Genomic DNA, 112,598 nt, shown 5'->3' on the forward strand with positions numbered 1-112,598 from the left:
GACAAGGTTGTTGTTCTCAAAAACAAACCATCACAAAAAGAGTTTTTTTTTATTTTTGCATGTCATCATTTGACATTTTTTACTTTAAACAAAACAGATGTAGATATTGTGACAGAAAAGAAAGAAGCTGTTCAGATGTTCTTTTAGTGGCTTTCACTTGACAAAAACTGACAGGATTGTGACTTTCAGAGCTGATAAAGTTAGAGCTGTCTGTCTAAAAGGTAAAACTGATGGGTGTTAATTAACACTCACATCATTTGAATTTTTACAGCCTCATAGTTCAGTTAAATTGAAAATTGTGCTGCGTCATCTGCAGCATATTGATTTTCCCCTCCATCATGTTGAGATCAAATATTTTAAGTTGTTTAGAGAAATTAGTTCAGTGTGTATCCAGAGTGTTTCTCTCAGTGGGTCTCTCTTTTGCACACACACACACACACACACACACACACACACACACACACACACACACACACACACACACTGCATTTTGAAGGGGTCGATGAGTGCTTCAGAGTTTCGGTGCAGACCTCATCCTCTGACACACTCCAGGCCTGATGTCCAGTGAAGAAGAAAATCTCTGACACACTCAGCTGTCCACTCACTGCCGTGAACTCTGACATCTCCTGTCTGTTATCAGAGAACTGAGAGCAGAAAACAAAGCTGAAGAGTTACTTCAAACCCTGTGAAGTTCAATAATAATAACATGAATTTAAAGAATTCATCTCCAAAATGTTTTGGGTGACTATCTGTCAATTTGTTTTCTTTCATTTGTCTACCAATGACTAAATTGATTCATGTCCTTTGTAAAAACTGTTCAAATGTTGTGTTTTTTATAACAATATATAATAATAACAAACTCTAAACAAAGACACATCTACAGTGCAAATTCTGTGGAAAAGAGTTCAGCATATGGATCTTATATATAATATAATGTATGTATCTGATATAAAACTGATATTTAGTTTTGTCTTCAGGAAACTGTGGCAGTATTTCAACCCTAATTTTATCATTTTTATAGCTATTTTTCTTTTTTTCTTACTGTTTACAAACAGTCCTCTAATTCATCCAAGAGACTCAGTATATAAGTTGTTTTTTATTGTAATATCACTCTAAATATTACCAAAAAGTTTCATTATGCACATGAGATTGTAATACAGAGTCAACTACATGTGAGTCACAAGTGCTACACAACAACATAAGATTGTTTCATGATGGAAATTAATGGAAAGTGTAGAAAATCTTCTATAAACATAATAAAGAACACAAGAGTTAGAAAGTCAAGTCAAGTCAAATTTATTTATATAGCACATTTCATACGGCAAGCGTAAACTCAATGTGCTTAAAAACAAATAAAGATCATACATAACGAATATATTACATTAACATTACATAAAACAAATAAGATAAAACACGAAGAAAAGCACAAAAGTCATTTTTTATTTTCAAGTAGATTCATCTTATTTTACTGCTCGTGTTTGCTTAATTAAATTCACAATTGCACACATTTTTAAGGTTGATGTGGTTGTTTCGTGCAAGAATTTATTATTTCACCAACACTAAAAGTTTTCTTTTCCAAGAACAATACATTTGTTGAGATAGAATAAAACAGAATAAAACCTCTCTGCCTCTCTATGTTACAGTAACTTTTCTCTCACTCTGTGGAATCTTTCAAATCTTTTTGGCCCTGATTTTATACATAATAAAGTTTATGTTTATGTTAAACTTGTTTTTTAAAATAGTTTTTTCTCTTCCGGCTTCCTAATTTTAAAATAATTTCATTTAGTTGTAAAGCTCATTTTATTGCTTTTCATATAAAGTATAAAGTGCACTAAAGTAAAGCGATTCTGATGTTAATTATTAGTCGTCATAGGAGTAGTGTGACAATTAAATGTCATACAATGAAATATTAAAACTTTTTCAGAAAATACAAGAAACCTCTTCTAGTCTCACTAATAACCATGTTCAACATCAGTGCATTGAACCAGTCAAATCCCAGCATCAGGGCATATTATGCTGCTGTAACACAGCTTCATTGATATATTTATTGACAGACTCTGTCTGGTTTATCTTCAGACTTCTCTATCCTCCCCGATAGACTTCAAACACTCTCTGTAAAGCTCCTAAACCCTCAGAGGTGAAATGACCCCAAAAGCCAGGTCAGTGTTTGCATCCTCCCTGTTTGATCAGGACAACTTCAAGCACCACTGGCTTCTTGACCCGAGTCTATATTAAGTTAAGTCAAATTCAATCAAGCCAAAATGAGTTTGACCAGTTATGTAACTAATTGTGGCATCAGTCAGAGTGAGAAATAAGATATTTTCTTCAGTGTGATCTTAAAGGGGTTTCATGTTGTGATATGATGACTGTGATGCTTTCATTGGTAATAACCAATAAAGACATTCCTATACAAGACAAAAAAAGCTTTTTAAATTTTACCAAGTAAGGATTTGAGCACGTAAGAGGAGCTAGAATTAGTTTTTGTGTTCATGTTGAACACACATTAAAAATGAAAACCTTCTCTGTTTCCCACTAATGCACTTAACTCATATACAGTCAGCACCACAGACTGTTCAATCACTCGCCTGGGATCACATTAAGTGCTCAGTTAATCTTCTAACTGGATGTTTTAAGAAGATGCTACTTTAAGATAACCCGAGGTCCCGCTCACAGCAGATGAGGGGGCCATGCAACAATAAATTACGTCCTATCAGTTCTGTTTTCAGTGATCCTGCTGCTCTGCCACAAACAACCCTTTATTGTGCGGGTGGTGATCTACACATGAGCTTTACAGCACAATCCTGATCTGTATCAGTGTGGGAACCCTGGGATGGGAGGCACCAGCGGAGGAAGGGTTAGAAAGCTATCAAGGTCCAACATGTGACTGATAGTTGAGGGAAACGGGGGCTGGAAGACATAAATTATTGTGGATGAGAAGAGCTTATACTTCAGCTCATGTAGTGGAGACAAATGAGAAATTTTGAGGTAGAATTGACAAAAAAATAAAGGAAGTCTGGATAAATCTCTTGGCAGTAAGAACACTTGCCGGTCGCTACTCTTTTCCATCTTCACCTGGTCTGAAAGCTGCAGGCCCTGCTTTCTCCTCCACCCCAGTCTCCACCAATGTGGGCAGTGAAATGGCCATCCTCATCATCAAATACTGCGAAGGTTCCCTTTCAACTGCTGGTATGAAAACATCTCAGGCCAGGAGGGGAGGGCACAGACAGAGGGGATCACTTAAACATCTCATCCAGCGCTCCACTCGCTCTCCGTCCCCCCCTTCTCCCTTTGAATTCCCCCTTAAAGAGGGAAGGGGGGCCCTCCCATAGCAACTCCCAGCCCCCGGCTCTGCCCGCCTTTTGTCCCCCTCCCCAACAGCAGTTTCTGCTCCAGAAGCCTTAGACAAGGCCTCCATTAATTGCGGGCCTGTGTGGAATACACGTGGGACAATGGGCCCAACAGAGTGTCCGGCCCCCAGACAAGGCTGGAAACAAGTGGTACAGGAATCCGGCAGAATAGAATCGTCCTGGCTGATGTCACTGAATACATTTACCTACCTCAGAGCGCATTCACTCCACGCTTTGTTTTATTTGGACAAAAAAAAGAAGGGGTAGGGGGAGGTAGCGGTATCAATGGAGAAGAGGAGCTGGAGGGGGGGCTCAAGGATGGGAAATAACTGGTTGTCATGGTGACGCGCTGAATCAAAAATATGGTCGAATTTAGTGGAGGCAGAGATGTAAAAAGGGTAGAGGGCATTAGATTAAACCCTGCATGAGATAAGAGAAGGCTGAAAACAGAGGTTTAGTTTTTTTGGTTTATTCAGCCCTGTTTATACGGCAATAAAGAGCGGATAAAGAAGCGGGAGATTAGGAGAATCATCTAGGCTCATGTTTGTCAACAACAACCTGAGCAGTTTCAAGTCAGCTTATTCCAAGTCAGCACACCGGCCTCGGAGGGGATGCTTAGCTATGGCAAGTGAGGCTGCGGAGGAAAAGGGGACCATAGCAACTGGTATTTCTCCGCTCCTAGCAGCATAACAACCTGCCATCTGTCACCTAACGTGGGCTCTTTCTTAAAAAGCCAGCATTTAGATCTTCAACTTGGAGGCAAAGGCAATGAGACTGAAGTCTTATTGAACTCTGGGTCTCCCTCTTTGAAAAGGGAGCCCAGTCATCGCCTTATCCCTCATCAAATTGAAAAACGCTTTTAGAGATTCTAAGAGAGGCCTCACATTTAATTTTTAAAACCCAGACATGAAAGTGTTCCTAAAGCACATTCAGCAGTGGAAACTCTTTAAAGGACTAGTTAGCATGTAGATTATATGCATTTCAGTGCATTGTCAAAGTATCTAAGTGTATTTACATGTTAATATGTTCAGGGATACTATCGTCTTGAAAAGGTGTTGGGGGAGGTTGGTTAACTGTGTATTTTCTCTCTTTGCACCATGGGAATGTGATTTCTTTGTGCCATCAAGGTTCAAACACATTCCTGTAAGGCCATGGATATTATGAGCATTGATTCCCTGCAGCAAAACAACCTATGAACCTGTTGATTCTGGCTATAAATGCAGGCTGTTGTCCATAAATACACTGTATAAAGTTAAAGTTCGAAGTTAAAGCTGTTTCTTTCTGATGAATTAAGATCATAGAATCAGTTCTTTTATATCAACGTCAAGCCAAAAGAGGCCTGCGGATGCACCACCATGTGGTGCTTATCCTTATTCAAGCTTAGTCCATATCCATGAGTGTGTTTGCGTTGGGATTTATGAATGTGAAGATGGCCCATTCTTGCCACTCAAGATGACTCACAAGACCGGCGTTTTGGCCACTTACGCTGTGAAAGCAGCCTGGGGGATGCCCTTTCAGCACTTGAGGACCTCTGGCTGAGTCCCCTTCACATGGGAGATCAGCCTCACTTGGGAAAAAGTCCCTGCTCTTTACGGGGAGCTGTCCAGAGGGATGGCGTGCTCCTTGTCCCAGGGCCTCTCTTCTTCACCTGCCGGCTTAGTGCTCATCACTTATGCACATAATCCCTGGTTAGTGCATGTGATCCACCAGCCCGGGCCCAAGCCCCTGGCCCCGAGCCTCCCCTACTCACATGCTTGCTGGGTGGCTCCTGGGTGGCCATGGCAACTCTCATCTTCTCATGACAGTTAGACTTCAGTCATGGCTCTAAGTCCCTCTTCAGTCTCTGTGCGTCTTTTTCTGTCCGCTGCTTTCTGTCTCCTAAAGCCCTCCTCTGTTTGTGCATTTCTCTATCTATGGCTTTCTGTGTCTCCTTTCTCCCAGTGTGGCTGTTCCCATGCTTTAGCCCAGCTGAGCCTGAGAAACCGGCTATAACTCGGCAACAGTGCGGCAACTTTAGGGGCCACAAAAGTGAATCGGTGATATTCTTATCCCAAATTTAAAGACTGGATCTACCATCACTGTAGATTGTTGACCAAATGAAGGCCTGACCTCATTTTTATTGTGAGTCTGATCTGTAAACTGAGATTGTAAGATACACTTGTGAACTTCTTTTCAGCCTGGTCGCTGCAGGCCTCTGAGTGCAGATCATCTTACCCCAACGCAACCCTGCAACCTCAACCATTAGTTTGTTTAAAGTGCTGGATATCGCACAGGCCCTCGGGGAGAGCGAGAGAGGCAGCCCAGCGATGTTGTGTGGCCCCACACTAACAAGTGTCACAGTGATCCGAACTGGTCCTCCCCCTGTGTGAATGCCATGTGAGAGGCGGCTCCATCCATGCCCCTGCCACCTCCGCACAAGGCCCTCCATTGACTTCTAACCTGTTGAGGGACCACAGGAGACAAAGAGCCTCGGGGCGGGGCCCGTCCCTCCGACAAGCCTGTGAACAAACGTTAACACGGCTGCAACTGTCCACCCCCTGAATCACTGAATTTATTGACCAACCACAGAGCCCATTCAGGCCCGGAGGCACTGATAAAGGAAGGGGACAGGGACGCCACGAAGGCCCAGGGAAGGAGCCCATGCTTAGGGGACAGGAGGGAGGAGAAGGGCTTTGTGACCGTCTGGTGGGTCACAGACCTTTTACCAGACGTGGGTGCCTTTGTGTCATCTGTAAAATGAAGTGAACCGTAAGTGAGCATCAGGTTGGCCTTGTGTCCTGACTATTAATCAAGACGAGGGCCTTATGAGCGTCCAACAACCTTTAGAGAAGCTGCAGCAGATCGGCGTCTGCCTGCAGACTACAAATATACAAAAGCATGTGTGTGTGTGTGTTTTTGTATAGTTACTGTGTATGTGTTACCTTGAAAAAGTGCCTGAAATAACAACTCTGATGCAGAAAAGTGTGCTACAGTGGCTGCCACTCTACAAAATAGTCTGAGCAGGCCTGATTGCTCTGTGGGAACCATTGTTAGTAAAGAAACAGTAAACAAAGACTGTGTGGATAGTCCCAAATCTTGAAAGTACACAACTCAAACAAAAAACGTATGGGCAAAAGAGAAAGGAGATGAAGTCCAAAATGTTTGAAATAGCACACGTCTGAGCACAAGCTTGAGAAAATCTTTTTCACCAAGTAGCTAGCTGTGAGGAAGAAAGGCTGTGTGTTTTAGCTTCTTTATGTCTTTCCACCAGTCTCCATCTGTTGCTCCGCCGATACAAAAGGAATACAGCAGAGTGTACACAAAAACCCATATTGCTTTGTGGAGAGGCAACACTATCCACGAAACTACATCGCAAACACAGATCGAAAGCAAGACATCTTGGCTCTGTACACATCAGTGTTTACTGAAAAGATGATCCGTGCAAGTTGGAGACACACATGAATTCATGATGCCTCCTCATCCTCATCATGAATATTCCCAAAAAGGCTCTTCCCTGATCTGTGGGAGATTCTTTTCTTTTGGTACAACCAAGGACCCCCTATCCCTCATTCACAGTCCCCCCTAAATCCACCCATTCACTGCCTATAGGCCCTGATCTCCACATGAAATGATACCCCTCTTTCTCCTCCACTCTCGCGCCTTTAAGCGCCCATATGCCAGGCAGCGAGGAGGCTGGGAAAGCCCATAATTGATCAGTAAGTCTTGGCTGAAAAAGTGTGACCAAGGTCAGCCCCCCACGAAGCACGCAAGAGTGGTTTAATATACAGATTTATTAGGAAATGTAATGGGAGTTCTGCAGAGCAAACAACAGAGATATTTGTTGACACATACTGAAACATTTTTATCACTTTGAAGAAATAAGAAAATAAAAAGAAATGCTGTATTACAACTTTCAAGAACACATTCCCTTGAAAAAAGCTGCTCTTTTTTATTGTAATAAAGGGGAAATTTTGGTGATTAATTTACATATTTTCACATTTATTTCATTTTGCACCTAGAAAAATATACATAAAACAGCTGTAAACAAAGTTACATAAAAATATTATATATAAAAATCATATGTTAAAATCAACTGTTATAAAATTATCACAGCAGCAAGTGTCTCACTGATTTGTTTCGATTATTGTAATTGCTTTAATCGATTAATTCAAACATGATCAGTTATGTACAGTACCTTAGTGATTTTAACTGATGCAATTAGTGTTACTTATTAATTCCTTGCAATATATTGAGTAAAAGAACATTTTATAATGCAACCGAGGGACACTGAAATGGTAAAGTTGGAGTCTCTTATTCATTATCCTCAGTCTTGGTCTCTCTCTCTCTCTCTCTCACACACACACACACACACACACACGCACACACACACGCACACACACACGCACGCACGCACGCACGCACGCACGCACACGCTGGGGGACTGATGATGAAAATTTAAAAAGGGTCCCAGAAATTTCTGTCTCTCTTCCACAGGAAGAATCAGATAGCAAACCGTTTTCTGTCTTATAAAATACAACAGTACCAGTCACGTTCATAAACTTGCAAACAGACTTAAGACTCTCATGTTTCTTTGAATCCATGTGGTCCATCTATTGTGGTTTTTTAAACTTTCACATTTTAGCAGCAGATAATATTAGCGGAAGACTGGGTTTTCACTTTCATCCAGTGCTTTTAGACCCCAACAGAGAAACTATCAGCCAATTTCATCAACAGTGAGTACAATGTGGTTACTAAGACATCCAGTCATCTTAACAGAGGCCTCTTGCTCAAGTATCACCAGGTTGATGTGACAGTACAGGTGAAATCCAGTTGTAGGGTGTCTGTGCATTTTGATGAGGTGAAATGTAAGAGAACTTTATGTTTGAGCAGCTCACAGTGTCAGTCAGTTGTTACAGTTTGAGGCCTCGTCATCCGTTACATCTCTGGGCTCAATTCAAGCTAAGTCAGCACACATTTGTTGGGGGCTTTAGGTTTAGTCTGTGCAGGTTTGGTTGGTGGTCACATTGATGTCAAAGTGGGGCAGAGATGTGGGACTGAGGAGCGCTGGCATAGGTGACAGCGGAGGGTCTGGGGGGCCACTCAGCGTCGTCCTGCAGCTCCAGGGCCAGAAGCTTGTAGAGGACCCTGGGGGGCTTGTTTTTCCTACAGAACAACCAGGAGAGGCAGGCTGAGCCCCAGCGGTCATTGGCCATCTGAGAAAGTACACGTTCAGTGTGAACGTAGGACACAGAAAGAGTTCGTTAGTGAGCCAGCTTCATAGATATTTTCACAACATCTCTTCAGGAACTAATTTCCTGTAATCATGTGACCAAATCACCTCTATTTTGGTTCTTTTTTCAAATTGCAAATTGAATCACAATATGTTCTTTGAATTTACAGGAAAACATGAGAGTGGCTGACGATTGTAAGATGACGTTGAATTTTTGCAACATTATTGCAACATTTTTATTTTTCAAGCATAACAAGTGTTTGATGACAAATGTGCAGCAACTTGCAGGTTTGCAGCATCTGTAACTTGTCAAACAACAGTCAGTCACACTGTACAATGTATTTCTTACTTTGCACTCCCTTCTGGCCGTCATAGATAATTGAACAGAGTTGAGAAATAAATATAAATCTGTGAAAAGACTGTGATGGATTCATAAGATCAGCCAGAACTGGTTTAATACACTTTTCAACTCAAACAATCTGATAAAATGTAGTCAAATGAAAGATGACCTGTTGAGTAATACAAAGTTTAACATTATTCACTAATAATTTATGCATTCACAACATGTAAATGGAAAATACAAAGCAAGGAAGCAAGAGAAGCAAAAAGCATTACTATCTAGACAGTGACAGACAAAAATAAAAACTGAGTGAAGTCAAAAGCTTGCCAACCTGAGGTGTGTCAGCGGGGGGGGACTTGACGGGCTGATTTACCCCCCGATTGTCTCTGAAAACTAGCTTCCACAAGATGATGTCAACGATCAAAATCTACGGGAGATTTCAGTGGGAACTTGAGAATCAGCTGATCATGAAGATTGAGTTACAGCCACAGAAATGCACCAAAAATAGAAATAACTCTGGAGATTAAATGGAAAATTGAAAAAAATGATTTGTTGATTTCATTCATTAGGAAGTGATTTATCGTGAATCGGTGGGAACAATGAACGCATGCAAATCACAGCTTTTCAAAAGGAAAAAGAGAGAGATCAGTTAAATTTGCTAAAAGAGAGCAGAGAGCTTGTAGGGTGTGATGTCTCTAAAGCGTACCTCCAGCACGAAAGACACGGCCGCATTCATTATGATAATGATGACCAGTGTAATGCGCCAGTCATGAGGAACACACACAATCTGAAGGGAGGCAGAGCAACAGGATGAGCACTGAATACACCACACACACGGTTTCCATCGCTTCATGCAACATCTCAACTGCTTTCCGCAAACAGCGTCGTTTCTTTATCTTTTCTGAGTCTAAAATCAGCATGTTAAACACTACATAATTCAGAGCAACCTGTGCAAAAACATCCAGAAAAACAAGTTTTACCTCCAGGAAGCTGTCGATGGCAGGAATAGGATACAGCATGATAAAGAAGAGAAAAGAATACAGACTGACGCTGGACAGCATGAACGGCCCTTATGACACAAAAACACAGGAATTTAGTGGAACAACAGAACAAATGGTTGTTTTCAACTTGCAAGCACATGACACACACATATATGGAAAGAGATTAGTGTCAGTAAAGATTGTAATTGTAAACATTTATATTTTATGCTCATATTAATGTGATCAATCAACCGATTTAGAGAAGCCTCTCAGTTGTCATTCTGGGAATTACATAATATTATCATTTCCAGGAAACTCAATTCAAAGTTGGAGAACTTAATTTAAAATGAATGCTAAATGTAAATAAAAAGTAATGTATGTTCACTTTTCGATCAGCTGACTTAAAAATATGTCTTATAAATCTAAATGGGTTTTTTTTTTTAGCATTTTTAAAAAACTCAGCAGTTCAAAATGTGCCTGACAAATTCCAACTCATTCTGTGCTGATACTGAGCTCTTTCCATACACATCACGTCAATCACTCAGCGCTTCAACAATACAAACTAAGTCCTACAGTTTTTGTAGCTGGGCTGTCTGAAGGGCTTTCCTTTGGAGAAGACGATGGCCACAACCAAGTACTGGAAGGAGGAGACGTAGAACAGGGTGGTGTTTTCGTAGTTCCTGATGTTTTTGTGGTCGTGAGAGGTTGTTACATTGAGCCTGTGAGGGAGACTGTAGCTGGAAACATTACAGGCACTGCGGGAGAAGAGAGGAGAGTAAATGCAGAGATTAAATAGACATTTCTGTTTTAATAAGTCAGCAATGTAGAGAAAAACAAGCTGAAGGCTAGAATGTGAGTATTAGTGGTCATATTTTCCAGACCTTTTTCTGATTTGTGTTTTTCTCCGTTCTTGTCTATAACCAGCTTACATTGTGCAAAAAGTGCATGAATAACATTTGACTGGCTGGCTAATTGATCCCCATTTCAGAGTTATGTTGTGTCAAGAAGGAGAAGACTAAAAACAAGAGAAAATTCAGAGATTTTGTTTAAAATTCACTCTTTTTTTTCTTTATCCACATTTTTTCTTTTTTGCTGGATTCATCTAATATTAGCCAGATTAACCAGGCAGCACACTGTGTAGCCAATCAGCACACAGCTCGACATGTCTGCCATGTGCACGTGACTGACCCATTGTTTTAGTCAGATTTTCTCAGTGTTAGAAATTGCATACAGAAGTCCACAAGAGCCAAACAACAAGACAAGAAAAAAGACATTTACAGCTTGTCTTGACAAATCAGGTGTTTCATTTCAGAGCTTATTTAGTAATAATCTATGTTACTCACTCTGAGAGGGGCGTCCATGTCTCGTACCAGCTCTGCTGTCGTACTAAGAGGAAAGCCAGGACCTGGAAGACCATGCAGGTGAGGATCTGGGTCAAAACCGAGCAGAGCAGCGGGCCAGAGATGAGACTGGACGGGGGGCGTTGGCACACCAGCTCCTTCCACGCCGGGTTCAGGCTCACTAAACACAGACACAAACCAGTCAGCAAGTTGTTTTCCAAGAATGGAAATGACTGCATGTCAGTACTGTATATCATGAGCTTGGCTTCGACTTCAAGCACAGATTAAAAGCTTTCCAGTGCACGTCGTCATGCTACTCACTTGTAAAGGCAATGATAAGAATGATGGTAAGGTCAATAAAGAGGAACTGGAAGTCTCCCAAGTTGCTGAGAATCTGTAGAAGAGATTAATGATAAATTCAAAATATATTCACAACAGTCACACAGCAGCAGACGACTCAGTAGACAATCTCTTAATCTATAATAGACAGACAGCTCATTCATTTCTGCTCTGATGTACTATGTACTATGTCGCATGATATATTTAACTGATGGCCTTCACTGACACTTTTCCCAGGAAAAAAAAACAATTGACATCTGACATGTCACTTTGCAGTCGCTGCCTTTGTTTCACTGAATGGAAAACTCCCACATCTTTTAAATTCAGCACTGCTTCTACTTGCTTCTCACGTCTACGCTGCTCATGAAGCCTCTGTATCTCATGTGGGAACCATATCAACGTTTGTGACTCACTGGCTTTAACTGTGCAACAATAACATGATGAGTTCATGTTGCTTTGCCTGCTAGCTGTCGTCAAACCTAAAAGATGCAAACATATCTAATTCTTAATCATTTTTATACACACCTCAAATCCCATTTTATTCATAGCCACTCGAATAATAGTATATTATTCCTCACTCAGTGCTAAAAAAGAAACACAAGTGTACAAACAAGAAAGAACGGTGTATTTACCGAGTAGAGCAGCGTGACACTGAGGTACTGGATGATGCTATAGAGAGCCATGAACTTGAACACGCAGAATGATGTAATGAGGGCAGCTCGACCCTCCCTGTGAAAGGTCAAAACATCAAAAACAAACCAGAGTTGACCAGCAGTTTGTGCAGCTATTTAACTTCTGTGACCACAATGTAAATTCATACAATATTTCACATTTTGAAACTCAGAACAATGCGTCAGTTCATCCAGTTGGCACCAAAATTGAACAGGAAAAACCAAGAACGCATATTAAAGTTCAAGTTAAGGAGATATAAAAATTATTTTTTGAACTGTCAGACCTCTGAGTGAGTTATGAGTGCATCAAACTGAGAATCCTGTATTGTGTATCGTAACACTTCTATACAAATGGAACTGCTGTGGAGAATTTGGCAAACAATGATCATTAAAAAAAAGTTAAAGGAGTATTTTTGGATTATTTCTGCCATGTAAAATTCTCTTTTCTTCAATGACTCCTCCATGGACATGTCCTGATCTTCCTCTCTGCAGCACACCTTTCAAAACTATTCCTAAAATCCCACAACCTCTGCAAATCTTGTGTCAGAGTGTAAGTATCACAGTGAGCGGCTACCTGATGAGGTTTGGGACACAGGAGATGTTTGAGGTGGAGGAGGTGAAGGGAGATGCTACAGAGGCCTCCAGCTCAGACAGAGAGATCCCACTGTGAGCTCTCTTCAGAGCCTGACAGAGAGAGAGAGAGACAGAGAGAGAGAGAGAGAGAGAGATTCATTACTATAATGCTTTAATGGTATTATTAACCAGAACAGAGATAGATTTATTCTAATAAGAAACTTGAGTTAAGGATTTCAGTACTTTTTCCATCTCATAGACATTATTGCCATTCTGAACACACACACACAGGTATTTAGAGAAGTTCTTGGCACAGAATGAGCTGATCTCCACCCTTACAATCAGGAACAGATTATACAGAAACTGTTGTGATTTGCGCATATAAATAAATCTTCTTCGTCAGTACTTACTCCACAGTCATTAGCACCATCACCACACATCCCAACAGTGTAACTGGAAGGTAAACGAATTGGGTGAATGAAACAAATGCTGCAGATGCTATGAAATCATCTTGAAATGAAGCTCATCAGCTAAACTAAAACAAGTGAATTCAACAACTAAATGAGACGCTCACTCGATGCTCTGCAGGACTTCTACCAGCTGAGTCTTCTGGTCAGGAGCCATTCGGGCGAACACGGTGGCTCTAAGCACGAGCTGCAGTGCCCCCATGTGGAGAGACAAAGGATTACAGGAACATCCAGTCAGCATGAAGCCACACAGAAATCAACTTAAACTTCACCTGTCATCTTTTTACCTTCTGGACTAGTTGAGGGAAGTGCTCAGTGATGACAGCAAAGTCTCGGCCACTCACAGCGAAGTGATAGCTTTGGTCCTGCTGAGCCAGCTGCTCATCATACAGCCCTTCCTCCAGACTGATCTCCACAGTCTGAAAGCAAGAGGAAAGACGTAAAAAGAAAAACAATGAAGCAGTTCTTACAAGAACATCACACTTAAAGGCTTCAGATTTAACTTGAGAAATGTTGCTTTCAGCCCTCGTTGCAGACACCTTCCTGTGAATTCAATCAAAGATACTTGCATGTTTGAGTGGTTTCTTTTAACACTGCAGTTTTAATTCCTTTAGTTTGTTCAGACATTTGAAAACATTTTAATTTGAACTTGAGTGGCACAAACAACTGCAAAAAGCCTGAACATGCAGTTCTTCGGTGTAGCAAAGTGCAGAGCAGTTTAGCAGGAGTAAGTACACTCTCTGAAACAGCCACAGGCAGGAAACAGCCCCAAATACAAGGCATTATTGGTCTGATAAGACAGATGATGACATCATATGAGTATCTGCAGATGCTAAGAGAGCAGAACTGAACAAAACGAACTGCAGTTTTCACCACAGTGTACCAGATACACAGTGTCTGTAGCTGGTGTAATTACCAGAGAGAGTAAATTATGGGAAAGAGCACAGACTATACAGATTTTCCAGAGCCACCAAAATCTCTATTCCTGATTGATGGTGGGTTACAAACATTCTACCTGTAACTTTCTGTCTTACCTGAGCGTCCTTGACAGTCTGAACAGGGTTTTCAGTGTAATGCCATGTGATACTAGCAGGGTGGAAATCCTTTGGAGGCACAGCATCTGCTATGATGACTTTCTCATGTGGACGGATCATCCCGCAGTCTCGAGCCACTGATATCGCTGTCAACATGTTGTCACCTAACAAAAACAAAAACAAAGACAGAGTGAAGGGAAGGAGGAATGCACTGATTCTACACGAACATTCATGATTTTAGTCATTAATAGCAGACTTTACTGCTAAAACCACAGAGAAAACAAGTGAAATAAGTGAGTGAATTCACTAAGCTGGGTTACCTGTAACCATCAAGGTGCGAATGTTAGCTTGTCGCAAGTCACGTAAAACCCCGGCAGTCTCTTCTTTTATTTTGTTCTGCATGATGATCAAGCCAAGGAACTCCATGTTGGTCTCTATCAGGTCCCTGAAAGGCACAGATCATACATCTCAGCGTTTCACCACCATTTGTTTGTCACAAATACTCAAATATGTTTCACGTCACTTTACAGAATCAGAGTTCAGAGGGTAAAAAACAATGAAGAACTTAACTTTTGCTTATTAGACCTCATAAATCCATAATGCCCACTGCATCATATGAGTTGAAGAGTTGTAATTCACTTTTCTGACATCCTGCCTTCCTGCTAATCTGCCTTGTCCACATTAGTTAATGATTTCCTACATTTATCAGACAAACATCCAGAGACAGCCATGAATTTGTTGCTTTCAATCGAGTGGTCATGTGGGCTTGTAAATCTAGCAAAAGTAATTCACTAATTTTGTGGTGAGTGAGTCTATAATCACATTCACTCCTTTTGACCCAAATTGCACCCAGTGTTTGAGTTACACTGGCTTTCAGGTCTCTGTATTTTTTCAAAATTCTAATTATTTAAAAAAAGCGATCATTCATTTCAGCATTTGAAATGCTATTAGATAATCGTTGATTATGTATTTTTTGGATTTGACAATGTTAATGGAGAAGTGTAGAGAAGGTCAGAAGGAGTTGTATTGTGTCTTTGTGGATCTAGAGAAAGTATATGACAGAGTACCAAGAGAGGAAGTGTAGTATTGTATGAGGAATGATTGGCTCTGAGCCCTTTCTTGTTTGCAATGGTGATGGACAGGTTGACGGACAAGATCAGGCAGGAGTCTCTGTGGACTATGATGTTTGCAGATGAAATTGTGATCTGTAGTAAGAGTAGGGAGCAGGTTGAGGAGAGCCTGGAGAGGTGGAGGTATACAGTGGAGAGAGGAGGAATGCAAGTCAGTAGGACAAAGACGGAACACATGTGCGTGAATCGGAGGGAGGACAGCGCAACGGTGAGGATGCAAGGAGTAGAGGTGGTGAAGGTGGATGATTTTAATATATGAGGTCAACTGTTCAAAGTAACGTGGAGTGTAGAGGGGAGGTGATGAAGAGAGTGCAGGCAGGGTGGAGTGCGAGAGAAGAGTACCAGCAAGAGTGAAAGAGAAGGTTTACAAGAGGGTTGAGAGACCAACTATGTTGTTTGGTTTGGAGGCACTGACGAAAAGACAGGAGGCAGAGCTGGAGGTGGCAGAGTTGAAGATGCTAGAATTGATGAGGGTAGACAGATTAGGAATGAGTATATTAGAGGCACAGCTCAGGTTGGACAGTTTGGAGACAAACTGAGAGAGGTGAGATTGAGATGGTTTGGACATGTGCGGAGGAAGGATGCTGGTTATGTTGGAAGAAAGAGGATGAAGATGGAGTTGCCAGGCAAGAGGAAAAGAGGAAGACCAAAGAGGAGGTTTATGGATATGGTGAGTGAAGACATGTTGGTGGTTGGTGCGACAGAAGAAGCTGCAGAGGACAGGAAGAGATGGAAATGGATGATCTGCTGTGGTGACCCCTAAGAGGAACAGCTGAAAGAGGAAGATTTATTTTTTTGGAGATCCACCCATTCCCGAACTTTTGACCTTTTCGGGGTAGCTCAAGTCTCTTCTTGGGGAGCTGCACTATAAACAGAATACTGTGGCTGCATTGCACATGAAAGACAGAGACTTATGTCTTTAGTGTTTTTCCTTTAATGGATTTCTCCCTGTACTATATTGTTGCAAAATAGTGAGTCTAGCAAATAGCTTAGAGGTTCATCCTGAGGGCCTGACACCAAAACCTGATATTTGTTCATGTTTTACACAGCTGGAACATTTTCTGCTCTCACACTGTTTTGAAGCAGGACTGCAAATATTTGAACTTCATGTCATATGATCTATGTTTGTCCCATTATCAGATGAACTAAGCCCTCCAGACATCAAAATGGGAAATACAAGCTACACGAGCAATTACATTCTTTTAAAGATTTACCACATTCCAAGGCGGGATGTTTTTATACCCACATGTACTGACATGACGTGTAACAGTGCAACAGTGCAACAGTTTTATCTGTGAAGGGAAGCGTACCTGCCAAGGCTCTGGACTTTGTGCCAAGAGAGTTTGGACTCCAGCTGTCGATATGCCAGGGCAATAACCCTGAAGCCCTGTCTGGTGTAGGTCTCCAGAGTTTCTGTGAAACTCTGCGGGACTGAAGAGAGTCAAACACAGCAGAGGTCATCTGCTAGGTTAGCAAGTCTGGCCTTTATTAGCTGAGAGCATTATTTATTTTATAGGCAGGGAGGAGAGGCAGGAAGTACCCACCCTGACCTTTAAGATACAGGACAAGAGTGTCTGACCTGTGTGCTGTTTGCAGAGGCTGGCCACAATCTCTGGTGCCCCTTTCAGGTAGGCATCCATGTGTTTTTCCCCCAGCCTCCTGACCACCACACTCATTCTCTGCAGTGCTGAGGAGAAGGGGAACTGGCGCACAATACCGATCTCACAGGACTAAGGAGTAAAAGTCGCATGTTGTCAGAATCAACTAAACTTTCAAGTCGGTTTTTCTTTCACATTTTGAATTGAAGAATTACGTTTTGGAAGAGAAATGCCAAACATAGTTTAAAAAGACAACTTACTGATAATTCAGACAGCTCCTGCACAAAAAGAAGGATTGAATGACAACTTAATTCTTAACACAAGTTCACAAGCATAAACAAATGCACTGATCAGTAAATAGTAACTACCAGATTCTGAGTTAGTGGATTGTTCTGATTGGCTTCAGGGACGACTTGCTTCGGAGGTCGCACAACGGTGGGCATTATGGGATTGTGGAGTGCAGTCTCTTCTTCTGTGGGCTCCTCCAGGATCTGAACAAAAAATAACAAAGATTTATTGTGATATCTTAAAAAACGTATTGAGCTTATTTACTCTAGTACACTGTGTCTGGTGTGACAGAAACTGAGCTTCAGTTCCAAAGGCATTTGCTGCCTTTCAGGGGTCTCCATGATACCACGCTTGGACCATATTAGCCAAGAGGAGCTTGCTCTGCCAAGGCGACAAGCAGGGTGCTGCATAATTCATGTACAGACTGGTATCCGTGCTGCTTAAAGGTGCCTGTGTCTAAGCATGTTGGGTGTAGACACTCTCTGTTCCTTACCCAGCCGGTGGCGCTGAACATCTTGAGGTCTAAAGGGTCTCCAGAAAGTTCACCCTCTATCTTGGTCAGTGAGTGGCAGGCGGCCATGCAGGCCACAAATGTAGTGTTCACCAGACTCTCTTTAGCTGCCTCAGACTCCGGAGGAGAAAAGCTGTAATGAAGAGGGAGGAACAAACTCAACAACTAGACTGTTTGTGAGTATGAAAAGAGCAAATTGCCAACAATAATTAAATATACGATTATATAAGTGCTTATGTGGTTACTAATGACATCATGTGGAAACCCCATAAAAATATTATTTTCCAGACAAACAAGAATCCATTTTCCAAAGAGAGATAAGAATCAAAACATCCAGTGGGAATAAATGATGATAGCAACTCCAGAGGACAAAATAGTGCTTTTATATCCATTTCTGTAAACAGACCTCTTGGAAATTTAGACTTTGGTGAATATATTTTTCTCTCCAGTTGTTGCAGTTTGTGTTGTGGAGTTGCAGTCGTCGTATCTCAGCTTTACAGCAACACATCAATTTTATTAAAAGACTATTAGATATCCTGAAAAAAATAAAGGTCCATGTGGCTAAAAATTTGTTTTTTTATGAAAATGATCTGAAAAACAGATGCTTGGGGAATGTCTCCTCTACACAAAGGTGGTTAAAAGGTAAAAGATATCCTCTAACACATCCACACCTATACATGTGATGGATGAAAACAGATGGACAAAAATACACTTTTGAGGAATTTAAAAGGAAAAAGTAACCTAGTAATGGTATGAAAATTCCTTTTCAGATCTAAAAATCCAAAAATCTGGTTTCTTCTAATCGATTACACTACAACTATTGCACTACAACAATATTTGCCTACCTGCCATCTTCTGCTCTCTGAATACCCCACAAGTCCAAACCATCCTCTGTGAGAGTACCAGTCTGAAGGAAAAATACAGACCATTAACAATGCACATTAAGATGTATCAACCCTGGCCGTATTAATTACGCCTCAGAGGAGGAATACTAGCCCAAATAAATCCCTCTAAAAGCCCAAAACGATTAGAGGGATGGAAATTTAGACCTATTTTTACATCATGAAGCTAAAAGGATTTAATGAACTTATTTGACATCTTTTATTCATCTATACCAGTAATCAGAGAGAGTTCTCTCTCAGTTCTGACATGTTAATGCAACAACATGCACACATACTGTATTTATAACCTGACCACAAAATAAATCAACTGTCAACTATGCAAAGACAAGTTAAAACAACACATTCAAGATGTAAGGAGTTTAGACACACAGCCAACCATCTGAACAATTACAAACCTAAACTTTAATTTATGGCTGCAACTAATGATTATTTTCATTTTAAATTAATCTGCAAATTACATTCTCGGTTAACCATTGGCTCTACAAAATGTCAGAAAGTAGTGAAGAATGTCTGACACAAGTTTCCAGCAGTGTTGGCAGATTTCCACTTAACTGGGCTACTTTTTATTTAATTGGGCGGGTAAAAATTCTCTTGCGGGTCGTGATAATTTTGGCTACTTTTTGTACCATTTGGGGCGGTTTCCACCAACAAAAGATCTAGGCTCTATTCCAATAAATCAGCCCCTCCTGTCATTCGAGTAGATTGAGACCGACAGTGCACTGAGTTCAGTAGGTTGAAGCTGTGTTCATGTCAAATCAGTTATTTTAATTACAAGCTTTAAACTTGTTTATAGCTTTCACATCAACATCCAAGTAACAATTGCAAATGGGAAAGTCAGACTTGTGAAAGCTCTGATTTATATATTGACTGTAAACCAAACAAACACATCAGTTCAGAAACTTTTTTTTCCTTTTCCAATTATTATTCAGAGTCAGAGTTCTGTGATAAAACACATGTAACAGCTGTTTATATGAGTGAAAATATTTAAAAGTTTAATGGAACATTATCTAAAATCTAAAAATATCAAGGTTTCTGTGGCTTTGAGTTTGTTTTGTTTTAGTATGTTAGCATGCCAACATTTTCTAATCAGCACTAAATACAAAGTCCAGCTGAGGCTGATGGGAATAGTTTTACAAGTATAGTATTGGTGCTGAGCACAAGTCAGAGAATCACCTACATCAGTAAACCTTATCCACTTGGGACCATAAATGTCTAATAGTTGTTGACATATTTCAGTCTGGGCCAAAATGGTGGACCATAACCAACTGACCAACCAAGTGACATTACAGCTTCCCCACTAGCATGGCTATAAATGATTTAAATGATTAACTGATAAAAATTATTACAAATTAATTTTATGTTGTATACTCATTTACTTTGATTGCTCTTATTACCCTAACAAAATCAAACTTAACTCCCTGCTCACTAGATGTGATATTATGAAAAGAACATTTAATGCTACAGGCAGCTTCCTCTGATATTTCAAAGACATGGATAACAGTATCATTGCTGGAACTATAGATTAGGATGTTTTCTAAGTAAATCAATACTACAGCATTTACGTCTTAAATGCATGCGAGCAGATCCACAGAACTGTCATAAACCGTGAAATTAAGTCAAACAAGAACTTGTTCTTGAACTGGGAAGTGGGTTTGGATGCTTCCTAACTAATTTTCACGCAGTCTGAGTCAAGATTTTATTCAGTCAAAGTCAAGCAGAGTTCGGTGAGATGCTTGATTAATACTGACCCTGAAATTCATCTTCATAAATTGCATTTCTTAAATTCCTAAGTAGCAAATACGATCACATTTTATGAACTGATAGCTGTGGATTAAACTACCTTGTCAAAGCAAACCAGGTTAAGCTGACCACACATGTTGATCCTCTGAGGGCTGATGCAAAAGATGCCAACTTGCTTCAGACGCCGCTGCGCGTACACAATACCAGCTGTCATGGCTGCCGGTAAGGCAGGGGGCACAGTGATGGTGATGATGTCCAGAGATTCAATGATGATGGTGTGAGCTGGAACCTGGACGGGATTGAGAAGAAACCAAAAACTGACATGTGACACAGAGCAGATTTAAAAAATAATTTCTGAAATGTTAGACACTAAATAACTGGGAGAAACAGCCAAAAAAAAATCCACATTTTTATTCTAAAAAAGCTTACTCACATTCATAAAAAATAAAAATGTTGCCTCTATTAGAGAAGTGATACCTTGTTCATGATACTGAGGACGATGGTGTAGATAAAGCCAATCCCTGCCACCCCAACCAGACACAGCAGGAACAGATAAGCATCCCGGTACAGTTTGAAGTCTGTGGGTTTGGGGTAGAGGATGGAGCGCACAAGCTGGCCTTTCTCTGTACTAAACCCTGTGGGAACATGTAAATGAAGAATGTTACACTTTTAACAAATCACATTTGATTATATAGCATTTTGTAAAGCAGGCAGATTTATTTATAGAGCACTTTTCATTACAAAGAAACTCAATGTGCTTTACATTTAAAAAGAGACAAAAACATCAAGCATATGCAATGCAGTGGTATAACAACAACAACAACAACAACAATAATAATAATAATAATAAAACAACTTATATTTATACATACCGACAATACATACACACACACACACACACCCTAACTGTGTTCATAGGCCTGAGAAAGGTTTTGAGCTGAGCTTTAAATGTAGATACAGTTTTTATAGATCACAGCTCATCAGGCAGATCATTTCAGAGGGCAGGTCCACAGTAACTAAATGCACCTTTACCAGCTCCTGATCTCACTCTGAGTACAACCAGAAGCCACCGTCTGAAGACCAGCAAGGTCTGATGGGGGTATAGTCAGTGAGCAGGTCAGAAATATACTGGGAAGCTGAACCATGTAGTGCCCTAAAAACCAATAGGAAGATTTTAAGCCAACGAAGTAATGGAGTAATGTGATGATGTTTTCTTCTACCGATAGGAACTCTGGCAGCTGAATTCTGTATGAGTTGAAGTCTTTGTATTGAATGTTTTGATAATTCAGTGAAAAGAGCATTGCAGTAATCTAATCTGTTCAAAATGAATGCGTGGCCCAGTTTCTCAGAGTTGGTTTGTCATATGAATCTTTTTACTTTTGATATATGATTGATGATATATATGATGATATATAATTTTGATATGTGATTTTCGAAGTTAAGGTCAGCATCCAGGGTGACACGCAGGTTTTCTCACCTGTTCACTAGCTTTTAGGGTGCATGATAAAAGGTAGGAGTAAGAATTTTTTTGCCATCCAATAATCTATGTCTGTAATGCACTTTATCAGGTTGTCAATTGGGCTAAGGTCATTGGGAGAAAGAGAGATATAGAGCTGTGTGTCGTCTGCATATGAATGATTGGATATGTTATGATTCTTAATGATATTGCTAAATGAGATCAGGTATAGATTAAAAGGTAGAGGGCCGAGGATTGATCCTTGTGGAACTCCAGAGAGAATTTGGAACTCTTGTGATTTAAATTGTGAATGGACACAAAGAAACTCCTGTGTTTGATGTAGGAGGGGAACCAGTTTAAAACAGAGCCTGATAATCTGATAGTGTCATGGAGCCTGTCAAGCCTGTGTAGCGGCTGAATATGTGCAACCCAGGATGGTGAGTCTGTACACTAGAGCTGAACTGTCAAAACTATTCACCAACAACACAACCAGCTGTAATTCACTCCCTCACCTGTTCTGACCACGACAGCCTTCACCAGTTCACCTGCGTAGAAGCGGGTCTGGATAACGTGTGTACCACAGAACAGGGTGTGTCTCTTGTGCTCCTCCATATTGTAGATCATGGCTGCCTCCTCGCCTGAACTGGGCAGACTGGTCTTAGTAACCGGCACACTCTCCCCTGAAGATAAAGGAAGAACAAACAGACACTCAATAAAAAAAACAAACAAGACTAGGTCGAAACCTAGCATATAGTTTGACTAAAGCTAATTTGACATAGGGCCTTTCTCAATACAGCAAGTTCAGACTTGCTAACTTGCTAGTTTGGACTTGGCAAGTTTGACTCGAGAGTGCAAACTGCCAAAGATGGGAGGACGCAGTCCGGTCATTCTTCAGTTGGAACAGCAGCGTACTTGTTGACAGCAGCAGCTCAGCTTCAACACAACTACCTGACTGCACTGTGACAAAATATCTCAACTCAAAGCTCAACTAACACTTTTTTCTCACAAAAAATGACCTCACTGAATGAGAGATGCAGTAAATTGTTATTCAGTCTATAATGTAGCTAAAATAAAAATCCAAACTGTTATATAGCTTAATAAAATAAAACAAAATTTAATATAGACTTTTCTGTTCATTTTAATACATTTATATTTATTGAAATGTGGTGATACCTATCAGTATACATATAGAACCTCAGAGGCAGCGCTGTTGTTCTGTCCAGTAAAAACATGAAGCTTCACTTTACATTCAGACAAACTAATGTGGCAGCTACAATTGTTAGATTTCATCTGTGAGACCAACATTTATCTTCCAAAAGGAATTATATCATATATCAAAATGCTACAGAGACATTAGCGCCAGTGGTAAATCACCAACAAGCTGCACGGATCAGCTCTTTTCATGCTCTTTTTTATCAACTTTGATTCGGCAGTTTTGGTTTAATTCTGTGTGGAAGCCCTGATGCTCTATTCCTCTCATCAGTATGTTCTGTATGGATGGTCTACGTTACAATAACACACAGAGATAGTCCACTGTGACTTTAATAACATAGTTGACTGTTAGTAGTAGAAGTAGTAGTAGAAGTACTAAGACACATCAGCTGGCTATAGTGATAAAGACGCAAGTCAAAAGTACAATCTGGGTGTGATGTGAACTGAGGACAAGATTAAAAAAATTATTAAATGATTGAAAAAACGGAGCTTTCAATCAAAAAAAAAAAATCAGACCGCTGATGAAAACTATGAGTTGCACTGAAAAGCTCCGGAAAAAGCTAGTAAGTACATGTTTACTTACGATTTGTTTGTCAAATAAATAAAACTGCTTCTTGTAAAGTATAAGCTGGAACTACAACCTGTCAACATGCTCTCGTTGACAATGCAGGTTCCATGGACGAGCACGGCATCGCAGGGCATGATCATCCCATTCCCTGGAATAACGATGACATCACCAGGCACAAGCTCAGTCGACATGGCCTGTTCAACATCTGTGATCAAGATCAAGAAAGAGGACACTGAAAACTATATCAAACACACCGTCTCTGCAGAGATCAATAGTCCAATTATTCTATTACTGAATAATAAAAAAGTAAAGAGGGACAGTCTAGTAATATGACATAATACTATTTACTCTACACACGTCATAATTTAATGATATAAACATTATAACACTAATGTGGTCTGTAGCGCTGCATTATAATCAAAAAGGAAAACATGCCTTTATCTCCTCTGCACACTGAAACACGAACCACGCTGTGCGCTGCCACCATGTCATGTAGCATCACATATTGCTGAAATAAAACAGACAAAGAGTGAGAAAAATACATCTGGAAATACACACCAAAATGTCACTAGACAATACAAAACATCCCGCTGAAGAAATGACACCCTAAAACCAAAGAAATGATAACAGGAAACATTTAATTTTCATTTCAACAGGCAGAATAAACACTATAAGAGGAAGGGAATTACACCAAAAGCTGCCATTATGTTTTTTGTATCTCCTCACTTCACACTTTTTTTTCTGGGATCAAACATGACTCACCTTTTTAATTGTATACAGTGAGGTAGCTATTGAAATGACAGACATGAAAACTATGGCTGTAGCGTAATAGTAGTAGTCCTCCGCACTCCACAGAATAACACTGAAGAGCTGGAAGATGTAGAAAGGATTCAACACCTGATGGAGGAAGAGAAAGAAACATACTGTTGAATGTTTAACAGACAGCAATGATGACTTTATTGGTACGCTAAGAGAAACGGTGTCAGAACTGATATTACAAGAAGAGCTCAACACTCACCTCCTTTATGAGGAGCTTGAATAAAGAAGGCACTCTTACTGCGATCTCATTCTCCCCAAAAAACAACCTCCTGTTGAGAAATAATTTAAAGCAGCTTTTAACATTAATATGACCACATACCTGTGGGCAAGCACGCATCACCAGACTTAACACCTTACTGCAGCTTGTAAGACCTGGTACTTCCTCTTCAATTCATTTGAGAAACTAAGTTTTATAAATTAGCGAGTGAAATAAGAAAACAAAAGCATGTGTGTACCTGTAGTCCTCCAGTGTTTTAGAAAGTCCGGCACTGTGGTCGGAGTGGACGTTTTCACAGCTCACCTTCACATCCTCCAAGCCTCTAGAAAGGTCACACACATTTATTTCTACTCTAGTTGTGCAGAGCAACAGTCAGAAATGAACTGTACCAAGTATTTTGGTCAAATTAATAGAAGTTATACAAATTATCAATACATTTTTTTAATAGAAGACAGTTAATAGCACAGTGATTTCCCGTGAGGCTCTTACTTGTACAATTCAAAGTTGTGTATCACATCATTCCAGTAGTATTTAGTGCTATGGTGGGTGAAGTAGTGGATCTAGAGGAGAAGAAAGGAGAGGAGAGGAGGCGGTTAGATTCCGACTGATGATTCAAAATAAGCCAATCACTGATCTAGACTCTCAACTTAAATTGTGTGTCTTTGCTCAAATCAGCCATTTATGATCAAGAAAATTAATCCGGAATCGAGATGATGATGAAAACCAGATTCCCATAGATATACCTGAACAGGCTCACTATATGCAAATTTCCCATGATGCTCGTCATCTACAGCACCAACGCTGTGGTCTCCATCTCCATTTGGTAGGTGAGCCATGGACTGCAGATCCACACTGTCGAACGGTGTCTTCCCTGGAGCAAACATCACATGTACTTTGGCCCGAAACCACTGCTTGAACTCATCCTGTGAGAACCATATAGAGAATTACTTTATTTCCTTGGATGTGAGAAGAGACTGAATTTATCATTCATGATGTAATATTACTGTACGTGTGCCAAAGAATGTAACAAATGTCAGGACGATTTGTGTGCAGCGGAGTGGTTCACTTCACGAGAGTGAACTCATAATTCTTAGAAGGAGGCGATAGAGTCACGTGTGTGTGTACTCAGAGAGAAAGTGAATTAAATCTTTAACGTTTTAGTTTGCTAGTGTCGTGGCTCTATGGGTGTTGGTTTGTCGGTTGAACCACCACTTTGGTTCAGACTGAAATATTTCAACAACTGTAGGATGGATTTTACAGGCATTCATTGTCCCCAGAGGATAAATCCTACTGACTTTGATGGTCCCCTGACTTTTCCTCTATCACCACCAGCAGCTTCACAATTTTGATTTTTAGTGAAACATCTCAACAACTATTGGATGGATTGCGTGCTACAGACATTCATGTGCTTCTCAGGATGAATTCTTGTGATCCCCTGACATTTCATTCATTGTCACGTGCCTCATCGACAAATATGTACGTATAATTTTCTAGTATGGAAACAGTGTATGACAGAAATAACCAACAAGTCAAATGTGTGAGAAGGAAAGTAAGGTCTGCTGTTTCTCTACCGTGGTCCTGAGCAGAAGTGTGTGTGCGTCCCTCAGCGAAGTGTGTGTGCAGGTGCCTTTGACGCCCCATTCGGGCAGCCAGTAGAGCAGCAGCAGCAGGAGACCACCGGAGCAAACAGAGCCAACACCTACTAGGATCATCTTCCACAGACAGGGCCGGTACCCCCACACCTCCTGCACAGAAACACACTCACATGAACAGACGAACACACTGCTGTGTGGTTTGATACAGAAGGTAGATTTTAAAAAAAGCAGAAATGTAATGTGACAGTGACAATGCTTTTCCTCTTACATCGGCCTCAGACCAGTCAATCTAAACTTTTACGCTAGTTTTTTTATTTGTGTAGTGACATGATTGAGTTAATTCAAATCTCCAAAAGGTTGAGCATTGTGACACATGGTCCCAACAATTTACTTACAAATTAAGTTATTTCATCGGTCTATCAACCATGTCACTTTGAATTCTCCACTGTTCCTTTTTGTGATGTTTCCACCAGAAGTGAACCAGGAATGAACATTAAATAATAATACATAATAACATAGTTAATTAACATCTCGAAATGATTTCGTTATTGACAGCCAGCCTCTGTTTCCCTCCAAAAACTTCATTACACTTGCATTGCAAAATAAGTGGTGATGAATTCTCCAGCAGAACAGAAATGAACACGTGGAGGGTGGCGCTAAAATGGGAAGTGATATTTACCATCTCATCCTCCAGGCCCTGGTTGATGATCTTCACCTCTCTGATCTTCATTCTGTCTTAAGTGCAACAACTACAAAGAAAAAGAAAGACAGAACACATCATACACTATATTTCCAACAGGTGTTTTAACTGCAGAAACTTTCTTATCACAGAAGGAAGTCTTCAACGCCATGTGGTCAGCGAAGGTGTTGCAACTTCAATCTTGGTCAAGGTGCTTCACGGGATTTAGTTTTATGGTTTCTGAAGCAAAAAACGCTCAAACAGGTAAAGGCTGTCGGTGATTCATTTACTTTTCTGTCATACAAGTTAATATTCAGGAGAAGTGGAATGTGAGATTACATTTTTTATTATAACATGCACCTCCGAGTATAGCAGCAACAATCCTTACCTTATCCTAACCTACTTAGTAAATATTGAGCTGCCTATAAGGAAGAAAGGTCTCTCTGGCAAGTAACAACCTGTCTGAACCGCAACACGTACCTGCCTCATGGAAGCCACATAAACAGACAGCGTTCAAAGCCTCTGCTGACTATCCGTCACCTACCTTCTTCCTTCTTACGCTCTTGTTCCTGATATTGTTGACTCATGAACTTCCAAGGACATTCGCTGACGGGGAAAAGTGAAATACTAAAATGCTACTGTATCATTTGGTTACTGCAAATATTAATCCAGTCCACATCAGTTTTTCTCAGGGTTCTCAGGTTCAAAACTCCACATATTTCAAATATTTCTCCACAAATACAACTGAATTAGCTTCACTTTCACTTGATTGCAGTTGATTTCTTTTTTTCATCGTATCAAAAAAGCTGATTATCAAGTTGTATTCACTCTAGTTTAAATCCTACACTTTACCATGTCGTGCTGAATGTATTAAAAACATCTGATCTGCAAAATGTGGCGACTCTATTGACAACTTTAGTGACGGCTTTAATTGATGTTGCACAATAAATGTGACCACTATGTGATATATTGTTGTGGTGTTAAACAATGACCCAGTGCAGTGTAGGCTGTAATATGTAAGAACCTTTGCACCATGCACACAAGATCATGTCCAATAACAGTTACACCCACAGTAACCTTTGACTGACAGTCCATCTGATCTGACCGCTCAATAAGCACCGTCATTTGTGAACACAAAGACAATCCTGCAAATCTGACAAAGACACCAGACAGAAGAAAGTAAAGCACTCTACTTTTTAACATCTCTGACATATTTTATGACATTTACAGCCCCTTTGGACTCTCGTGTTCTGTTTTACAACTGAATCAGTTACTTGTTGACACTTAGAAGAGAAAAATACTACTTAAATAATGCCAAAGTGAAAACAAATGGATCTAAATGAAGTATAATCATATAATATAATAATCATAGAATCATATAATCATATAACACATAAGCACTCACACCATTTACAATGACACACCGAAAATATGATGATTTTATGGGCTGATGAGACCAAAACTGAGACTTTTATCTGTTATACTATGTTCAGTTTAGGCTTCAACATCACCAGACACACACCATCCCCACTATGAACCCAGGTGGTTGCAGCATCAAGCTGTTTCTTTGAAGCAGGACTTGATGGTAGAGGGTGACATGAATATAACAAGATACAGAGAAAAGAGGAAAAGGTGCTGCAGTCTGCAGGAGAAACTTGGGATAAGAATTATTTTTCCAGCAAGACAAAGATCCCAAACATAAAGCCAAAGCTACAAAGGAATGACTGCAACACAACAATGTTTAAGTCTTGGAGCAGCCAAATCTAAGTCCAGACCTTAATCCATCCAGAATTTGTGGCTGGACTTCAGAATTGTTATTCAGGCAGGGAGGCCACGCAGCTGACAGAAGTTTACACAGACATTTTGGGAAAAAAAACAAAAAAAAAAAACAAGGTGGAAAATTTGCAGCAAATTTGCAAAGCTGATAGACCCTATCCTCCAGGCTGTAACGGCTGTACTGTGTCTCTAACTAAATATTGACTTGAAGGGTGTCAATACTTATGCAATTTTATGTTTGTGTACTAATTTGAACTTTAATATCATTATTAACAATTATATAATGAAAGTTATTGTGTCATAAAATAATTCAAAGTTGAAAAATAATAAAACAAAAAGTTCAAGGTGGTGGATATTTACGTTAAGACACTGAACAATCATATATTCAGTAACAAACAGAGGTGGAAGAAGTATTCAGATCCTTTACTTAAGTAAAAGCACCAATACAGTAACGTAAAATACTCCATTACAAGTAAAAGTCCTGCATGAAAAATCCTACTTAAGTAAAAGTACATAAGTATTATCAGCTTGATGTAGTTAAAGTATTGCAGTAAAAGTAGTGATTTGGTTCCTCTGACTGATATGTTATTATATATGACATCATTAGATTATTAATGCTGAAGCATCAGTGTGTAAGCAACATGATACTGTTGTAGCTGCTGGAGGTGGAGCTAGTTTCAACTACTTTATATACAGTTAGCTAGTTTAGTCCAGTGGTTCCTAACCTAGGGGTTGGGCCCCTCTAAAGGGTCACCAGATAAATCTGAGGGGTCGTGAGATGATTAATGGGAGAGAAAAGAAGAGAAAACCAAGTTCTGATACACAAATTGTTTCAGTTTTTGGACTTTTTCTCTAATCTTTGATTTTTGGTGAAATATTGGATTATTTGAACATTTATTGAAATGAAACCATGTGAGAAGTTTAGAGGGAAAAATCATTATTTGGTGGAGCTGTTAACAACTCATAGACATGTGAAATGTGACCCCGACTACACACTGCTTTATGTAAGACGTCAAAAGCCAAAAAGGTTGTAAACCACTGGTTTCATCTTTAACAATATGTTGTATTTTAAAAGCTTATTATATTATCCATTATGTCAAATCTTCATCTGAAAAGTAACTAAAGCTGTCAGATAAATACAGTGGAGTAGAAAGTAGAAAGGAGCATAAAATGGAAATACTCAAGTAAAGTACAAGTACCTCAAAACTGTACTTATACACAGTACTTGAGTAAATGTGCTTAGTTATTTTCTACCACCGGTTACAAATGTGTTACTTTTAAGAAACCCTACAACTTATACAAACTACACGTGAATACAGCCTAAAGCTACTTTTAGTAGAAGTCTGTAACTTTTACCAACATAATACACTCATAAAATCGTCTCACAAGTTGCTGTTGAGCTGAGATGGAGCGTCTTTACTTTACCTGCCAGTAAAACCACCACAAACACCATAATCACCGAGTAAACTAACACAAATTGACGCACAGCAAAAAGCTTACCGATGTCTCTTCTCTTCTTTACCAACACGTCAGACGTTTCATAGTTGGGTAAGTAAAATCGTTGAAACTGTCCGCATTCACAGCCTGCTTGCTGCCCTCTGCAGCCTGCTGAACAGCGCGGATCTAACAGCATGTGTCTGCAGAAACGCGCCGACACAACAGAGATCCACGCTGCGCTGTGGCAGGACCGTCCCAAACCGGTCCATTCAGAAGGAAGTGCGGAAAACAGGATGTGAGGTCATTGGAGGACACTAGCTGAGTCTGGGCTGAATTTCTACAACTTGGAACAAATCGGGGAACTCAAGCGACGTGTGCAGGCAGCAGTGAACATGCCGTATTAATGTGTGTAGGCCCTTCACTGTTTTCTCCGTCCAGATGTTGGAGAATATGTCATGTTTAGTTGAGACACTGGTGTTACTGCAGGTCAGTGGTAGAGAAGAAATCCTTCCTTTGGCTGAGAATTCAGGAAGTCCTGGAATAACCTTTTGCATCTTTATCACTTATAATAAAACAATAAAAAGACATCCGGTTTGGTTTTTAAATAAAATTTATCTTCACATTACAAAGTTATATTGTCTGATTTAATCTTTCACATAACAATAATGCATAATGTGAAAACAAACCAGGGTTTCTTGTAATTATTTTCATATAGTTATGAAATTAACAGGTCAAAGTACAAAACATGACAACTAAAATGACAAGAAGTCACATGAACCATTAATTAGGAATAATGAACACATTTTCACAACCTGTACATTCAACCAGATTGTAAAAAGTCTCAAGAGCTCATACAAGCTTTCAGGATTAAAAAAAAATCTCTCTCTCTCTCTCTCTCTCTCTCTATATATATATATATATATGATAGCTCTTCAAGTGAGAGACAAGCAAGTGTTTATTTTTTCACTTTTTTAACACCATCCTTCGACTTGCCAGCTCCACGTCCTCTTCCTGAAAGAAAAAAAAACAAAGTTTTATTTTTTTACTCAAAAATTATCGACTTCAAACAAAAGCAGTCAAAAGCAATGAGAAGGAATGAAAAGGAAATGAAAAGGATACCCGCATTGAAGCAGCCCTCTAATGACAATAATTAAGACTTTACCCCACAAAGCTCTGAGTTAAAGGCTATAAGCAACGTCATTTGAAAATAGAAGTTAAAGGTCCCCTTCAGACGTGTAAAAGTATTTTGCTTGGAACAATAATGTGTGTCTGATATGGTTTTTCCACAAAAAAAGTTCAAATTACCATGTTGAAGTCCTTAAAATTACATCTCCTCCTTCTCCCTTGTACATAATTCCAGAGTCTATAAATATGTAAATATATTTCATTTCAGAAGTTCAACTGCTGGACACAAGATGTTTGCTACTTCACTGTAAAGTTCATTCTCTGTGTTTGTGTGCTGGAGGCTTCAAGTTTCCACGTCACACTTGTGTAAGTTGTCTACTGGATTGGCTCTAAACTAGTTGTGATGTCACAAATCCTGCTCGTAGGTTCACATCTTAAACTCTGATTTTCAGTGAGCTCAGAGAAACGTTCCACTTTCGGCAGATAGAGCAATATTTCTTTAATATAAATACATTTATCAGTGCTGCTTTAAATTTACTCTGAAATCAAATCATAATCTTTGTCATCTTGTCATGAAGAAAAGAACTACAATGAGCCTTTAATAGACCAGCATCAACAGTCCGTTACCTCCTCTGTTGGCTTTTCCACGCCCGCCTCCACCGACCCCCCGCCCTGCAGGCTTTCCACCAGGACGCCCCGCCGAGCCTCCTCTAGCAACCGGACGGCCTCGTTCACCCTTTTGTTTGGCATAAGCCACGGTTACTTTGCTGCCATCTATCTCACAGTCCTCCATGGCTTCTTTGGCGGCTTTACAGCTTTCTTCGCTCTCAAAGTCCACAAAACCAAACCTGAGAAAAATCAGACTTTTAGAATAAGTGAAAAACGATATTTAACATTTTTAGAAATAATTATGCCATAAAAAAGAAAACTTAATGCACCCTTTAGAAACTCCTGTCTCTTTATCTACAGTGACTCTTGCACTGAGAGCCTCCTCAAAGACACTTTTAAGAGTCTCAGCAGTCGTCTTCTTAGCGAGGCCCATCACAATCAGGGTTTTTAATAGGACTGAGGAGGAAAAAAAAACACAAAAGTATTATCCCTGTTTTCATCGTTCATCATCACTCAAACAGACTTCAGAAACACTTCACATTGATGATTTGCTATCAATAAACAATTTGGCCTAATCAAGCTGCCTGCAAGACAACAGGTGACACCTTTGTGAATAATTTGACACACACAATCTCACGTACCTTTTCCCTTCTCCAGCTTTTCTCTCCCTTCACGGAATTGTACTCTGACCTCTCTTTTGCAGATCTGAATGTTTTGCGATGACTGCAGGGCTTTTTCAGCGTCTGCCACGGTTGAGAACTCGACGAACGCAAATCTGCAGGGAATTAAAACATCAGATGTTTCTTGAAAATATTTAAATACTTTCTTCGAAAACAGAGTAGGCCGGCGTACATGTACATACCCTCTTGATTTGCCTTTGTTTTGAGGTATATTGATAGTGACAGCGCTCTGAAAGACTTTCCTGAGGTTTTTTTCTTTCACGTTGGAGGACAGGTTGCTCACAAACAACATGTTGTTTGGAGGAGCTGCAGCTGTTAGAAACAACAAAAAAATCTTTCAAATGTTCAACTTCCAAGTTTAGATTCAATTTAGGTGAATTTAACGGGTTGATTGGTTGATTTTGCATCAGAGAAAAAGGAACTTAAGCTCTGCAGCTACAGACAGTAAACAAAGGCCACTTTTGATTATATTCCTAAATGTCCAGTGTTTTACCTTTTGTTTTGTTGTTGTTGTCATTAGCTTTGCTGACTTTAGACATGTGAGTTTCTCCTACATGGTCCACAATCAAAACCCGGTCTTGGATCTTGGCGCCTTGTTTGTGCTGCCTTACTTTATTAGCAATGGCTTCACTTTTAAACTCCAAAAAGGCAATACTGTCAAAGAATAAGCAGATTTTATTCATTTATTTTCATACAACCATCACATCACTAAATATAACCAATAATGCATTTCCTCTATATATGACAACAAAGACAGTGAGTCTTAATGCAGATTTTTAAAACTCTCACCCTTTGTCTGGGCTCTCAGCTCCACCAGGAAACCTGACAGCGATCGCCTTCGGGAAAACTTTCAGAATGTCTGTCTCTGTTGCATCGTACGGGACGTTCTTCAGAAACAAACATTTAGCATCTCTGGCCGCTGAAAACAAGACAGTCCTCAAATCAGACGAAAATGTCTTCACACATCTCTTCTGGACTTCCCAGATCATCACATCATAAATCCATTATTAAAGCAAAGGCATATTTGTTTTTAAAACTCAATGATGGATGCCCTCTTGTGGTTTGAAGACAGAAACACCGCACCTGTATCTAAAATGGCAGGAAACACAGACTTTATACCAACTTTTTACCTTTTTTGTCCTCCGGTGTAGCTTTCACCTTTTCCTCACTTTTGACCTTTGCTTTGGCGATCCTCATTGGCTTATCAAGGATCATCTCTCCATTTAATGTCAAGGCTTTAGTCAAGTCCATCTCTGAGGCCAAATCCACAAACGCATGTTTTCTACAACAGAAAAACTTTGATTTAGTATTTTTAGTAGCAGCAGTTTTCATTTTAAGTGGATTAGACAATCAATGTCAAATCCACCATCCGCTACAGGTTCCTGCCGGCCCCCCAAAAAACTGAAAATAAAAGTTAAGTTTAAAAAAACCCACAGACTTACCTGGACCGGTCTAGTCTGATGTCTTGAACCAGGAGACTTTGTATGTTGAAGTAATTTGCTAATGAATTTTTGACATCTTCAGATTTTTTGGAGTTATTCAGATTGCCGACAAAAAGACAAAAACCTAAAACAAAATAAAACAAACATGTGAGGACACCTTTCCAGGAGCCAAAAGATCAGATACTTTGACAGAGAAAAGAATTCAGTCTTATTTTGAGTTCGTACCATCGTTGATGAGTTTAGTTTTCTTGGAAGGGGACGTCTCAGCAGTGGATTCTGCTTTCCGTTTCCCTTTTACTGCAACAGATGCACAATGACAGCAGCATAACTATAGTGACTGACAATATGAAGGATTTCTCTCTCTCTCTCTATCACAAGTCATCCAATACCACTTATACTTAAGTCGTCTGCATGTTAATTTGATTTTCTTTGTGAAGTTAATTTCACAAAGATTATATAAATACTGCCTTAGATATGAGGAATAAAGTTTAAAGGGCTTAAGGAGAGATAAAGGCTTTTATTAGTTTTACAATTCTTGATCAAATCAGAGTGATGGACTTAATAGTTTCCAAAGGTTGCAGTGTGCATAAGAGTGAATTTAATACATTTAGAAAGTTTTGAGTTTCTGGTGTGTTGTTAAAGTGCCACAATCAGGAGAATCAAACACATTTTGGGTTTACTATACGTTATGTCAGTCTGTGATGATTCAGCAGTTTATATTCATGAGAAAGCAACTTTAGAAAGAAAGAACAAAAGAAAGAAAGAAAAAATACTAGTAAAAAAAGAACAAATTACTTTCAGACACGTCCTCACCTGCCTTCTCTTTGTCAATCATCTGTTCGCTTTCCTCTTTAATATTGCTGCACTTTCCTTCCTCAATCTTCTTCTCCCAGGTTACAGTTACTGTAGCCGTACTTTCGTTTTCTTCAGTGACAGTGTTCATCTGAGATTCTGGAGACAAAGCTTCATTACTGGCACAGCTCAGTATTTCACTCAGATAAATCTTGTTATGTTGTTTTTTCAGTACCTTGTTTATCTTCCACATCCTCCATCTTTGTCTCAGTACTCTGGCTGGGAGCGTCCTCTGTGGAACGCACTGCATCACTTACAGAGACGGTCTGAGCCGGTTCTCCTGAAAAAAAAAAAACAGTTAAAATAATATATGATTTAAAAGCAGAGAAAATATGTAACTGTTAGAAACAATTGTAACCCTTGTGAATGCAGCTTTTTGTGGCCTCTGTTTAAGTCTATAAAAACTGTTTCATGTTGAAAAGAGATTATTGAGTGGATTATCACTTTAAACCTGAACAATGAGTGGCTCCTTTTGGTTCCTTAACCTGAACCCAAATATAAATAAACACTAACATTACATCTGCAACTTGAATGACAAAGAACACAACATTTCATTCATAAATATGAAGAGTTGGGATTTAAAGACAGTGCTGTCATTCTGCCTAAACAGTTATTTTTGTGCGACGCTGAAGTCATGAAGTCTTCAGATTCAAAGGCTAAAGTTGAGAGAAATATAAATGAGGTTTAGCAGCAGATTATCTTTTTTATACTACTTTTAGTTATGAAACAGAATTACACATCATAGTTTTTTTTTTATTTTACCAGGAAAGCCTCATTTCAGGGCCTCAGGGCGATTTTACTGATATTCCTCCATTCAGACAACATAAGACCTGAGGCTATATTTATCACTCCTAACTGGCCAAAAATCCTCAGTGATGCATTTCAGTCGGATTTTTAGGACAATGAATGAAAGCATCTTATGAACTTTCTTAACTTAGGAAATAACTCCTTTCTCTGCCAATATTTTGGAGAGCACCAGAGGAGTCTGAACCTGTTAGGAGTCACCAGGAGATGGCATTCAGGCAGAAATATTCCATGAGAGGAGAGATGTTTTGACAACACTTCATGGCAATAAGCTTATTGAAAGATCGTTCTGGCAGAAAAAAAAAAGTGCTCACGCTACATTTTATTATAACAGGGGACATGCAGGTTTGCAACAGTGATGATTCTGTCAGAACCGACAATTTCTGCAGACATAAATCAAACTTTGATCGTGCTTATGGTCGTCGTAAAGATAATGTGCATGCCGAAGTTCCTCAGTGAAAGCAGACTGAAATTTATGGACACAATCTTGTCCTCCTGGCTGGATGTCAGCTGCATAATGAGGAATATCTCAACTTCATTACAACAGGTAAAATATTTTTATATGGTCTTTTATGTCTTTATCGTTTTTTTATAGTAGTGTAGGCTGTAATATTTTAGAGCGATGTTAATATTGTTATGGTGCATTTCCCAAGACGTGTTTGACAGAAACAACTGTTTCCCCTTCATGTAGGGAACATAAGTTAACAAAGGTTGTATGGATGCTGGATGAGGCAAATGAGTCAAATTACCTTCTATATAGGCTATTTTTTTTTTTAGCCATTGAGTGGCTTTGTTTACAGTCTGCTATGTAGGCTAAATGTAAATATCATTTTGCAATCTAATTTTAACATAATATTTTTGCATATATAACCTTGGTAGGTACCTTGGTTATTTACCTAGACAAATAGAACCTCCACTCAATAAAAGTGGTGTTTTTCGCACTTCAAATTGTAGCAGTGTAATATTTCGAACAGAGACTGTTAGAGAACTATGACACGTCATAATAATTTTGTTTTGCAGAGTGTCATAAAATAACAACGTCACACCCTCAGCTGCTAAATCTCATCATTTATGTTTCACTTAAAAAGGACAGGTTCACAATTTTTCAAGTCTGTCTTAAAACTGTAATCATTCCTCCTGTTCATACTGGCTGTTAAAGATCCTCTTCAAATGTGCTTTCAGCGTTAGTGATGCATTTAAAAGTTGATCTGAAGCTTATATGAGACTTCAGCAGTCTGAGTTAGTCATATCAAGTGGATATCTGCCACATTTACAGTCTTTTTAGCATCAAATTCCCTCTTTGTGTTTCCCTGTTGAGCTGTGGTGGAAGTATAGTAACAAAAAGAGGGACTTTGGCACTAAAAAGACTTTAACATTGAAAGATATCTACTTGATCGGACTCATTTGGATGCTGAAGCTTCATATTAGCTTCAGATAAACTTTTAAAAAACATTTTTGCACAGATGGAGAACTGTGGATTTTGTCCCCCATCACTTACATTGTGAGTGCATCATGAAGGGATCTTCTAATGGTTTGTATGAACAGGAGGAATGATTACAGCAAGAAAAACATGTTTCAATGTTCATTTGGGCTCCTGACTGTTGTTTTAGGACAGACTTTAAAAATTGTGAACCTGTCCTCCTATCCTTTAACTCTCCTCGTCAACCTCCGAATCAGAAACTGCGAATTGGAAGCCAACTTCAGCGTTATTTTGTTTGCAATGTTTAAAACTCATAGACCATATCTCACTTGTATGAGAGATATGGTCTTAGCAATAAGTCTTCCAGATCTTATGATTATGTCTTGTATTTTTTTCAAAACTGAGTCACATTTTTTGGTTTCATATGAGAAGACTTTAAGTGATAAACACAGTTCAGTGGAGGAAAAACCCTCCTGTCCTAAAAATAAAAAGTAATGCAATAATAAATTGTTCAGATACTTACCATCAGCCATTTCTTTGTGAGTCATCTGATCACTTGTATTTGTTCTCTTTTCAGCATCTTCACTCTCTTGTTCCTCATTCTTCTTCTCCCATGACACAGTTACCGTGGTCGTGCTTCCTTTTATTTCGATCGTGTCCATTTGAGAATCTGAGGAGGCAGCTTCATTACTGACACAGTTCAGACTTTCAGTCAGTCATAATATGTGATGTATTTGCAGTATTGTACCATTGTTATCTCCTACTTCCTCCATCGCCTGATTCATCTCCACATCTTTACTCTCCTCTGTTCCAACTATTTCTTTGGCTGGAGAGACAGTAATTGTGAGATTTAAAGTTACTGTCATATTCAGCCTGAACTGTCGTGTTAATTGTACATTTCCAGGTGTTTAAAGAGTAATGACTTACTAGTGGTGGTGTTGTCCTCTTCTTCTGCAGCCTCACTGATGACAACTTTGCTTTGTCTTTTTCTACGTCTTGTAGCCTGAAAGAAACACACATTCAAAACATCATAAATGACACTGTGCTACAGCATGTTATTAAGAACAGAGTGGTAACTATCACTTATTTAGTTTAATTTAAACTATCAATCATATAGTAAAAATTGAAAACTACAAATACCCCATTTACAACAAAACAAAACAGAAAAATTAAGCATTAAGAGGCTTGAACAAGGTAAAGTTTGGAATTTGTTAGTGATAAATGACTTCAACTATTACTATCAATTATCAAAACTGCTGCAAATCTGTCCTGCTTGAGTTAGATTCAATACTATGAATTAACCACTTAAAATAGTGTTTGCAGGTATTAGAGGTAACCAACTGTTAGCTAGTTTCTGAAGCTAACAAGAGCAACACAACAATAGTTTAAAACAATCTAATTGGTGCACATTGAAGCCTGACCAATGTTAATGTAATGTAACGCAACTCTTACTTCTGTCTTTGACATATTTGGTATTACAGCGGCACAAAACCACAAGATGGGGTGTCTAGTTGCAGCCGGTAGCACACGTGTGTTGAGCTAAAAACATCCACATGCGACACATTTTTGAAGCGACGCACTGCGCATGTGTACGCTTCACTACGGGTGCCCACAGAGAAGGAAATGTTACGTTAACGCGATTCTATATAAACTAGTTTCGGAATCTCTCGCCTCAACACCCACGTTATTGTGTCCGCTTCACTGCTTTGAGCACATATTGGGTAAATGTTGGATTTTAGTTTGACATATTTAGAGAGTTAAAAGGTATATGTTGTTTTTTTCAAAGCTCAACTGTTATTTTCTGACAACTAACGTTAGCTAATCTAATAGGCAGTTAGCTTAACACTTGAGTTGGTCAATTCTTACTTTACGTTACCTCATTCACCAAGACTCAAGTGAAGAGAAACTGATTTTGATATATTTATCTGTAATTCTGAGTCAAATAATAGCTGAACTTCATTTTTCACACAGTGTGTATTTTTTATTCGGCGTGAGGACTAAAGTGTACTGATTGTAAGTATCGTTATGGACTCAAAACAGGTTGAACTGGAATTGGATCTGGATTTCGTAGAAAATAAGGTACGAAGGTCGAGTTACAGCCTCAGTCGGTGCACATATTAGGAAATATCGGATCACACCAACCATTCAGGCTACACAACAAGACCAATATGAGCTGACCTACATGGTCTAGGTCAGTTCATATTGGTCTGACACCACAATGGGGAGTCAGAGGAACGGTTTCAAGAAGGAAAGCTTCATTTTGTCGGTGGACGTCGGTACAACGTCTATCAGGTGTCACGTCTATGACAAGGAGGCAAAAATCCGAGGATCATGCACCACCAAGGTACTCATCTGCTTCTCTCTGCCCTTTCAGGTTGATATTACTCACATACGCCCACTTACAACAGTCTCCTTTGAAATGCTGCATAATTTTAACTCTTCAGGCCTCTAAAACTATTCTGTGAAGGAAAAAATCACTCTTCAATTAAACTGTTCACAACTCTGCATACACCCTGTGTCAAAGAAAATAGGTTTGTTTTTTTTTGTTTTTTTATGAAGGGGTCGCAAGCAAAAAAAAAAAGATAGGGAACCACTGCTGTCTGATTGGACAAGTCAGATTTAATGTCATACAAAACATACATGTGGAAAGCAACATTTACTGGAAATTTCCATTCATGACTGTTAATGATCTCTTAATTAAGACAGTTGGTTTTGTTAAAACTATAGTCTACATGCATGTGTTTGTTTTTCTGTTATTTAGGTAGTTCCCCTGTATCCAGAGGTGGGACACGTGGAGATGGACCCAGATGCACTATGGAAGGGGTTTATTACAGTGGTCAAGGGAGCTGTTCAAGGTACAGTCACGCCAGCTATCTGTTCTCGCAGCTCTTTCCACAACCATACTAGTTTCAAATTCAAGCTGCTTTTATCAGTTAGAACAAATTCACTCAGGAAGTTAAAGACTGATTATCATGCACTGAGATGTCAGTTTTTTTGACACTCTTACATTCAATGATAGCCCAGCAGCCCTGCCATAAATGACACCTTTCAAATAAGTATGGCATATTCAGTTTATGCTCAGACTTCAGCTCCATGCTCATTTTGGGGCCTGGATGTTGAGTTGTTTTTTTGGGCTAGAATATACTGACAGGTAAACAGTTCTAATGTTTTGACCTCAACTCACTAGAAACACTTTGTGTGTAATCCTGTCATAAAAAAACTATTCTTTGCATGCAAATTTGAACAGTTGACTGGACTGGTGATTATATCCCCACTAGAAGCACAGAACAGGTCGTGAATTTACATGAGACAGTTGTCTGCACACAATCATTTGTGAGTCCCAGTTTCAGTTTCTCACTATTTTAATGTGTGTGTGCTTTTGCTGCTGTTCTTGTGATATAGATACAGGAGTACACATGCATCAAATAGAGGCCCTTGGCATCTCTACTCAACGAAGCACCTTCACAACATGGGATAGGTAATCAGATTACCTTTCTTTATCTCTACTTTATCTTTTATTTTCCTCCCAGTCTGGTTCCATTCTCAGTTCATTTAGCTTCATCTCTTTCCCTTTGACAGGAGAACTGGGGTTCCTTTCCATAATTTCATCAGCTGGCAGGACCAGAGAGCTGCAGACCTGGTGAAGTCCTGGAACAGATCATGCACCATGAAAGTGAGTCTGTTGCTGCCCAGCATATCTACTTTCCATGCACTATTTCCTTAAGTGAAAAAATGATGTACTACAGAGAAGAGGGACTAAATAATCTATATTATTTTAAATCAGCCTTGAATAGATGTCACTTCATACAGAAAATGTTTGTTTGTTTGTTTTTACGACAATCTTAGGCAATCCATGGCGTGATGAAGGTGCTTTACTTCCTGACCAGGCAGAAACGGTCCCTTGCAGCGAGTCTTATTGTCTTCACCACCCAACATGTCACCTTCCGCCTCGTTTGGGCCCTTACACACTACAAGCAGGTGTGTTTGTTTTTTTGCATGTGTGTGTAAGCTTTACCTTTAAACCAGTGACCTAAAACAGCAGTGATGCACTTTGACCTGCTCGGTAAACACACTGCTATCGAACCACTGTTTGATGTCAAAACAGCATTTCTACAGTGAAGAAATACAATAAAGGAAAACGGAAATAGTGAACACTGAAAAGCAAAGTAAAGTTGTCTCATCTGATTGCAGAAGTTGTGCAGTTTAATTTCAAGACTTCACATTTAACCTTTTACTAGGCCTGCAACTCATGACTAATTAATTTCATTCTCGATCAATTTCTCTGGTCTATAAAGTGTCAGGAAATAGTGATAAATGTTCGTCACAATTTCCTAAAGCTCGAGGTGACGTCTTTAAAACGAAACAGAGAAAAGCATAATCACACTTGTCAATAGATTCGAATTTTCAGTAATTGTGGTCATTCTCAAAAACAATTGTCCTGACATGGGTGTTAATGCATTAAATACCATTTAAGAGGATAATAAAAGCATTTAATGACATCAAACTGGGAGAGGCCGCGTTATCATTTACCACACAACAACACAGCCTTCACTCAATCACTTCTCTTTTCAGCCTCATCATGTTTCTTTCTTCTCTCAGGTTCGTCAAGCAGTAGCTGAAGGCAACTGCTGCTTTGGAACAATGGACACCTGGCTCCTGTTCAAACTCACAAAAGGTGTGTTTGGATTTTGTTAAGCTCATGTAAATAGCAGCTCCCTAGTATGTGCACAGCCTCTTTTGAAAATAGTCCTGCAATAAGTATATTTTGTCCAGTGGATTCTGTTTCATACAACAGGATTTTAAGAGTTAGACAAAATGTTCTCTGTGTCTTGAGTCCTATTGCACCACAGATGCAACTAAAATTCCTCCAAAATGTATTAGCTAACTCCTGTGGGAGGGGATTTGAAAAATGACCAGGAGCTCAAACAAGTTTTGTAACCCTCTGCAAAGGAAAATTTTGATAACATCTGTTTGTAATCGAATCTGTTTCAGGATTTGTCCATGCTACAGACTACTCTAATGCCAGTGCAACAGGGATCTTTGACTCTTACCAGGTCTGTTATGTCATGTTTGTTCTGTGTTTGTTAGTCTTATTCCGTGGCTGCTTTTCATTTCATACCTCTGTATTATTACTCTGTTCACAGATGTGTTGGAGTAGCTTCCTCTGCTCTCTTGTTTCTCTGCCTCTCTCTATTTTCCCCAAAGTAGAAAATACAGGGTGAGTCAACTATTTCCTTCAAACTCCAAGTTACATTTTAAACATGCCCAAGCCAGTGACAGTCTTTTAATTAGAAAAGCGTTAATCATGTTCTCAATAAGTGGATTTCTCTCAGTATTTAACTGTTACCCAAATGCCAGAGGTCCACTCAAGACTATTATTAATCATCTTGTATTTATTACAGTTGGTTTTGTTTAAACCTTTAAATCATGTCAACACCGCCACACTGCTTTAATATCACTGCACCTCAGTATGAATGTTGTTGTGAAACACAATCCTGGCCTGCAGTTGGCCTGTAGAGGACTGATGAAGAGCGAGAGATGATTGTCATTGTTTCTGATATCTCTGGTTTCTCCTTCATGATGCACCAGTCATCACTTTGGTTCCATAGACCCGTCTATCTTCGGAGTATCCATTCCCATCATGTCAGTGGTGAGTTGTCAAGGTCTTGGCATTGCAATCTCTGTTACTGTATCTGTGTGATTATGATTGGAAGCATTTATTTCAACCCTCTCTGTTCATGCCAGTGTGTCAAAACCATGATGTTGTAACAAGGGAAGTTAGTTATTAGAGTTGTTTAGTTAATCAGCCGCAGGAAACAACTGGTTCCTGCTTCTGATTCAGTTCAACTGGAAATGACAAAATGAATACATCTCTTCATCCTCACATATGAAATTATGCTAATCATTACTTTGTGGGAAAAGTTTAAAACAGACGAGACAGGATTTGATGTTTTTACAGCATACGAATGACTTCCTCTGTCCTCCTGCTGTAGATGGCGGACCAGCAGGCAGCCATGTTTGGAGAGTGCTGCTTTGATGTAGGTGATGTCAAGATCACCATGGGAACAGGTACCTTCATGAACATCAACACCGGCAACAAACCGCACACGTCTGTAACAGGTAAAGTAAAATAGATGCACATTAAGATGATTATATCTAAACTTGTCCATATTGGCCCATTACAACACTGTGTTTCCTCTCTGCAGGTCTGTATCCTGTGGTTGGGTGGAAGATCGGCTCAGAGGTGGTGTATCTGGCTGAGGGCAACGCAGCAGACACTGGCACTGCCATCAAATGGGCAGAGAAGCTGGGTGAGTGATGAGGTGCTCACAGTAGGCTACCTGCATAGGTGGACCAAACATCACACATAGTTAGTGACTAGCTGGTGAACATAGTGGAACATCTATCAGCCAGATATTTTTCTGGGAAGTTGGTGGAGATAAAAATAGAGTTAGAAAGAGAGTGAATGTTGGCAAAGTGTCAGGAAAACACCTCCAAATGAATGTTAATGTTGCTCAGTGTTTGCAGCTGCTGGAAATGTTAGTAAGCAATTGTTTTTTAACATGTTCGGCATAACGACTTTATAAGTTGACTATACGTCAGTGTTGGTGTTTTCTGCTTGCTCAGCTACCCCCCTGAGTGGCCAATGAATGCAGTGAATACCTTCGTTATATGAATGGTCAGTGACTGACAGATTCAAACATGATGTGTGTGTGTTTTTGCAGAGCTCTTCTCTGATGTCCGGGATACCAGCGCTATGGCTTACAGTGTCAGTGACTCAGACGGAGTGTGTTTTGTCCCTTCATTCAGTGGCCTGCAGGTAGAAGTGAACTTAATGCATGTGAGCGTGTCTATGTCAAAACAAACCTGTTTCTTTTTTAATATACAGTTTGCATTTGGCACAATGTGTCATCACCAATGATATCAAAGCAAAACAATATGTGTATCTAGTGTTTTAGCACATGTAGGTGGATATTGATTGATAGTATAGATTGATCTTTAGCCATTTATTTCTGTTTTTGTCCCTCTGTAACATTGTTATGTGGTCTTTATTTTTCTCTGCTCCCATTGTGAACTGGCCTTTGTAAGTGTGTGTCTTGAATGTTTATATTTTTATGCAAAGATATTATTTCTCAATCTTTTTTTTGTTCTTATAGCTTATAGCTGTTGAGTTTCGCTTCTAGCATAAGACATCAGGACCATTTCATATATTTTTTTTAATCAGCTCAGTTTTTCACCTCCAGACCGTTGACATGTTATTCTCTATACATCCAAAGGCTCCTCTAAACGACCCTAAAGCTTGTGCTTCCCTCATGGGCCTCAAACCCTCCACCACCAAATGTCATCTGGTCCGTGCCATTCTGGAGTCTGTCGCCTTCAGGTGAGTCATTTTGAAAAGATACTGTAGTTTCCATCTAACTTATTAGATGTTTCCTTGTTCATGATGACTGACATTCTTTCCTTGCTCTTTATTCTTTACAGAAACATGCAGCTGTATGAGACGATGCTAAAAGAAACTCACATTCCTATCACAAAGATCAGGTACAGTTTGTTTCATGCACTGTGCTAGTCAAACAATCCCTGATTATAGTATTGTAAGTTCTGCAGATGAGAAAGACTTAATGTAGGCATTTAACTCACGTCTGGCCAGGAGGGGCCTCTCTTTAATATTCCAGCTTAGAGGCCAATATCCAAATGTAGGATTTGGTTTCTAGCCAGCAAACAGAGTGTAACAGAATGAACTCATGTGCACCCTGCCTCTACTAATGCAGTTCAGCTTTTATTGGCAATGCATTATAGGTGTATGTTTCTCTAATACTGTTACAGTAAAGTAATTGAGTAATCCTTCTTTCTTTCCTTTCTTCCTTCGTTCTTTCTTACTTTCTTTCTTTTCTTTCTTTCTTTCTTTCTTTCTTTCTTTCTTTCTTTCTCAGGGTGGATGGGGGGGTTTCTTCAAATGACTTCATCATGCAGCTCACTGCAGACCTTTTTGGTAGAAAGGTAGCCAGACCACAGCATAATGAAATGTCGTGTCTGGGGGCTGCTTTTGTTGCTGGACTTGGAGTGGGTACGCAGACACACACACACTCTCTCATACAAACACGTCTATCTGAAGAAGATGTACGTTGTATGCATTTTTAAAATTAATATTATTTTGGGGGGCATTTTATGCCTTTTTATTAGATCATGATAATGGATAAAAGCCAGGGATCAAGGGAAAAAGGAATGCAACAAAATTCGTTGGCCAGATGCATGGTCATCGTCTTAACCTCTAAGCCACGGGGGAGCTCCTGTGTATGCGTTTGAGATTCTGATCCATGTCTGACATATGAGAAGCATTGATAGCACAGTTTCCCAATGTTGGTTGTTGTAATGGAAAATGAATTTATACTGACTACACTTACAGCGTATGAATTGGGCAGGAAGGATAGTCTTCAGAGCAGCAGTTCTTTGAGATTGCTGCAGCAAACCGCCAGCTGGGTAAAGCTTAGAGAAGCTGTTCATTACAAATTCTGTAATGTGCAGATGAGATGAGACGATGATCTGTCAAGCAGTCAGAAAGACGCTTCAATGTGACTTTTTACTTTTCATGCTACATCACAAACTTCATGAACTTCATTTGAAAGGTTCTGATGAAAAGTCCTATTTTTATTCCTGCACTGGCAGAAAAAGCTAAATGAAATGCTGCTGCTTGTTATATAAACTGTTTTTCATTATTCACATTATGTAATTATATTGTTATACATTAGTCAGTCCTTAATCAGATCAAACACAGAAGATGGATTTGCTTGTTTGTTTTATAACAAGTCAAAAGCAGGTGTTGCTGATGAGTGAATAATAATATGAATCACTGGTTTCAGAAGCATCAGTTCTTAGTGAAACAGGAGCCTGTAATGTTTGGAGATTAGTCACCCTTTCAACCATCGATTGGCAGTGTATTTGGGGGTGTGGGTGGAGGGCCCTCCCTCAAATCATTGGCCTTTTAATATCCAGCTTGTCAGACTACAGCAGTAAAAGACTAGAATAGACTAGAGCACATGACCCCTGACAGCTGCACAACTTTCATTGTTGGTCTCTGACTCAGAAATAGAGTCTGTCCAGTCTGCAACAGCGTCTATGAATGGATGTGTCCAGTATGAGGCAATGCACTAATAATGACTCCTCTATACATGGCTGACTTAAAAAAAAAAAAGCAGCAGTGTCCTAGCTCCTTGGCATATTTTCTTTTTTCTTTCCCAAAATAATCAGTTTCTCAAAATTCTGCATTTATAGGACGTCCTGTATTATACACAGGATGTTAAAAAATAGCTTTAAGGTAACTGTGTTAATATTGTTTCCCAAAGTCTTCTCTCTTACTACTGCTGTCACCGCAGGCTTCTGGAGAACCCGGGAAGAGTTGAAGAAACTGCAGAGCAGCGACGAGTTGTTCACCCCCCGTGAAGTACACAAGGAAGATGCTGGTAGCCCAAGACGGGAGTACACCGCCGTCCTCCAGAGCTGGGAGAGAGCTCTCCGACGATCCATGAATTGGTATAAGCCTTAACACTGGACGCACACTGGACAGAGGATGAAGACATGACTTCTGAGTACATGTGAAAGCAGATGGTCCTTTTTCAAGCACAATGACGGTTTAAAGACACAACAAGCATCAGTTGTGTTTCTGAATCAATTTTTAATGAATTGTTTAATTTTTTTGTGAATCCAAAATGAATCCTCGTCCAGTTGCTAAAAAAACGTGATGTAAATCTTTTGGTGAGGGTAACTTGGTCTGCTGCGTAAGCTTTACCAGCAGCCACTGAAGTCTTTCAAGGGGAAGTGACAGCCATTTTGTTCCTACTGTTTAATGAAATACAGCTGAAGGTCAAACGCACTGACATTATGATACTGCACTGTTAACTACGGTTGAAAGTTGGATTGTGGGAAAGGTCCAGCATAGGACTGATCCGGGCCGTCAGCTGCCTTCACTACATTCACAGCCCTGACGAGGCATGACATGGTGAACACAAATAGTTACTATACCTTTTACTTGATTTCTGCTCAGTGTAGCAGCCTGATCAGAAGTGTCTTTCATTTATTTACATACCTCAAGTCATTGGTGCCTCCTCATATTACTGTATTTTATCCAGAGGGAGGATTTGTACATTTTCCCACATGGGGGCACTAATGACTGGCTTTACAGCTTTCATTTATGAATTCGCCATAGCAACCACATATCATATTTTAATAAGGAGCCACAGATTCAAATCGTTATCCCAGATTGATCCTCTGTGGGGGGAAAATAGATAACACTTGACCCTTCTTTTTACGATGCCTGAAGATTTTCCGGGCTACAAATAGGAAACAGAATTTCAAGATTTTTTTACTTGCCAATATGTCTTTTTTATGTGCCTGTATCTTCTTGAGTTAACATAGTGTTTTAAATATGTCAAAAACATTCTAAACTAAGTCATACATGTTGGAAATGTGGAGCAGCTTCATTTTTCCAATCATGAACTCTAAGTGGGATGTGCCAGTAAATTTTCCTGCTATGATTATTGTGGCCAAAATGATCACGGTAAATAGTATTATCACAAAAATCATCAAAATTTTCTAAATTACAACTTGTAGAACTAGAATATACTCTAGTAAAATTACTTCACACCATGGTTGCCTTGGATTTAATCAAACCAAACAAACTGAACTGTATAAAGCTGCATCAAAAAACATCAAAAACACCACAAACAAAAGCAGGATGGTTGTTTAATATTAAGGCAGTTGACTGGAAACTGCTTTAAATACATTGTTCTGATTTGTATTGGTTGTTATTGTTCTGCACATGATTGCTCCTCAGACTTCCATCAGATAAGATTCATGAATTTGGAATTCGAATTTTACTTTTGTTTATTATCAGACTACTTGTCATTAAGTGTGTTTCCATCCACCTGTTTTTATTTGCCTTTTCAATTTGCACATAAAAAAGCTGAGTGGAAACACTGAAAATTCAAAAACATCTCTAACTATCTCAAAAAGAGGTTTTTTAAAAAACTTTTTTTTCCCTCTAAACTTCCAAAATTTAACCAAAAATCAAAGATTAGAGAAAAAACTCAAAAACTGAAAACAGATTTGTATGTCAGAAATTTGTTTTTTCTTATTTTCTCTCCCATTAATCCGCTTTAGAGGGGCCCGACTGGGCTAAACTAGCTAACTGTACATAAAGTAGTTAAAACTAGCTCCACCTCCAGCAGCTACAACAGTATCATGCTGCTCTAACACTGATGCTTCAGTATTAATAATCTAATGATGTCATATATAATAATATATCAGTCAGAGGGACCAAACTACTACTGCATTAGTTTAACTACTTCAAGCTGCTAATACTGTACTTTTAATTAAGTGGGATTATTTATGAAGGACTTTTACTTGTAATGGAGTTTTTATAGGATCTGAATACTTCTTCCACCACTGCTGCTTTGTCTCTTTGACTGGTTAAAAAAAAAGTGTTTTCTTGTGGTGTATCAAAATGAAAGTGCTAATAAAGACAGGACAGCTGTGTTGTGTTCACGGTACCCACTGAAAACGGTTAGAATCACAGTCATGCCTGTAATGGAAATGGTGTTTCACCAGGTATAGAGTACAAAAAGGTTTACTGGCACATCTCTACTTCTTACATTGCACTTAAACTAAATACATCACTTGTGATACACGATGATGATGATGATGTTATAGTTTAAATACTGTGACTGGAACAAAATCTAATTGTATAGGTTTTGTTCATATTAAGGGATTCCCACTGGATTTTAATATTTAACTGTTTTCCTCTTCTTTAAATGTGGAACATGTCAGTCCTGTCCATCCCTGTGAATCTCATTCCTGATCTATTTGCTGAGTATTGTTAATTTTTTTGCCCTATTCAATACTGTAATATTTTTCTTTATATATGACAAAGGTTTGTTATGCAAAGTGACACTGTGCATAATGCTGACATCAATGATATTCCAAGTCGTTAAATGTGAGATTTTCTAATACTTATACTTCATTCAGTTCTTGAATGGCAAATGTTGACATCCCAAGCTGCTGGGAAATAACTGATACACTTGTGTAATCATACATTTTGTTACTAAATTGCATAATAATATCAAGTGCTGCATATAGTGCGAAAGGCTGAGTATTAAAGATATTAATTATCAGTAGTTGCTTGTGGTGATTGGAGTGTCTCATGCGTACAGTATTGTAGGTGTCGCTGTCTAAAGCGTTTTACCTCCACCAGGACTCCTGCCTGGGGGAATGATCAGAAACACAGGCTGTTAGATGATTGTAGGGTTTGCTTCCCATTGATGTGACCAGTCTCGCTGTGAGGGTTGCTATGGCAGCTTGCTGATGGAGTGACTGAGAACAAATGGGGTGTGTATTCCTGCTCATGGTATGCTGGTATGGTGAAGGGGGCGCTAATTGAGTGCACAGAAAGGGGCTTTTCCTAAACAATGGGAGGATTGTGTGCTCGCTCACTCAGAGGAAGAGAAGAAATGAGTTTTGGGGTATGTCGCAGATCCATAGTTTTTCTCTATCAAGTCGCCCCCCCTCCCACAGCCGAACACTTCCTCTGGTGTGGCTGTCAATCTCAGCTTTCTCCCTCAAACGCAGGCAGTTTTTTTGCCAGTGGGCTTGGCTTGCAGTGGGATGCCTTCACGGAGAAAAATGTGCTAGAGTGAGTGAGACAGACAGGACTAGCCTATGAATCAGTGCTTGCGGCTCTCACACTAATCAGTAAAATGGTTGTGTGGGTGTGTATGTGTGCTAGTATTGTGCTCAGTGCCGCATTGTATGAGTTGTGGTGGACCCTGCCTTGCAACAAATTCAATCTGACAGCACGAACTGGATGCACTGTGACCACCACTCCAGTCCCTCCCTCCCCCCATATGAGCTGAACCCTGCATCAAGGGTCATTATATAACTCCCTCTTCTCCTATTCTCTCTCTCTCTCTCTGTGACACACTGGGATTGTTTGGTGGAGTGTCAGGGGGTTGGAAGTTAAGCTTTTGTCTTTTTTTTTGTTGCTGTCAGTGCCTCAGCCTCTCCCCCCTGCTGCCAAGGCACCAAACTCCTTCTCTTGTCAGTTCAGTGAATTTCAGTCATTGGCACCGCATACATGTGCAAGGAAGAAAATTTGTTTTTTTTTTTCTATATTTGTAGCTGATGTGAATATTAAAATAATGTTGGAACAAGACAACATCCTAGCCACACACCACAGTCATATGTTCTGTTAACTTTGACACATCTGTTTACAATTATGCTCTCTGTGTACTCTCCCTCTCTTTCTATGTGCCTCTCTCTCTCTCTCTCTCTCTCATACACACATACACACATGCACATTCCAGTTTCAGTAGTGCTCAATTGCCATAGCAACAAGGATTGGCAAATGCCCCAAATATCTATGCTCAAGCAGTCAGTCACAAATAGCATCCTCGTCGGCTTCAAATATGCTGATCACTGTATACTTACTACTTATGTATAGGTGTGTGTGTGTGTGTGTGTGTGTGTGTGTGTGTGTGTGTGTGTGTGTGTGTGCACTAAACCAGAGCCTACTGATAAAGTATGTGTCCATTCCTGTCGAAATACACCGCAGCCTATAGGATTGGTTATTGGTTTGGTGACTCAAGCGTACGACTTGTGCGCAGAGGAGCTGTAGTGAGGCAAAAAAAAAAATCTTATATAGACCCATAGCTTCACTATTGAGTACCACAGACATCCTTTTCTTTACTTAATGACCCCACAGCCTGCAGATACTTCACATACGATGAAGATGAAGGTGTATATACCGCTGTAATGTAATTGATGATAAGAAAGATAGTGTGTGCTATATTTATAATTTGTGCGCGTAACGGTGCGTCTCCGTGCGTCTCTCCGTCATTAGCCAATGTACATCCATCTGGTCGCACTGCATCAGCTGCCACGACGGGGCTTGTGTGGACGTCACTGATTTTTTTTTCTCTTCCCTTTCCTCACCTTCCCCTTCTCGTTTTTTTTGTTCCACCAGAGCATCTCTCCTTCTGCTCTCTCCCTCTTTCTACACCGCCCACTCCTTCCCAACCATTGATCCGACCACTCACCGCCGCCTCGCCGGCTTCTTCGCCTCATTACATCGCCTGCTGCGCTTTTCTGCATTTTTTTAAGAACAGGGGGAAAGAAGAAACCGCACATTTTGGACCACAAAGAAAAAATCACCATGGCGAGCACCGAGGACAAACCGGCCAACAAGGAGAACACGTCCAGCTGGAAGGACTCCTTCTACAACCCGAGAACCGGGGAGGTGCTGGGTCGCACGGCCAGCAGCTGGGGTAAGGATCCCCGTTACACAGCAGTCAATTAGTAGATGTGATTTGACATTCACGGGGCTTACACCTAATCTGGTGTTTTCCTCTTTCCATTTTCAAAGCGTTAATATATGCGCGCCTCTTGAAGATGCAGCCTACTGTAGTCTATATTTCTGTGTATGGGTGGATTAAAATGACAGCCATGTACATTTTGGATTAGCTTGAGGAGCCATCATAGGCCTACATGAAGGTGTAAAGGAGAAGCCTGTACCGATAGGGCTCACCAAGATGAATGATGCTTCCAAAAAGGCGTGTATCAGCCTCTCTGCTGCATAGGCACAAATAACCAATAAAGTGATGATCAATGATAACAGCAGATATATATATATATATATTTTATTATTATTATTATTATTAATGTTCATCATCTGCTTAAATAGGATTGTCAGGAAATTCTATTCCTAGTTGCAGACCCCAGCTGATAAAGCAGCCCATTACCTAATCACGTCTTGAGGAGTGTGCCACAGCATTCCTGGGCTGAATCTATAGCTGATCAGGCCATACATTTTATGTAATGATACCCCAGTTATTTCCAGGGTGAGGTAGTGACACACCACCCTCCCTCCAGCAGCCAGCTCCTATAGGCTAGCGCGGGCTGTCAGGCTGCCTGGGCCCCTGTGCTGCTGTGCAGTGGGATGCTCCATTGCAGTTGCATGGCCGCCCACATTAGCATGCCTGTCAAGGTCAAATGGGATTCCCTCTCTCCTCTTTCTCTCTCTTTCACGCACTAGGCAGGTGCATTGTGGGATACTGTTGGAGAGGAATGAGGGAAAGGAGGGGAGGGGGGGTGTATACAGCAAGAAGCTGAGGGGTCCATCCTTATTTTTTTTTTTTTTTTTTGTCAACTTAGAGGGCATCTGTGCTGTGTGAGCTGGATGGTGGTGAACCATTTTGAGTCAGATGTTTCCATTACTGTGCCCCCTTCCTCTCCCTCCCTCCCCCGTTAGATAAATGAGGCAGCAGATGCTATGAGCTCTGCAGCGTCATCTCCCTAAATCTTGTGGGTGCGATTTGAAAACTGTGGGTCTCACTCTCCGATAAAAAAATGGCCTCACGTTTATTAGCATTTAGTATGCAGCATCCCCCCCACACACACACCTCGATCCAAAATGGTTTCTCTCAAAGGGATAGTGCACTCAAATGACAATTTTCTTCAGGCTGCAGATGAGATGAGGAGACATGCAGGAAATCAGAGGGCGTTTGTCCGAGCTTAAGTGAGGTTGAAGCTCGTACATTATACATGACCACCTCTCTGTCTCCTTCACTCATTATGTCTCCTTTCTCTTTGTGTTTGTCCCAGCCCTCATCCTGCTCTTCTACTTGGTTTTCTACTGTTTCCTGGCTGGCATGTTTGCCCTGACCATGTGGGTGATGCTGCTCACTCTGGATGACTATGTGCCGAGGTACAGAGACCGTGTTCCTCATCCAGGTTAGTGTCTTTTCATCATCCACTGCTTGGAAGGGCTTTCAGCTAACTGGCAGGGTTTCTCGTCCAGCCATTCATTAGTCATAGGCTATTTGCACCAATGAGATGCTGTCACAATAATGTGCTACAATCTAGCCGCTTTCTGTATTGATCTGTTTTGAAATCTCTTCCTGTGCGATGTCAGTCGTGGAGTTTGTTTTCCTGTATCAAGGATGTGTTTTCTGCTCAGCTGTAATTCGAGACAAACCCTGTTGATGGCTGAGCATCACTGTCCTCCTGTTACGATCGTTTGTGCCGCTGCTTTTACTACTTCACTCTATGTTTACTTTGTGCTGCAGGGTTGGTGATCCGTCCAAATTCACTGGACATCTCATTCAACAAATCTGACCCACTCAAGTACTCACAGTATGTCCAACACCTGGAGTCCTTCCTGCAAAGTAAGTGCACTTCGCCCTGATGAATTTGTATTAAAAAGGGATCGAAAGAAAGATGTAATAAATTGAATTCCACTCTCCTCCTCCTGGATCTTTTCTCCACTCATTGACACCTGAATATATATCTCTCTTTCTTTTCCTAGGTTATAACGATACAGAGCAGGAGAAGAACGAGGAATGCCTTTCAGGAGTCTATTTCCTGCAGGACGACAGTGAGAACATGAATAAGAAGACTTGTCGCTTCAAGAGGAGCGTCCTGAGTTTCTGCTCTGGTCTTTCTGACATCAACTTCGGATACTCTGAGGGAAAACCGTGCATTCTCCTGAAAATGAACAGGGTAACTCTTACTCGTCTGTCTTGGTTTGTCTGCGAATTTCTTTAGAAGCTTAAAAAACAGCTTTACAAATGTACAATTTCATCCTCTCATCCCTCCCTCTTTCGACCTTTTCTTCCTTCCCAGCCAGCTTCTAATCTACCTACGTTTGCTGTCAGGAAATAAACGATTAATCTTCTTATTCTGGTTCCACACATGCAGCAGCCTTTCTTCATATGTTTCTCTTAACAGTCTCAACCTCTCACGTTTCCTTCACCTTACAGATCATTGGCCTGATGCCCCGTGGGGATCCCTATATCAACTGCACAGTAAAAGTAAACTTTTTTTTTTTCCAAACTATACATGTGCTACTTGCTTGTATGTGTATTTTTTTCATTTCTCTCATAAAAAAAGAACTGATGACCATAACAGTCTGAATACTTTCTTTTTGTTGATCTTGTTTTCATTTTTTCCTTCCTTTTTTTGTTTGTTTTGTGTCTGATTTCTTTCTGCATGCTGTCACTGACGGCTTTAGGGTAAGATGATATGTAAATAATCAGGATTAGGCCAGTAAGGGTGTTTAACACATTTTATTATGTAACAAGTCATTATGCAGGTGCCTCTAAACCCATCCTAGCGCCATTTTTCCAAGTCTTTTTAATCTAATCAGCCACAAATGTCTTTTTGCAGATTAAAGCAGAACACGTCATGTTTTCCACTTCATTAAAATCTCCTCACCTAACAACAGAGGGTCATTGCTTTTCCTTTTTTCATGTCCTGTCTCATGTGATCTGTAAAAAAAACTCTCCTTTGTTATAATTGAACCTAATAAAATGTATTTCATTTAATATCAAATCCACATAGACTAACACATCTTCTTCTTTGCAGAGAGACAACCCAGTCCAGATGCAGTATTTCCCCAGTGAGGGGCGTATTGATAAGATGTATTTCCCCTACTATGGCAAGAAAGCCCATGTAAGTATTTATCTCCAGTCGGATTGTGTCCGCCAACATCCTGACATTGATGTGTTATTGACGGGCAGCTGTCAATCCTCTGATGCAGGAGAGTTACGTGCAGCCTCTGGTGGCTGTGAAGCTGCTGCTCACCAAGGAGGACTACAACAAGGAGCTGCCGGTGGAGTGCAGGGTAGAGGGCTCTGACCTTCGCAACAACGACGAAAGGGATAAGTTCCTGGGCCGCGTCACCTTCAGGATCAAGGTGGTCGAGTAAAAGAGTAAAAAGAGAAAAAAAAAACGGCTGGTTAAAGGAGCTAGATGCAGAGGCTGCCCACATTCCCTAAGGATTTATATTTAAGAATAAAAAAAAAGGAAGGAAGTGTCAAATCCATCACAAAGACAGCATTTGGGATGTGGCCAAACAGTCTAATGCAGATTAGTTTGGCTTCCAGTAGGAGGGCCAGTTAGATGATGAACGTTGCTTTTGATGATATTTTTTTGACCCTTCTTTCCTTCAAAATTCCTTGCTGACCTCCTCAAAGATCCCGAGAGACCAAGACACAGGCTCTGCTCCTGATCTGCAGCAGAGTGCACCAGCTGAGCGGAAAAAAGGAGGTCTGAACTCTTACACCGGTGTTACACCGTATTTGATGACCCATTAGATTCTGTGACCTGCAATGTTGGAAGGAGTACTCAGATCCTTTACTTAAAGTAAAGGTATCCTATCAATACCGAGTGTGAAAATACAAGTAGAAATCCTGCATTTAATATCATACTTAAATAAAAGTATAGAAATATTATCAGCTAAATTTACTCAAAGTAAAAGTAGTAATTTTGCAGAAAATCAGGCTGTGACTGATATATTAAAATGCTGCTTATGCATTGACTCGGTCGTATTAATGATGCACTTTGTTAAATGTATTTAATATATCAGATCATTTTACTTAAGTAATAGATCAGAGTATTTCTTCCAACACTGCAGGTCACAGAATATGATGGGTCACCAAATACGGTGTAACACCGGTCTTAGCTCCGTCCGACTTTGTGATTTGAACTTACACCGCGTGCACCCAGCCTGACTGACCACGGTCGGAGCTGCCCCTGCTCTTTATGATGCGCGTCCACGTGATGATTGTTGCCAAGCAACACACTTCTATCCAAAGCGCAGCCTAACTTCTCCCTTCAAACAAGCTATGGAAGATCTGGATAAACCAAAAGAAAAAGGGAAAATACATTTTACTGTAGAGAAAAAGAAAAAGTATACAACAGCCCCAATACTGCAAACAAAGACAAAACTGTCAGTATGGAAATCGATCACCAGTGCAATTCATAAAGTATGAGATGGCAGCTGAAGAGGTCAGAGAGAAATAGAAAGATCTTTTATCAAAAGCCAAAAAGGATTCATTGGCTCTTAAAAATCTGCCGAGAACATAAGAACTAAACCTATTGAGAGAATCAGTTCAGATATGACTTAATGTGCCATTCACCATTCTTTAGTGAAAACAACGGATCATTTGTTTCTTGGATTAGTTCATACAGCTCTTGCCTGCCAAACAAAGACTCTCAATCATCTCACTGTCTGAGATGTCCAGCGGGTTTGTCCGATCACGGAGGCCTCTTCCTCGTCTTGATGCCTGTAAACAAGACACACTGCCATCGCTGTTTTTCTTTTCTGGTTGTGTGATGTGATTTTTTGTTACCATGGTTACTAGTCTCTAGACGGTATCCTGCAGCCGGCTTATTCAGTTATCATCTGACCGGGACCAAATAAACGAGGATGTTACAAGTTATCTAAAGTTACGGACCAAAATATCGATAAGGAAGTTTAGTGAAAGCTACAATCTCCATGGCGACGCTAGCACTAACCAATCACACTTCGCGACAAAAGATGACGGTGTCCGCGACATGACAAGCTTCTCCAGGTGCGCGACACTTTTTTTTTTCTTTCATTTGAAGATACGTCATTTCTGTCGAGTGACACTTATCAAAAGCGCTCCAGTTATACCCAGGCACAAAACATACATCAGTCTAAATGGTGCACTAGTCATGACCTTACATTGGTCATAACTTTCAGGTCTAAGTCGGACGTTATGTCACACCAAGGCTACGCCCAGCTGGTGCACTCTGCTCCTCATCCATCCATCCACCCATCCATCCATCCATCCATCCATTCACCTGTTGCACTGTTCATTCTTCACTCATTTGATTTTTTTATTTTAGTATTGATGTGATTAGGTAATTTATAGCCATTGCAAGCAAGCTATTTGGAGCTGTTGTGTTATTGCTGATACAACTTTTTAATTTTTTTTTATAGATCTTCCTGCTATCAGGAAGAGAGTGTTGTTTTCATCTCTCCAAACAGTATGAACGACTGTATTATTGCCGGTGCTGGGAGGATTTTTATCTTGCTGTATTGTACAATTGAGAAAGTAGAATCGTTTCCAACACATCTCCAGAATACTCACATATCACATCACAAAGACTTCATAGGAACGTATGTTGATAATCAAGTATAGCCACTGTATCCCTGTATATGAAATGCCAATTACAAAGTCCCTTTCTACATATAAATACATTGTGATCCTTACCATATTTAGGGAATTATAGATAGATCTTTGTGTTGTGGTCCACGTTGCCACAACCAAGTCTTGTGCTGTCTGTCCGTCTGTCTGCATGTCTGTCTGTCTGTCTGTCTGTCTTCCTGTTTACTCACCTCTCCAGTGCAATAGCCAACAATGTGGGTGAGGCCTCCAGGACTAGGTTAGTTGTCTCGCTCCACCTTGCGGGGTGCTGCATATTGATGGTGGCTGAGGCGACACACACACACATAAAGTACAGTGTAAAATTGCAAAGGGGAGAGGCACTGGAAAAGCATTGCAAAAATAAAAAGTTCACTGTAACTATGTACTGTATATCTTTATGTGAAACTGTATATCTATCTGGGTCTCAAAGATTGTTTGTTAGTTTTCTCTCTTCTTCAGCCTGTTGATCTGATTGTCTGCCAATCTATTACTCTTCAATGTATATATATACACTATCTACCATATTTACTTAATTCACACTGTATTTTTGTCACAAAACACAATGTCTGTGCACTGTAAAGAAATAATTTAAGCAAAGATTTACAGGAAATTATCTTATTCAAAGCTATGTTTACACAGTCTTAAAAGGAACCCGCATTTAAAAGAACAACTTGTAACATCTCTTCAGGGTGCCTTAAGACCTGATGAAATAAATTGTGGAATAAAAGTGATTTTGAAGAAAATAATTCTCCTGTCTTTTTTTAATCATTATCTTAATTTCTTAATCATTTACTTAAGTAAAACACTCCTTTACTTTGCAAAACACTCCTGCAATCTTTTTTAAAAAACTTTAAAAACTTGTTTTTATATCAAATCTTAATCTGTGAAATAACTGGTAACTATAGCTGTCAGATAAATGTAGTGGAAAAAGTTTTCCCTTGAATTGTATTGTAGAAATATAAAAGTAGAATCCAATGGAAATACTCAAGTGAAGAGGAAATGTCTAAAATCAAGTAAATGTACTAGTTAATTTTCACCGCTGCTCTTTGTTAGATTTTTAGCCTGGTTCGCTGTTTATCTCTCTGTTTCTAAAGAAAGTCACCTGAACATCCAGACACAGGCTTTAATTTGAGCCCGATGAAGAATCTTCACATGTATAAATAGATGTGAAATGATATTACGTAATGCACTGAATTTGAATTGAAAGCTTTTATGTGCTTTATAATGTGGCGGTAGAGAGAAATTAGTAAGGCTGAATGAGATTGCTGAGATTGTGTTTTGGTCCAGTAATCTTTCACCTTCAGTCAGTAACAGACTGTATACTCAATATCAGTCTCACTATCATTGTAGCACTAACCTGCTGCCACACGAGGGAGCCAGAAACAAGACGGGCAGAGCAGGCTGCTGGTGAAAGTGTGCTGCCTGAAGGACTGAGGGTGAGAGAAGAATAGTGAGGTATGTTACATTTCTCATTTCTGCATCTTGTGCTTTTCTTTCCACACAGATTGATGTTGAAAAATCCACATAATCAACCAACCTAGGATCCTAGTTTACTTTCCTGCATGTCTAGTTGTAATCTTAATTATTTTGATGTCTGCTGAAACATGGACTATAGCCTTATCATTGTTTGAATAGTTGTACCTGTACCCACAGAGACTGCACTGGCTGTTGAGGTCAAAAAATATCAAGTCAGTATTAAAAGGAGTCAGATCACATCTGTCCGCTCTCATTTAACATCACCTCCATCCGTCCAGCTCTCCCTGTGCCTTGAGGCAGCAGCAGCAGTTCTGTCCTTCACTGTCCACAGCAGTCTGTACCCAAGTCCTGTTATATGTGAGATAATCTCTCGGGGTTTAGCCGGAGCAAGAATCCACCTTAGTGTCCCCTAAGCTCTTACTGTCCTTGAGTTGGACTGCTGTAAAAAAAAAAAAAAACTGGTGTTGTAATGTTGGAGGCAAAAGAAAATATATAACTGATCATCTCATCAGTCCAGTTTTCCCTCTTCCGCACTCATTGGATGACTTTTATAATTGTTTTGGGGGTTTTTTTTCATACTGATTTATTGCTCACCAAAAAAATCAAATATTAAAATGTGCTGAAATACCGTTTTTCAGCTCAGCACTGTAGCTGCTGGCCTCTGCTCGGACTTGTCATTTGGCAGTTGCATTGAGCTGCTTCAGAACCGAGGGGATTTGAAGCTGATTTAAGTAAAGAAGACACAAGGATAACACTGGTTATCGCCTTATCAGCTAAGAGTTGAACTTGCCAATTTGCGGCGGCCTGGAGCACAGCCTGGCTGTAGTCAGTATCCTGAAATGGATTAATGCAACTGATATTTTTAGGTTTTACTCCAGCGTCCCCTGGTTATATATAGCCTAGAGAACATGCGTAACATGGCACAATTTAAAATGTTCTCTGACGCTGGTGGTAGATGTGTTCTCATTGTGTTCTAAAGCCTCAAGATTCCCAGAGATCATAGAAAAGACAACAGAAGTTTTAAAAGACATAAATTTTACTTTATTCAAATGATTAAAGATTCAAGGAAATTCCTGCTTTACATCTGACATTTCTATAGTAGCATGCATCGCAATTCCTCTCATGTTATATTTACAATTACATATAATATCATATATATTTATATCTTATTAGCATTACCAGTAAAAACTCAACTCTGCTCAAGATCTGGACATTTCAAAACTTTAATAATTACCCTGAGACAAGAAATAATTTTTGGTTTTTTTACTAACCCAAGTTTCTACTCAGCTTAATCTTTTTCAGGATCTGGCTAGTTTGAGTTATTCACTCGCATCTCAAACTAAGAGCCCTGAATTATCGAGCCTGTCCTCCCAAGAAAAACAACCCTAATGGGTCGTTCTGGAGTGCAGGTACAAACCACCTATGTGGTCATTCAATTTGGAGGACTTGTTAGGGCTATCACAGTGTTTTGGGGCCGTGGAAAGGGCAACCTGCAAATTCCTGGTACAGGAATTTATTGCCCAACTCCTCTAAAATTTCCTCCTCCATACACAGCAATTAACTGCAGCTCCTGCACTCAGCTTTCTTTCCCAGCATCCCAGGGCAACAGAGTCCATATCTCACTAAGTTGAGCCTCATAGCACCAACATAAGAACGACTCAGTGAAGAGGTCTTCAGTATTCATTTTCCTTAAACTAAATCCTTATTTTAAATTACTTACATCTCTCCCTTTCTCTTTGTGCATAGATATAGATATTTTTCTTTATATACATTACATACAATTGCTTTTTATAGTTTTTATAAAACTAAACTGTTGGGCAGAAGGAAAACCACCTGGATGTAAATGCAGTGATCAGCCTCAATAATGAGGTTTAGGATCACAGCACATAATATTAAGCACTACAACTGTCTGTCACATGTGGTTAAAAAGCACTTTTCATCGTAGAAACAGTGTGACCTAATGATGGCATCAATATAGGGAATGAGGTGCTATAAAATGCTGTAATTGTTGCGCAAACCACAGGAACCAAACAGTTTCAAGGTCTAGGAGACCATTCAAATTTCTACAGATGTGTCTCAGTACCAATTTAAGTTTAATGCTGAACTGCACCATTTCAGCAAGAAGTTATACTGCAAATAAGAAAAAATAATTCTCAGACAGCTCAGATTTAGACAGTTTCTTCATAAACTAATACAGTATTTCTGGCACAAAAGCCTTTGACTTACTCCTCTAACACTAGTATTCTTAGGGAGGTTGTATAAATTACTCAGAGCAATCATTCCTGATCAACATGGTTGCAAGTCTACATGATTAGATACAAATATAAGCAAGAGAAGCTGTGAAGCAGAGAGATGATGCTCAAAAAACATCATCACACCCTCCATATTTTATTGAACTTTGCCTCAAGAGCGGTAGATCTCTAAACCTTGAGCATCCTTACAAGAGGGGGATCTTTCTCAATCTGTCATCAATAAAGATGCTCACCTCTTTTGTAAAACATGATCCATCTTTTACAACAGTGTTAGTGTGCATCTGACTGAGAAAACAAACAAATTATTGAGCATTGTGACTGGTATATGACATCAAACATTTGGCTGCTCACAGCAATATACACGTGCCAGACTTCTTATCGCCATCAGGATCTCCTCCTCCCTCTTTCCTGTTGGGATCATTGAGCTCGTCAAACAGTCCAGTGTCAATCATCTCCTGCTGCCACTGAATGGGCACAGCACCTGTGCTAAACTCTTTGAAGAATTTATCATCCTTGGCGTCAAACTCGATGCCCTTGATCTCGGAGAACTCCGCAATGTCGCCTGTGTCCTTGGCATAGACGACATTGGGCTTGGGCACCCACGGAGGATCCACCAGCCCAGCCTCCAGACGGGGGAAGTTGATGCTCTTGAACCAATCATGCTTCCTTGGATCCTCCATGTTGTTCCTAATGAGGAGGAAAGAAATATACTTCTCCATCAGAGTTTCAAAACAGTGATGTTGTGTTAAGGTGAAGGTTTCTTCACCCAGGGTTAAGGTTAGGGTTAGCATTAGGGGTTAGGGGTTAGGGCTGCCTAACATCCATTGCACCAGTTTACCAGTATAAAACAGTAAATCACACTCTGCATTGCTGTTAGATCTCTGGGACTAATTTCAAATATAAAAAAACAAATGAATAAATTAGAAAAGAATAAGTCAAATAAAATCAACACAGTATGTTGCAAAACTTCCAAATAATTAAGCTGCTGTTTGAAAATACTTATCAGCCACAGCTTGCTTATGGCTGTACAGTAAGAAGAACCTCTTACTTCATGCCCAGACGCTCTTCTATTTTCTTCTTGAGGAACTGCTGGATGATGTCCTTGGTGACAGCATCAAAGAATTTGTGCTCCCACTTGGGTTCCTCATTTTGAATGCGGCGCTGTACCTCCTCCTTCTCCACCTTCTCCTTCTTGCTCTCAGGGCCTTTGAAAGGCGTATAGCCAGCCACCATCTCATAGATACTGCAGCCCAGGGCCCACCAGTCCACTGATGTCCTGTATGGAGTTTTGGTCAGGAGCTCTGGGGCCATGTATGCTCCAGTACCAGCCTGGCGGGGAGAAAGAAGAGAAGGGGGTAGATTGAGAGGAGCAGTGAAACAGGTGAATATGAGGTATCTGTAATTCTTTATTTTTATTTTCTAGAAAGCATGACATGTTTTCTATGTCTTAAACATCGAGATCTCTCCTGTGTTCAAGTGCTGTGGATGAAAACAATGCTTCTACAGTCTAATTTACGAGATGATGTGATAGCAAAGTAAGATGAACAGGGAAGACAGGGCTGCTCAAAAGAAGTAGAGAACAGAAAGAGATTATTGTGGAATGACAGACTGGTAGAGAACAACGTTCTAACTTGGAGATATAATCCTTATAGATCTCCATTGACAAGTGTTAAATAGGTCAATTGCAGGCATTACTCAAAGCCATAATCTGGTGTTCGCCATCTTTCCCCTGTCTTTAACTTTCACCTTTCTCTCTCTTGCTCCTCTGTCCCCCTCCCTCACCGTCTATCCCTCCCTCCCTCCCTCTCCCTGTATGACCTCCCCTGCAGCCTCTGACCAAGAGCTTAATCCTAATGCTAAGCCTACTACCTGTCAAGAGTCATGTGTTTCTACACACTGACAGAGTTCTCCAGCCTCTTATATAAAGGCTGGCCATTTCTGGATGCTATAGCCACCAGCAGAAATACGTAACATCCAGACAACACGTAGCTATGCCTAATGTATAATTAATGCATGCACAACATAAACTGGCAAATATCCGAGTGCTTACTATGCTACTGCAAGGAAGTCCTGAAGAAAGCCTGTTGCAAAATTCTTCATTTGGTTTTTCAGGTCATCTATAGGTTAGTGCAGATGAGATGTCATAAAGGTATTATGAAGACTTCAAAATGCAATTTAATATAGTAAAACCTATATATAAAACCTAAAAGACAGTTCACATGAGCTTGAAGAATTCCTATTAATCTTTTGCATCGGTATGTATCAGACACTGCATCATTTAACAAGTTCTTTACAACTTTTGCTACAATTTAAATTATAAAATAGTTGTACTTTTTGCATGACAGGTTCTGATCACCAGATGCACCTGGTACATCCACGTGTGTCCTTTAACAACTACTATAGATGTGCCAGTTTGACTAATATTAGCAGCCCACTGACCAAGCCAAAGGTTTTCATGCAAAACATACTTAGTAGCATGTCAGTTATCATGCAAATCTATTGAACTCCTGCATTATTATCAACTTCTCACTGTGGTTTGTAACTATGCTCTGTGCATCTGACATGTGTCTGTTAGCAATCAATATAACTTGACAGAACCTGCAAACTCTGGTTTATCAAGGAGCAAAACTGTTCCACATATGATCATGTAGACTATAAAATGATCACCTATAATACTAGTCAAAAGTTTGGAGATATCGTGACAGTGTTAACTGATCTTAGTTCATGCAAAGAACCAATCTCTTGACACTTTTCAGTCAAGGTAAAGTCACCTTGTTTGCAAACTAACATGTCTAAACATATTATACGTTTTTATCTGGATCTGTCAATCTAATCAGGGACAGACTTGTGTAATGCCCGCTAAGAGGATTAGGAGACCAAAGCCAGCCTTGCCTGTAGGAGGTTAGCAGTCACTTTGGCTGGCTGAGGAGCATCAGAGTACTGGATAATGAGCTTACTAGACTTTCATAGAGCCGAGAGCTTACTCTTTGCTACTGCTAGTAAGTCCTAAAGAAACCCTGTTGCAAATTTTTTCATCTTTTTCAGGTCATCAATAGGTCAGTACAGGTGAGGTGTAGCATACTGTAGGTTTTATTAGATGAACATAGAAGAAAAAATGAAAGAAAAAAAAGTGTCCACTGGGTCATCCTTAGATTCTTTTAACAGTAATTCTATAGGGTTGTGGTTGTGTCCTATCTGCATAATACCTGTTTTTGTTGGGAACAAACACATTTTTAGAGCTCAGTGATTGATCTGACAGGTCATCACGATGTTCTGGCACACTGACAACCTTTTTTTTGCATATCATCAAGTGAGCCTCAACAAGATTCAATAATCACTCCTGTGCAACCAATGGGTGTAACAACAAGTTGAGCTCATTTGTTACATGGTATCTGAGTTACTCTTCCTCCAGGCAAGAAGAAGTGTTATAGGTTTCATAAAGCATTGTGGATAGAAAATGCAGCACGGCTGAGGCTGGTCTCTCAATGTAAAGACTACAGAAATAACTAAATCTCTGTGACCAAGTTGCTGAGGGAAACCTTCTTACGCTTATTGACATGCCCTGGACCTCCAAGGTTTCTAAGAGAGCCCCTACACAAAATGGTGGCCTATAAATGGCTGGGCTATAATCTGACTCCTAAAGGATTAAATGAGTTATATAATGGATTCAGAGACTCTCATTGCACAGATCTTTAAGCATTCCAGTAATCCCTGTCCGAATTTAAAGTAAAAACCCCACCTAGATTGACAGCCTGTCCAAGAACTTGAGCACAGTTTTTAGGTACAGCCTCATTTTCAGATAAGTCAACACAGACAGGGTGGAGATGAAGCATCACTCAGCGACCAGTGTTCATCTACATGGTTTCTTTGTTATTTTTTTCTGCAGCAGTTTGTGTGGACTTAGTTATTCCACCCATGTAGATGAAGACTGTTTGTAAAGCATGTCAATCTTAGATCAACTACACATATCCAAACAGGAGAGGATTCCTTGCCTGCTCTTTGGTGTATAAGCCTAGACTGCCCTTTGGTGTATTAACTTCAAAGGCTTTGAATAATAGATGCAATTGCCCCTTTAAGGTTGACATCTTTCATCATGATGTAAAATTATGATTCCTATCATCATTGCTGAAATCATCCAGCAACATCCTCTCATGGTAACAGCACCATAATGACTTTGAGTGGGCAACTTGGTATACTTTGTGCAAGTTTTTAACACATTTCAAAAGTGAACAGACCAGCATAACAACTGTTCAACCTATAAATAACTGTTGTGATTATATCTGCTCACCATCTGGGTCACGGTCTTCCCTGGAGCAATCTCTATGGCCAGACCCAAATCTGAAAGTCGGCACTGGCCTTGGCTATCCAGCAACACATTCTCTGGCTTCATGTCACGGTATACGATATCCATTTCATGCAGATGCAGAATGCCAGTGGTGATTTGCGCTGTATAGTGGACGATGCGCTTCATCTCAATGCCCTGGTCTGCACCCTTGCCGTCATAGCCAATGTTGTAAATGTGGTACTTCAGGTCTCCTCCATTCATCAGGGTCATCACAAGGCACAGGTGGGTCTTGGTGTCATAAGCGTAAGCCAAGTTGACCAGAAACAGGCTGTTAACCTTCTCCAAGATCTTCTTCTCCAACAGGGCCATCTTCTCACCACCCTTCTTCTTCAGGCGCTTTTTACACAGCTTCTTGCAGGCATACATCTGGCCTGTGTTCTTCACCTGGACAGCACATACCTGGAAAAAGACAAATTATTTGTTAAAAAGAAGGATCACCACAGTGTGATTTTATTATTTTATTTATATATCAAACATTCCACCGGTTATTTTTCAAGTAAATAATATTTGCCACAGAGACAAAGCATGGTCTACTGGTACCAGACTGACAAGCAGACCTCCAGACAGCTATACTGATGGTTGATGTAAATCTGACTACTTTTTGATTAGAAATGTAGGTTTCTAGAAACTAACATTGTTTGGAAACTGTAAAATTAAAAAAGGCTCCTCTTCTCTTCTATCCTCATTTTATTATCTGAGATTTTGTCCTACAGTATACCAACAGCACATATATTATGACAAAAGTTAGTTTATAATTTAACTACTAACATAATCACAAATAATCCATCTTCTAAACCAGCAGAGGAAGATTTGTTTGCTTTGTCTCAGTTTATAAGCATCAACATTTCTCTGATTAATGGGTTAAAGAAGTCAACCTAACTTGACCTTTGCCACTTGTGTCACACACATCTTTATCTCAACATTTACTATTGTTTAGTTGCTCTATAGACAGTGGGTAAGGTTTGCCCACTGCTAAATGACATTATATAACAGTTAAAACATGATTGTCCAGCAGCAAAGTTATTTTGTCAAACCTAATTATTTGAATCACGGTTTAACTCTCAAACACTGTATGTGATTTTTTAAATGGAAACAGTATATTACACTCACAGCAGGTTTCAGACCCATTCATAGTAGTAACCCTAAAATGACATACTGTTAAAAACATTACCGTAATACTTTTTGGCATTTCTACACTCCTGTCATAGTATTTACCTCAATAAGTTGCCTTATTTTTGTATACTCAAGCTTGTTGTTAAAGCCTTAACTTAGTTTCTCTTTGAATCAGTAAAGGTGCTCCTCAAGGATCAATTCTGGGACCTGCCTTATTTATATGATATGGATATCAGTACTGTTGTTTTTAAATATTTAATTTAGATTATACTATCTCATATGCATCTGACCCTATCACTAAGCCATGACAAGGCAGCAATGTACCTTTGATTTTCTTCAGACATTTCATACATCTCACAAGAAGGCATTTCTTTGGCAAGAAGTCAGACTCCTGCTATTTTATATCCCTGCAATTTACAGTTACTGGTAGAGAAATTTAGGCATGTTCAAATTTGTAAATACCTAGGAATGTGTTTACATAGCAGTTTGTCTTTTAAAACAGAACCTTGAAACAAAGCTCTTATTGAGTAATCTTACATTTAGTTCCTGACTTGTTATTTTAATATATATTCTATGGTCACCCTCAGGTCTGCATTGAAAAAGAGATTTTGACTTCAATAATACAATAAAGGTTTCCATCAATCAATATTTGATGCATCATAGCACTTTCTCACTTCTATCAAGCTTTGTATTTGTCATTATCTGAAAGATTTGGCCCCTTTTTTATAAACTTTAACAGCTACATCTGTATGCCTCATAACTTCATGGTCACCTTGAGACAAGGTAAATCCTCACGATTATGTATGGTATGATCTCCAGCCCTAGAATATCCTTTCTTATGCTTCAACCCAAATTCACCTCTGTTCCCATTTAAGATTTTTCTTAAAACACTGAAGTATAATACACCATCATTACAATTCTAAAAAATGCTGAATGTATATTATCTTGCAATTTTGGCATACATTATGCAAAATAGTGGTAATACACAATTCACCCCTGTTCCCATTTAAGATTTTTCTTAAAACACTGAAGTATAATACACCATCATTACAATTCCAAAAAAATGCTGAATGTATATTATCTTGCAATTTTGGCATACATTATACAAAATAGTGGTAATACACAATTCTGAAATTGATATCATCATATCCAGGACGTTTGAGCAGACCCCTGCAACCTACAGCAGAGTCAAAATAGATATTATTTTACCATAACACATATTTCAACACACTTTTACAATATCATATGTAGATGTGTTTGCATGCTTACCTCTCCGAAGCCTCCCTTTCCCAGAGTTCTGAACTCATAGAAGTATTTGTCACTGATGGGCTGTTTCTCATACTCTTTCCACTGGAGGAATTTATCAAAGAATGGGCTGGCCTGGTAATCTGTGAAGGGTTTGTTTTTCAGAAAATCTCTTACACCTTCCTGGACTTTGCCTTTCATCACCTCATCAAAGTTGGCATCTGTCACAGACTTGCATTTGTCAGAAGCCTCCCCAGTAAGAAAGGTCAGGAAATTCTTGGAGTCAGCTTTGCAATACTTATTGATGATGTTCTGCCGTGCCTTGTCTTTTGCTGCACCTTCAGCGAGATCCCAGTCATAAAGCTCATCCAGGAAGTCAGCAGCGAGCTTAAACTCAGCATTATTTGCCAGGAAGTCACGGAAAAACTTTTTGCCAACAGGCTGCCTTTCACAAATTGATGTAAAGTCCTTGTCAATGGAAGCTCTTACTGAAGCACATTGCTCAGGCTTGGGGAGAGACAAGCTTCGACGGCGCTTTTTCATCTCCTTGTCATCACCACCCTGGGCTTTTAGGTAGGCCGTGTTGGCCACCAGGTTATCCAGTCCCCCCATGTCACACATCTTGGCGGCTGTATGTGGTCTGTCCCCCCTAAGTGACTGGGTTCTTCAGCGGCTCCCCAGGGATACCCTCTTACAACCAGTGCGGTGTCTTTCAGAATGTTGCCTGTGTGAAAGTGCAATTCGCTCCAGAGTCAGCATACAAATGAGCACTTTCACCCAACCTACCTGCAAACCTAAGACACACTGACACACCCAGTAATTACTCATTTAGAATTAAATACCAGGGAGGGATTTGGGCTTAAGGATCTTTGTGTGGTCTATTCAAGGATGCTGTGCACGGAAAGGGAATCGTAAGCGGGCTCTGTACTAAGAGGCTTTGTAGCCCTCTATATTTGTTCATGGTGTTCAGCAGTCACTAATAGTGGTCCGATGGTTTCTGTTGACTATGCATTTAATGGTGAAAGACAGTAAAAGACTCAGAAAGGAGCGGAAAATGCTCTGGAAAGAGCTTTTAAAAAACTGTCAGAGTAGTTTTTGGAGAATACTGTGTTCTTGTGAATGAAACTGTAATAAATAACAAAGTAATGTTTGGTTGGATATTTACATATTATATTGCATGGATAGAAAATCCCCCTTCATCGTCACCATCTTCTCTTTTCTTCTCCCCGTCTCAACAGAGCGGGTACTTCAGAGAGCTTACATCTAATCTGTCTGCTGTCTCACTGTCATTCTCATAATTCACCCACATTTATCATTGACCACTACTATTTTCCGGACCATTTGCACAATTCTACTTAACATTATTATTATTTCTTGTTAAAACAAAAATTATATACCATACACACAATGTAAAGACCATTATCACAGTGTCAACTGTAGGTAAGCAGAAAGCTTTGGTTTAATAATAAGTAAGATAATGTTCATGATGTAAGCTAAAATACCTAAGCTAAAATACATCACTGAGTTTTTTGAAAGACATACGGTGTAGAACCATCCAAACTAAAATGTGGCATTTGGAAATCACATGCTTTTTTTGATATTGAGAAGTCTGTGCATTTTTATATGTTTTAATGTATTTTAATATAAGATTATTTGTGTTGTAACTGCTAAAACATAGACATGCCCACTGTATTACATTAAGTGGTCAGTGGGATGCAGTGAGACATTCACAAGTAAAAAAATGAGTGCACATTGTTTGCGTTTTCATTTGTCCACTAAACAACAGTGCAAAAAAAGAAGAAAAGAAAACAAAAACTGTGATATATTTTAACTTAATAAAATAAAAACTCCACATGTTACAAAATTTCTCTATTCATGCACATCTTCCAATAGTGTCTGGCATAAGTTGGTAAAAGCAAGAGTCAACACAGACTTAGAGGATCAGATCAATGTGGCTCCAGAGCTTCTTTCTACTGGTCCATTTATAAAAAGCCTGAGAAGTATGACCTCAGTCATGTGACAGAGCTCAGGTTAAGACCTCTGATACAGCTGATACCTAACAATGATACTGCAAACACAAGCCAAAGCCAAAAGGTTTTAGGCAAGGTTTTTCCGATTGAGGTACAACATACATAAGCCTACCCAAATCTGTAGTATAGCGTCATCTTACAACAATTCTGGTATTATACGGTATATATTACAGTATATATACTGTATGCCAAGATTTGATTTTTACTGTCACAGCACTTTATTCAAACCAATCAGTTTGTCTTAATTTTTACTATTGATGAATTTGCATTTTCTATCCTTTGTTGCTGTAGGCAGTAACCCTACATCGCAGCTAGGCTGATGCAGGCTAATTCAGTACGGTAAACCTTGGATAATATTAGTTAATCCTTTCTCAAATGGTCTCAAGCTGTCAGTGCTCTAGACAAGATCAAGGGCTTTGCTTGCCGTCAGAGAGCTCCAGACTCAGACCGTTTGACTTACAAAAGGCCAGGAAGACACCCACACAGGGCAACCAGTAAAGAAGTGGGTAAAATGTTTTTGTTTTGTTTTGTGTTTAATCAGAACAATCAATGAAATTAGATAATGTTTTCCTGAGCAAATTGTTGCTTTTGGCTGGATTTATTCCAAAAGGTAAAAAATAGAGTCAATAGTGTCAGTATTTACATTGAGGAAAGAAACTAATGAAATATATTTTTTAAAACAAGCAGCGAAGACGAACTTGAACTTAATTGAACTTTTTAAAGAGAGAAAGAGGCATCTTGCCAGTGAAAGAGACCTGCCATAGATATCAAATATGTAAAATGTCAATCATATTGTAAATGGATCATAGTGTCAGTAAAGCACTTAAGCCTCCTGAGAGGATGAAAAGAGGCCATGGGTCTCATCTTCTACCAGGTCAAGTAAGGCGGAGAAAGGTAAGCTGAGAGCTCACACGTCACTCTCTGGATTTCCCATTTACTCTACGGAGAATCCCAGCTGAGCCATATAACTCTCATTGAGGGCCCAACACAAATTAATGCATTCATTCTAAAAACATGTGTTTGGCACCAGACTTACACAAACTGTGGTAAAAAGAAACCAAGATGTTGCAAAAAAGAGAGATTAAGAGAGAATAGAGAAATCATGATGAGGTACATTCACACATAAAAAACAGATTGCTATTACTCTTCGTCTCCACTCTGTTTTAGATGTTTGATCCTTTCTGATTTAGATGTTTGATCTTTGACAAGCCTGTCCCTTTAACCTTGGGAGGATTAGCCTGGTCTGACGAGGGAATAAAGGTTAAGATGCGCAGAGCATACTCATCCTATCTCCCACATGGTCCACTACGTGTTCTTTAAGTGGTCTGACTCCATCCTCTTATGGCTTCTCTCAAGCTCTCCACCAAAGAGGGAGTGGACAGAGAGTGTTCCAAGTAGAGCAGTGAGAACTGAGTAGAAGATCGAGAGAACACAATAAACAGCACTGTGTTTCAAGATTTCTCAATCAGCAGCTAAAAAAGTATGTTATAATGTCACTTTAAATGGGGTAAAGGAGGATATGGCATAACCATACATGTAAATACAAGACAGCCACATGAAAAGATAAATAGTTGGAAGTGACCCTCATGACTGAGCCATGCACAATCAAAAACCTCAATGTAGGACATCTTCATTTCATACATCTACTTTTCTACATACTCATCTCATGCAAGGTAAAGTATAGTCAGAAGAAAAGTACTAGGCCCAGCTCAGGCCTATTTCGAGGCTTAAGAAGAATTTGAGGTTTAGGATGGCTTCTCCTCCTTTCAGGTGAGGTGCGTTACACGGTGAGAGGCAGCAGCCGGGTGTGGAATTACTCTCTATGTGAAGCAGCTACATAGAGAGTAAGGAAAATTCTGATAGTTTGTTTGCACATAGAAGGCCACAACAGCAAAGCAGGTAAGTTGCAGAGAAAGGCTTGATCTGCCGACTCCACAGTTAGATTGGACTGAAGCACCTGGAGGGGTGTGATCGCGAGGAATTGCCTCTGTGATTGAAAGATAATGGTGAGTTGTTGTAGGACTCCTCTGCCAGCTACTGACTCTCCATACAAAAGAGGGCATCTGGGCCATCTTGGGCCAAAGGTCAGTGATTCACTACATAGATGTTTTATCAGATCTGAGGCCATATGCTGAAATGAGCTCACTACCAGATTGTCATCTGGCAGTGAGTTGGATCAGATAGCCTGTAAGGCTGGACTTACCAAGTATAGACTTGGTAGATGCCAACATGTCATGAAATATCTGATTTAGAGGGCTCTGTCCGTAATGATTTCAACTATTATGAAGTGGAGTCACTTCTTTTCCTCTGCAATCAATCATTCACTTGGCAGAACAATGTCCCAGTTATTTTAAAAAGGGAGGGGAACTGCTGCCCCTAGCTGGGAATATTTGTCAGAGGCAGTACAAGCACTTTGAGGCAGAGCTGAAGAAATTCAAAGTCTACCCACAGTCAGAATGAGTGATGACATGTCTCTCTGAGGAGACATGGTGCAGGCCAGTGGCACAGGTGGCTGCTACCCACGCCTGGCTAATCCCTGCTCCAACTGCTCCAAGCTCTCAGAGTTCTGTCTAAAACCATCTGTGTTTCAGATACAGGTGCAGGTCCCCAGCTGATTCTGGGATATTTCTGGGTCAACTGTCAGAGTCCAGTTTTCCTTTTTGTCTTTGATTAATGTTTTTCTAGCATTTAGGAAAATATACTCAACTTAGATTTTATTTTCAACCTAACAGAAATCAAAATCTCATCAAGAAATAAACACACAGAAAAAAATCACTTCCATTTCACATATTTGCCAAACTGTTTAGCAGAGCAAGACAAACAGGGAGGCAGAAGGTGATGGCAGTGATGATGTCAGAATGGGAAAGACACAGGATAGACCATTAGCACTGGCAGCTTGTGCCCCCTAGGGGACTGTTTTCTCTTGTGTGCACAGCACTTACTGTATAATCCTATCAAAACTCACAGACGTTATCTGCGTCTTCTAGGAATCCAGATCATGATGTAACTGTATGTGACCTGCTTGTCAAATAGATAGCAATGCCTGCAAATAGAAATTACAGTTGTATGTGTTTTATTTTCACAGGCAAATGGTCTTTTTTTTTTACAGCAACATTAACAGTGTTATTGCACATTTTAAAACATTAGCGTGTACCCTTATGTTTACTGTGGTTTTTGTAACTTTAAAATTATAATTATATCAAACATGTATAATAACAAAAATGCGTAGGGTTAATCCAACTAAACATAAGTTTATTTATGTTTGGGCAGTCGTTCAACTCTTTATGATATAGATTAATAATAGCCTATATAATTAGAGCAATTTATACTTTGTTCTGGTCTAACACTTTTTTCTAATTGGTCAGAAAGTGTGCATTCAATACTGAATCTGGATTATCCTTAACTATTGCACTGCTGGTACTGGGCTGGGTTACCTCTTACTTGTATCAAACTGATATCAGTTATTAGCATACCTGTGGAAACTACATTAATGACTCTCGTTCCCTTACTGGGATCACCAGTTGGATGTCATATTTTAAGTACTTTATACTTGTTGGTTGTTAAATATTCATTAGTTGGGAAAGCTACATCCTTGACGATGTAATACATAAGATCAAAAAATTAAATTGCAGCCAGTTAAACCTCAGATTCAGTTGCATGTCTGATTTAAATATAAAGCTTTACTTTAGAAAACAGAAAACACACAGAAGAATCACAGAGATCCATCGTATTCCAATGAATCAGTTGTCATGTGACATTAATATTTTACTAAATACTCAAACTGGTTCACATTGATAACTTCCATTTCAACTGTGCAAACAAACCTTTTACAAAATGGCCCTTCCATTTAGAACAATTGCATTGCTTCAATTTAAATGTTTAAAAACTTAAAAGTACAACTAAAATGTCTTTACTCTCTGTTTTAAAGTGGGATTCCATAACTCTAAAAGCAGCTAGATGAAGTAGCTTGGGTACCTGACAAGGATGGCATGGCACCTCTCCTCTGCAGAGTTGTGGGTGCTAGCTGATGGGAGAACTGGGGACTACATCTCCTGACACCTTGCCAGCTCATAGGAGGAGCTGGAGGAGCTCCTGCTTGTTCAAGATACAACCTTGACCTGTTTAACAGACATGTAAATGGGAAGATGGATGAGTAATCAAATTTCATAATAAGGCACACATAATCTTGACTAGTTGTAAAGGAACAAGGAACAATTCAGGAATTAACTGCTAATTAATGACTTGTAGATCCTGAATAACTGATGATGTTATTTGAAAAGACTGCTAGATATTAATGAGGCACTATTTATGGATTAATTTCCCCAGATACTGTGTCTGTGAATCTGCATACTGACTTACTTTAATGACCTGTTCCTGGTTTACTCTGAATCACCTGCCAAATGGAACAAAAACAATAACTTATCATTACTTCCTTATTACAGTATATACATATCAGTTACTGAAAGTCTACCAATTAAAGTGAAGCATTATATTGGGTTGTTACGATGAACTATCTCATGATTCCCTCACCATTACTTACAGTGTTTGTGTCCCCTCAGGTAAAGCTGAGCCTCATCCTACCAGAGCAGCAAGTAGCAACTGAGGTTTTACTCAGAATTAGTTCATGAATGACATCATCCAGAGGCAGTAGAACTGTATATTGTATGTTAAATTCACAACTTACAAAATTAAAACTTCTATATTATAATGAACAATTGATAGAATCTACTATATCATGTTATATCTCTTATTCTCTTATTAATATATTCTAGGTCTGAAAAGTCATGGCACAACTAATGAAAATCTCCCCAAATATCCATTGACAACTAATTAATGGCATATCAATACAACAGTAAGCCTGAAACATGGGCAACACAAGTTGACAAAAAGCTTAACTCTGTGTCTTTTCTGGCTCTGCACTGCAGTCCCCTCTAGCATTGCTAAGTTCACTGCTCAGAGCTGGTGCCGCCACCCCACCGTGCTTAAGTTCCTCCAACAATCTTTCAGGCACAGCCACATTGGAATCAGAGCCAAGCTCGGGTTCAGGGTTACGGTCAGGATCAACATCACAGCAAGAGCTGGTGTCAACGCCAATGCCAGTGCCAGTGCCAAGGCTTAGATCAGGGATAATACCAGGGCGAGATTCCTCCTCAGAACTGGACGTGTGCTCTGTCTCTGAACTTTCACCAGGAGATTCCTCTGCCTTTGTATCTGGGTCAGCGACCTGTTCTTCCTGTTGCTCCTCAGTCCTCAGTCTCCTGCGGCTGATCATCTTCTGCAGCTGCAGCTTGCTGGTGAAGAAGATGCTGCGCCAGCCTATCTCTAGTGCCAGAGAGGAAACCTCAACCGAAACTGTGTTGCAGCGCCGCCGTAGTGCCTGCTCCCAGAACTCCTCTGACCCACATAGCTGAGGAGCAAAAATTACAAGTATAATGAATATATATAATTTTTTTGTTACAGTGAAAAGAAGAGCTGATTTTGTTGCCCTGATGTAGTCTAGGTCCCATGATTTTAATGATATAGTAAGTTATTTTATGCTATGTTTAACAATGTAGTCACATGAGAGTTGAACAAAATGCAAAATGTGTCAAAGTTAATCTTAGATAATACACTAAATATTTTATATCAGGACACAGTTTATTTTTGGCAGCATCTTTTTTATGTGTCTATCTGTAGAACTCACCCGCCTGAACCTGCGTGACGTTCGTCCAAGCTGACCTACATCTTCTAGCTCCAGATAATTTATTATCCGAAGAAGTAAGGAGTCAGACAGGTGTTCCAGATAATCATAATGGCCTTGGCACAATCCCTTGGTGTACTGCAAGATTCGTCGGCCAAAAACCATACTGACCTCACCTGGGAAGAAGCCCATTACTTTTACTGTCATCCAGATTCAAACATTTGTTTTGTTCTTATAAACAACATACACAAGACATACAGTAATCTGAATATACAGTGGTATTCACCTAAAGCCCAGTGTAAAAAACATGCTTTCTGTACTTGACAGAACATCTGTCCTTTTTAAACACCATTTTACAAAACAAACACACCTGTAGGTTCCCAGCAATTACTGGCAGAGAACCACTGTGGAGGCGCCACCAAGGGTCAACAGGATTTTTTGAGGGTACTCAACAGCGGTTGTGAATGGGGTGAGTGGTCCCTGCTTTTATTACCATCACTACTAAATACAAATGGGTGGCCACACAAACATCAAAATTTACAGATAATGATAATTCTCACTGTTCTTGCCTTGCCCACATGATGAGAGCAGTGGATTGTTCTCAAGAGCTTGTTGATTCAACTCTCCAGTTATGAGTGGCTACATCGCAACTACATGAGAGCCCAAGCTTTCACTGCCACCTGTTCCCAGTTTTAACTAAGGTGTTATTAATTATTATTACTTATATGCTAGAACCTGTGTGGTGGGTTGTAGACATTGTCCTAATGAATGAAGTCCTTACTCTGCAACCAGCTGTCATCCAAGAAGTCCTGATGAGACTCCCTCAGCTCCCCTGGCTTTGAGTATCTGTCTACAGTCCTCAGAGAAATCTTCCACCACCTCCATATCACCTGGAAATGACCACTGGAAGTATTAGTGGCGTTATAGCTCAGAAAAACACACAACTTTCTTCTTGAATGCAATTCATGTGATTGTGTGAGGTTTCTTACGCGACAAAACAATTATTTACAGGTAAAAAAGAAAAGATGGTTTAGTTAAACAGTTCTTTTCATGTGTTCTGCCAATGCAATTCTGTTTTCTGTTGTTTTTTCTCTTGTACAAGCTACATTTCATTGTTAATACTGGTTATTGGTTTCTATTCAAAGCACTCCTGAACTTATTTCCAAAATACAAGAGGAGGAAGAAAGACATGGCTAAAGTATAGCGTTAGCAGCAAACAGAAATGGCGTTAGACTGCCAGCTCATCCATTGTCTGTGGTTGTGGCAAGATGCCGTTAATACCGTTAATGTTAACGTTAACGTTAGATAGTTTAGGCTAGCGACGCTAAGGGAAGTAGCAGCATTCTGCTTAGATTAAATGGCAAAAACGTCGTTTTTAACCAGAAAATTACAGTTCCTAGTAAAGTACCTATACTCACATCTGACTTGGTGACAGCAAAATGATAAAAGTTCTTATTTGGTGGAGGACCCCCTCCAGAGATTTCAAACAACGGGTCTGTCAAAAGCGACGCCATGTTAAAGTTTGCCTGTTGTCATGGCAACAACGCTTTCTTGGCTGGAGGTTTTGATGTGCAAATAAAAGTTTAGCATTCTGAAAATATATATTTTTTAAAACCGTACGTAACACAGCTGTAAACATACATCATACAAACACTTACATAGGGATATCACTCAGTTGCTCAGTTGTTTATTAGTAATCAGTAAGTAATGCAGTCTAACCTGCCATGTAACAAATTGCACCTTTAATGAAAGTTAGTGCTTATTTTTGCTGTTGATTCAACTTTATGTTCATTTTAGTTTCTATTATTTAGTCTAATGAGATGGAGAAGATATTAGAAACAAAAACTGATTATAACCTTTATAAAGGTAAGATATTACATTGCTGTTGTATTAGACTTCAGTTTGAGTTGAGTATATTTAGCCGTCTTTCTGTTGGAATAGAGAATAAAACATTTAAAATAGACTCAAAACTGTAGTTAAAAATCTTTTAATTTATTTATACATATATTTATATATGTACACATTTACTTACCTATTCTTGTAAAGAAACACATTGTCAAATTCATTGTTAGTCATTGGTGGCACAACTGGTACCCCAGTTCTCCAGAGTCACAGTCTGATCCAGTAATGAGATAAACCCTAGATTCATCTGTCCTTTCCCTCTGCACCATTTTAAAGCAAACTGTACCCTGTTCTTCCCCCCCCCTTAAGCTTTTTAATAAGAAGGCAAAGAAGACAGATTTCAAGGGAGTGTGGTGAATACAATATAACATTTCAAAGTTATTTTGTTCAAATGTTTTTTCCCCTGTCAGAACAGGGTCTGGTAAACCTGTCATTCCCTGTCAAGAGGACTACCTCACCTGTTATTTTGAGGTACACTCACAACCCTGAAGCTTACATCTTTACCATACATTTAAAATAAAGTAAATATCTGAAATTTGCTCCTGTGACATGTACAACCAGCAGGAGAGAGGTTACTTAGGGTATTTTGAACAATTTCACCAGTGTTTTATAGACTAGGTCGGGTTAGGGCACAAAGAAATACTCAAGAAATCTTGATGCCTGCACTCCTTGTGACTTTCCTCCATTTGTGCTCTAGCAGACATGCCTGTCCCCTTTACCTAAATCTAAAAACATCTGAAGTCTCTGCTGGCCTCATATCAAGGAGCTTCCCTTGGTTTCAAGCTAAAATCTACTGTTTTCAACAATTTTACAGGTATTGGAAATATTTAAAAGAATAACTGATCGTCCATTTTACAGTGTCACATCCAATTGCTTAAGATGTTACACTGATTTAAAAATATGTGGGTTTGGTTGCTTTCGGTTATAGGCAACTGTTGACTCTGGATCTAAACGTTATCAAGGACAATTTGGGCCTTAGTGCCAGTATAGTAGCAGTTATGCTAAAATAATAAAAAGAGATCCCTTTTGAAAATGAAATACCTGCATCTCCATGGTTGCTTCAAACCACAGACCATGGATTTGGATGGAACCCTGTTAATAATCTTAAATTGTATACCCTTACTTACGTAGATAGTTTGTAGTGGTTTTTTTTCCACAAGGTGTGTATATACTCACCATTGTTAACTCAGTCCTTGTTATACATAACATGTACTTAATTGTGATTACAAATGATGATATGCACAGAGCTTACAGTCATAAACAAAAAATAAAAAGCATATAATGTATTGTATATAGTCCAAATAGTACACTCCCCCCCCCCCCCATAACAGTCCCTTAGTCTTCAATATAGTCCTTTGTACTCCTTCATAGTGTTGTAAACTTTTTTTATGAAAAAAAAACAAAAAACATAAGTCTTTTTTTTTTTAGAAATGTACTGCCACTAATAGCGTGACGGAACGGGTGCGTTGAATATGTGCTGCATGCTGCCCTCTGTTGGCGAGGACTGGGAGCTGTGCTACAGGAAAGGGTTGGTGGAGGAACCCCCTGAAGGGAAGGACCCTGCTGGAGCTCCTGCCTGAAATAAGAGAGGGAGTCAGTGTTAAAATTTAAGACAGAAACAGGAAATATTCCTGCAGTGAGGAAATTATCCCTTCATACTGTTCTGCAAAATAATGTTTTTTACTTAAATCACTTGAATTGTTTTCTTGAGCTGATAAAGTCTCCACAGCATGTCCTTTATTTATTTTTTGAGTCTTTAAAAAGTTGGGAAAATAGAAGACAATGTATGCTCACCATGAACGGGTTATTGGACATGCCAGGGGCAGCCATGGGCTGGCCAAACGGTGTCATGGAGGGCTTGTTCTGACCGTAGACTGGGAATGCAGGGCCTGTGGGGTGATAGAGGGATATGGAATTACAACAGTAATTGTTTCATTGCAACTGTTATATCACCAGCCCATAAAGACTTGCACATAAACAGTCATTTACAATGAGCTAAATTATGAGAATAAATCTTAAAAAACTTCTACAGCACTAAGACTGTAAAGAGGAGGAACTAAAAAAACAGAGCCAAGCCCCAGCATGTCAGATTGCATTCAGGTGTAAACAAAACTATATGAGTGATGCCAAATTCGTTCATTGTGTTTCTGGTCCATAGCCCTGAACACAGCAGAACCCTAAAGCTTTGTACCCTAAATGCAACCGTTTATCACTGTGCAGTAGCTGCCACTGATGAGTCACACCTTTGATTTGCTGCAGCCAGACTTAAAGTCAGCTCGCAATGCAGAGGGCCATCATGTAGATAATACAATTCATGCCAGGAAAAATCCAACATATGATTAAAATCACTGACAGGTACTGCACAAGTAGAACAGGGTGAGAGGACAGAGGGATGTGGGAGGCCACTAACCATTAGACTGAGGGTGGTAGGCCCCAGGTTGAGAGTAAGGGATGGGAGCCTGGCCAGGGAATTGCTGCTGGAAGTTTCCGCTGAAACTGGTCGGGAGGCAGTAGGAGGACGCATTCCCAAAGCCGGCAGGCATGCTCATAGAGCCAGTACCAAACGAGGCTACGAGACACACGCAGCATGTGTGTACAGTGAATGCGCACACACACCATTTATGCACACACACACACACACACATACAAGGGGGGGTAAGTTCTAGATACAGTGGCAAATCACTAAGATTACTTTACAATGTAACTGGGTTACATCAACATAACACAAATGTCGAAGTAGGAAATGTGTGACACTAAACTCAAAACACACACACACACACCTGCAGCTGGAGCTCTACCATTGGTCTGGAAAGGATTGGTGGCCATCTCCGGGGCAACAGCTGCAGCGACGAAGGGATTTGTGGATGGGACGGCTGGATAAAATACAGTATGTTACAAAATCAGACTTCGAGCTACATGTGAAAATATTCTACTTTGAAAATGTATTTTCATTTTATATGCATCAGTGTAGTAGTAATTATCATGGCCACCTCCAAAGCTAGGCGGCATGCTGGGTAAAACAGGTGGATTCTGGGCTGGCGATGAACCAAGGACTGGTCCAAATAAGTTCCTGTAACGAAAAAGTGTTTTTACATCTGTTAAACACACGCAGTATGCATGACAAGCATTAGTTGTATGAATGTATTCACTGATACTGTGAACATTTCACTGCCTTTCTTTGAAACAAGCTGTTTAGCTGTGGAAGGAGTTCTTACAGACTTCTGAGTGGAAAATGTTGACTGGATCTGAAGATTTTAGTTGAGATATGTATGCATACTCATAGTGTCTACATAATATGATCAATATTATCATTTCACTGTGTGGAGGAACATTATTCAGCAACACACATTGCACAGTACAAAGAGTGTAACACTGAATTAATCAGATTCATGTAGTATTCATACGGGCGTGCAGAGGAAACACATGTAGGAAATGAACTGTTCATTTCTGGTGAACATTTATTGGCAGTGTTATTACAATATATCTGTCTGTGTCTGCCAGTCTCTCACCCTTGCACATTGCTGCCTGAGGAGACAGAGGAGCTGAGTTCATTGTCCAACTCAGCCAGAGCAGCATAGCGATCCTCCGAGCTTCCTGTGTGGGACTGAGCAGGGACGGCACTTGACATCGATGGGATTGGCACACCTCCACCTATAGACAATTTTTATTTTTAAATATACTCAGAGATGCACACACATACACTCTTAATGATAAAAAAAAAGACAAAGAAAAATTAGAATGATTGAGGGGAGAAGCTCTGTATTTTCAACCATCTGCACTATGTGAGGTTTAGGGCTAAATGTCCACTGAGAAGCTCCCAATTATTTCAAGTTGTATGTTTTAAGTAACAGCAGCAGGATATGCTCTGGGCATCTGTCACATAGGCTTGCCACAGTAGTCGGTGTTGTACGGTGGTCGGGAATATACCAGTTACATTACATGCCCACCGTCCATACCATCGTTTTGCTTTGTTGTTGTTTTTTTTTGGAATAGAATCCATTTAGTTCATTTTCGCATATTAGGGTCTATGTTCATCAAATTAAAAAAAACTCTAATTTTTAAAAAACTACCCTGTGTTATCAATATTTAGACGACGGATGCTACTATTGCTATTATAAACTTAAAAGTGTCTGCTCCATGACTGTTGTGGAAATATTTAGCGATGGTCAGCACCTCTGTGGAGAAAGTGCACATGAGCCTTAGATGTCTTAATGCTGAAAATGTTTATTGAAGCACTTGATCAAGGAGAACTGAAATAGCAAACATCGAAGTCTTCTGCAACTCTGATGCTGCCTCTTTCCGTTCTGCCCCCTGAACGTCTGACTCTTAGTCTTTAACAGATCAGCCTACAATATGAAAAATTAGTCTAATTGGTTCACTAGTTTCTAAACAAGGAACTGCATTTTACCCGTGTTAGTTCAGGTCACTGTCAGCACATTCTGGTTTGAATATCTGATTGTGACAATACAATCTACACATTCACCTATCTGTGTTGTCTAGGAAGGCCGTCTCTGACTTTGGTAACCATGGTAATGCTGATTTACCCTTTATCAGAGGCCTCTGCTTCCCCAAAACATCACAGACAGCTACTTTGAGTCTCAAGGAGAGGAGAGAATGTCTCCTTCTACTTAAGAATTACAGTGTGACCTCAAGGCCCAAACTTGACCCAATGTAACCCAATTTGTAACCCCTAAAGATGGAAAATTCCATATCAGTGACCATCTGCAGCAACAGAGTCACAGCACAGAGTAGCGGAGTGAGACATCTGTCCTCCCTCCTGCTCTCTGCTGTAAACACATGTAGCTGTTAGCGAGCAGCTGCTCATGTCTCCCCGGGTCTCAGTGCTTGTTTACGGCAGGAACTCTCCCGCTCTCTGCCTGCTCAGCCTGCTCTTGGTGTGTCTCTCTCCAGATGACAGGTGAGTGGCTCCGGTTCTGGTTCTAAGCGGTGGTCGTCCTCTGGCTCTTCCCCATGTCCATATGCACCACAGACCGGCTGTACACAGAGGACAATCCACTGGCAGCAGCCTGAAGCCCGCCTTCAATAACTCTTAAGTAAAGGGAAGATCTAAACTAAAAATATAACGTTAAGATCAAAGTAAGCGCTCTACAGATATTGGGCCTCATCAACGAATATCTCATCTTGTAAAACGTCCTGTGTAACCAGTAACAACGGTTGTTGTCACGAGTTTATTAATTCAGTGGGAAAATGTTCTCACTGTGGCATCCCTACTGTAGAAAGGGACTCCCAGTGGACACAGTGGGTAGGAAATGAGTGAGAGAAATACTGAGGTGAGTGTATGTGGACAGGGTGGAAGGAAGGAAGATAGTGGTGGGGTAGGGGGGTACCTGATGAAAAGGACTTTGAGGGGGGTGACGTGCTCAGATGGGATGGAATTGCAGTGTTTCCAAATGCATCAAAGTTGGCAAAGTTGGTGTTTGTACTACCCTGAGGTGCTGCAGCCATAAACAAGGAAAAATTAATACAGACAATGAATGTGGAAATAAAAACCATGGCAGGGCAATGCATGGAATGATGACAAACCAAAGAGTACACACTTCTATATATCTGCATTAGTCTCTAATGTTTAACCTCTTGGGACCTCCAGGAGGAATCCATCTTACCTGACTGGCTTTGAAAATGTGCAAAGTTGGCAAAGTTGGTAGAGCTGGCAGTCTGAGTGGGTGGAGCAGCAAAGATGTCTCCTCCCAGGTCTGAGAGCAAGTCAAACTTCTTCTCCTGAGAAGCAGCACTGTGAGCCTGGGAACGACCCAGCCCTGGAGACTGGGCGGTAGCCGGGAAAAAAAAAAGAGCAAATTCTTTAAGAAATTATAAATGGATATCTGATGGGCAAAAAAAGGCCCAATGTGAATTTGTTTTACCTGGCGCAACGGGGTCCTATTGAGCTGCAGGGTCTTGAGGGGTTGGACTTCTGGGGTGCTGCCAGTGCTGCTGGCTGAGGAGCCAGACACAGAGGCCTGGACGCTTGCTACTGCCCTTGCCTGGTCTGGAGGGACATACCTAGACATTCAGGAAAAAGCACCAGCATACACATATACAGACGTAATGAAAAGTCCAAACAGATACAGCTTTTGTCATTTGATCCTATTAAGGCTCAATGTGAACGTAGTGGAACCAAAATCTTTGTAAGTATTATACAAGGATGGTGTTTTGAACAGTTTTAATGGATAGGGTAATCATTAATTTGATTAAACCAATTACCATAAAGGAAGTATTTTAATCTGATTAAATGGGACCTTCATTCATAAGTTAAAGTGTTTAAAAGATGTGCTCTTTTACACCACCACTGCAGTAAAACAGGACATGTAGTCAATGAAAGTCCCAGAAAGAGAAGAGCCTGCTAACACACGGTTAACAAAGTCCATAACTATAAAATGGTGGCAAGGCAACACTTGAGATTCTCAACACTCTTCTTTTGCATCACAATGGATAGTAACAAGCCAAACAGTACCAGGTAACTTTTGACAGTGATGATTTAGCACACTAGAGAATTTAACCACCATTTCCAACTAAATGATTTATTGCGTTATGCACCCAGTGAGATTTTAAGATTTTAAATGTTAGACAGTGTAACTCTTAAACTCTTGAGATCTCAAACAAAACCATCTTGAGTAGTGATGAACCTTTGACTGCTTTTGATGCGATCTCTCAACAACAGGTTTTACACTTGAAAAAAAACAAAACTAAGAAAAACAAAATTAAAAAACAAACAAACAAAAAATCAAGTTTATGTTACCATCGTTTCTTTTCGTATTTTTCCTGAAGGAACTCTTTTACTTTCTGAGGTTCTCGGAAATCTGGAACAACCGATGTCCTGTCATCATAGAGGCCCAACCAGATGTGTTTACAGACCTACGGGGGGGGGGGGCGCACAGAGGAATGAAGGGGGGGGGAGGTAAGGAGGGGATTGGGGTGGGGGTGGTGGCAAAGCCGGGAGAGAGGTGAGAGAAAGTATAGGGGAGGGGGAGGGGATGACGAGAAATGGGGAAAAAAAGTAGGGGAAGAGGAATGCCAATAAAGTTGAGTAAGCAGGGCTCAGAAAAATGCCAAAATACCACTTCTGATTCATAGACAGATAGCCATTATTATTAAAATATGGTTAACAATGTGAAATGTTGTGAAACTGTACGTGATACCTCATTGCTGTGTTTCTGTAGGAACTCAATTTCCTGCTGTGTGAATGTGGTCATAGAGATGGACTTCACTCTGTGTGGGGGATTCAGCCCTCGCCTGTGGGTGGAGGAGGTTTTGTTAGCTGAAGAACAAGAGAAGCCAGATGCAACCCAATGCTATTCAAGTGACATGAAATGACCCACCAATACATCAGAAGCATTATTTACTGCCTTTGAATTCTTTAAAACTAAAATAAAAGACGAAAGTTAATTCAGAAATATGAGTGTTAATGTGACCTGGACCAATTTATAAATGGCTGAGATTTTGATCACAGTTATTGGGGACTTGTAGTAAATCGATGGACGAAGAGCAAAACCTCCTATCTGAAAAATGCATTTTTTGAGAAAACTGAAAAAAAACTTGTTTTCTTACAGAATGCTATTTGTTAAAGATACCCAATACATAATACACTGTTTTTGGACTGTATTACTAAATTATGTGTTAACAATACCGTAATAACCATACAAACATACTGTAAACAATACCACATAATATAGTAATACAGTTCCAAAAACAGAATATTATGTATTGGGTATCCTTAACAAATAGCATTCTGCAAGAAAACAAGTTTTTTTTAAACAAGTTTTCTCAAATAAGTGCATTTTTCAGATAGGAGGTTTTGCTCTTCGGCCATCGAAATGCCATAGTATATATATTAACAGTGTCAATAACATTATTAATCCCAACTGATTTTTTCCACATTTTATTGTTTATAAACATTAAAGCACATGGGATACAACTAGATTTTTGATACTGATACACAGAAAAAATGTATGCGTTACAGTTAAAACAAACAGCTTTAAACTTATCTAAACTAAATACAAATATAAAACACAAAAGTAATGTGACACATCTAAATCATACTCAGAGTGAAGTCACGTAATTAGTTAAACTGTAAGGGTGGGATTATTTTCAGTTTCCATTCACTGGTGTCCTTAGTCCACAAACGTAATGATATGAAACAATATGAAACATAATTGGCAGATAAGATAAAAGTTCCACAGCCTTTTTATTTTAAACAGTTAACTGCATTAATGAATGAATTAATGTGAAAGCATCTTGCAGTCTTCTGCCAGTATGAGAATAACAAAATGAGGGCAAGGCCGAGTGCTCCGCTGTGTTGTTATTAACGTCATGTCTCCAGTAGTGGAGAGCAGCCTCTCTGCTGCACTGTTAGCTCCGGAGAAATACATTGCTGTCCAACACACTGAACGGCCGCAGGGTTTTTGAGGTGAAACAGACTGAGCAGCAAATTATTTTCTTCACCTCAGAGTTGGTTTAAGTTATTTAATGCTGCACTGTGTGTTGGTCAGCCGGTCTCATTTGTTACTGCTGATCGCTGCTCTGTTCCGCTAATGTTAGTCTCTGAATGACGGCGTAGAAAGTTCACAACATACTTCACGTTCATCTTGCAAAGGTAATTATTTACTCATTAAATCAAAAATTCTTATAACCACTGCCTTTTTTGAAGATGAACTCTAACGTGTGTGCTGTAGACTGTCCAGGCACTGCACTGCCCTCGCAGTTGAATTTTGCCTTTTCGTTCTGTCAACATCATGTCATTAATTAACATTTAAAAAATCAATTTTTGACATTTGTGAATCAATCCAGAATCATCCAAGTCCGCATCAGGATGCATCTTAGAATCAATTTTTTGCCCCACACCTACTAAACTGTAATCTCTATGAACAGATATCTGCATATGAATTCAGAATCTGCAGGCAATGGGACAAGATTTTGGTACCAGAATGTTCTGGTTTCTGTTTGTAGTCCATTTGTAGTCCGAGTAGTATTGACCAATCACGTTTGAGCAGGCTTTGGTTGCATGCAGGTGAACAGTCCGTATGGAGAGCAAAGAAGTGGAATGCACCAGCCGAAATGCAATCTTGGAACCCATCGGCTATCCTCTGATGACGATTTAGCTTTTTTTAAAAATGTATCTGTATTCATATGAATATATCTGCTCCAGAGATTAGCCGAAATGTCGTCTGGGCTGTCTCAGGTTGCCAATTGGACTGTAAACAATGACCAATGCACGAAAGAGGAAGCCTTGGCCCAGATATCCATTTTCCGGACATCCGCTTGCTACACCAGAACCCCCAAAATATTGACTGTTGCCCCCCAGAGGCTATTGGGAGCCAATGGGTTCTGAGATTGGCTAAACTGAGATCACCTGTGTGTAAGGTGTGACAAGTCATATTAGGTTTTAACTACCTCTAGGTAAAATATATCTGTAGCTGCTAGTTGGTAAATTTTCTGGCAAAAATTACATCATGAAGACAAATGAACGTTGCCAACAAATATATGACATGGTCACTGGAAAGTACCAAACAAAAGGAGGATGCAAGAAAACTTCCAAGGCATTGAAAAGGTGGGGGGCTTACAATCTGTACAGCCTCCGTCATCCACCAGTGCAAACCACCGTTGGGTCAGATCAATCAGCGTCCTATGAGGATTCCCCAATGATCTTGTGAATCCAGTTGCCTCACAAGGTAAGACGGTCATAAATGGATGGTTCATCCAATCACCTGCCAAGTATTTTTTGAAAGTGCCTGCCCTTTTCCAAACAGTTTCCAAGGACGACTTCTAAGATGGTTCTGTTTAACAAACCATCTGGCTAGGAGTCTACAGCTGAACGAGGGGACACAGTGCAGTCAACAACTGTTGCCTCACCAGTTGCAGCTTAATGGCAGTTTGGCAAAACCACTGTTTAAAGAATAAATCATACGACATCTGAGCCTCTGTTTGCTAGGAGGGATGTGGGACACTATAGTCTGATGAGAAAGCTGGTGGTGGCAGCTTTAGGCAATGGGGATGGTTCTCTGATGCCAGCAGAGCGCTTGTGGAGGTGGAGAGAAAAGAAATGTAGAGAAATGCAGAGAAATCCTGGAGGAAAACCTGCTTTGGTGCAAAAGAAAGGAGAATTGTTGTTCACTGCAGCTAGACGGGCCTGAGCAGCCTTCCAAAAAGAATGAGGAAGAAGTACACTGTCCAGATTTATAGACGTATCCACAGAGACTTTCAAGGCTGTAATTGCTGCCAAAGGTGTCTTTACCAAATACAGATTTCAAGAGGGGAAATACTTCTACATCTAATCAATTATCTTGTCTTATATTTGCACTTAATTTAGATCTTATGTTGGAGATTTTTTTTTAAAACCTTGACATTAAAGTGTGTTACATTTGGTTTATCAGCATCCAGAAAAGCCTAATCTACTATCACTGAATGTTGTAAAACAAATACAACAGGAAAAACGTCCACGACAGTAAATACTTTTTATACGCATGGCATTTCAAAAACTCAAAAGTAGTTACTGATGTGCCACTGTGATTATTCTGTACAGTTTACAGGCCCAGACTCATACAACTGGAAAGTATAACCTAGTGAGTACATTATCTTATCAGTGCCATTTTTCCTAGGATGGTGACAGGTTATATGCATATGATTACAAGATACAACGCAATGTGTCTAGATCCTGCTCTATACACACAATATTTGTCCACATGTAGAGGGTAAATACTGCAAGGCTGGGATCCTCCTATTGGCAATGGCAGTTACTGGCACCTCAGTGGCAGCCTGTGGCACCAAGGTGGCAGCCTGTGGCACCTCAGTGGTGGCCTGTAGCACTGTGTTGGCAGTTGAAAGACTCGCTGTCAACTAGGATGGGGCAAAAATTTCCTTGTTTGTTTTCATGACAGGTCAGCAGCCATAAGTCTGTTTTAGGATGGTTGTTGAGCAAACGTTCTACTTTTTTGTTTTTCATTCACTTTACGCAATTACTTCCGCCAAGGAGGTTATGATTTTGCCTGTTTTTAAATAAAAGGGAACAAAAGTACACTCTTTACTAATAATTATGTTTATAGTCATTTATAACAATTAGCTACAACAATGGAAAAACAAATCCTCTGTTCTATTATTGTAAGAGTGAAATTGTGTTATGTAAACATAATTGCGTAAACACAGGTTTAAACATAATTGAGCTAACATAATCTAGTATATTCTTATTTAATTGCCATCTATCATCTTGTTTACACATATTTAGTGGTTACAGTAATGTTATGTTGATATTCTGGTATCTGGTGGTCTAGCTAGTGGGTGCTGTTCAGGCAGCTGGTAATTCATGGGGTGGAGAAAACAGGGAGGAAGTCTTATTAGTCAAGAGTGTTTTTTTGTTCCTTTTTATTTCAAAAAGGGCAAAATCATAACCCCCTTGGTGGAAATAATAACGTAATAGTGAACAAAAAAGTAGAATGTGGTTGCTCAACAACCATCCTAAAACAAACAGCTGCTGACGTGTCATGAAAACAAACCAGAAAATTTGGCCCTGCCCTAGTTGACAGCAAGTCTTTCAAATGCTGACAGTGCCACAGGCTGCCACTGCGGTGCCACAGACTGTCACTGCAAAGCCACAGGCTGCCATTGCAGTGTCAAAGGCTGCCGCTGCGGTGCCACAGGCTGCCGCTGAGGTGCCACAGGCTGCCGCTGAGGTGCCAAAGGCTGCCACTGTGGTGCCACAGGCTGCCGCTGAGGTGCCAAAGGCTGCTGCTGAGGTGCCATAGGCTGCCACTGCGGTGCCACAGGCTACCATTGCAGTGCCACAGGCTGCCACTGAGGTGCCACAGCCTGCCAGAGCCACTAGGAAGATCCTGGTCTCCTCACCTGACAGGTAAAACATCACACGTGCTGACAGAAAAGTAAGTAGAAATGTTTGGCTCAATACGAGAAACTAAATGGGCGTAGGCAGTACGGATATTGCAATAATCAAAGTCATTGCCTAAATCTTGGCAATAATTTCATTTGAGTTTCTGAGGAACAAGAAGTGGTTTCATCAGACAGCAGCTAGAGGCGACCCACTGCCCCACTTCATCTTTCAGCTATTTCAAGCTGAGTTCAGGGACCCACCCTGCTCCTGCTTATCTAAAAGGTGTGTGTGTGTGTGTGTTTGCGACATTCCTTGTTGGAGGTGCAGTTAAAGTTCAAATAGAGGAGGTTCCCGGTGTTGTCTGCGCCCCCCCCCAAATAATGTTCCCCTCCTGTTAGACTTGTAGCACTGTAACAAAGATAGCTGGTTGGGGTTAAGTTAAGCTTGGGGTCAGGTTAAACACCTCACAGGACGACTGGATGGGGTTAGAGATAAGGTTGGGTGCAGGTTAAGGTCAGGGGAAACACATATCGACGGGAACACAGACCACGACATAACACCGGGACACGTTTGACGAGCTTTTTTCTTAAACAGGGCGGCCAAATATCTGACTGTAAGGTATCTGAACGTAACGTAGCTAACCTTCACTACACAGACAATAAGCCATTGTGACCGCCTCTCACACTAAATGTATATATAACTGCACATTTAAATCACACTGAAGCAAAGCTGTAAACAAACCAAACTGCCGACACTACCGACCCAAACCCAACGGCCTCGGATAGAACCGAGCTAGGTAAGATAACGTTACCTGCCCGGACGATAACGCTAGCTAACGAGCTAACGGAACCGCCAAAGTCAGTGGTGGACCGCACAAATAGCCTGGTGGACAATGTGACCAATAAAGACGATAGCTTCACCCAAAAGGAAACTCACAAGATCCCGGAGCAGGTGGTGCAGACGAAGGAGCCCACTGTCATGTTGACATAGGTCGGGCCGCGCTGGTCGCAGTCGAAGCATTTCCTATTCGCGGGCAGGCTGGTCATTTCCCGGAGCATCTTTAGATGAGTCTCCTCTTGCTTTCGCTTCGCACTCGTCGCCATGGCCAAAGAAAAACACAGCTTGCTGGTATCACCGGGGGGAGGGGGGGATTTGGTCAATGACCCGGGATGGGACGGGTGTCTTCAGGGCAGCCTTGCCGTGTACGACGGCGGTGTAGCCAGGCAGACACCTTGCTGAGAGGTCTGGCTGGTGAGAGACTGGGCGACTGACAAACTGCTTCTTCTGTGTGGGAAAAAAGCACAAACCGACCGGCTTCACGTACACAGCGACATCCGTCGGTTTGGAGGGATGCCTCATATTTTTATGCAAAGTTTTACACTTATTTTAAAATATATCAACAAAAAGTGCAGTTGCTTTAAAGGTTTTGCTGCGAAAAACGTCACTTATATACAGTATTTTCCCCAAACTCACGTAATCACACTCATCATAAGAATATCAAAAAAACAAATAAACTTCAACATTATTTTTTATTTAAAAAAGGCCCACAGCATTACACATGAAAACCATATAAAAAAACAAAAAAGTATGGCCCTGTATGGTTACAATATTCTTTTCAAAATCAAACAACACGTGTTTTCACATGGATTTAAACATCTCAATATCTCTTTTAGACATGATGCTACTTTAGTGCATGTTTAAAAATTCAAGTCTTTGGTCCCTGCCTTGGCACTGCTAACACAACAGGTGCTCATTGAATGTCTTGTGATGAGACATCCCCTGTCTCCCGTTTTGGCTTGCGGGAAGGCCTCCCTGACAGTGATCACACTGTTCTCTTTCATAGCCGTCCACCGCCTGCTCTGCGTTTCTTTGGTGGGTTTGCAGGAAACTGCACTGAAGAATTGCTCTGTGATTTACATTGTGGGGGGAGACTGCTTTCCAGACAAGATCAGATTATTGTATTGTCAGTAGGGTGGTGCTCCCATTCAGAGACCAGGACGTGAAGTCAGTGTCTTGCACGTTGCCTGTTTTGGCTTCTTTTTAATTCAGTGGAAACTAGAAGACACTTTAGAAGAGCACAGTCTTCTGCTAATGCAAAACCATTACCCAACATGTAAAGTTACTGCCTCTGATACTGTTGAAATTTGTTATTACACAAAATAAAAAAAGAATGGTACACCGTTTAATTGCTAATATGTCAAAATTGCTGGACTTTCTCATCAGCACAGGAATGAAACATGACAGTTAAAAGAAAATGAGCTCAGAAGATCAAGATTGGGATCACAGCTCTGTCAACATCGTTTATAATTTTTTCGAGACATCTGTACATGCAGACAGGGATGTAAACAACTTCCATCCAGCTTTGATGGTGGAGACAGTGAGCAGCAGATGGCGGTGGCCTTATTTCAACTTTGGTCTCTTTCTGTTGCTGCTTGAAGAGTCTGCCACATCCACAGGCTAAAGGAAGCAAGAGAGAATGACTGTTCAGACAAACCAAACACTGCAAATGTATATCAATAGTTATATATATCAATTTTTTTTCAAATTCTTAGTATTCTGCGTGATATAAAAGACAGTTTTCCCTGCTTTATGACTTCTTAACATGATTGGTCCAAATGTTTCGAGTTGAGTTTTGATTTCAAGTAATATCAATAATTATAGCTGGACTGTGGGTTTACCTGCTCCCTCTTTCTAGTAACTCTGAAGAAGTCCTCCATGCGAGTCTGCCTGCTACGTCCCGCTGCCTTCTCCTTTTCCCTCTCCTCCCGCTTACATTCTCGTATCTGACGGAACTTCTCCATCCGTCGACGGACCCTGTCCTCCCTAAAAAATGCCAACATAAAACATAAATAGAGTCAGAACTAGCCTTGAAAGAGGCAGAGAATTACGTGAAATAAAAGACGGACTGGCTTTAGCAAAAATTCAGCCATGAGTACATACTTGCCACGTTTGCTTTGACAGAAGAACTGAACCAAGGCTTCTTCATCTGGCTCAGTCCAGATGAGTTCAGGAGCTTCAATTTGTGGTTGATCCAAGAATAACTTCCGTGCTTCTTTGTACTTCCAGAAATGTGGCACTGGATGGGTCTGAAGGACAGCAGATATTCATATCTTATTAGGATCTTACACATTTTTGTACAGAAACCACTGAAAGAAAAACAAAGACCATAGTACCTTTCTTTTGATATGCAAAATCACATTCTCGATAGTACGGTGCTTCTGGATCAGTGTCAGAGCTCTCTTTGGACCCAAACCAGCTATCTTGTCACAGTAGTCACAGCCCAGCAAAATACACAAGTCAACAAACTGGTGGAGAGGTGGCAGAAAAAAACATGAGAAGAAAAGATAATTCTGTTATAATAAAGTATAATAAATGCCTTCAAATCTCTCAGCAGCGTGCTTTAGAAGATGTTTTAGTCTTACCTCCTTGTGAGTGATGTCGAGTTTCTCTAACAGCTTGGATAAAGAATATTCAACAACTTCACTGTAAAGAAGGAGACCAACATTAGATCACTTTAGAGATCAGTCTAGAAATGATCCACAATGAAAGAAAACAGCTCTGGGTGTGTGAGACAGTGAAGGATGTCTCGCAGCCATTCAAAGTGAATTCACTCATAAGCTACATATTGCTAATGTTGTGTTGTATGCAGCTCATTTTTGCCCAACCTGCTATATTAACAATGCTTCAAGTAGATTTTCATTCACACTGAAACTAAGGGACACCGGTCAGTGGCTGCTTGTAAAGGAGGAAAACACACTCAACAACCTAAGAACCTACAGCATGCTTTGAAAAATTGGTATCAATTTAGATTGTGGATGATTTGTAATAAATGGACTACAACATGTAAAAAGCCAGTGCAATCCTTTACGCAAAACATATTAACTGCACAGTTCTTACCTGTGCCTCTTGGCATTCAGCTGGCGAATAAGAGTACTGGCTCCAAACGGGAGTGTGTCCATGTCCTCTGATGCTACAGCGTCCACAGTCCCCACCCTCACCAGCCAGGCGCACAGTGCCTCAGCATCCGCTGGAGCCTGGAGCACAAGACAAAGACAAAGAGAGAAAAAGAGGGGAGAAATAAGTGAACATGTAGGAAATATGAACAAATATAAAGTATGGATTTTATGTGTAGGTTGTACCTGGATGACGGGTACACCCAGAAGCTTCAGGAGCTGGAGGCAGTCTTTGGTTAGGGATGATGCTGTGTGCAGCACAAAAGAGGATACACACTGCATGTCAGGAATACATTCAAAAACTAATGAAATGTGCTTTGGGTTATCATTTACATTTTCTTTGTGGTCGTACCTGCGCCTGATCGGTTGGGAGCGCACCAACCCGCTGCCTCAGCTCGTTTCTTAAGCTGCAGGAATAACAGGAGCCTCAATCAGGATGTGTTGCAGTGATTTGTTTCACACTACAAGTGTCTGCTGTCTCACACTGGTCAATCAAATTCACTTTCACTAGCTTGTTTTTAGATATTTTTGTCAATCGGCACATGTAAGGAGACCAGTTCTACTGAAATTAAGTGCAAATGAAGGAAAATTTCAGAATAGTCTCTCTCTGACCTATGACTGTTTGTTTTGTATCGAGTTGAGCCAAAAGATACAGACTGAAGGTGTCACTTACAACAGCTGTCTTTTCCCAGGGAGGCTTTCCGTCAAACACAAAGACTGGCTTTATGTCATGTTCTAGGAAAGTGAGCGTGCGAAAGAAGACACCTAACAAGGGGCTACAGAGAAGAAATCAAGGACATATTAAACAAACAGTGCAGACATACAGATACACTGGGTGACCAGAAATAGAAATCCCTGTATAGTGAGAAATTAGTGTTTATTTTGAGTCATTGCTGACACTGAGTCAGAGAGGTCTTGACTCAACTCTATGTTGACTGTGGTTTGTGGTGGTGCTGTGTTGGATTGCAATATTTTATAAGGCACAAATTGAGTCAACACAGTAACTAAAGCAGCAGTCACAACAAAAACTCACACAAGATCCCCCACAGCGCCTCTTTGTCCCTGGAGCACAGCCAGAGGTGCCCTCCAATAGCACTGAAGCTCTAGATTAACTTTTATTTATTTATCTTTTTTTCCCTCTTTCTTCCTTTGGTTAATTCTGTCTCCCCCTTATGCTTTACCTCCCCTCTTTCACACTAAAATCCACCAATACAAACAAACACACACCTACCTAAACACATGCATGCTACAATAAGGAAATCTAAGCCAAACGTTTTGCCCTTTTTGTTTATTTGTTCGTTGGTTTGTTTGCTCTTTCGTTGTTCTTGTTACTCTTGCCTTTTTTCTCTCTTCTTGTATCAGTTTGTTTGAGTGTAGTTTTCCCTATTGTCTTGTGTTCCGTCATATGTTGCTTGTTTTCGTATAAAGTAAAATTAAAAATTAAAAAAGCAAGGTTGTTGCAGAGCAGTTGTATCAGACTGCTTTGCATTGTACATGTGTTTCTATTTTTATGGACACCCAACACACTTGGATGGATAAGAGGAATCAATATATATAGTACATATATATATATATATATACTACACTAATCGGAAAAAAGAGAAAACCGTGTGACACAATGAGCTATTCTGTCTGTTTCTCCAGACATGATGGCTCATCAAGGAACTGACCTTAGTGAAGGTGTCGCTGCACGGAACTGGTTCACAACAATAGATGTATCCAGGGCGATCACTTTTCCTGTGGAGTGAAAACAGCACCAACATCATCAGCATCATCAGCATCAAACAGTACAATTTCCATTTAGTCATAAATGGCTTGTCCACCATTTACCACTTACCTGGCAGCAGATTAAAATACTCAATATAGTGTGAATGACGGCTTCAAAAGAGACTTTTTTCTTGATGAAATGTTTTCTAACAGATGTATTAATATGCTGTCAGTGATGCAGATCTATGTTAAACCTTTATTCTAAGCTTGACTTTGACTTCATTCTATTAAAAGGCACAAAACCAGCAGTAAACAGAGCTGGTTAGACAGACATGTCTTTTTACAGGTTCATGTAGCACTGTAACACTGTGAGATGAACAATTCTTCAGTGACTGTTTTTCACAAAGGTTTTATTTTAGTTGTGTTGCAATTAGTATTTAAATCATTAACTTAAGAAAAGTAGTAATACAACAGTACAAAAATACTCTATATATACTCCCATATAACAAGTTAAAGTCCTGCAGTCAAAATAATACAGTACAGAAGTAAAATAAGGAACTTTAAAGTGAAAAAAAGTAGTTCTGTGAAGTGTTGTTAAGTTAGTTCATTGATATTATGTGATTACTACTATTATCAATAGCAAGTAAGTAGCATTTTAATAGCTAATAAAGTTAGAGCCATTTAACTACGTGGGTAACTCTCATCCAAAGGTGATTATATGTTTAGTATGTACAATATTTTAAAAGTACAATGTTCCCAGTTAACTAGTAAAAGTTCAACGTAGCAGGAAATGGAAATACTCTTAAGTACAAGTATCTCAAAGTTGTATAAATGCAGTACAATAGTGTGACATTTGTACTTTCCATCGATGCGTTTTAGTGGTTACATTTTACTGTGAGTCTCTTTTCATACTTTATTTTAAACATTTTCATCGCAGTGGTGTTTCTTCTAAAGATGTCTTGTTGTGTTGCAGCATCAATCACTGTTAGCTAAGTAGCTAATGGCTATATGCTAACGCTAACGATCATGTTAGCTGCAACCGCTTTGACATACAGTTTATTTTGTAAATAAAACAAATTGATGAAAAATGAGTCACCTGTGTAGTCACTGATATCCTTGTAAGACACAGAACCAGGAGCATCTGAGCGGATCAAATCTGCCAGTTTGGTGATCCCCATTGTACTGACAGTACTACTGTGGCATTCATGTGCCATCGGAAAAATAGTTCTCGACTGAGAAAATTCAAGTGAACGCCCCCTCAAGTCGGGACAACTCGGAAAGTCGGCGAAAGTCTTAGTACACGACTTGCTGACAGTTGACGTCATATACGCAGCAACATGGCGGGCGAAAGGAAGTGTTTAGCTGAAGAAGAAACTTTTTCACTTATTCACGTATTGCATATCAATTTTTTTGCAATTTGTAATGTGATATTAGGTTGTTATTGTTAGTTGCTGTCCACGCAGACTGACCCAGATCAGTTAGAAAAGTCTATTAACGTTAACCCTGTTAACAACACTGCAAAATTTATGGTGGTTTTAGGGGATATGATGGTGCAGCAACAAGTCTGGGACAAGATACAACATATCTTTAATGTAGCATCCATTAGAAGAACGACCTCCCAACTCTGGAAATGGGACCACCCTAGCAGCACGTGAATGCAGCATAAGGGTTTTCTGTTGTAAGAATACTTCCAGTACAAGAAGAGGAAAAAAACAGGTAACATTTAGTCTTTTACCAGATTAATTGCCTTTTATGGAGGGCTTGTGGCATTAGAAATGGGTTTGAGGTTTAATTAAAAAGAAACTACCTCTCTGCAAAGACAGAGAAATGTCCAGACAGGTGCTGAGCTCCTCCTGATGTTGCTCTGTAGTCAACACAGCAGCAGGGGTCAGCATTGCACAGACACATGGATCTGACAGAAAGTAACATCATCAACCATCATTTATTACAGCAAAAATATTTACAAACGACAAATGTATTAATGTATTACAAAGAAAGTAAAACATTTAACTTAAAACTCCAGCTTTGAGTGATAGGTACAGTGCTTAACAGAAAAAAAATAAACTGCAATATTTTGTTGATATGTGATAAATAAATCTCCATGAAATACATCATTATTCCAAAATAATGACATCAATATTTCATATACATATCCACCTATTACACATGATCATATACACAATAGCTCTATGACTTGTATCACACTGTATGATGAATAAAACCACACAGTCCATGATAATGTCTCTTGTGGAAAAGGTGGGAAAAAAAACTCTGGAAAGCAAGCTCAAACTGCAAAAACAGCATGGGAATACATCATACGATGACATCCTTGGAGTTCTTTTGCCACTTCATCAAGCTCATAATGAGTATAATTTATGGGTGGGAAGGGTGAAGGACAAAACTACATCACTTCAATAGGCTATTAGGGTACTGTACACACATGTTTTGGGTAATGCAGAACTCAGAGGACATTCAGGGTAAATATTATGGCATCTCTAGATTAAGTCATCTTACTTTGACACTTTTGAGAAGTAATTTATGACAAAACTGCTGAACTTCAAACAGACAAGACAGGTCAGGTCTGCGGCTTGGTCCTGTAACTGTAGCTCCAGCTCTGGGTTCCCAAAACATTTGCTGCTAAAGTAAATCCTTGTTTTCCCGTCTAATTATTCTTTTCCTCCTCTCGTAGACTGATCTAAAACTGGTCAGGAGGTGGGAGAGATTTGAAAAAAAAAAGTCTCATTTGCAAAATGTGTTGTTTACTCTCAAAAAGCCATACAATGGTTAGCATTACTGTAACATCTGTTGTTGCTGTGCAAAGGATTTTTCAGGTTTAAAAGTTGCACTCAGTAACAGCATCCTGGCTAATCCTGCCTCACAAAGTAAGTTTAATATATTAGTGGGCGTCCGCAAATAGAGCTGAAACAACATTTTTCTAGCAGAAATGACAAAATATTTGTTAAGTCGTTCCAGATTGTAAAACATGAGGATTTGATGCTTTTTTTTTTTTTTGGTCATGTGTGATACTACACATAGAGTATCTGGGTTTTGGACTGTTAGTCAGATAAAACATGCAATTTGAATACATCACCTTGGACTAGGGCTGAAAAATTAATTGAAATTTTATCAAAATTGCAATATGGCCTACTGCAATTAATATAATATACTACTGCAATTAATATACTACTGCAATTAATATTGCAGTAGTATCCATTAATATTCAGTTAGTTGCAATCTGCAACCTCACTGCTAGATGCCACTAAATCTTACTCACTGGTCCTTTAAGACAACATCTTTGTTTGGTTCAGATCCCCACAAAAAAATCAACCCTTAATCATTTTAATATGTTTTTTCAATTAAAATGAGAATAATGATGTAAATGTGATCAGTCCCTCTAATGTCACAAATCATATCACAATTGCAATATCAGTCAAAAATAATCGCAATTAGATATTTGTTCAAAATCGTTCAGCCCTGCCTTGGACGCTGGGAAAATGTGATGTGTATTTTTCACTATTTGCTGACATTTTATAGACCAAACAATCAATAATTTAATTGAGAAGATAATCATCTGATTTATTGATGATGAGAATAATTAGTATGAGAATAATTGTTAGTTGTTGCACCACTATTTGCAGTTATTGGTGATTAATGCCTTCAATGGCTCTTGATATTCATGCTTGACATGCTAAACAAAATGTTTTTTGAGAATGCTCCATAACCCAGAGTGTTTCAGTCCAAAGCATTTTGTTTCTGCAAACACAAAAAGAACATTTGTGCAATATTTGAAAAGTAGAGGATCCATCTCCCTCTGAGAAAGTTAAACAGTGGTTTAGAGTTCACAATGTATTTGTTGAACATCTATGATGTCGTTAACATCATAACAACATAACAGCTAGCAAGTGTTTGTTACTGAAGCATCAAACTTCAGCTCACTACAGTAAAGCAGTTACCAACCTTTTTAAAAACACCCAGCTGGAGTGTCGTTGTGCTTTGTCTCGCTAGTCATTTTCCAGTTAATACAGGAATTAAATACATATATGAATCTTTGAATGAGAGGTATTTAGCTTTACTTCTAGTTTGAGTTGTGTTGTACTGCCTCACCAGAGCCAGTTGGTAAGTGTGGATACTAGTTTCTCTGCCACAGGTCTTATCTCTGAAGTGTTTTATGTCCCTAATCAGTGTTAAGCTTGAAATTCCAAGAATTCGCAATAAAAACATGGAGGGTTTGGGGTGGAGGACACTGCAAATTCCATAGTTTCCTGTGGTTGCCTTTAGATGAAAAAATCCATTATGTTTTTTGTGATTGCACCTTTAACAAGAAATTGCTTTGGCGTCCAGTGTTTTGGGAGACTCGGTCTTGTCCCATCTCAGCGACGGAACCAGATCCAGGTGTTGATGAGCCAGAATGCCACAGTAGCAGAATACAGGATCACCTCTCGCTTGGAGCGTTCCTTGTTTTCTTCTTCCAGCAGCTGCAGACGTCGGTTCAGCTTCACGATCTGGATGACCACATGAACACAAAAAAGATTGTAGAAGTGGACACACTGCACCCGGACTGGGCCTGGGAAAGACTTCCTGCAGAATTAAACAGGACTGCCACACCAACCACTGTCAATTACATAATAATGGCATAATATAAAAGGAAATCATTGTGTACTTTCTCATTGTCCCATGAAGTGATTAGAACTTGTATTTGTTTTAGGTTTGTTGATTCTTTTGTTTGTTTACAGCTGCTTATCTAAAAATGCCAATTGTAACTGATCACTGGCTGTGTGCTGCTCTGCCAGCAGCCTGATATGTGATACATAAGCATGAAGTGTCAGCATATTTTTATTGTACCCCAACAGTAGTAAACTGTGAAGTGAACTCAACAGGAACAAAATAACTACAACAACACAGTCACAATATGCACACCAGAGTAGTAGAGAAGCATATTAATCACATATCAATGACACAGACTGGTATGAAGTCATCTGGACTTGTGGTGAGTATTACCTGTCGTCGTAGTGAGGAGGCGTCCACTAAGCCAGACTCATCAGGGTTTATGTCCATGGCCAGGTCCAGGTGTGCCCTGTGGAGATCAACATTTGCCAATTTTGAGTAATGATAACAACATTAACAGAAAGTATTGTATAATTTCTTCTCTGTATTGGTGAATCTACAGTTGCAACATCAAACAAGGTTTTTGAACAAGAGCAGAATGCTGATAACACAAACGTGTCCCATAAATGACCCCAACAATATCAGGTTGGTCCTCTGAAACACTGTTTTTGGCTTACAGAGAGCACTCTAAGGGGAGAATTGAAGTCATTTGAGGATGTGAAACAAGACTAATGGAATAGTAAGGCTACTTCTTCAAATTAAATTAACACACATCATCCCTGCAGAAAATCAAATGTGCAACTCAGTTTTAACATCTTGTAGCTGCTTTCTGTTGTGTGTTAGAAACTCCTCCACTGTATAAATATAATCCTCTCTACTTTAACTGTTCTTCACCCTATTTATTCTTATGTATTTGATCCTTCTTATTTCACCACAAGAGCCAACTGTTTGTTCTGGGAAACTCTGGGAACACAGTGACTTCTGAGAAATTCAGGGACAAAAGAGACAAGTCACCTGCGGTGGCTGTCATCCAAGACTTCAAGGACCTGCTGGTACGCCCGGCGAGTTGTTGACTGGATGTAAGACAGGAACCCCGCAGCTGTGAACAGGTTGATGTTTGCATCCTCAGGGGAACAGAGAGGGGGACACAAGCGGACTGGGGGGGCAGAAGGGGAAGGGGTTACACTGGCAGAGAGATAAGTGGGGAGAAACAGTAAAAGAAAGAAGAGATTGTGAAATAAGACATAAATACAGAAAAAAAGGCAGCAGCAGCAAAGCAGTGTCGTAACAGGTTTCTCAACTGTGGATGTGTTCTTACCTTAATTCACCTCTGCTGATCTGACTGCTGTGGCGACCAGATATGTTCTCACTGGCACTGCGTTCCCTTCGAGACCGTGAATGAAAATGAGCCTGGGAATGATACACGGATTTCAAACCATGTCGCATTTATATTACAGGTGGTTGGAGCACAGTCAATCACCAGTGACAGAGTTAATACAAGCTGCTGGTTAGTGCACAGCTACTGGGATCAGTGTCAAGTTCAGTGATTTAAGGAAATATTACTTAATCATAATAAATAAAAAGACCCAGAATAGAAACATGGATATTACTCTTACACAGAGTTAATGCACACTTCTTGAAATCAAATTTAATGCTTTTTAAGACCTCAACAGAGAAAACTGAATACTCTTTCCACAGCAAAACACATGCACATTAGGGCTGAGCTTTATGTTTGAAATCAATTTGACAATATTAGTAGGGATATTTTTCTAGGTATTTTTGTATCTATATATATAACAATCATATGTAAAATCACATAAAGTTATCAAATTAAATGGCATTGAATTGGCAAATGCGTTGTACTGTGTCCCACTGTTTAGCTTTACATTAGATAAAACTCCTTGTGTTTAAAAAAAAAAAAAAAAAAATTAATTTACATTTTTAATTACAGTTTGTTAATTTTGACAACACTGTGTAAAACAATAAGGCTGTTCTGGTAGTTCACATACTCACAGAGTCAGCTGTAGTTAATTCTCCTCATTAAGACACTTTACACTTTACAGTATATCTACCCTTCATCCACTTTAACAGTCCACTTAAACTTGTAAATTCCAGCTAAGCTGTCATCAAATTAAAAACCGCTCCTATCCTTCATGTCAGATGTTGGCCTTTGCCGCACTAAAGGGCTTTGTGTCCCCTCTGAACCCCCCCCCTGCTGTCTTTAGCTTAGCATCATCTCTACTGTTTTGTGTACTTCTTTAATCCTGGACCCTTGGTGAGAGCAGGTGGCGGCCTGTGGAGAACCGATCAAAACATTACCAGAAAAACAAAGGGGAACCTCACTGCTAGATGCTACTAAATCCTACACACCGCACCTTTAAAACATATCACAACTGCAATATCAGTCAAAATAATCGCAATTAGATTGTTTTCTAAGTCTTTCATCCCTACCTTGGACTCTGGGAAAGTGTGATGAGCATTTTTCACTATTTTCCGACATCTTATAGACCAAACAATCAATCACTTAATTGAGAAAATAATTATCTGATTTATTGAAGATGAGAATCATCGTTAGTTCTTGCAGCACTATCTGCAACTTCACCGCTAGATGCCACTAAATCCTACACGCTGGTCCTTTAATACGTACCATCATTAAAAATAAGACTTTAAGACATTTTATGACATTAAATTCTGAAAATCTTATTTAAGACTTTTTAAGGAACCCTACTTACAGCTTGGCTGGGGTTGCTCTGTGAATTGGCAGCTTGGTCAGTTTCAAGGGAGTCCAGTGGTTGTTCTGTAAGGGTGAGGACACGTGGCGGGGCCCTCATGTCCAGGAGGTCCACGGGGGGGACGGACTGAATCAAGTCCAAGTCTCGGGGACGAGAGAATCGAGGGTCGTCATCATCCCCTGTGGAGAGAGTGAGGACGAGAGGGCCAGAAAGATCATTTCAGCTTTCCATGAGTGATGATTGTACAGTCATGTGTCTGCAGGGTTCACTACTGTTAGTTGCTTTGTATTGTGTCCAGCACGGTTAAAGTTCAGACTACAACATTCGTGTTTTTGGTTTTTTTAATTTTGCACATTATAAGGTGATGACTCATAATGTCAAACATAACAACAACCTCTCTTGTCAATATTTTCTAGCCATACACCTGTATACCAGTCTGCTGTGCCCACCTGCTACGACGATCCTCTCAGGCACTTGCATCAGAGTTGTGTGCAGGGGCTGCTGGAGTAACAAAGACTCTGTTTGGTTCTCTGAGGCCACTTTGAGGGTCTCAGGGATCCGCATGCGCTGGCTGATGCCCTCTGTATACTCCAACTCATAATGGATGCGGTTGATTTCAGCCGCCTCTGCAGACGGGGTGGCGAAGGTTGGTCCACTCATCCAGCCTGTAGACACATTAAATGGAAGAAAATGGAAAAAACACTTAAAAATACTCTGCAGATAAAAGGTCAGACTAGAGTGCAGGTTAAGATGTAGACGTTTAAGATACACTTTAGTGTTCAATGGCACTATCACAGAGGCCAATCAAAGCTCCTATCTGTGAGCCCTGGATGTTTGCCATCAGTGGCCTCCCTGCAATGCCATCCTGATTTAATGATTATATTTTAAAGCAGTATTATAATGCCTATTATTAAATGACAAACATCTTTAGATGAGGGGATTCAGCCCTTCCTAATTGGCTCGGTGGCGAAGGGTACTGCCCAAAACATGATCTCTCTGGCCCGTGTAAAAGGGGCATGTCCCGTTGAAGAACCAAATAATCTCGACGGAGGAGTTGTTAGCCAAAGCTAATAAATAATGTATCATACATAACATTTAACGTAGTGCTGCATTGAATTACATAACTCAGACACGAGGAGTATCTGTTGTCGACACATGGTTTCAATGTCACTGAATGAAAAGACACACAAGACGCCATATCTAGCATGTACGTAGCTAATATCGAGCTAATGTTACTGGTATGGTATGTCTGACCCGCATTAGCTGATGTTATCACTACATGTTAGCTAAGAGGTGCGTTAACAGCAGTAACCGCACATATATGTGTAGCTTTACTTGGCTTTAGCTAATAACTACTTGACTACTTACCGTTGTGGTTTTAGCTCCGGAGTTTAACGTGTCATGTGTCCAAAAGCTGTTTGTTCAAGAGTGTTAACAGCATCAACCGGAACAGGCGACAACCAGTTAAACTGAAAGACACACCGCCTCTAGCTAGTGTGTATGTGTATATGTGTGTGTGGCTGCCGATAATATGCCTGGTGTGTCCGCTGGGGCGGAGCTTATGAGCTGCACCGTCAGTCCCAGCGAGGCGCAGCAGAGGCGCTTCCCAGAGTGGAAAACGAGCGCACACTTTGAAATTATCTGTTTTCATACAGTGTTTATGTAATTGGGCTGATTACAGAATAATACAAAGCTACTAATTGGATTTTCTGAGCCATTAACACAGAAGTGAACTGGACTATTCCAAATTAAATACCTAACATATACATGTATAGTGATGCATTTTTTTACCATCTAATATTTATCTCAGCACTCTTCACTTCTTTGCACTATTTGTAACCTGTTTACAGTTCACAGAGATGGTTTCACCTGTATATAGTCATTCCTTGTGTATACTTCTGAAGATTGTTGTGTTTTTATGTTGTGTAAGTGCATTGAGAGCCACTAAACCAGAGTCAAATTCCCTGTGTGTGTAAACATACTTGGCCAATAAAGATGATTCTGATCGTCTGATTCTGATTAAATTAAACTATCAAACTGAGGGAAATCTACTTATATGCAGAGAACACTGTCATGATTATTTTCCTGTCATTCCCATACAGCTTTTCCCCTCGAAAATTACTGTCAAAAATATCCTTTTTTATCATGAAAAAATATTCAAAAATATTCATAATTTGTTTTTTTTCTGTTCCTGAAAAATCATGGATCCTTACATTAACACGATAAAACTAGGAATTAGGTCATAAATATTTTTGTTAATCTGTTAAATTGCGCAAACTTTATTTCCACAAACAAAATATTGATAACTAAAGGTTCAGTAAAACCAGCAAAAGGAATCAAACCAGGGTATGGTACAAATTAATGTACTGTAAATGCATTTTATAAAAATCTAAATGAAACTCTGCATTCATCAATGATGTTTGATTATGCCTATAATTCATCTTTACTGCTGGAAATATGTATGTTTATTATAATGTAATAGAAGATTGCAGATGTTTATACTATGTGCCTCCCTTACTTGTATCCAAAAGGCAGAACCTACTTTTAAGGACTAAAAGTATTTTAATCTTACTTTATAGTCCCATTTCAGCAGACAGAGGAGTAACAAAGATGCAAAAACATAAAATAAAATGTCTACCAGTAGCACTGACTGCAACTGCTGGTAGTTAATTAATGTGCCTTTCTAACCACCAGTTTTGGGCTTTGTTGAGGCAAACAGCAAGATTTATATCTTGTGTGTATACATGCAGATGTGTATGTAAAAAAAGAATGATATTCCAATTCCCTGAGATACTGAGATATTGCAAATGTTTCCAATAAAAACATGAACACATCCAAGACTGGTCAGGTGCATTGATAAGAACCTACTCAACTCTAACACATAGTCAACAGACATGGCTTTCTGCAGCAGTTTGCATTGTTACCTCTGCACGCTGTGCATGTGCTTATAACACCTTGTAACCTTGTGAACAGGCTGCAGTCTCATATGGGACAAAACAAATCTTTTGCTGCTTAGAAGACCCAAAACCAACTAATAGTTGTCTGCTGTCTGCTGTCTTGGCCTCAGGTTTGCCAGGTGTGCCTCTGCTTCAGATATATTAATATGTATTAATATAATATATTATCAGAAATATTCACCATGTTGGAACAGTTATTATTGTTTAATTTAATTAAATACAAATTTGCTGAGAAATATTCCACATGTAGGCCTATGTGCAGTATTAATTTAAATGAAAAGGACCTTAAAGCTATAGACTTTTACACTTTGACACAGGACACATGACAAGGGGACTATAAAACCTAATGATAAAGAACACTTTCTAAAGCACCTATTATCTCAGTTCACATTAAGTTTATATAATCTATATTTTGGTCAAAAACTTGAGTGGCAACAATTTAAATGAGAAAACCTAAATTTTCAGGTGGCTTTTCAGAGAAACCTAAACTACAGAGATTGGTAATACAAATCCCAGAAATCCCCCGTTTTCGAAAGCAATGCGCATGCGTCAGCCGTCTGGGCCATTATTTTGTCCTCCTCAAGCTTCAAATGAACAACAGGCTAAGCGTTCCTTGAAATGAATTAAATATTGATACGCGGAAGGAGCATTTCATCTTGTTGTTCATCCCAGCCGACACACATGGAGTCTCTCGGTCAATAGCTCGCTGTGTCGCAGGGCTGCTCGGTCCTCCGTTGGACTTGGAGGCCGAAAACAGTGCGCGGAGTGACAGCCCCGTTAAAGCCAGCAGATTGGGTGTTTATCTTGCTGGCTAGCCACCTAGCTAGCTTCCTAGACAGCTAAGAGGGGAGGAAAAACCCGAAAGGACCAATTTGATAACTTCGGAAAGAGATAGCCGCGGCTGTCCCTGACCCGTTCAACCTGCAGAGGGGATGGCACACCTTCGAGACATGCAAAACCAGGTACAGAAATCCTCTTTTCACCAACTGTCACCTCCCTTCTTCTTGTCCAAGACAAGGCGAGCCCCCACGACTGTCTGTCAGGCTTTCATGAATAGGTGGGTGGGGGGTCTCAACCACCAATGCGAGCGCTAAAACCCGCTAAATACACATGACACATCACGAAATCATCTGCTTTTCATCTTAATGTCATTGTCAGCATCAGAGTAAAGATGCTGGCAAAGCACATTGACATTAAAAGCTCTACATTTCAAGAAACAATACAGCGATATTTTTAACGTCTGCAGTGTTTTAGGGGTGTAGTTGTCACATAGTGTAGATGCTCTTAACATTTTGAACTTAATAGCATCTTCATGGGCCTCCTCCTCAGTCAAATCATCACTCATTTCCTGCTGTTATGGAGAGAGAAGTGTCATGCCTCTTAAATTACACACTGGCACAAAGTTCAATCAAGAGTCCAGACAATGATATGGGCTGTGACTGGAGTATGGGTGTGTATCGCCATAAGTAAGATGGGTTAATCATCCATCTTTTTATATCTTGGACAGTGAATGGTAACATTTATATATATAATATAGATTTATAGATGTTATTCCCACTGTGAGGTCTATTTAACCTTTATAGAAGAGTATTGACATGTGAAACTGTGTTGGCACATAGACACACACACACACACGAATGAGCCCCTAAACACAGTCATCATGACACACACCTAATAATTTAATGTGCTGTTTTTTTCTATCATTGGACCAGAATACCCGGTTGGACCCCGAGGAGTACTTCACCAAGCAGGAGCGGATCGGGAAGGGTTCCTTCGGAGAGGTCTACAAAGGCATCAACAACCGCACGAAGGAGGTGGTGGCGATCAAAATCATAGACCTGGAGGAGGCAGAGGATGAAATCGAAGACATTCAGCAGGAGATCACGGTGCTGAGCCAGTGTGATAGTCCTTTTGTTACCAAGTATTATGGATCATACCTGAAGGTGAGGCGATAACACGAATGCTGAAGTGATAAACACAACGTGAGGATGCGTAAAGACACAAACACACATACACACATACCCAGTGCCATAGAGGCAAAGGAAAACAAGGGTTTTTAAATCATCTGTCTTTCTTTTTTTGTCTCTCAGGGAACCAAGCTGTGGATTATCATGGAGTATTTAGGTGGAGGATCTGCTCTGGATCTGGTAAGAAGGTTTCTATTTTTATGCAGCTCACGCAGTTATAATCAAATCTTCATCATCTCACTTCTCTTTCGTAGCTCCGTCCAGGGCCTCTTGAAGAGACTTACATTGCTACTATATTGAGGGAAATACTGAAGGGGCTGGAGTATCTGCACTCTGAAAGGAAGATTCACAGAGATATCAAAGGTAATAAGAACTCTCTTCATGTAGTGATGGCCATACAGAAAACACCACAAATGGACGAAACAGATGCACCAGCTTTGCCACCAGTTCTTCTTTGTCATTCAGCTTCACATAGATATTAGTTTATATAATTTTATAGTGTTGTCCTGGTAGAAAGGCAGATAACATACTCCTAATTCAGAGATGAGTTGCAGCAGTATTTTCTCTTCTCTGTAGCTGATGTGCTCTTACCTCTGAGAGAAAACACAATATCCACTTTTTGGAATCATTAGAGAATCATAAATAATAAATAAGAAGGAAAGAGAAGGTTGATTGTTTGTGAATTGACTATCAATGTACACTGTACCGTTCTTGTTGAAGACACTGTTACTCATCTCCTGATGTTCTGAAGCTGTTTGTCTTTGCTACAATGAAAACACTTCATTACTCTTAATTGTAGAATGGGATTTCATCATTAATGGAGGAAGACATTTTTATTGATGTCTTGCTTTTAGCATGTTAAATAGAAACAAACAGCCAATAACAGATAAAAGAAATAACCCTTCATGGATTACTTGTATTGCTTGCACTTGTATTTTAACTGTCTTTCTTTTTCTTCTAGCTGCCAATGTGCTCTTGTCGGAGCAGGGCGATGTGAAGCTGGCAGATTTCGGGGTGGCGGGACAGCTGACAGATACTCAGATCAAGAGGAACACCTTTGTCGGCACGCCCTTCTGGATGGCTCCAGAGGTTATCAAACAGTCAGCCTATGACTTCAAGGTGAGGCCAGTGTCAGCAGACCGGACAACCTGTGTAACTGCTCTGAGTGAACACTGTGTTCACACTGAGTTCATGAAGAGATAAGGGTTTTGTTGTAGAAGACACCACATGAAATTTTCTGCATGGGAATAAATGATCATAACCACATCACTTTAGCTTGGCTGCATTTTAATTTCATTCAGGCTTTACAGTTTCCAGAGAATCAATGTCTGTATGTGAAGTTAACACATGTTCTGCTTTTTCTCCCCCGCCCCCCCTTCAGGCTGATATTTGGTCTCTTGGAATCACTGCCATTGAGCTGGCCAAAGGCGAACCTCCCAACTCTGACTTGCACCCCATGAGGGTCCTCTTCCTCATCCCCAAAAACACTCCACCCACCCTGGAGGGCCCTTACAGCAAGCCCTTCAAAGAGTTTGTGGAGGCTTGTCTAAATAAAGACCCTCGTTTTGTGAGTAAAGTCCTTTCATACAGACCAGACTGTAACCAAACCAGGATCAGACATGCTTGTTTGGGCTAAGTAAGGTCAGAACATGGGAAAGTAATTCCAGATTGGCACTGCATGGTTCACTTATCCTACCAACTATTTTTTTGTGATTGGATTAGCATGCCCAGTCTTACATAGGAATTATAATGTGTGCTGTACTTTCTCAAATATTCAAACATGATCAAAATCACATTCTTGATAGACATATGTTGTTACTAGACAGCAGTACTCTGATCCCAGCTGTGTGTTTCTTCTTCCAGACCCAGAAGCCACTGATGATGATATTGTCACATTAATCATTTCGCTGCTTCTTTCTTTATAACATGTCTGCGCAGAGGCCAACAGCCAAAGAGCTCCTGAAGCACAAGTTCATCACGCGTTACACCAAGAAGACGGCCTATCTGACGGAGCTGATTGACCGGTACCGCCGCTGGAAGTCAGAGGGACACGGGGAGGAATCCAGCTCTGACGACTCAGATATGTGAGTCTCAAAAACACACGTTTGTACACTCTAATATCAAACGTTCACAACCACTTTATTAGAATGATACCAATAAACAGGATTTTGACTACTTTTTACAGGATTTCAGGACATATTTATTGACATTTACTAGAAGAATTGGCTTCCAATTAATTAGTATCAGTTACAAACCTTTTTGTGTTGCCTATTTTGAAATTTCCATCTCATGTTTGAGCTCTGTGTGCTAACAGGAAACAGTTAAAAGGACAGAAGAATATACATGTGCAATTGTCCTCAATAGGAATTTTTCTCTCTGAATCTACTAAAACTGGGTCAGTGATTCATTACATGTAAGTCAGGTCACATCTGTCATCTTGTTTCTCCTTCTTTCCATCTTTTCCTCCCTCTGTCTTTCCTCTCTTTAGGGATCCTGATAACGATGTGGATACATGTCCCATGTGGACCTTCCCTACAGTCAGACCCAACTCTATGAACAAGTTACAGAAGGGCTACACACACACAGATTCAGAGGTAAGACACATGCAGGACACACACAGACACAACGTTGAGTCTTTAGTTTTTTTTCCTTATATCTTTTTTTTCTTTTGCAGTCAGGAGATTCAGTGAAAAGGCAACCGAAGTCACAATGCTTGTCGGCCTTGGTAACGCCCATCTTCAGAGAGGTAGGTCTTTCGTGGACAGGGATTATATAATTTGTAATAATGTTATTCATTGTGCTTCTAATGATCTTAGATTAAGGGCTAGTAAACAAAACAATATGCATAGCTGTCCTAAATTTTATCAGAGCACTGAAAGATACTTAATTGACAGTGCGATAAAGATTCTGGGCAATCTGGGGATAAAATAAAGGGCTGCTATGCACCCAAACAAAAATCATTATTCATCAAGCAGGTTTTGTAAATTAGGCAAAGGTTAACTCTGAGTATGTGAGGCGATGATTTCCTGAACAAAAAAAATCACAGAATCTTAATCCAGAATATTTAATCCACTAAACTGTCTTTTTGAAACACGTCTTAAATTTGGATGAGTTACATCTTGACTGTAGAGCCCTGGACTAAGATTAATTCCAAAAACCTGTGTTAGTCCTGAGGTTGCTGGTAATTGTTGCACTGAATCACAAAAAGATATAATTTTGTGGACATGGAGGAGTAAAACAATAAAGGGGCAACGTCGGCTTTTCTCTTTGTTAACAATGCAGGTCAGGGCTGCAGTGGTGCAATGAGCTGCGCTATATTTTCTCAAAACAATCGAACAGAAACTGATTTTATCAGTTTTATTGAGTTGGTTGCCCCTGTCAGTACTTGTCTGACCGGCAGTGCTTGTCATTAATGTAAGCCGTCATTTAGTCCAAGAGTAACTCTAATCTCCAGGATATTGGTTTAGGTTATGCAAGACTTGGCTGAACTGAGAGCTATTTCAATCCATGGCTTTGTAAAAGAGAAACTATACCTGACTCAGTGCCTCTTACTTCATTATTTTACCTGCTGTCACGAGAGAGTGTAAATGTGAAACATGACTTTTCTACAGTGAATATAGATGTACTGTATTCTTGATGTTTTAATGGAGCATATATTTGTTAGAATAAAACAGGAAAGAGCAGGAAAATTGTACACCACAACAGTACAGTTGATATATGGGTTTGGTTGGAGTTTGAATATTTTCTTTCTGATCATTATTGATTTCCTCCATCACCAGTTGAAGGAGAAGCGGCGGGCGAGTGGCGGTGGTGTAGGAGCCATTGAGGAGCTGGAGAACGCCTTCAACCTCGCTGAAGAGTCCTGTCCGGGCATCTCCGACCGCCTCGTCACACACATGATGGAGAGAGTGTGCAGGTGATGTAACAACTGTCAACAACTGTTTATGACGCAACAGAAAACATGCGTTTATTTTAAGGGGGGAACGAATTTATTTTATTCTAACATGCTGCTTCATGTCGTTCTCTCAGGTTTTCTTTAAATGGTAACACCACCCCGTCTTCGCGGTGAAACCCCAGCTGGATGTAACTTAACCCTGCCCTCCTTTTCTGTCTCCCAAACCCACCCAACACCTCAGATAAGGACCACAGAAGACCACCACCCCCCCCACCCATCCCTCTTACCTTTATCACCCTTCCCAGTCTTGTCCCCCAAGAGATCTTTTAATTAGTTATAATTAAATATTTTTACAGTTTTTCTTTAAGAGCGGAGAGTATTTAAGACAAAAAAGCCATGACATTTAGAGCATTGTGTATACCTGTTAGATTGAGAAGAAAAAACTATAATAAAGTCTATGGAAAATGTCTTATTTTCTTGTGTGTCTTGTTTGGTGTTACTCAGACTCTTATAAGCAGGAATGCATTGTTGCTGAAACAAATAATTATTTGGATAAAAAGTTAAAGAGTTACTTGCAACCACAACTAGATATTAAAAAAAGGCTTCATAATCTCATTATTGTGGTATATATCATATAGCTGCTTTAACATCATCTTCTCTCTTGTCTGCTAGATGCTCACATACAAACATTTTACTGTTAAGACATATTAAAGGATAAGTTCATAGTTGTTCAGGTGTCTATAAGAACACTGAATCATTACTGTTGTTCAAACTGGCCATTAAAAAAAAATTCTCCTTTCTTCCTAATGTGTTTCCAATGAAAGTGATGAGGGACAAAATCTTCATCTGTAAATCTGAAGCTAATGAGGCTTCAGTAGTACTAATTAGACAAATCAAGATATCTTCCAAAGTTACAATCTTTTTAGTACAAAGAGGGAATTTAATGCTAAAAAGGCTTATTATTGAAGATTTTTTTTTTTGATTAACTCAGGCTGCTGAAGCCTCATATTAGCTTCAGATAAACTTATGAATGCATTTTTGCACAAGGATTGTGGGTTTTGTCCCCCATCACTTACACTGATGAACAGGAGGAAGTATCATATGCACACCTGACCTTTAAGACAGACTTGAAAAATTGTGAACCTGTCCTTTAAGTTACGCTTCAGGTAGCCTCCATTAATCACTGTAAAATGCATTTGAGGTGCATTGACCATATACAGACGGGTGACAAATTAAAGGAAAAACTGGTACAGATCTGAATGCTTGATCCCTACAGTGAGGAGGGCACTTTGCTGGCATGGTTTGGGTCCACTTGTACCCTTAGAGGGAAGAGTCACTGCAGATCAATACAAAGTTGTTCTGAGTCATCACCTTCATCCTATGATGAAACATTTCTATCCTGATGGGAGTGGTCTCTTCCAGGATGACAATGACCCCATCCATAGGGCACGAGGGGTCACTGAATGGTTTGATGAGTATGAAAATGATGTGAATCATATGCTATGGCCTTCATAGTCACCAGATCTCAACCCAGTTGAACACCTATGGGACAGCGCTCTCCACCACCATCATCAAAACACCAAATGAGGGAATATCTTTTTGAAGAATTGTGTTCATCCCTCCAGTAGAGTTCAGAGACTGTAGAATCAATGCCAAGTCACACTGAAGCTGTTCTGGCAGCACATGGTGGCCCAACACCTTACTAAGACACTTTATGTTGGTTTTTCCTTTAATTTGTCA

At 39.9% G+C, this 112,598-nt stretch overlaps 10 protein-coding genes and 2 long non-coding RNA genes across 20 annotated transcripts; 4 read left to right on the forward strand and 8 right to left on the reverse strand.

The window, feature by feature from the left end:
* Positions 1 to 7,740: 7,740 nt before the first annotated feature.
* Positions 7,741 to 30,721, reverse strand: LOC121908896 (polyamine-transporting ATPase 13A3-like). 3 transcript variants are annotated; one of them, XM_042429193.1, is made up of 33 exons: positions 30,292 to 30,719; positions 27,016 to 27,085; positions 26,313 to 26,486; positions 25,485 to 25,664; positions 25,231 to 25,301; positions 24,980 to 25,063; positions 24,724 to 24,793; positions 24,468 to 24,602; positions 24,141 to 24,213; positions 23,779 to 23,910; positions 22,438 to 22,605; positions 20,947 to 21,104; positions 20,570 to 20,758; positions 18,673 to 18,734; positions 17,810 to 17,960; positions 17,397 to 17,519; positions 17,289 to 17,306; positions 17,010 to 17,160; positions 16,741 to 16,861; positions 14,621 to 14,745; positions 14,301 to 14,464; positions 13,554 to 13,685; positions 13,374 to 13,453; positions 13,210 to 13,252; positions 12,801 to 12,910; positions 12,188 to 12,284; positions 11,538 to 11,610; positions 11,220 to 11,397; positions 10,450 to 10,631; positions 9,877 to 9,965; positions 9,603 to 9,683; positions 9,228 to 9,323; positions 7,741 to 8,539 (listed from the first exon to the last, which is right to left on the reverse strand). In XM_042429193.1, exons 2-33 carry the CDS (start codon positions 27,064 to 27,066, stop codon positions 8,357 to 8,359), a joined length of 3,744 nt encoding a protein of 1,247 aa, XP_042285127.1. In that variant the 5' UTR covers positions 27,067 to 27,085; positions 30,292 to 30,719; the 3' UTR covers positions 7,741 to 8,356. The 3 variants fall into 3 exon arrangements, with proteins under 3 accessions (XP_042285127.1, XP_042285129.1, XP_042285130.1); XM_042429195.1 differs by lacking the exon at positions 17,289 to 17,306 and having other exon boundaries at positions 30,292 to 30,721; XM_042429196.1 differs by lacking the exon at positions 9,228 to 9,323 and having other exon boundaries at positions 30,292 to 30,720.
* Positions 30,722 to 30,820: 99 nt separating this feature from the next.
* Positions 30,821 to 38,121, reverse strand: LOC121908985 (nucleolin-like). The gene is made up of 15 exons (XM_042429325.1): positions 38,088 to 38,121; positions 37,909 to 37,986; positions 37,684 to 37,830; positions 35,112 to 35,216; positions 34,898 to 35,035; positions 34,310 to 34,381; positions 34,085 to 34,208; positions 33,773 to 33,924; positions 33,432 to 33,561; positions 33,136 to 33,296; positions 32,825 to 32,954; positions 32,604 to 32,737; positions 32,292 to 32,418; positions 31,981 to 32,201; positions 30,821 to 31,239 (listed from the first exon to the last, which is right to left on the reverse strand). Exons 2-15 carry the CDS (start codon positions 37,943 to 37,945, stop codon positions 31,184 to 31,186), a joined length of 1,734 nt encoding a protein of 577 aa, XP_042285259.1. The 5' UTR covers positions 37,946 to 37,986; positions 38,088 to 38,121; the 3' UTR covers positions 30,821 to 31,183.
* A 658-nt stretch (positions 38,122 to 38,779) lies between these two features.
* On the forward strand, positions 38,780 to 46,861 carry gk5 (glycerol kinase 5). 2 transcript variants are annotated; one of them, XM_042429326.1, is made up of 17 exons: positions 38,780 to 38,881; positions 39,201 to 39,504; positions 39,922 to 40,015; positions 40,563 to 40,638; positions 40,740 to 40,833; positions 41,007 to 41,138; positions 41,760 to 41,835; positions 42,153 to 42,214; positions 42,305 to 42,378; positions 42,750 to 42,810; positions 43,154 to 43,280; positions 43,367 to 43,471; positions 43,886 to 43,980; positions 44,438 to 44,541; positions 44,643 to 44,702; positions 45,095 to 45,228; positions 46,535 to 46,861. In XM_042429326.1, exons 2-17 carry the CDS (start codon positions 39,379 to 39,381, stop codon positions 46,702 to 46,704), a joined length of 1,590 nt encoding a protein of 529 aa, XP_042285260.1. In that variant the 5' UTR covers positions 38,780 to 38,881; positions 39,201 to 39,378; the 3' UTR covers positions 46,705 to 46,861. The 2 variants fall into 2 exon arrangements, with proteins under 2 accessions (XP_042285260.1, XP_042285261.1); XM_042429327.1 differs by lacking the exons at positions 38,780 to 38,881; positions 39,201 to 39,504; positions 39,922 to 40,015 and having other exon boundaries at positions 40,575 to 40,638; positions 40,717 to 40,833.
* Positions 46,862 to 50,941: 4,080 nt separating this feature from the next.
* atp1b3a (ATPase Na+/K+ transporting subunit beta 3a) lies at positions 50,942 to 55,180 on the forward strand. 2 transcript variants are annotated; one of them, XM_042428583.1, is made up of 7 exons: positions 50,942 to 51,475; positions 52,812 to 52,940; positions 53,276 to 53,374; positions 53,515 to 53,708; positions 53,969 to 54,019; positions 54,573 to 54,659; positions 54,748 to 55,180. In XM_042428583.1, the coding sequence occupies exons 1-7, from the start codon at positions 51,364 to 51,366 to the stop codon at positions 54,913 to 54,915; spliced, it is 840 nt and encodes a 279-aa protein (XP_042284517.1). In that variant the 5' UTR covers positions 50,942 to 51,363; the 3' UTR covers positions 54,916 to 55,180. The 2 variants fall into 2 exon arrangements, with proteins under 2 accessions (XP_042284517.1, XP_042284516.1); XM_042428582.1 differs by having other exon boundaries at positions 50,960 to 51,475; positions 54,573 to 55,180.
* Positions 54,799 to 57,879, reverse strand: LOC121908512. Of its 3 annotated transcripts, none has more exons than XR_006099248.1 (4): positions 56,129 to 57,879; positions 55,701 to 55,843; positions 55,174 to 55,238; positions 54,799 to 54,890 (listed from the first exon to the last, which is right to left on the reverse strand). It is a non-coding gene; the product is annotated as an uncharacterized LOC121908512 (long non-coding RNA). The 3 variants fall into 3 exon arrangements; XR_006099247.1 differs by having other exon boundaries at positions 55,174 to 55,313; XR_006099249.1 differs by lacking the exon at positions 55,174 to 55,238 and having other exon boundaries at positions 54,802 to 54,890.
* On the forward strand, positions 56,477 to 65,396 carry LOC121908513. 3 transcript variants are annotated; one of them, XR_006099250.1, is made up of 4 exons: positions 56,477 to 56,563; positions 58,514 to 58,618; positions 62,094 to 62,272; positions 65,312 to 65,396. It is a non-coding gene; the product is annotated as an uncharacterized LOC121908513 (long non-coding RNA). The 3 variants fall into 3 exon arrangements; XR_006099251.1 differs by having other exon boundaries at positions 58,514 to 58,599; XR_006099252.1 differs by having other exon boundaries at positions 62,094 to 62,283; positions 65,312 to 65,394.
* On the reverse strand, positions 59,699 to 73,687 carry grk7a (G protein-coupled receptor kinase 7a). The gene is made up of 5 exons (XM_042428580.1): positions 73,600 to 73,687; positions 67,619 to 72,667; positions 65,180 to 65,635; positions 61,940 to 62,220; positions 59,699 to 61,578 (listed from the first exon to the last, which is right to left on the reverse strand). Exons 2-5 carry the CDS (start codon positions 68,213 to 68,215, stop codon positions 61,239 to 61,241), a joined length of 1,674 nt encoding a protein of 557 aa, XP_042284514.1. The 5' UTR covers positions 68,216 to 72,667; positions 73,600 to 73,687; the 3' UTR covers positions 59,699 to 61,238.
* Positions 72,856 to 76,843, reverse strand: fbxo36b (F-box protein 36b). Its single transcript, XM_042428581.1, has 6 exons — positions 76,723 to 76,843; positions 76,086 to 76,194; positions 75,308 to 75,480; positions 74,165 to 75,031; positions 73,984 to 74,017; positions 72,856 to 73,742 (listed from the first exon to the last, which is right to left on the reverse strand). The coding sequence occupies exons 1-4, from the start codon at positions 76,816 to 76,818 to the stop codon at positions 74,516 to 74,518; spliced, it is 894 nt and encodes a 297-aa protein (XP_042284515.1). The 5' UTR covers positions 76,819 to 76,843; the 3' UTR covers positions 72,856 to 73,742; positions 73,984 to 74,017; positions 74,165 to 74,515.
* A 432-nt stretch (positions 76,844 to 77,275) lies between these two features.
* agfg1b (ArfGAP with FG repeats 1b) lies at positions 77,276 to 90,328 on the reverse strand. Its single transcript, XM_042429216.1, has 12 exons — positions 89,979 to 90,328; positions 84,364 to 84,457; positions 83,964 to 84,079; positions 83,089 to 83,227; positions 82,831 to 82,990; positions 82,555 to 82,662; positions 80,716 to 80,857; positions 80,197 to 80,276; positions 79,987 to 80,079; positions 79,617 to 79,775; positions 79,001 to 79,095; positions 77,276 to 78,782 (listed from the first exon to the last, which is right to left on the reverse strand). The coding sequence occupies exons 1-12, from the start codon at positions 90,143 to 90,145 to the stop codon at positions 78,723 to 78,725; spliced, it is 1,413 nt and encodes a 470-aa protein (XP_042285150.1). The 5' UTR covers positions 90,146 to 90,328; the 3' UTR covers positions 77,276 to 78,722.
* A 224-nt stretch (positions 90,329 to 90,552) lies between these two features.
* zgc:110269 (probable flap endonuclease 1 homolog) lies at positions 90,553 to 96,030 on the reverse strand. Its single transcript, XM_042429217.1, has 11 exons — positions 95,799 to 96,030; positions 94,666 to 94,732; positions 93,669 to 93,771; positions 93,348 to 93,402; positions 93,182 to 93,243; positions 92,940 to 93,076; positions 92,465 to 92,525; positions 92,216 to 92,347; positions 91,983 to 92,128; positions 91,721 to 91,865; positions 90,553 to 91,499 (listed from the first exon to the last, which is right to left on the reverse strand). The coding sequence occupies exons 1-11, from the start codon at positions 96,025 to 96,027 to the stop codon at positions 91,443 to 91,445; spliced, it is 1,194 nt and encodes a 397-aa protein (XP_042285151.1). The 5' UTR covers positions 96,028 to 96,030; the 3' UTR covers positions 90,553 to 91,442.
* A 2,035-nt stretch (positions 96,031 to 98,065) lies between these two features.
* mffb (mitochondrial fission factor b) lies at positions 98,066 to 103,570 on the reverse strand. Its single transcript, XM_042428830.1, has 7 exons — positions 103,408 to 103,570; positions 102,489 to 102,704; positions 102,040 to 102,218; positions 100,626 to 100,717; positions 100,322 to 100,492; positions 99,701 to 99,776; positions 98,066 to 99,204 (listed from the first exon to the last, which is right to left on the reverse strand). The coding sequence occupies exons 2-7, from the start codon at positions 102,697 to 102,699 to the stop codon at positions 99,073 to 99,075; spliced, it is 861 nt and encodes a 286-aa protein (XP_042284764.1). The 5' UTR covers positions 102,700 to 102,704; positions 103,408 to 103,570; the 3' UTR covers positions 98,066 to 99,072.
* Positions 103,571 to 105,527: 1,957 nt separating this feature from the next.
* stk25b (serine/threonine kinase 25b) lies at positions 105,528 to 111,330 on the forward strand. The gene is made up of 11 exons (XM_042429886.1): positions 105,528 to 105,958; positions 106,709 to 106,939; positions 107,087 to 107,143; positions 107,218 to 107,326; positions 107,925 to 108,082; positions 108,345 to 108,530; positions 108,902 to 109,047; positions 109,452 to 109,557; positions 109,638 to 109,709; positions 110,743 to 110,879; positions 110,993 to 111,330. Exons 1-11 carry the CDS (start codon positions 105,929 to 105,931, stop codon positions 111,030 to 111,032), a joined length of 1,272 nt encoding a protein of 423 aa, XP_042285820.1. The 5' UTR covers positions 105,528 to 105,928; the 3' UTR covers positions 111,033 to 111,330.
* The last annotated feature ends 1,268 nt before the right edge of the window (positions 111,331 to 112,598 follow it).

This window comes from Thunnus maccoyii, chromosome 12 (assembly GCF_910596095.1).
Source record: "Thunnus maccoyii chromosome 12, fThuMac1.1, whole genome shotgun sequence".
NCBI classification, from domain to species: Eukaryota; Metazoa; Chordata; class Actinopteri; order Scombriformes; family Scombridae; genus Thunnus; species Thunnus maccoyii.

What these genes read in the sequence shown, in the direction of transcription:
- LOC121908896 (XM_042429193.1), bottom strand. Translation starts at nt 27,066, where the DNA reads ATGAAGATCAGAGAGGTGAAGATCATCAACCAGGGCCTGGAGGATGAG. An exon ending in CCTCTGCAAACAGCACACAG is followed by an intron (nt 16,862 to 17,009) that starts GTCAGACACTCT and finishes GACTCTCTTCAG; the next exon opens with TCCCGCAGAGTTTCACAGAA. An exon ending in ACAGCCCAGCTACAAAAACT is followed by an intron (nt 9,966 to 10,449) that starts GTAGGACTTAGT and finishes TTGTGTCATAAG; the next exon opens with GGCCGTTCATGCTGTCCAGC.
- LOC121908985 (XM_042429325.1), bottom strand. Translation starts at nt 37,945, where the DNA reads ATGAATCAGGCGATGGAGGAAGTAGGAGATAACAATG. An exon ending in ATCAGACTAGACCGGTCCAG is followed by an intron (nt 33,925 to 34,084) that starts GTAAGTCTGTGG and finishes TTTCTGTTGTAG; the next exon opens with AAAACATGCGTTTGTGGATT. An exon ending in AACAAAGGCAAATCAAGAGG is followed by an intron (nt 32,738 to 32,824) that starts GTATGTACATGT and finishes AATTCCCTGCAG; the next exon opens with ATTTGCGTTCGTCGAGTTCT.
- gk5 (XM_042429326.1), top strand. Translation starts at nt 39,379, where the DNA reads ATGGGGAGTCAGAGGAACGGTTTCAAGAAGGAAAGCTTCATTTTGTCG. An exon ending in ACAGATCATGCACCATGAAA is followed by an intron (nt 40,834 to 41,006) that starts GTGAGTCTGTTG and finishes CGACAATCTTAG; the next exon opens with GCAATCCATGGCGTGATGAA. An exon ending in CCATTCCCATCATGTCAGTG is followed by an intron (nt 42,811 to 43,153) that starts GTGAGTTGTCAA and finishes CTCCTGCTGTAG; the next exon opens with ATGGCGGACCAGCAGGCAGC.
- atp1b3a (XM_042428582.1), top strand. Translation starts at nt 51,364, where the DNA reads ATGGCGAGCACCGAGGACAAACCGGCCAACAAGGAGAACACGTCCAGC. An exon ending in AGACCGTGTTCCTCATCCAG is followed by an intron (nt 52,941 to 53,275) that starts GTTAGTGTCTTT and finishes TTTGTGCTGCAG; the next exon opens with GGTTGGTGATCCGTCCAAAT. An exon ending in ATATCAACTGCACAGTAAAA is followed by an intron (nt 54,020 to 54,572) that starts GTAAACTTTTTT and finishes TCTTCTTTGCAG; the next exon opens with AGAGACAACCCAGTCCAGAT.
- grk7a (XM_042428580.1), bottom strand. Translation starts at nt 68,215, where the DNA reads ATGTGTGACATGGGGGGACTGGATAACCTGGTGGCCAACACGGCCTAC. An exon ending in GGAAGACCGTGACCCAGATG is followed by an intron (nt 62,221 to 65,179) that starts GTGAGCAGATAT and finishes TCTCCCCGCCAG; the next exon opens with GCTGGTACTGGAGCATACAT. An exon ending in GAAGAGCGTCTGGGCATGAA is followed by an intron (nt 61,579 to 61,939) that starts GTAAGAGGTTCT and finishes CCTCCTCATTAG; the next exon opens with GAACAACATGGAGGATCCAA.
- fbxo36b (XM_042428581.1), bottom strand. Translation starts at nt 76,818, where the DNA reads ATGGCGTCGCTTTTGACAGACCCGTTGTTTGAAATCTCTGGAGGGGGT. An exon ending in GGATGACAGCTGGTTGCAGA is followed by an intron (nt 75,481 to 76,085) that starts GTAAGGACTTCA and finishes GCTTCTTCCCAG; the next exon opens with GTGAGGTCAGTATGGTTTTT. An exon ending in CGTCACGCAGGTTCAGGCGG is followed by an intron (nt 75,032 to 75,307) that starts GTGAGTTCTACA and finishes TTTGCTCCTCAG; the next exon opens with CTATGTGGGTCAGAGGAGTT.
- agfg1b (XM_042429216.1), bottom strand. Translation starts at nt 90,145, where the DNA reads ATGGCGACGAGTGCGAAGCGAAAGCAAGAGGAGACTCATCTAAAGATG. An exon ending in ACCACCTGCTCCGGGATCTT is followed by an intron (nt 84,458 to 89,978) that starts GTGAGTTTCCTT and finishes CTCCACCCACAG; the next exon opens with GCGAGGGCTGAATCCCCCAC. An exon ending in TGTCCAATAACCCGTTCATG is followed by an intron (nt 78,783 to 79,000) that starts GTGAGCATACAT and finishes CTCTTATTTCAG; the next exon opens with GCAGGAGCTCCAGCAGGGTC.
- zgc:110269 (XM_042429217.1), bottom strand. Translation starts at nt 96,027, where the DNA reads ATGACGTCAACTGTCAGCAAGTCGTGTACTAAGACTTTCGCCGACTTT. An exon ending in TTTTGCATATCAAAAGAAAG is followed by an intron (nt 92,129 to 92,215) that starts GTACTATGGTCT and finishes GCTGTCCTTCAG; the next exon opens with ACCCATCCAGTGCCACATTT. An exon ending in TTACTAGAAAGAGGGAGCAG is followed by an intron (nt 91,500 to 91,720) that starts GTAAACCCACAG and finishes TGCTTCCTTTAG; the next exon opens with CCTGTGGATGTGGCAGACTC.
- mffb (XM_042428830.1), bottom strand. Translation starts at nt 102,699, where the DNA reads ATGAGTGGACCAACCTTCGCCACCCCGTCTGCAGAGGCGGCTGAAATC. An exon ending in AGAGCAACCCCAGCCAAGCT is followed by an intron (nt 100,718 to 102,039) that starts GTAAGTAGGGTT and finishes TATCATTCCCAG; the next exon opens with GCTCATTTTCATTCACGGTC. An exon ending in TTGGATGACAGCCACCGCAG is followed by an intron (nt 99,777 to 100,321) that starts GTGACTTGTCTC and finishes TGATCTCCACAG; the next exon opens with GGCACACCTGGACCTGGCCA.
- stk25b (XM_042429886.1), top strand. Translation starts at nt 105,929, where the DNA reads ATGGCACACCTTCGAGACATGCAAAACCAG. An exon ending in GAGGATCTGCTCTGGATCTG is followed by an intron (nt 107,144 to 107,217) that starts GTAAGAAGGTTT and finishes TCTCTTTCGTAG; the next exon opens with CTCCGTCCAGGGCCTCTTGA. An exon ending in AGCTCTGACGACTCAGATAT is followed by an intron (nt 109,048 to 109,451) that starts GTGAGTCTCAAA and finishes TCCTCTCTTTAG; the next exon opens with GGATCCTGATAACGATGTGG.